A 143,857-nucleotide genomic window follows, 5' to 3' on the forward strand; every position below is an offset into this window, starting at 1 on the left:
TTTAGAAAATTCTAGTCTATTATTTATTTATTTTTTTATTATACTTTAGGTTTTAGGGTACATGTGCACAATGTGCAGGTTTGTTACATATGTATCCATCTGCCATGTTGATTTCCTGCACCCATTAACTCGTCATTTAGCATTAGGTATATCTCCTAATGCTGTCCCTCCCCCTTCCCCCCACCCCACAACAGTCCCCGGAATGTGATGTTCCCCTTCCTGTATCCATGAGTTCTCATTGTTCAATTCCCACCTATGAGTGAGAACATGCGGTGTTTGGTTTTTTGTCCTTGTGATAGTTTACTGAGAATGATGTTTTCCAGTTTCATCCATGTCCCTACAAAGGACACAAACTCATCATTTTTTATGGCTGCATAGTATTCCATGGTGTATATGTGCCACATTTTCTTAATCCAGTCTATTGTTGTTGGACATTTGGGTTGGTTCCAACTCTTTGCTATTGTGAATACTGCTGCAATAAACATACATGTGCATGTGTCTTTATAGCAGCATGATTTATAGTCCTTTGGGTATATACCCAGTAATGGGATGGCTGGGTCAAATGGTATTTCTAGTTCTAGATCCCTGAGGAATCGCCACACTGACTTCCACAATGGTTGAACTAGTTTACAGTCCCACCAACAGTGTAAAAGTGTTCCTATTTCTCCACATCCTCTCCAGCACCTGTTGTTTCCTGACTTTTTAATGATGGCCATTCTAACTGGTGTGAGATGGTATCTCACTGTGGTTTTGATTTGCATTTCTCTGATGGCCAGTGATGATGAGCATTTCTTCATGTGTTTTTTTGCTGCATAAATGTCTTCTTTTGAGAAGTGTCTGTTCATGTCCTTTGCCCACTTTTTGATGGGGTTGTTTGTTTTTTTCTTGTAAATTTGTTTGAGTTCATTGTAGATTCTGGATATTAGCCCTTTGTCAGATGAGTAGGTTGCAAAAATTTTCTCCCATTCTGTAGGTTGCCTGTTCACTCTGATGGTAGTTTCTTTTGCTGTGCAGAAGCTCTTTAGTTTAATTAGATCCCATTTGTCAATTTTGGCTTTTGTTGCCATTGCTTTTGGTGTTTTAGACATGAAGTCCTTGCCCACGCCTATGTCCTGAATATTATTTATTTTTAATTTATTCAGGCTATTATTTTAGGCTATTTAATTAGGCTATTATTTATTGTTTATTCCACCCTACTCTTTCTCTCTTTCTCTTCGCCTCCTTAGATTCCATTTCACGTATGTTGATATCGACCCGCAGCTCTTTGATGCCCCATTCCTGTTTGGTTTCTTTTTTTGTTCTCACTCCGTTTTCCTCTGTGTTTCAGTTTGGGCAATTTCTGTTACCTACCTCCAGCTTCAGTGATTCTTTCATCCCTGAATTGAGTTTCCTGAGGAGCCCGCTGAGGCCGTTGCTCACCTTTGTTAGGACAGTTTCGTTTCTGACATTTTGACTTGGTGCTTCCAGTTCTTCTGTCTCCTGTGAAGGTTTTCATCTGACCCCATCTACTGCACACCTCATCTCATGTGTTACATTGTATACCTTATGCAATTAGAGACATCAATGTATTAAGCATAACTTTTATTTAAAAAGTCCATGTCTGATAGTTCCAGCATCTGTATCATAGCTGAGACTAGTTAGTATTGCTGTCTCCTGGAAGTGTGTTCTTCTTGCCTTTTTCTTTGCTTTATAATTTTCTCTTGAAAGCTGGACATCTTGTGTAGAACTGTGGAAATGAACACCATTTTTTCTTCCCTCTGGAAATGGTGCTGTTTCTGCTTTTTCTACTGGTAGGCTTTTGCTGTTGGGGGCTTGAGTTACTCTAGGTAGAAGCTGGGCTAGGCTTGAAGTTCATTGTTGCTATTGCTGCCCTCCGTGCAGCACAGCCGTCACTTCCTGCGGAAGTACCGCATATTTTAGGGTGCAGTTTGGTTTGTCAGAGGAGTACCTGCTTGACATCAGCTTTGGACCTACCCTTTGCACTACACCTTGGAGAGTGTCTTTCTGCGTGTCACTCTCCTGTTCTGCTGCTCTTGTTCTAGTCAGCTTGATGATGTGGGACGGGGAGGGGAAGAAATTCTCTGCTGTGCTGATTAAGACTCAGTGGTAGGCAGGCACCCTGCCTTTGGTTTTCAGAGGGCTGACTTCTTCAGTGTTTTTGCTCCTGCAGTAGGTTTAATAACAAACACAATTTAAAAAAATTATTTTACTTTAAGTTCTGGGATACATGTGCAGAACGTGCAGGTTTTTTACATAGGTATACATGTGCCCTGGTGGTTTGCTGCACCCATCAACCCGTTATCTAGGTTTTAAGCCCCGCATGCGTTAAGTAGTTGTCCTAGTGCTCTCCCTCCCCTTGCCCCCCACCCCCTGACTGGCCCTGGTGTGTGTTGTTCCCCTCCCTGTGTCCATGTGTTCTCATTGTTCAACTCCCACTTATGAGTGAGAACATGCAGTGTTTTGTTTTCTGTTCTTGTGTTAGTTTGCTGAGAATGATGGCTTCCAGCTTCATCCATGTCCCTGCAAAGGACATGAGCTCATTCTTTTTTATGGCTGCATAGTATTCCATGGTGTATATGTGCCAGTTTTTCTTCATCCAGTCTATCATTGATGGGCATTTGGGTTGGTTCCAAGTCTTTGCTATTATAAGTAGTGCTGCAATAAACATACGTGTGCGTGTGTCTTTATAGTAGAATGATTTATAATCCTTTGGGTATATACCCAGTAATGAGATTGCTGGGTCAAATGGCGTTTCTGATTGTAGATCCTTGAGTAATCGCTACATTGTCTTCCATAATGGTTGAACTAGTTTACACTCCCACCAACAATGTAAAAGCATTCCTATTTCTCCACAGCCTCGCCAGCATCTATTGTTTCCTGACTTTTTAATCATCGCCTTTCCAAGTGGCCTGAGATGGTATCTCATTGTGGTTTTGATTTGCATTTCTCTAGTGACCAGTGATGATGAGTCTTTTTTTCCCATATGTTTGTTGGCTGCATACATGTCTTTTGAGAAGTGTCTGTTAATATCCTTTGCCCACTTTTTGATGGGGTTGTTTGGTTTTTTTCTTGCTTGTAAATTTGTTTAAGTTCCTTGTAGATTCTGGATATTAGACCTTTGTCAGATGGGTAAATTGCAAAAATTTTCTCCCATTCTGTAGGTTGCCTGTTCACTCTGATGTTGGTTTCTTTTGCTGTGCAGAAGCTCTTTAATTAGATTCCATTTGTCAATTCTGGCTTTTGTTGCAATTGACAAGCACAATTTTTAAGTAATGATGAGTTTATGTAATATCTTGCAATATCTGCAACAACTTTGATGTGGTGTGAACATATCTGTTATTTTGTTGTTGTTGTTGGAGGTGGTGGTCGTGGGTATCATTAATACTATTGCCATTTGTTACCTATATTTATAATGGAAAGAAATACTACATTTCAGTTAGAAGTTAGTGAAATTAAGATGTAATTTTCCCACATCCAAGTTCATGCTTCTGCTTTGTATCTGTGGACCCTTTGGACTTCTGGTTCAGAGCTATCTAGTCTAGATTATAACATCCTTGAAGTCAGGGACTGACAGACAGACTTGGACTTTATTCCCAGCTGTCTTTGTTTTCTGTGTGACATGTGTTTCCTTATCAGGTTGTAGAAATAATAATAGTACTTACCTAGAAGTTGCTATAGGATCAAAATGATTAGATAAAGTCTGCAAAGGGTTTGGAAATACCTATTCCAAAGCAGTATTCAATTATTGCGGCACTATTCACAATAGCAAAGACTTGGAACCAACCCAAATGTCCAACAACAATAGACTGGATTAAGAAAATGTGGCACATATACATCATGGAATACTATGCAGCCATAAAAAATGATGAGTTCGTGTCCTTTGTAGGGACATGGATGAAACTGGAAACCATCATTCTCAGTAAACTATCGCAAGGACAAAAAACCAAACACTGCATGTTCTCACTCATAGGTGGGAATTGAACAATGAGAACACATGGACACAGGAAGGGGAACATCACACTCTGGGGACTGTTGTGGGGTGGGGGGAGGGGGGAGGGATAGCATTAGGAGATATACCTAATGCTAAATGACGAGTTAATGGGTGCAGCACACCAACATGGCACATGTATACATATGTAACAAACCTGCACATTGTGCACATGTACCCTAAAACTTAAAGTATAATAATAATAAAATTTAAAAAAATAAATAAATGTAAGCTCCTTTTGTAAATTGCTGTCAGCCCAAAGGACCACCTGATAAATGGCAATGTCATAATAAAATCCTGCTGGTTGGTGTCCAAGATGCATGCATCTTGTGCCACATTGCACTGTGGTGAAATATGCCTTATTACCGATACCTAAATAGAGACTCCCTATTTTAAAAAGAACAAAAGAGCTGGTCATTGTTCTTGTGTAGAACTTGAATTTCCTGATGGACTGTTCCAAAGACAATAACCAGAATTACAAGTGTCCATTTCTCTCTCTCTCTCTCTCTCTCTCTGTGTGTGTGTGTGTGTGTGTGTGTGTGTGTGTGTGTTTGTATGGGGGCCAAACCAAAACTTGTGAGTCCCCTTGGACCAATATTTCCACATATATTTGGAAGGAAAGTCATGGGGGAAAAGACTGGATGGGGGGAATTGCTGGGGTCAATCCCTGGCTCTTCTACCTTAACAATTCCATTCCCACTCCCCAGAAATGTTTATTCTCCACTCAGAAAAATGCACCCCATGACCTGTCGGTTTAGCAACCACTTGATCTAATTTGAATATGTGTCCTATGGTTTATACTCCCTTCCCCCTGCAGCTGATCCAAGTATTCCTTTTGAAACTAGATAGGGTGTTATTTCCAAGCAGGATTTTGTGAAATAGATTTTCTATCTTGCTATGTTCCCAGGAATGTTTTAACACCTCATATACATTGGAGCCTGGGCAGGTGAATCTGGTTTTAGTGTGGCAATGTGAAAGTGTGTGGACACAAAGACACACACACACCCCTAACACTAGTTGGCCTACACAATCATGCATTAGTATTGTCCTATACACACATAATAATTGTCCAGTTGCATGACTCTATACTGTTTTCTTTCTTTCTTTCCTTTCTTTCTTTCTTTCTTTCTTTCTTTCTTTCTTTCTTTCTTTCTTTCTTTCTTTCTTTCTCTTCTTCCTTCCTTCCTTCCTTCCTTCCTTCCTTCCTTCCTTTCTTTCTTTCTCTCTTTCTTCTTTCTTTCTTTCTTTCTTTCTTTCTTTTTCTCTCTCTCTCTCTCTTTCTTTCTTTTTCTTTTCTTTCTTTTTTTTTCTTTTTGACAAGGTCTTGGTTTTGCCCAGGCTGGAGTGCAGTGGCGTGATCTCAGCTCACTGCAACCTCCACCTCCTGGGTTCAAGCAATTCTCCTGCCTTAGCCTCTCAAGTAGCTGGGATTACAGGTGTGCACAACCACACCTGGATAACTTTTGTATTTTTAGTAGAGACAGGGTTTTGCCATGTTGCCCAGGCTGGTCTTGAACTCCTGGCCTCAAGCAGTCTTCCCGCCTCGGCCTCCCAAAGTGCTGGGATTACAGGCGTGAGCCACCGCACCCAGCTACTGTGCTTTCTTTCCAAGGACTGGAGGCCCACAGCCTTTTGGCACTCCCCACAGAGCAGCACATTGTGAGCACCCAAGTTCCATTGTATGAAAAGCAACAATGAAAGGAATCCAAGAGATCTCCTTGACACAATCAAACTGAAATTCAGTATGATTAAATATCTTGACAAAGTCACGCAGCTAGTAAGGGGCAGGGCTGAGACACAAAGCCAACCTTTCTGATGTCAAATCCTATGTTCTTTCTCCTGTACCACACTTGATGATTCTACACAGGAAAGAGTATTGTGCCTTTGGCCATGAATCAAAAGAGACCAGTTTGTATTAAATTAGAGACCTTCATTCACATTGCAATGTGACATTTCGAAGCTACTGTTAGAGCATGAGGAACTCTAACCAATGACCAACTTTTCTTCTGTCCTCACTCACACCCTTTAGAACACATAGGATGAGGGATGGATGATAGTAATAATAACGTGACAGAGAGAAACTCACCCTTTTTTATAGCCAAGCAAATACAACCCATTGCTTACATGTTCTGAAGATGAACCATAACTAGTCCTCAAGTAAGAGCACTTGACGGCACCCTTTATCCTTCTCAGTTCATCTCGAATTCACCTGGTAATCTGCATTAGCTAATTGCTTTTACCCAAGACTCAAGAGGGAAAAAAAATCCATCTAGACAGGAGATAGTTTTGCATCTTGGAGCAAGTCTCCTACCAGATAGGCTCTCTTTTACCTTCTCCTGGAAGTTAGGAGATGGGGTGCTGTCTTCCCTGATGTTTACGTTTCAAAGAGGCGGCCTCCAGGTCTCTTAGGAAACACTCCTGAGTTTTACAGGTGGCCACAGGCTTATTTAGCTTTTCAAAAGATTTACAACATCTCAAAGGGACAGAGAAAGAATTTACAGTGACACGTATACTACAGTACATGCTCTTAGAGAAGGGGGAGGAAGGCAGTCTCTTTCCCTTATTGCATGAGAGAGAATGCAAAACAATTTTTTGATTTGTATTTACCCTTGCATTAGAAAGGAACAGTTGAGCTACAGTTGCACAGCTCCTTTGATGAGACAGAAGGAACAAGGGATGCAGAGACCAGAAGGTTATTCAGAAAGTGTTCCTGGCTGGGCGTGGTGGCTCATGCCTGTAATCCCAGTACTTTGGGAGGCCGAGGCAGGCAGATTACCTGAAGTCAGGAGTTGGAGACCAGCCTAGCCAACATGGTGAAACCCCGTCTCTACTAAAAATACAAAAATTAGCCAGGCATAGTGGCACACGCCTATAATCCCAGCTACTTGGGAGGCTGAGGCAGGAGAATTGCTTGAGCCTGGGAGGCAGAGGTTGCAGTGATCCGAGATTGTGCCACTGCACTCCAGCCTGACAGAGTAAGACTCTGTCTCAAAAAAAAAAAAGAAAGTGTTTCCATGGTACCCTCGGAGGGGGATAATGTTCCTCTTACATCTTTGATGCTCCTTTTAGGTGTATGTGGTTTTGTTATGTATTATATTAATGTTATGCTTTAGATTAAAGGAAAATTCAATTTCACTTTCCTAAGTACACAGGAACATGTATTTGAATCTAGAAGATCGACAATAACCCTCCCAAGTGTCTTGTCCCTTTCCTTTGATAGCTTGACTTAGCCAATCAACCCATTAGTCCTTCAACAAGTCTTCTGAGACCTTTCTGTGGGTCTGGCATACACTGGACACTGTGAAATAGGGGAAATGTGAGACGAATGAAGTCCTCAGAGTATAGTTACTCTCCTCACCAACCCCAGGTTCTAGGTCGGCGATGAAAGGGGTTGTGTTACGCTCCAGGCAACAGGCACCTGCCAAAGTGAATGGCTATAGGCAAACAGCATTTACATTCTTCCCATGAAATGATATGATTTGTTAGCAAATTCAGTCTCTTTCTGCTTTCTTAATTCATTCCTTAGAGCTGAGAAATGGTTATATCACTTAGCACTGTAGATTTTATCTTAACTGGGTTCAAAGGTCTATCTGCTGAGGCATTTAGTGGCTGAGCTATGACTCCGGGGGGCTGGCTCAGGTGTCCTAGTACTGTCACAGGTTGCACAGTGTCTTCTTTGCAGAAACCTGATTTTATGTGGAAGTCAGCTTCCCTCACTGAGGGCAGACACTGGTCACTCAGCTGACTGACACCTTAGCTTTGGGGTTCCAGTTTCTATGGCTGGTTGGTGAGCTCTGTGTTGGGCCAGCCTGGGGAAGAATTGAGCATTGGAGTGCCTTCAGTCCAGGTTGATTTTGTGGATTTGAAACCACTTTGATGCCCTTTAGGATATGAGCATCTTTTCAGGTCTCTTTAGAATGCTGTCTTAGGTCAGGCTGCTAGAACACATATCATAGGCTGGGTGGCTTAAAACACAGAAATTTCTATCTCATGGTTCTGGAGGCTGGACCTCTGCCACCGGGGTGCCAGCAGGGTTGGGTTCTGGTGATGCCCACTTTCCTTGGCTTGCAGACAGCTGCCTTCTCCCACTGTCCTCACATGACACAGAGTGACCTCTGGTCTCCTCCTCTTCTTATAAGGGCACAAGTCCCATCATGGAGGTCTTGCCCTCATGAGCTCATCTAAACTTAATCACCTCCTGAAGGCTCCACCTCATCATACCATCACACTGGGGACTAGGGCTTCAACAGATGAATTCTGGGGGGCACAAAACTCAGTCCATAGCAGAAGCATTTCTCAGTTGAAGCTAAAAAGCAATTCCAAAAATGTTTTCTTCTTTGGTAGATTCACCCAGTATACACTTCTATGACCTTGGCAATGATTGAAATATTAGAAATTTAGAAATGCCCATTGCAGTCACTGTCCCCAGTCACCTAAGTGGCCTCATTCCTGCCATCTCATCTCTTTTCTTAGATTTGCCCCCTTCCCTTTGCAGCCCTCTCCATAAGCCAGCAGGTCCCTGCTCTGCTGTGACTGGTGTCTGCTCTGATTGGCTCATGTTCATGGCATGCCTAATAGTTTGAATATCATCCCTGGGACTGGCAAAGGAGGCACTGTGGAGTACAAGGCTGGGGAAAGCTGGGAAGAAGGATGAAGCCTGGAGTGCTAACCGTGGATGTGCTGATCTGAAGTGTGTGTCAAAGGACCTCATCTTTATAGAGAAGTGGACCAGGAGGAGGGAGCGAGGTAATGTCAGGTTAGAAGTGAGGGTGTGACATCTACAACCATCTGCTCTTTGACAAACCTGACAAAAACAAGCAATGGGGAAAGGATTCCCTATTTAATAAATGGTGTTGGGAAAACTGGCTAGCCATATGCAGAAAACTGAAACTGGACCCCTTCCTTACACTTTATACAAAAATTAACTCAAGATGGAATAAAGACTTAAACCTAAGATGTAAAACCATAAAAATCCAAGAAGAAAACCTGGGCAATACCATTCAGGACATAGGCGTGGGCAAAGACTTCATGACTAAAACACCAAAAGCAATGGCAACAAAAGCCAAAATTGACAAATGGGATCTAATTAAACTAAAGAGCTTTTGCACAGCAAAAGAAACTATCATCAGAGTGAACAGGCAACCTACAGAATGGGAGAAAATTTTTGCAATCTACCCATCTGACAAAGGGCTAACATCCAGAATCTACAAGGAACTTAACAAATTTACAAGAAAAAAACCAAACAACCCCATCAAAAAGTGGGCAAAGGATATGAACAGACACTTCTCAAAAGACATTTATGCAGCCAACAAACCTATGAAAAAAAGCTCTTCATCACTGATCATTAGAGAAATGCAAATCAAAACCACCATGAGATACCATCTCATGCCAGTTAGAATGGCAATCATTAAAAAGTCAGGAAACAACAGATGCTGGATAGGATGTGGAGAAATAGGAACACTTTTACACTGTTAGTGGGAGTGTAAATTAGTTCAACCATTATGGAAGACAGTGTAGCGATTCCTAAAGGATCTAGAACCAGAAATACCATTTGACCCAGCAATCCCATTACTGGGTATATACCTAAAGGATTATAAATCATTCTACTATAAAGACACATGCACACGTATGTTTACTGCAGCACTTTTTACAATAGCAAAGACTTGGAACCAACCCAAATGCCCATCAATGATAGACTGGATAAAGAAAAAGTGGCACATATACACCATGGAATACTATGCAGCCATAAACAAAGATGAGTTCATGTCCTTTGTAGGGGCATGGATGAAGCTGAAGCCATCATTCTCAGCAAATTAACACAGGAACAGAAAACCAAACACTGCATGTTCTCACTCATAAGTGGGAGTTGAACAGTGAGAACACATGGACACAGGGAGGGGAACATCACACACTGGGGACTGTTGGGGAGTGGGGGGCTAGGGGAGGGACAGCATTAGGAGAAACACCTAATGTAGATGATGGGTTGATGGGTGCAGCAAATCACCGTGGCATGTGTATACCTATGTAACAAACCCGCACGTTCTGCACATGCATCCCAGAACTTAAGGTATAATTAAAAAAAAAAAAAAAGAAGAAGAGGGGAGGGTGTGAGTCTCCCCTCTGCTGCATGGCTGCTGACTCATTTTCAGGAGCCAGCACCGCTGCTGGGGAGTCCCACTTCTGGTCCTGATGGAATAACAGGGAGCAGGTTTACCCTCCTGTCTTAAAAACAGCCAGAAAGCTGGACAAGTATCTCAAATAACAGTTAGTGGACACTGGACAATAGGCAGAACAGGACAGGGATTCCCGGGAGAGGGGACGCAATAAGAGCAGCCTCACAAGTGTCCAGCTCAGCAGTGCCGGAAGAGGGAGCCCAAACAGAGCCTGAGGGCCCGCCCAGCTCAGGAGATGGAGTGTGGGCTTCCGGGAGGCCAAGGGAGCTAGAATTTGTAGGGCAGAGATCTGCAGAAGAAGGAGCCACAGAGAATGGTTCAGAGATCTGCAAGGAGTGCCTTCAAGTCTTCAGCTGAGTACTGGTCTGCACATGAATGTGCGGAAACCACCAAGGAAAGAGCTGGCAGGCAGAACGATCTCCGGAAATCGTTCTGGATATTGTGTGTCTGTGAGAGCAGCATAGAAATAGACCCCTAAGTTATCTAATAGTCTTCCTTTCAAAAAGAGGCGCCTACTCCTACCTCCCTTGAATGTGGGCTGGGCTTACTAATATGCTTCTAAAGGAGAGAATGTGGTGAAAGTGACAGTGATGGTTTGTGACTTTAGAGACTAGGGTGTAGAAGGCCTTGTGGCTCCTGCTTGCCCTCTCTTGGGTCAGCCCCTCTGGGGAAGCCAGAAGCTGTATTGCTCCATCAGCCTCCGTCAGGTCCATGAGGCAAGAAATGGAGCCCCTGGCTATAGCCATGTGAGTCACCATCCTGGAGGCAGATCCTTTGGCCCCAGTCAGAGGGCTCCACTCCAGCCATCACCTTGACTGCGACCTCACGAGAGAGCTTGAGTTAGAGCCACCAGCTGGGCCACTCCTGGATTCCTGACACAAGAAACTGCAGGGAATAAATACTTGTTGTTTCAAGCTGCTAAGTTTTGAGGTAAGTTTTATGCAACAAAAACTACATTTCCATCAGCCAGACTGGGAAGACCCCTAAAATTCAGGACATTGAGGAGAAAAGTAGAAGAGAATTGCCTCAAAGAGGTGACAAATTAGTCCTAGAACAAAGGCTCTTCTGGATCTGCCGTAACAATGTTGAACATCAAGCCTCAAAAAGATCAAACTAATCGTAAGTAATTTTACTGCATCTCAGAACAAAGCACAACACTGTTTAAAGGAATATAATAAAATCTAGCCACCAACAGTACAAAACCGACAATGTCCCATGTCCAAACAAAAATACTGGGCTTGCAAAGAAGCAGGATAGTATGACCTAGGATCTGGAGAAAAATCAATCAATATAAACAGATCCAGAAGTGACATTCATGATAGAATTAGACGAGGGTGTTAAAACAGCTACTATTTATATAACCATATGCGAATGACATTCAATGTAAACCCTTTGTATCAGGATTCTCCAGAGAAACAACCAAATAAGATAGATACAGATATAGATAAATGAGAGGGGATTTAATTTGGAAATTGGCTCACATGATTATGGAGGCTGAGAAGTCCTATGATTTGCTGTCTGCAAGCTAGAGAACCAGGGAAGCTGGTGACATAGCTCAGTCTGAGTGCAAAGGCCTGAGAACCTGAGGGGCCACCGGTGCAGGTCCTAGAGTCCAACGGCTGGAGAGCCTGGAGTGCTGATGTCCAAGTGCAGGAGAAGGAGGGTGTCCCAGCGAATTTGCCTTTCCTAGGCCCTTTTGTTCTATCGAGGAATTCAACTGATTGGATGGAGGCCAGCCCACATGGGTGAGGATGAATCTTCCTTCCTCACTCAGTTCACTGATCCAAATGCCAACCTCTACCAGAAACACACTCAAAGACATCCCCAGAGACCATGCTGTACCAGCTATCTGGGTATCCCTTAACCCAGTCAAGTTGACACCAAAAATTAACCATCACACCCTTCAATTATAACTTCCCAGCACTTTGGGAGGTCGAAGCAGGCAGATCACTTGAGCTCAGGAGTTCCAGACAAGCCTGGGCAACATGGCTAAACCCTGTCTCTATAAAAAAAAAATACAAAAATTAGCTGGGTGTGGTGGGACTCATCTGTAATCCCAGCTACTTGGGAGGCTGTGGCGGGAGGATCACTTGAAACTGGTAGGTGGAGGTTGCAGTGAGCCAAGATCGCCCCACTGCACTCCAGCCTGGGTGACAGAGTGAGGCCCTATCTCAAAAAAAAAAAAAAAAAAAAAGGAAGAAAGAAAGGAAAGAAAAGAAAAAGAAAGAAAGAAAGAAAGAGAAAAGATCTTCTTTTCAATTGATATGGGGTTAAATTGGGGGACAAAAAATTTGAAGCCATCTTCCCAGAGATGACAATAAACAGAAATAAACAAGTGCAAACCCAGAAGATCTGTGGCTGCTAATCAGAGGAAGCAGGTCTGAACAAGGAACCACTTAGCCGTATATACCAAGCAGTGTCCAACAGGTTGCTTAGCAGAGGCATAAAGTCATGACTTTTCTCAGGCACTTCTCATAAATTTCTTCCCAGAGCAATCAGAGATGCTGCATCCAGTTTACTTATTCACAATTTGGGCACGAAAGAGATCTTCCTCAAGCCAAGGAAAAGACAGGCTTGACAAGGAGCAGGATGGCCTTCACAGCAGCGCAAATGGGAGCCCCTGTGAAATTCTCCTGGAAGGCAGAGCTAAGAAATGTCAGCCCTGAGGCTTAGCATCCCCACAGAGGGACTGACCAGGAGCCCGGGAGTCCTGCCCCAGCTGTGTCCCTAAGTTGCTGGGTTAACCTCTGTAGAACGTGAGGATGGCCTGGTCATTTTCATTCTTGAGAGACATTGGGGAGAAAAATAACATTTTGTGAACGATGTCATGTGTCCACAGGTAACTCTGAAGCGTGAGCTGCCAGAATTCAAGGCCACCTGCTTAATAGAAGACAACTAGAAACCTCATCCATGAGCATAGTAAGCACTGCTGTTCAGTAGTTCTATTACTGTTAAGGTGTTATGACCATTAGATAAATAATATTGTTTGGCAACTGCAAGGAAAAGAACTGTGTAAATTGGTTCCAAACATTGCCACTCAAGCTTAGGAGTTCGAGACCAGCCTGGGCAACATGGCGAAACCCTGTCTGTGTAAAAAAATCCACATCCTGGCTAACACGGTGAAACCCTGTCTCTACTAAAAATACAAAAAATGAGCCGGGTGTGGTGGCGGGTGCCTGTAGTCCCAGCTACTCGGGAGACTGAGGCAAGAGAATGGTGTGAACCTGGGATGCGGAGCTTGCAGTGAGCCAAGATCATGCCACTGCACTCCAGCCTGGGCGACAGAGCGAGACTCCATCTCAAAAACAAAACAAAACAAAAATTAGCTGGGTGAGGATGTTGCCCATGCTGGTCTCGAACTCCTGAACTCCTGAGTTCATTCGTCAGTGATAAGTCCATGCAAACACTGAGTGGTAAGAGCTTGAACTGGTAAAGTAATTTGATATTTTATTGGTTATCTGGATCCCAATATATGTCATTTAATTTCCCCCCAAAGCTGCTGAGATGGGGATGGTTATCTCTTTTTAACAGCTGAGGACGCTGAGGTTCAGACAGCACTCAGCCACGTGGCTGAGCTGGACTTGAATTTGAGCCTGTTGGATTCTGAACCCTAGACTTCGTGCACCTGACCAGGCTGCCTATTATTAATGAGAAGATCTACAGTCATGCGCCGCGTAACAATGTTCTGGTCAACTACAGACTGCGTATACGATGGTGCTCCCATCAGATTCTAATACCGTATTTTTACTATACCTTTTCTATGTTTAGATAAGTTAGACACACATACTGGCCCATTGTTTGCCTCTCTGGGCTTCAGTTTTCCTATCTAAGGAAAGGGGGACTCTTAATGGTTTTCTACTTCTGAGCTCTCCTTAGCATTCTGTGTAGCTGGTTTCTTAGCACTGGGGAATGTGAGACTTGAGATGTGCTGCTTAAGGCTGTGACAGCCCCACACTTGTTTAGCAAGGTCATGGCGACTCAGAGGACTGACTAACAGTGATATGTGGGGTCTTTTTGTTCCTCCTGGAATCAGAGCCCACTGTAACAGTCCACACTTCCCAGCATAGCAGCCACTGTTTCTAAGTAATGGAGTTCTCTCCTCCCGTCCCTGGTCATGTTGAGGTCTCTTTCCCTGCCCTCTCCTCGCACCTTGGTCTCTTTCTTCTTTCCTGCCTCTCTGCTGTTCTGTGTCCTAGCCCCGCTCATTATGAATTGTTCCCAATCTGACCAGAGGAGAAAGGGTGTTCCAGACCCCCTCTGGCTTCATCCAGTGGGAGACAGGCATGGGGCTTGCTGTGAGCTCCCGAGCTCCCCCGCCCACCAGCGGCCAGCCACGGGCCTTCTTTCAAGCACCTGTGCGTGCCTGACTGCTGTGCGCGTGCTGCTGGCTGGCGCCGTGGTTCATTCTGCCCCTCGACACCTGGCCTAGATTTGCCTAGGTTGGTGCCTGCTCAGGCCACCAAGGTCAGGTGAATCCTCTTGCGTGGGGACAGGGCAGGTCAAATCCTGCATCAGTGCACGGCCCTTCAGTTCACAGCGGCCTGGAGCACTGTGACAGCTTTTACGCGATCACAACCCAGACTGTGCACTCCCTGAGGACAGACACTGTGTCTGGTCTGCTCATCTTTGGAGCCCCCAGTGCTCGGCCTAGGGCCTCCAAGATGCTCCTGTGTGGCCAGCTGCCAGCCTTTATCACTCTGCCACTTCCTATTGCCTCAACTCTAATCTGCGAGCCCCGCCCTAACTGTGGAGTGGGCCTCTGGATAGCCTGGGTGACCGTCAAAACCTTCTGTGCTTTGGTTCCAGCTGTTCGCTCTCCGAGGTTCACTGTCCTCTCCCTGTGGAACCCAGGGCCTTTTACACCTGCCTCTTCCCCATGAAACTGCCCTGCTCAGCCAGCCACAGCACCCAGGGGCCCCATTCCACCTTGGGTGGATTCCCAGGCTGCTCTGTTCCCTGCCACCAAGGTAGTGAAGTGGCACCAGGTGGCCCCTGGTTCCCACCTGGTTCTTAAAAGAGTGCCCAAGACAAAGTCACCTCGTGAGGGGCCCCCAACCAAGGAGTGGCCTTAGACCCCGAGGAGATGCCCTCCCTTCCCTGGAGCCCCAGGCACTGGTGCCAGGGATAAAAGTCTGCACCTCTGGAGGAAGAATTCATTGTCCTCTCTTTGGGATCCTTTCTGCCAGGGCAGTTACAGAGCTAACCATGCTCAGAGTACTGGGGGATCAGTCAGTGTTTCTCCTTCCTACAGTAGCTCGCAGGGCACCCGTGAAGAGGGATGTTCATTCTTCCCGCCTACCTTGCCCCACGTATTCTGGGCCTGTGCAGGTGGTTGATCTGGACAACTTCAGAGTTCTTGGGATACAACAGCTACTGTTACCAGCTGGGCTCAGCAGTGAACAGATCCTTCTGGGATGGCCACTCCTCAACTTACGGGGTTTTAGAATTGAAAAATCTTCCAACCCCGCAACTGTGACAGCAGCTTCCCATGATGCCTTTTTCATCCTCAAAGCAGATCTGTGTCATGTGCACCTGCAGCCCATTTCCCAGATTGTGAGACTGAGCCTCTAGAATCAGGATGCTTGTGCTGGCTTTGCTAAGGCATTACTCAGCCCCTCCTTCCTCCTCCAGTCAGCTAGAGCAAGATTACTCATCCCTGGAGTTCTTTCTCCTCTTCCGAGAGTGGCTAGGTCCTGGGATTGGCCAGGGGGATCGCCTCAGCTCTCCTGGCTGAGTCACTGCTCAGTCAGGCCTGGTTGCCGATAGCACAGCCAAGGGCCCTCCCAGGGGGACTCCAGCCAGAGCCGGATCAAAAGTGCCAGGGCTTTGGAAAGTCCGGTTTGGTTTATCGCCTGGCAGTGCAGTGTGATCTAGTGAGTGTTTTCTTCTCATTGCTTGTTTGTACAAAAGGCTCCCCCCAACCCTTGGCCTTCCCCAAGGTGGTAGGCTGGGCAGCAGCGGGACCTAATTTGCTCTGAATCCAGCCAGACCCTGCTCATCAGAGCTGACCCTAGCCCTGCTGGGTCCCCAGGCTCATCATTTTCAGAATGAGGGCTTTGAGTTGAATTGTCCTGTATTTTCAGACCTCCCATCTCCACATTTGAATAATGAACTTATTTTACACAAAAAGTAAACTTAAGTGGCCTGAAGTTGGACTGGCTTCCTGGAAAGCCTTTCCACATAGGGTAGACTTCTTCCCAGGCTAGCTCCTCCCTGGAGGTGGGAGGGGAGGGTGCAGGAGGGCTTCCTTCTGGGGTCTTGCAACCTTAGCAGTTTTGGGCAGCTGTGATGCACTTGAAACTCTAGTCTCTGAGAAAACCCCTGTGGAGGTAGTTTACCTACAAACTGCAAGATTCTGTTTGTGTAGCTCCCACTTCTGCAATGTCAGCATGGGACAGGCCACCTAGATAGGAGCTGCCCCAAGTCCAGCTGGAGCATGTCCACACTTGACCAGATGGACGGGAGCCACGTCCCTGGACAAAGCTCTCCAAGCAGCTGCCCCCAAACGTCTATCTCAAGCTGGGTGGCTTATCCAATTCACTAAGCTGCCGCATTCGATGCTGTTTCCAAGCTGGCCTCCTCCCTGGCCCTCTGCATCTCAGCAGAGCAGTGGTTCAATCTCTACATGGAGACTTGCCTTTGAGTATTGCATCACACACCTCCACCCGTTCCACTCATCAGCAAGCCTGTGGGTTTTGCCTCCAAATCTCTCTGAAGTCCTTCCACTTCTTGCGGAGCAGCCCCTGCAATCTGAGCCACCATCATGTTCCCTGGTTCCCTGCAGTGCCACCTGTCTGCTGGCTTCTACTCCTGCAGTCCATTTTCTATGGAGTGGAGGGGTGACTTTTTAAAGAAGTAAATTAGATCATATAATTCCCAGGTTTAAAATTCTTTTTGGACCAGGCGTGGTGGTTCACACCTGTAATCTCAGCACTTTGGGAAGCCAAGGTAGGAAGACTGCTTGAGCCCAGCAGTTTGAGACAAGCCTGGGCAACATAGGGAGACCTGGTCTCTACAAATAATTTAAAAAATTAGCCGGGCGTGGTGGCATGCACCTGTGGTCCCAGCTACTTGAGAGGCTGAGGCAGGAGGATTGCCTGAGGCCAGAAGGTGAAGGCTGCAGTGAACTGAGATTGTGCCACTGCACTGTAGCCTGGGTGACAGAGTGGGACCCTGTCTCAAAAAGAATTGTTTTGGAATAACATTTAAATAATACCTAAACTCCTTGCCTTGGCCTACAAGACCTGAATATTTGGCCCCTGCCTTCCCTCCAGCCCACAGCGCCAGCCCCAGGACCTTTGCACCTGCCATTTCTGCTCTCCAGAAAGCCCTGCCTCCTCCCCCATCTTTGGAGACATAGGTGTTTCTTGTCATTTAGAGTTTCAGTTCAAATATGACACCCTCCCATTGGTGGAAATCATTTCATCATCAGATGTTATGTGGCTCATTGTTTATCTGCCGCCTGCCTCCCGGCTGGAGAGGCGCAGGGAGCTGCCTGTCCCTCCTGTTCAGAGCCACTGTTCCGCACCTGGACCACCGCTTGGCAGAGGCAGGAGTGGACGCTGTCACCATCAGGATGAAGGACAGGGGTGGCCCGGCGTGGAGAAGCTAGGAAGAGATGGCGATAGGTCAATGCGATTGCGCCTTTATGGTGGAAGAAACGAAGGGCGAGGGTCAGTGAAGTCAAGGACCGGCTCAGATCCCGCCACTGATGATGAGCGGGACCCATAGGACCGACGTGATCGCGGCCAGGCCCTGGGAGGTTTACCTGGACATTTACCTGGCTGCCTTTTTTCTGTACCCCTCCGTCCTCACTCCCCCAGTCATCGGCATAGGTCAAGTCGGAGTGTTGAAGAAATACACGAGTTTGGCTCTGGAAAGGAAAATCAGAAAGGCGGCCTAAGGGGCCCCACCCCCAGGAACGCTAAGGTAGGCGGCCAGGGGTGAGCGGGCAGAGCCGGCCAGCGGGCCCTGAAAGCAGCCGGGCCACCAGGGCCTCCCGAGTCCCCCTCGCACCGCCCCGCTTGCCCCGCCCCTGCCCCGCCCCCACCCTCTGCCCCCGCCCCCGCCCCGCCCCCGAAGGCAAGCAGCGCTGACAGCGGGCGGCGGGCTGGGTGTTTGCATACAAAGGCGGCCACGCGCGGCGCCGCTCGGTGAGTAGCCGCCGCCTCCGGCCTCCCACTGTGGAGCAGGGGCCGCGGCCTCGGGTTAGGCGGGGCGGGGTGCGGCGCGGCGCGGGGGCGCTGAGGGCGCGTGGCGAGGCGGGGGCTCGGCCCCGGGGGCCCGAGGACCGACTGCCGGGCTACGTCCCCGCGGCCATCTACGGGAAGTGGTTCGGGGGAGGGAGGCGGGGAAACAGGCCCCGGAGGCCGAGAGGGCCTCGCGAGCATCCCTCGGGCCTGGCTTTCCTTACGCGCCGCGAGGCCGGGCGTGGGCCCGGCTTGGCTGATCTCGAGCGGCGTAGGGGCCACGGGGGGCTGCCGCGCAGTCCCAGAACCGCGGGAACCAGCTCTAGCCGGCCGGCGCGGGTGCGTCCTGGCTCTGCGCGATCATCCCCAGCTTTGCGCTGGGGACTGGGATGAGAGCCTTTCTTTCCCTCGGAGTTAGGATTCCAGCGCTGCAGTTGAGGAAACTGAGGCCCAGGGAGGTTGACCTCTGTGCCCAAGGTCACACAGTTGCCGGGCGGCAGGGCAGGCTGAGCGCAGGTTGGAATCCCGGTTCTCATATTACAGCTCTCCCCTGCGAGGCCTCTGCACCTTTCTTGCAGCCTAGGAGGTGCTAGGCCTAGTGAGCTCCATCAGCTGCTCCTGCACATAATTTTATTACGGGGAAGGCCAGGAAAATGCAGGATGAGAAGTAACGTTTTGGGAGTAACTTAAGTGCTGTGGAGCTAGAGTAGGTAATTTGTGTGGTCAGTAGTTGCTGGAGAAAGCAGATGTCAACCCTGTTTTTGATCAGCAAGCAGGAAACCAGTTAAGACAACTGGGAGTATTAATTTGGAGAGGTTTTAGAACCCAGTAGTTTCCCACAGGATAGAAGTGTTTTGGGAAATCAAAGCTTGTAACCGTTTTTTTAATTGGGGGTGTTGTGGTATGGTGGTCTAGGGGTAGTGATTGTGAGATTGACTGTTTATCCTTTGTTCTGTAATTTGGGTCTTATGAATGAAAGTAAGCAATTGAGGAATGTATAGTATTTGAGAAATAAGTACATCCATACATGAACGCTTTTCTTGCTCCCAGATTCTTGTTGAAAGGTGTAACAGTTGGATTTATGTTTCTATACTTTGATAGCGCTTCACGTTTGCCAGCATTTGTTATTGAGTGTTTTTGTGCATGGGTTGTGTGTTTTGGCGTTTATTATTCCTGTTTGCATGTGGGGCCCTGTGGTCCTGTGGAGCTAGGCCTGGATAGAGCCCTGGCACTCAGGTCGGGAGGTCTACGCTCGGATCTGGGCTCTGCCTAAGCTCTGTGGGACCCTGAGCGAGTACTTTCATCCACCCAGGTCTTGGTTATCAGCTGTTCCTTTCTTTTAGAAAAGCACAGGGGGACAAGGGGCGGACCTGCTGAGTCTTCTGGTGTGGGAGAGAACCCGAGGGTTCAGGTGAGAGACCACAGGGATTCCTGGTTGTGGGGGGGACCTTGGAAGTGAGTGAGGAGGAGCCTGCCCTGGATTAGGTGGGGATGATTGGCCTGGCCCGGCCAGAAGGAAGTCTGTGGGCCCTGCTCTCCTGCTCTTTGCCTGGTCAGCTGCACGAAGGGCCCAGAACAGAGGGCAGGGGAGGGTCAGGAGATGAAAAGATATTTTAGAAGAAGGTCCTGAGGCCACCGTGGTCTGAGAGGCACCGAGGCCGGCACAGAGCACTGGGCTTTGCAGTTGTTGTTCTGACCACTCACAGATGTAGAACTTGGGCAGAAGACTTAAATCCTCTGAGCCTCAGTTTTCTCATCTGTAAAATGAAGGGATAATCATACCCACTCCACAGGATTGTAGTAAAAATTAACTGAGATAAAAAAGAGCCCCTGGGACATAATATGGGGTCCATGAATCATTGTGGTGGTTATGATTTTAAGGTGCCACAGGGTGCCAGCGAGGAGGGGCTCTTTGTGGGGTTGGGACAGTCCTGGCTGACGCCGGCCTCTGCTCTGTAAATCATCCCTGTGGGACCCCCCTCCCCCTGCCTGCCACCTCTCTTCCGGTTGGCTTTTCCGGACCTCTGTGTACTGGGTTCAAGGCCTAAAAGGTACCTAAATGAGATTAATTGATTTGGGCAAGCCTGCCAATGGGGGTGGTCGAGGAGTACAGGCAGCTTATTCCTTAGGGTGGGAGGGGGCTGTTGGATGGATGGCAGCAGCTTTTGGAGCATTCTGAGAGACATCCATGTGTCAGGTCCTGCCAGGACACCGAGGCTGGTGGTTCGACCTGTTTGCACTTGCGCTTCGTCACTGGTAACCCGGGCGTGGGGGCTCGGAGCTTTTGAGGGGTCCTGAGGAGGAAGTCCCTGGAATCACCCACTAGCAGCTTTGGGGCTTGTTCCTTGAGCAGGGCAAAGTCGCAATTTTGACACTTTATTGAACCCTGGTCCAATGTATTGTATAATAAGCCCATTCATTTAAAACTGGAATGGGGTGTGTGGGGAAAAAAGAGTTGGGACAAAACCCAAGCAAAGCCGTTCAGTGACATCACAGGTTCTTCATTCAGAAGAGGCCCAGGTGCCTATCGGATGGCTGTTTCTGAAATGTCTGCTTTCTGAGCTGTGAGTGAGGGTCTGGAGAGAGAGGGGCCCATGCCTGTGTGTCGAGGGGACACACCCTGCTCCTTGATCAGAGGATGCACCAGCGCCTGAAGGGAATCTGTGCCCCCCAGGAGGCCACCCTGGGCCCTGGGGCTGCTGGGGTCTGAAGCAAGTGCCCTGACCTCCCTTCCTCTTCGTCTTTCCACTGCTTTCCCCTCTCCATCTCCCCACCTGTAATTCACCCCAACAAGCCCTTAGCAGCTGGGGTTGGGGTGGGGTCTGTGCAGCCAGGGATATGTTGACTAGTGAGTTTCTGCCTGTAGAAAGCTCTGGGTCTGGGGCCAGGCTGACACTTTTCACAATGAGATATGTGGCCCAGGAGTCTTAAAACCTCAGCACAGTGTCTGGCCCATAGGCTGTTCTGCACACTGAGGGATGCAGGGCGCGTTGTGCCGCTCCCACTCCCAGCTGAGAGGTCGGGAGGAACCAGATGGACTGGGCTCCATCGGGAGAGAAGCCGGAAGCATTTTCACACCGGTGGTCATGGCTACAGGGTCATGGCTACAGTGGATTTTTCAACCCACTGACCAAATGTTGTGATTCTTGCAACAACTTAGAATTTTCGGCTCATGCTGAATGCTGGGGCTTTCCAGAAAAAGCTGTAGGCTGTTAGAACAGGCACTTTGCTCTGTAAGGAGGCCTGTTTGTTCCTGAGTGTGAGCTGATTTGCATTGGCTCACAAAGCTGAGCACAGACCCTGCATGGGAGACACAACCAACACCCCCATTTGCCTGCTGGCACGCACTTGTGCCCCCACTCCCCTCCCCAGCCTTGCTCCCTAGAAGCCCTTGCTCCTCTCCTCTTGCCCTCTGTCCCCTTAGCCACATGCACTCACTTTTTGATGAAGTCGTCCTCTGCGTTCATGGATCTCACTAGGCCGTAGGTCTTCAGTTTACAAGACAGGAGACAAGCAAGAAGGGTTTTAGGATAATGGGCACCAGACAAGGCACGCACCCAGACAACTGTTCTGGCAAAAGAATGTCCTGCCATTGGACTCTGTGCAATGCCAGAATGCCACCAGTCTCGGGGTGGCCTCCTCGGGCTCAGATTTTGGGCAAATGAGAATGTGGAACGTAGGCATAGCCTTCAGATAGTTCTGTATTCATTTTAACCAGTAATATTCTTTGCCTCTGTCTTTTTGGGAAGGTACCATTTAAATAGGTGATATATACAAAGTCCCCTCCGGCAAGAGACGTTATTCAAAGACTGAGTTTTGTCTGGAACCAGTTTGTGGTCACCGAATTAGCACCTGGTTTTTATTTGGTGCATGTGCTTTGAAAAGTACTTTACATTTACTGCCTCACAACAGTCCTATGAGGTGGCTGTGCTGATGTCATCCCTTTTTATAAAATAGATGCGAAACCGCAGTGCAGAGAGCTTAGTAACCTGTCCATGATCACAGTTAGTGGAAGCTGGAGGCAGGATTTGAATACCTCCAGAGCCTGTGCTCTTACCTGCTGAGGTATATTGTCTCGTAATGGACAGTGCCCCGGAACATCCAGGTGATATTTGCCCACCTCCCAATTGCTGGGGTGTGGTAGGGGTGGGGGGGTGATACAGAAATAAAGTTATAAGGGCAAAGCATTCTTTTTGACCAAGAGACGAATTTGGACAGAGGGCTCTTGAAAGTGTGTAGAGAGAGTGTGCCGAAGGAAAAGAACGTCCTGTTCTTAATCAGTGAGCTAAATAATTAAGAGCCAAAGGATGGGAGTCAAAGCCCTGGGCTGTTTTGCTCAGCGTAGTTGTCACACCATATTTAGATGTCTGCACCCACCTTTATCCAGGCCATTTGTATTTTTTGGCAGGAACGTGAGAACAAGCGTCACCTGGGGTTGTAGTATCTGAGGGTTGCAAAGTGTCAGCGCTGGAGGAGCTGAGTGATCACTCATCTGACCTTCCCTCCAAAGCGGGAGTACCCGTGTGCAGCACCCTCTTCTGTCTCAGTGGTTTCAATGATGGGGAGACCCTGAGACTGAGTGGATCAGAGTTTTCCATCCTTCACTCCCAGTTCTCTGAGGTTACTAATAATTGACGTGAAATACATGCAGACATAAAAAACAAAAGCTAGAAAGCAACACTATGGGAAGTATTTATGATAAAAAGTGAAGATCTCTTCCTCCTTTTCCCAGGTTGGTCCCCAGGGGTGAATCTTATGAATCTTGCTTTGTATGTAGCTCATTCCAGAATTTTTTTTATGCATACCAAAATATGTACAAATGTAATTTTTAAAAAATGGGTCCAGCCGGGCGTGGTGGCTCACGCCTGTAATCCCAGCACTTTGGGAGGCCGAGATGGGCAGATTACAAAGTCAGGAGATCGAGACCATCCTGGCTAACATGGTGAAACCCCGTCTTTACTAAAAATACAAAAAAATTAGCCGGGCTGGTGGCAGGCGCCTGTAGTCCCAGCTACTCAGGAGGCTGAGGCAGGAGAATGGTGTGAACCCGGGAGGCGGAGCTTGCAGTGAGCTGAGATCACGCCACTGCACTCCAGCCTGGGCGACAGAGCGAGACTCTGTCTCAAAACAAACAAACAAAAAACCACAATGGGTCCATATTATGAGTATTTTTGTACCTGTTTTCATTCTATATATACATTTTCACGTTAATATTTATGGAGCTACCTCTCTCCTATTTTATTATCAGCCTCATAATATTCCATTTTACAATGTGGATGGCCCATAATTTATTAAGCCAGAGTCATACACATGTTAAGTTATTTCTAATTTTCCCTATTACAATTAATGCTACAGTTACTGTTTTTGTACATAGATCTTACTGTATTTGTACGATCAGTTCCCAGTGGTATAGTTGCTGGGGTTTGCCAACATGTGCCCCAAAAGATAGGCATTGCCACATTGCTTACCCCATTTATGACCCTATTAGTAGTGAGTGACGATGTCTGATTCTCCTACTTTTCACGGGCCCTGGGGTTTTAATGAAATGCTTTGATTTTGGACCATCTGAAAGGCCTCTTTCGATTCCAGTATCTTTAATTATGAATGGGGTTGAATATCTCTCTCATATATTATTGGCCAAATGTGAACTCTCTAAGATACATTTTGTCCATTTTTTCTTTTGAGCTGGTCTGAGGCCATTTTAAACTGACCTTAATCTTCTAGAGGTGGCTGGTGTTGGCAAAAATTGTGGGGTTAGGAAAGCTGTGGCAGGGGTTTTGAATTTTGGCAGTTCCAAGAAAGCAGCGTTTCTTGGCAATTTGTGAAGCCCGGAGATGGATTCTGCCAATTTTGGAGTAAATGTGGAATTTTCTAATGTAATCGTGAGGCAAGAAACCACGTGACCTCTGTCACCTCATCCTGACAGTGTCGGCAGTGCTGTCCTTTCTGGAACTGTATGAAATTGCGGTCGTGAATGCTTTGGAGCCTCTGCTGTGTGCTGGAGTTCTATAGATGAGCTTAATTATGGGAACGCCCTCCTGTCCCGGGGCGGGGAGGGGGATGAGCAGGGTGGGGGTGGGCTGGAGGAGGAGATGCCTGCTGCTTTGCCACCCTGGAAGCTCGCTGCAAGAGCTGCACGTTTTTCTCAACTGCCTAACACAGGCAGGGCTTTGGTGGCTTTGGTGGCGGGACCCCAGGGCTGGCTGTTTTTGCTCTTTCATCACTTTTGTCAAGTCGTATTGAAAGGCCTTTGAAAGGCCTTTAAAAGGCCTCTGACTTGCAGGGCCTCTGACCTGCAGGCCTTTTAAAGCACCTCCAGCTTTTCTAGTGAGTTTTTGTATTTTGGATGGGAATGTCTCACGAACCCTGGCATGCCAAGAAAGTCCCCAATTTCCCGGCAGGTAGTGATGGATGCAGAGCTGTGCTCTTCTGTTTAAGAAGCTCCTCAAGGCACTCTGGCCAGGACAGTTTAACCACAGGGACGCTAGTGGACTCAGTCAGTCCAGACTTGGCAGAGGGCAGTGGCTGCCTATGAGTGTGTGCCAGTTACAGCAGGGCGTGGGCTGCTGCCCAGGTGGCCTGACTTTCTGTCTGTGTTCCTTTCCCTGTATCACCCTGAGTCTGAGCCAGACTTCCTCTTTTGTCACAGGTAATTCATCACCCTTATCAACTGCCATAAGTATCAGTCCACAATGCTCTGAAAAGACTTCCTCTTTGCCGTTAGTGTAAATTACAATAATTACAAGAGGAAGCTAACACTATTTATAAATCAATTTCATTTTCATGCAAGTCTTACTAGTCATGATACCATTTTGGTCACTTCTTAGAAGCTTTTTGTGTTTTTAAATGCTTTGGATGAAAAATCCTCATTTGTCTCGTAAACCTCCAAGGTGGATGTGATCTCGGCGAACACCAGTAATGGCGTGATGTTTGTGACTTTATCCGGTGCTGGGCGGACCACAGATAGAGTCCCCAGATGCTGAGACACTGACTGCAGTGTGCTTAGAGGAGGGCGGCTAGGGCAGTGAGCAGGAAGCCCCAAAATCGTCCCTGTCAAGCCCAGCTGGGGAGCCGACAGTACCTTCCCTAGAGGAAGGGTGCCAGGGGTGGTCATTTAGCTGTCCTGACATGATCTGTTGGCCCCACGAGCAGCAGCCAGGTCTGTATCTGAGAGCTGTAATTTCCTGCTGATAACAGGAACACAGATAAGGGAGGCCCCATCCCAGACTGATATTAGGTTGGCTTTTGAATCACTAGGCTGCTTGGATGTGCCTGAAGCCCACAGGTGCCCTTTAAGCACCTGCCGTGAGGGCAGATGTGACAGATACGTGTTTGCGCTCTGGGCAGTGAGTGGGTTTTGGGTAGCTTCTCTCCAGGAAATGATGAATCACTTGGAGCTGAGCAAGTGCCAGAGAAGTCTTCAATCACAGACTGAACCCAGGAGGGTGTTTCGGCCTTTCTAAGTCCTTAAGGGTTGTAGAGAAGGTTTTGAACAATGGCTTTTGACTTTACCTTCTGAGAGGCCCTGTCAGGGAGTGGTGATGCTGTGGGTGAGAGCAGTTTTGAAGGTGTCACATCAGGGCCAACCCTGAGCCTTGCTTCTGTAGCCACCTCCTACGGGAGGTCATGACAATAATAAGATTTTGCATGTGTTTTCCAGGAGCAAAGACCTTTCCAAACTAGTCGTTGCGCTGACCACTGAGGATGACAGCCTGGTGGGCTCGGTCAGAGCCATTGTGTTAATATCCTGCTCCCACACACGTAGCTGGTAAATGCCAGAAGATAACACTCACAGCCAGGCCTTCAGATCCCCAATTTTGTGTCATTTCTGCTTTTCAGTCTTACCCTTAGGTGTCACAGCTGTTTATTTAAACTGTTTACAGTGAATTTTGTTTGGGAGCATTGTCTTGTGAAATTTATGCTCTGGCAGAGAACAATTCCTGCTGTCTTCTTCATTTCTTCTAATTTTTTTTTTTTTTTTTTTTTTTTTTTGAGACGGAGTCGCCCAGGCTGCAGTGCAGTGGCGCAGTCTCGGCTCACTGCAAGCTCCGCCTCCCGAGTTCACGCCACTCTCCTGCCTCAGCCTCCCGACTAGCTGGGGCTACAGGCACCCGCCACCACGCCCGGCTAATTTTTTTTTGTATTTTTAGTAGAGACGGGGTTTCACTGTGTTAGCCAGGATGGTCTCGATCTCCTGACCTCGTGATCCGCCCGCCTCGGCCTCCCAAAGTGCTGGGATTATAGGCGTGAGCCACCGCACCCGGCCATTTCTTCTCATTTTTAAATTTTAGTGCTTTTCCCCCTCATGCCCCGACTTGCCAAGCTACTTTGAGGGTGGTGGGTGCATCTTGCTGTTTTACACTCTGGAATGTCGTGATGGGACCAAAAATAAAAGTTTCTTGCTTGAGATGAAGACTTGATTTCATGAGGTTGCCATCATCAGGTCACAGAATCTCAGCATCAAAGTTAGAGCCCATCAGATTCTTGAATTACTTCTGTAAACTTTTTGCCAAGTGGTGGTTTAGACTTTTTGAATGCACCTTTTGAGGGTGAGCTCACTCCCTCTAGTAAGCCAGCTTTTGGAAGCTTAGATTGTGCCTTCTGCCCTGGATTTGAAACTGCCTCTCTGTAATTCAGACTTCAGTTATAATCTATGATGATCTCTCCAGCACTGGATGCCCTGTAAACACGTGCTAAATATTAATTGACGTTTAGAATTAGATGGTTGCCATCTGCTTTGCTAAAGCCACATGACTGGTTTGTCTTTACCTGGGCCTCACCCATTGATACTGGATTTATCCACCTCAGATGAGGAGGTAGTGCTATGCAGAGAAGAGCGGCGGAGACTAGGAGTCCAACCTGGGCTCCCCATTCTTCTCTGTTCACTTTCCAGTCGTGTTGGAATAAACCTGGTGCCCCTGGCTCCTCATCAGAAATGGGGTGATGATGCTCACCCTGGAGCGCTTCCCGGGTTTGTTTAGAATCGATCAGATGTGCTTACAACATGTGAAGGAGTTTCATACATTTTATGGAAAGTGGAGGTTCCCGTGGCCTTTCCCCTGGGGCTTAGCAGTAATGTGCTAAGTGTTCTGAGCACAAACAAATAAGGGGCATTGGGAAAGGTCTGTGGGCTTTGGAGGATTCCTACCTCCCGAGTCCGACTCCTCTAGGCTGGACCTGTGGCTCCCCTGAGAGCCCCAGGAGAACAAGGATCAGTCTCAGGGTCTGTATCGACAGGACAGACAACACTTTAACTTCAGACAGGCAATAGGATTCGTTTTCTCAGAGAGCCCCAAGTTCTGTTTCGTTCTGAGCGTCCTTTCAAAGGTAAGTCAAAGGTTAGCCTGTGCTGAAACCCGAGTTTGTTTTCAGCAGTTCTCTTTCATTTGCTTCTGTCACAGTTCCTCATTGCTGTTTATGCGACGACCTGCCAGCTCCTTCCTCATTAAAACACCAGGGGCTTGCACATACGCTGCGTGGCCCCCGACAGCCCTAGGTCATCTGTGTCTCCTGGGTAAGTGGAGACCCCAGTCACAAAACACATCCACATCCTCCTGCCTGCCACCGCTTCCATCCTGGTTTTGGCAAAATGGTCACCAGAGGTCAATGAACTTCGCTTGAGCCCTGGTCCTTTGCTGTGGGGCACCCACTGGTTTTCAATATTACAAGAGTGGGACTGAGGGAGCTTGGATCCTCTATTTCCATTATACAGGAGGAAAAGTGTTCTGAACCAAGAAAATACTTTGGCTTTTGGAAATCAATCACCATATAGATTTAATGCAGTTACATCATTCCAGAAATACCTAGCTTGGTACTCAAATACATGGGATTAGACTCCTGGCAAGTGTTGCAGAATGTCATCAAAGAAGACGTGGGAAGTTGTTAAATAAAACATGGCCACGTAGCACTGCAGACATCTCCTGGGCCCTGCGATGGGGCAGGTACTGCGTCAGAAATGAGCAAGCCTCGTCCCTGTCCTCAAGGAGAGAAGACTCACTTGGTAGACAGATGTCTGTTCAGCCACTTGACAAATGGCAGTAATATTTATCAAGCTACTGCCCTGGATGGCTGGGCTGGAGGGCTGAGGGGAAGGTTGAGGCTGAAAGATAGAGTTGTGTGGGCGTGTTTATGAAGGGGTCATATACCTGGACAGCTGGGGGAGGAAACGGAGGAGGCAGGTGGAAATCCAGATTTGAGGGGTAATTATTGTTCAGCTCCTGCAAGACAGTTTTTTTTTGTTGTTGTTGTTGTTTTTTGAGACAGAGTCTCTCTCTGTCGCCCAGGCTGGAGTGCAGTGGCGCCATCTCGGCTCACTGCAAGCTCCGCCTCCTGGGTTCAAGCGACTCTCCTGCCTCAGCCTCCTGAGTAGCTGGGACTACAGGTGCGTGCCACTGTGCCTGGCTTATTTTTTGTATTTTTAGTAGAGACATGGTTTCACCGTGTTAGCCAGGATGGTCTCGATCTCCTGACCTCACGATCTGCCCACCTTGGCCTCCCAAAGTGCTGGGACCACAGGCATGAGCCACCACGCCTGGCCACTTAGTTCTTAAAGAAGGGAGAGTAGGAAGAAAAGTACCAGTGAGAAAGATTGAACAAAAACGGGGATTGTAAGAGTGCATTTATTGAGACAGTTTTGCATTTGCATTTGCTCGGCCAGTCTTGTATATAATTAGATGTTGCTTACCCTGACATCATTTCATTTCCAAGGAGCAAACCCACAATATGAAAATGGACCCACTGTTATGTCCCAGATAACGTGCCTTAGGTAATGTTCTAGTTGAAGGAAATAGAAAGGGAATTAAAATCACTTTTATTTACTTGCATAATAAATGAGTGGAACAGCAGATTCCTGAATTGTCCATTAAGGGGCATGGCCTAAAATAATTCAGATCCCTTTATTGATTGATTGATTGATTGATTGAGATGGAGGCTCTGTTGCCCAGGCTGGAGTGCAATGACATGATCTTAGCCCACTGCAACCTCTGCCTCCTGGGTTCAAGCAATTCTCCTGCCTCAGCCTCTCGAGTAGCTGGGATTACAGGCACTTGCCATCATGCTAATTTTTGTGTTTTTGTAGAAATGGGGTTTCACCATGTTGGCCAGGCTGGTCTCGAATTCCTGACTTCAGGTGATCTGCCCACCTTGGCCTCCCAAAGTGCTGAGATTATAGGCATGAGTGCCTGGCCCCCATATTTATTTTTAATAATCGATGCTATATGAGTTAAGCATGCTATTATTAATGTCATAAGTAGAATTCTAAGTGGAATATGCTTGTAGATTTTTATGTTCTTTGATGTATTATCTGTTTGGTTCTAACATAAAACAGTTTCTAACCCAGAGATACCTGGAAAGATGATATTCCAATGCGATGTAATAACCTCAGAAAATTTGCATTATTTCAGAAGGTCAAGCTAGAAGATGTCACATTGAAAAAACTTACATGTTTCTTAACCTTAGAGCTTTTCTGAAAATCCACAGTTAGAGAAACCCAGTCTTGCTGAAGGATATTTGTAAGATTTGGCTGAGTTTTCCATCAAAAACATTTGAACTAGGGGTTGTAGAATCCTGTTTCAAGTGGTAAATAAAATCCTGTCAGGTGAAGCTGATATTTCTTGCCAAATTTTGAGATTAAAGTCAGCAGGTTTAAAAGGAATTTGGTATGGGGTGAGTGAATAGCAGGCATCTGAAAGCCATTCCACTGGAAATTGAAGCCTTCCGTTTGGTCCTCTGCAGGTTTTATTTATCGTTTGTCACCCTTGAGGTAATTAAGATACTTTCTTCTTTAAAGCAGATATTCCCCTCAGTGCTTGATCACGTGTTTTAGCAGACAGCAGGAAACTGACACCAAAGACAGTCATGAGATTAACGGGCAGTTATGGGGAGGTGGATTCATTGGCTGGTTTTGTCTGACTTCCTCAGGTAAATTAGCTTCTTTCTTGAGCCTTTTACTCGAAACATAACTGAGAGTAAAATTTAGGAATTTATGCCCAGCTGGTTTATTCTTGTATTCTTTAAACATTTGTCCAAGATGTATTTTGAAGAGAGCTTGGAGGAAGGGCAGAGAAAGAAGAGCCTGGCTGCCTCTAACCTGCCTGCACCCCTCCAGGCAACAGGTGCCTGGGGTGACCGGGCCCACCCTGGTGTCTTAAAGGGCATGGCCCCTCCCATGTCTCCTGGGGAAGGGATTGCCCCCTCCACCCCAAGCTCTCTTTCAAAGAAATTGTTCAACCAAATAATATCCTGGCTTCCTGAAATGAGTTCTGGTTAATACAATTTTCTCTCTCCCCGATTCTTAAAAAAAATGTTAATTGTGATAAAATACATATAATATAAAATTTGCCATTTTAACCGTATTTAAGTGTATAGTTCAGTGGCAAAATGGAAACTCTGTACCCATTAAACACACACTGACTCCCTGTTTTCCACTTCTCCCTAGCCCCTGGTAATCAGTCTTTCTGTTTCTATGAGTTTGTCTACCTAAGGTAGCTCATGTAAGTAGAATCATACAGCGTTTGTCCTTTTGTGACTGGCCTATTTCATTTAGCCTACTGTCCTCAAGGTTCATCCACACAGTAGCATGTATCAGAATTTCCTTTCTTTTTAAGGCTCAATAATAGTCCATGATATGGATAGACCACATTTTGCTTTTCCATTCATCTGTCACACTGGATTTGCTGCCTCCTTTTGGCTATTATGAATAATGCTGCCATGAACATGGGTGTGCCAATATCTTTTCGAGACCTGCTTTCAGTTTTTTTTGATATATACCCAAGACTGGAATGGCTGGATCATAAGCTAATTTTATTTTTATTTTTTTGAGGAATTCAGACTATTTTCTGAAGTGGCTCCACATTTTACATTCCTACCAGCAGTGGACAAGAGTTCCAGTTTCTCCATATCCTTGCCAACACTTGTTATATTCTGTTTTTTTTTTTTTTTTTTTTTTAACAGTCGCCATCTTAATAGATGTGAGGTGGTGGTATTCACCCTTTTAAAAACTTTCAGTGCTTAGTTGTTAAGGCAGGCCCAGGGTATAGATGTTGAGTTCCTAGGAACAGACAAAAGACTGCCAGGTGGAGCCCATGACCTGTCACTTGTTGAGAATTATTGAGAAGATTTCCTGCTTTCAAATCGAGGTATTTTCAGATTTGCAAAGAAGTTATTCAATAGAGTGGACAGCTAAAGATATCAAAGCACGACTAATCTAAGCTAAAGCCACAGCTGAGGATATCAAAGCACTTTCTGATTCTTTGCAGTAGGAAAATACTCCAGACCAATCCAGTGGGAAGGTCACAGAAGAAATTGTAGTCTTGGCTCTGTCTTTGCCATGGGGGGAGCTTTGCTAAGTCACTTCCTGTTTCTGGGCTTACTTTTAAAAAATGAGGTCGTTGGAACAACAACTAAGGATCCCTTCTGGCTTCCAAATTCTTGGATTCTGAGCAGTAACCTTGAGTTTGCTCACTGAAGAGGGGCCAAGGATGCTTGTTCTTGAGAACGAGAGAGCAGAGCAACAATTCAATTATTAAAGATGCCTCTTCAGTTGCTGAGAACTAAGGAGTGGAGCCTTTGTCTTGGAACGGATAGAGCTGGAATTAGACCTTGCAGGTCACCCAGGCCAATGTGCCCCCTTTACAGAGGAGAGGCTAGGATGCAGAGATGGGGTAATGCTATCCAGTTACAAGCTTTCTTTTTCTTATGAGTAAAAAACTATCAACAGTAGTTCGTAGATGTCCTGGCCTGGGGTTGGGGCCTCACTGCTGGGGAGGTGGTCTCATCATTCGGTGACAAACATAGCTCACCCACAAGGGTGATGAAGGCAGAGAGATGGGGGACATAAGGGGCTTCACAGAACCGAAAGAGAGGTCACTTCAAAATCCAAAGACCTGGGTTCCAGTCTGGTGAAACTGGGCGTGTCAATCCAGAGAGCCCCTCTTCACCAGCCCTGCGATCTTCGTTGCACTTTGGCTGCCTTCTGGTTTTACCATCTGAAAGGCTGCATTCCTACAGGGTATTGTGAGAGCCAGCATGAGATAATGTATATGAAAGAAATTGTACAAAGATGTTATTAATACTGCTTGCACATAGTTTTAGAGTTACAGGGTTACCTCTCTTACCAAACACACGTTAAAATCTAAGTTCAACATGGAAGGAATAAGAAGTATCAGGGTTACAAAGAATCATTTCTTATATTGTACATCTTTTCAGGAACCATCGCACCGCACCTTTTTTGCATGAAGTTAAACCTGTACCACTCGTAAACTTAGAAACATGTGTGTTTTGATGTTTATGTGACTTATTAGCAGGACAGATCAAGAGGGAGCTGGGTGCTAGTGTTTACCCCCAGGTGAAAAGGAAGGCAGATGTGTGTTCCTCCGTGAGTGTTTACTAAGGGCTGGGCTTGTTTCCTCCATTGAGAGAGGAGGTGTATCAGTACAGACAGCTTCATTTAAAATTGTAAAATGAACCTGGGAGGGCTTCTTGCATTCTTTGTAGGCATCATTCATGACTTTTGGTTCTCTGGCCTGTTCTAAATTAGAATTAAATCCGCAGTTCTTACTAGCCCCTGCATGCAGGGGATTTGACCACTTTTGCGCCTCATTTGCAAATGGGTGTGCTGATCTCACTTTTGCGTATTTCACAGGGGTTGAGGTAAGATTTACAAAAGGTATATTTTGTTTTTTTAACTTGAAAGGCCAAGGTTTTATCCTTGGCCTTAAGAATGTAGCTCATAAAAGAACAAACAAACCATACAATTTCCTCTACTCTCATACACACTTCTGACACCAGACGTGTGTGTGTCTCTTCCACACCAAGCAGTTCTCCAGCTCTCGGAGCACACCAACTGGGTGCCTGTAATTCAATTCAATTCTGACACCATCTACCTGGAGTTAGCATCAGATTCCACAGGTTAAGGGCTCATTCCCCCAAGCTGCCCCTCACTTCAGATGCCAGTCTGGGCCTCCTGTGCTTCTGCTTGACTGGCTATAAATCGGGGGTTCCCATGACCCCATCCTCGGGTTCATTCCTTTGTGGATCGGCTCACGGAACTCAGGGAAGCAGTTTACTGATTGTCACTGGTTTATTATAAAGGATGCAACTCCGGAGTAGCCAGATGGAAGGGTACACAGGGCAAGGCGGTGGGGGCGGTGGTGGTGCTTCCATGTCCTCTCCAGCACCCCAGCCTCCCAGCACTGCCACGCGTTCACCAACCTGGGAGCTCTCTGAACCCCTTTCTTTCAGGTTCTATGGAGGCTTTATTACACAGACGAGATTGATTAACTCATTGGCCATTGATTACACTTAATCTCTCTCCCCTCTCCCTCTCCCTGGAGGTTAGGGGTGGGGTGGGGGGTGGGTAGGGAGTGGCTGAAGGCACCAACTCTCATCACGGATTTGTTCCTCTGGCAGCTGTGGTCCAGCCCCCATCCTCCAAGAGTCCTCTGATTAAACTTTGGTGTGGTTGAAGAGGGCTTATCATGAATGACAGAAGACACTCCTTTCACCTTAATTGCTCTGGAGCTAAGGAGCTATTTCAGGAGCAGGGGAGGAAAACGAAATATCATAACAAAAGACATTCCTATCACTCTGATCACTTAGAAATTATAAGGGGTTTAGGAGTTCTGGCTTGGATCTGGGGATGAAGACAAAAATATATATTTCCTATTACATCATAATATCACAGCGCCACTGAATGATAGGAAAAGCTCCCAGAACCAACCTGTCTACACAGCAGGTTTGTGAGCCACAGGTTCACACACGTGGTGTCTCCTGGAGTCTGTAGGTGACCTGAGGTGGGGTTGTTGTCAGTTTGGTCACATGTGTCCTGGGATAGTTGCCTTGAAGCATGGGAGCAGTATGGACCAGGAGGAGGAGTGAGGTCTCGGGGTGGACTGGAAGGTATGTCGTGCAAATCCTTCCTGTTTGGGCGGTATTTGGAACCACATGGCTTCACGAGTCCGCCAAAGCATCAGGTGAATAAACGGGAGAGGAGAAGAGAGTCTAGGACTCAGCCCTGGAGTATAAATCAGCTGGAAAAGAAGAGGCTCCAGAGACTGGATGGCCACCGAGAGGTGCCACGTCCCTGAAGGGCCAGAGGAGGGTCGATGGTGTGACCCCGTGAAGCCGAGCAAGGAGTGGAGAGAGGAGGGCTGGAGGACTTCCGCCTGCCATGACCCAGTCCAGGGATAAGATGTGAGTGCCGTGGGCCAGTCAAGACCGCCAGTTAGCACAGCAGGGCACAGTGACGGCAGAAGGATGGGAGCAGAGAGCCGGGCAGAGTGGACAGTGATGTGGGCAGGCATGGACTGCACCAGGTGGGCGGGGATCCAGAGCTACCAAAAGAAGGCCAGAGCACAGCGGCGGCTCGCAGTCCGGCTGCCTTGAACCCAGAATATCTCTTGGCCTGTCCCTTTCCCTCTTTTTCTTCTGTCTCTACCTCCTTTCCAGGCGGGGAATCGTTTCTCTCCTAGTCTTCCTGCCATCAGGTTTTTTTCTTGCCAGGCTTCACATTGTTACGGTGATGCTTTTTCTAGATCTTGGATCAAAGTGTCATTTTGTTCCAGAATCTGATGGCTTCACACAGCAGAGCCCGCGTCTCCTGGCACGGTTTCCCACTCTCCATTCTTCCCTTCTGCACATTCCGTGTTCTGGGCACAGCTCCCTCTTCCAGTCTGGTGGTTTTAAGCTTCCATGCTTCTGCATGAACCTCTTGCTGTCCCACAGTACCCTGTCCACCTCCTCTTCTGACATCTGAGGGTGTCCCTGTCCTCCTCCAAGCCTGCCTCCAGCGCCAGCTCCCTCTGATGCACCTTCTTTCCTTGATCATAACTCCCTTAGTGTTTACTTAAAACAAATTCAGTGACACTGACATATATTTTAGTTTGTGTGTGTGTGTGTGTGTGTGTATATATATACACACATACATATATGTATACATATATGTATATATATACATATGTTACAGGACTTAATATACTAATTACAGCCCTATATTCGCTGGAGCAAGATCCTATCTTCAAATACACACACACACACACACACAACGACTAAAATATATGTAAGTGTTGCTGACATGCATTTATATATGTCATATATATGGTCTTGCACTCCATGGCTGGAGTGCAGTGGCACGATCTCAGCTCACTGCAGCCTCCACCACCCGGGTTCAAGTGATCCTTCCACCTCAGCCTCCCAAGTAGCTGGGACTACAAGTACGCACCACAACGCACAGCTAATTTTTGTGTTTTTAGTAGAGATGGGATTTTGCCATGTTGTTCAGGCTGATCTGGAACTCCTGGGCTCAAGCCATGCGCCTGTCTCATTCTGCTAAAGTGCTGGGATTATAGGCATGAGCTACTATGCCCGGCTAGTTCCTTGTGTATTACCTCTGTTTCCTTCAGGAGACTGTGAGTCCCTCCAGGGGACAGGACTTTCTTCTTTATCTCTGCGTTGTGACCCCAGGCCATGTAGAGGAGATGGCCTGAACGTTTGCTGAGTGGATTGCAGTTGACAGCCGGCCAGCAGCCCAGAGCGCTGGTGTTCCCTGGAGCAGTGGAGAGAAGTCAGACAGGCAGGCAAAGGCCACATGGAAATTGTCACAAACAAAAATCATTCATTTCCCTTCTCCAGTAAAAATAGTCATTTGTTTTTCAACTAATATCATCAAGTAGCTACTGTGATTGGCATGGTGGGGGATCCTATGCTGTATGAAATAGTCTCTTTCCTCTACAGTCTTGAGATTTAGTGTGCAAAACCTGTCCATCATGACAGAAGAAGGGGCAGGTGGCAGTGGTGCTAAGGACAATATAAACAAGCTTCATGGGACTGCAGAGAAGACAGGGCCTGGGGACAACTGAGATTAGACATCATGGGGTCAAGGCTCTCTGTGCTGGACTCTGGGAGAGTGGAGACCGGTGGGCTTGCTGTGGGAGTTGGGGTGATAGGCCATGATGGGCCCTGATGGGCTGTGATGGGCCGTGATGGGCCGTGATGGGCCCTGATGGGCCCTGATGGGCCGTGATGGGCCGTGATGGGCTGTGATGGACCCTGGTGGGCTCTGAAGGGCCATGATGGGCCATGGTGGACCCTGATGGACCCTGATGGGCCGTGATGGGCCCTGATGGGCCGTGATGAACCCTGATGGGCCCTGATGGGCCGTGATGGACCTGATGGGCTGTGATGGGCCGTGATGGGCCATGATGGACCCTGATGGGCTGTGATGGGCCATGATGGACCCTGATGGGCCGTGATGGACCCTGATGGACCCTGATGGACCCTGATGGGCCATGGGGGTGGATAGAGCACATTCCAGAAATGAGATGAGCTGAAAGTTGAGTGTGTAATCCATGTTTTTGAAATGGTGAGGAGTTCATTTTGATTGGCTCTTCCTCTGATTAATTGTGTGTCTGTGTGTGTTTTTTTTGTCTGTTTTCCAGGCGCAGACCATGAATTACGTGGGGCAGTTAGCCGGCCAGGTGTTTGTCACCGTGAAGGAGCTCTACAAGGGGCTGAACCCTGCCACACTCTCAGGGTGCATTGACATCATTGTCATCCGCCAGCCCAATGGAAACCTCCAATGCTCCCCTTTCCATGTCCGCTTTGGGAAGATGGGGGTCCTGCGCTCCCGAGAGAAAGTGGTGAGCTCTCAGGGCATGGGGACCTGGCAACAGCTTTCCTTAGAGAATGCCCTTGCACTCTGGTGATACCTACCACCTGTCTTGAACTCTCAGACCCAGAGTTTTAGGTCTCCGTTGGAAATGGCCAGTCACGGAACTGACAGTGACTAATTGAAATTATTCTAGTTAGTATGGCTGTGTAAATTAAAGTGCCATGGTACACACCACTGTTTATTAAGCTCCTGTATCTGTGGGTCAGGAATTCAGGCAGAGCACAGTGGGGTGGTTTGTCTCTGCTCTCTGGGGCCTCAGCTGGAAAGCGCAAAGGCTGAGGGCTGGAATCATCTGAACACTCACATTCTTTGTGACTGGTGGTTGATTCTGGCTCTTGGCTGGGCTCTTCGCTGAGGCTGTTGGTCATACCAACTACCCATGGCTTCTCCACGTGGCCAGGGCACCCCATAACACAGTGGCAATGGTGAGGTGAGCATCTTGAAAGGGAGGAAACCAGGCAGATGCTGGATCTTATGGCCTAGCCTTGCAAGCCACATGGCGTCCCCTCTGCTGTGCTCTACTGGTTGGGGCCATCACAAGCCTGCCTGGGCTCAAGGGGAGGAGAAATAGGCCTGTCTTGGTGGTGTCAATGGAAGAATGATAAAGCTCATAAATTTGGAGAGGAGAACTAGGTTGCTGCCTGCAGGGTGGCCAATTCTGACAGGCTGGGAAGTGTAGCCTCTGGCCAGAAGCAGAAAACAGACACTTTGAGGAAGGGGCAAAGAGACGAGGGATTTGTGCTGTCTAGGGTCACAGAATCTACATATTTAATAAGCCACAGGAGGGGTCATGAGTGTTCAGGAGAGGAAAACATGCCTCTCCATGGGACCCATGTTCAAAACGTGATGGCACTAGCACCAGCCAAGGGTGGAGTTTTCTGGTGTCTAACATCAAAGGGTGGAGCAGAGGAAGGGAAAACCCTCAGGGCACATTCTCCCTAGGCGGGCCAGGACCGGTTCCTGGGCTCTTATCAGGCAAAAAAAAAAAAAAAAAAAAAAATACGCAGAGCAGCTTCTTTTGTTGATACCAGTGCAGAGTCTTTTGGAAGGGCTGATTTCTGTTTGGCCCTTAGGGAAGAAAGCATCATGGCGGTTAGTGAGGTGGGGTATGAGGAAGCCTGTCCTATCTCCCATTCCATCATGGCCTGGAACTCAGTTCTCAAGATTTCTCTGGCATCTCCTTGTCCAACAGGGGGTCCGTTCAGTCAGTTGCGAGCTTAGAATTTTATTTCTAGTTTATTTTCAGGAGTGGCGAAGGTTCTGGAAGAGCAGGTAGGACTGGGATATTGATGTGGCCAGTTGTAGAAGACAGTCTGCCACACAAATGGAAAGAAACAAATCCTTACAAATAGACATTTCATGCCCCGATCTAATGTGGATTTTGGGATGATGTCTCATGATTGGTCCTTTGAGTTAAGTTCAAGAGGAAGCTCTTCCTTGAGTATGTGTGAAGGATCCCAGCCAATAGTTGATGAGTTTTCCAGGGTGTAATTTCTAATGTCTGGGGCTGGGGAAGCTTTGATTGCAGCTTGAACTCTCACCAGCCATGTGACCCTGGGCTGGTCACTCCTTTTGTCTGGCCTCAGCTCCTCAGCCAAAAAAGGAGGAGCTGGACCAGGTGGTCTCGGAGGAATCTTTCTATTAGCTTGCTGCAAAAGTAATTGCAGTTTTTGCCATTATTTTTAATAATTATAATAATGGCCAAAATCTCAATTATTTTTGCACCAACCTACTGTTTTGGGTTCCACCTTTCCTGATTAGGGGCCTGCCCTCCCGAACCCAGAACTCCTCCAGTGCTCAAGTGACAGTTCCCTTGGATGGGACTGCCTGACTGAGACTGGGAGTTGTGTGGCACTTCAGGGTGTATGCGACGACAGCGTATCTGCGGAGACTTGGCTGTCCCCCCATGAGGTCTCCTGTTCTGGTGAAGGCAGCTCATCCTTTTGTTAACCATGTTTTCCCTTCAGGTTGACATAGAAATCAATGGGGAATCTGTGGATTTGCACATGAAATTGGGAGATAATGGAGAAGCATTTTTTGTTCAAGAAACAGATAATGATCAGGTAAGGAAGACTGGGTGGTCAGGGTTACCTCCTAGTTTTGAGCTTTGAGCATTGGTTATCTGGAAACACGGCAGAAGTTTGTGCAAAGTAATACCGGACCTGGCTGTGTGGATGATGGGGCAGAGAAAAGTGGGCGTTGATCTGTGTGGGGGATTTGAACCAGACGGCCTAGGGGTGTGCTGAGTCCACACAGACTCAGCTCTCCTGGCTGGCTCCAGTTTGCTGACTGCTTCCCAGGAGACAGAGGGATGGGCTTCACACATGCACCTGGACCACTGTCAGAGGTGCACAGATTACACTGGTGTGTCAAATCTCAAATGCCCAGTGTTCTTTTATTTAGTGAGTGGCTGAATTACTTTAAAAAAAATTTTAACAATTTTAATAGCTTTATTGAGATATACGTCACATATACACAATTTACCCATTTCAAGTATACACGTAGTGGTTTTAGTATATTTACAGACAGGTGCAACTGTCACCAGAGTCAAATTTAGAACACTTACATCACCCCCAAAAGAAACACCATACCCTTTAGATATCGCCTCCCCTACACTCTACCCCCCAACCCCTGAGCCCTAAGTTACCGCTAATCTTTCTGTCTCTATAGATTTCCTTATTCCGAACTTTTGAATGGAATTATAGTATCCAGTCTTTTATGCCTGTTTTTTTTGACTAATATTTCAAGGTTCATCCAGGTTTTAGTATATATCAATGTTTTATTCCTTTTTATGGCGGAATAGTATTCAATTGTATCCATAGACCATGTCCATTCATCTGTTCCATTCATCATTACAAACAACTTGGGGCTGGGCACGGTGGCTCACGCCTGTAATCCCAGCACTTTGGGAGGCTGAGGCAGGTGGATCACGAGGTCAGGAGATCGAGACCATCCTGGCTAACACGGTGAAACCCCGTCTCTACTAAAAATACAAAAAATTAGCTGGGCGTGGTGGTGGGCGCCTGTAGTCCCAGCTACTTGGGAGACTGAGGCAGGAGAATGGTGTGAACCTGGGAGGCGGAGCTTGCAGTGAGCCGAGATCGCGCCACTGCACTCCAGCCTGGGTGACAGAGTGAGACTCTGTCTCAAAAAACAAATAAAAAAACCCCCAAAAAAACAACTTGGGTTGTTTCTACCTTTTAGCCATTGTAAACAACCCAGCTGTGAACATTTGTATACAAGTTTTTGTGTGGACACATCTGTTTGATTTTTCTTGGTTACATACCTAGGAATGGCATTGCTGGGCCATGTGGTAACTTTACATTTGACATTTGAGGAACTGCCAGACTGTGTTACAAAGCAGCTGTTCCATTTTATATTCCCACCAGCAGCGCACAAAGAGTTCTGATTTGTCTACATCTTTGCCAATACTTCTCTGATTTTGTGATTCTAGTCATTCTAGTGGGTGTGAAGTGGTAGCTCTTTATGGTTATGATTTGCATTTTCCTAATAACCAGTGGTGTCTGACATCTTTTTATGTGTTTATTGGCCATTTCTGAATCTTTGGAGAAATGTCTATTCAGATCCTTTGCTAGTTTGTGTGTGTGTGTATGTGTGTGTGTGTGTTGTTTTTCTTTTTTACTACTGCCTTGTATGCCTTCATTATATATTCTAGGTACAAGTCCCTTATCGGGTATAGGATTTGTAAATATTTTCTCCCATTGGGTGGGTTCTCTTTTCACTTTCTTGACAGTGTTCTTTGTAGCACAAAAGTTTTTAGTTTTAATGAAGTCTAATTTTTTTTAAAGTTTCTGTTTACCTTTTTAATGTATTCTGTTTTTTCTTTTGTTGTGCATGCTTTTGGTGTCATATGCATAAAGAGTCCTTTGCCAAATCCAAGGTCGTGATTTCTGGTTATGTTTTCTACTAAGACAAACCACTTCTTTAACTCTTTTGTTCACAGATGAAGCACCTTAAAGGAGTCTGATGTAGGGATTCCTGAATGAAATCGACTTGAACTAGTTCCTTTCCAGGAAGACAGCTATGATTAAAAAGGAATGGCTCTTTATAGCTCCAGGTTTTAAATGTCCATAATTGCAGCTTCGGGACAGAATAGTCCCAGGCACTGCCTCCATCCTGCCCGCCCAGAAGGGTGGTGCCTGGGGAGGACCCGGCATCTCTCCTTCCATGTTCTAGAGCAACCCTGTTGATACTGGGGATCCCTGCTCACCTGCTCTTCAACTCTCTTAGATGAGAAGACTCCAAAAATACTAATTGGTTCCTAATGGCCTTTGACAGAAACTCTTTGTGCTGCATGTGGACACCTGCATTTTTAATTTCTATTTGTACCTGGCTTTAGATAGATATTCGGCCATTGGAGCTGAGGAAGCATTTTGGGCCAGCGTGCAGCGGGACCTGTATGGGGGCTGCTTGCTGGTCTTGCTGGCCTGACAGGGTGCCTGTGGGTGGGGTGGGGCCTTGGAGGCCAGAGTCTGTTCAGCTCCATACAGATGCCTCTTAGGACCCCCGGGATGCTGCTGGAAGCTGGGGAGCCCGTGTCCTTCAGCACTGCTTGGTACTGCATGTGCCTGCGGGGGTCTGCCTGTCTGCCCATTCCCTTCCAGCCCACGGACAGCAAAGGGCCCTTCTCTGCTCTTGATCTAAGAATCTGTGCTGCTTCTCTAGTTGGTCCAGTCCAGCAGCCGGGTGAGATGACCTCTCACTCCCTTCCAGCCTCAGCTGTGTATCTCAGGTGTAGACATTCTATTTCAGCGTGTCTGATGCTCTCCAAACCTACTTGAATGATCAGCAGCACACTTTTCTTTATTCCCTCTGTTTTATGTATATTCTTATTGTCAACAAGTTTCTCATACAAAATGAGGCATTCATTAATAAAATGATTACTAGCGTTTTATAGAAACTGCTGAATCATTACAAACAACTACTAAATGGACAGGTTGTGTTTTTTCCTTTTGTCTTTAAGGAGAGGATCAGTATCTACTTCCTCGATGTTCAGGGCCCTCCTTGGGCCCTGGTGCAGACAGGTTCTTGGGCGGGGCTGTTGGTTGTTTTATGTGTTTTTGGTTTTTAGATCGTTACTGTCTTAATTCAGTGCATATAAAAAATACACAATACACATTCTCTTTCTCTCACACCCACCCATGCACACCTACATCTACACAGAAGTGCAAGAGTGCATCCAATTCCCAGCATAATATGGTGAGTCAAAGCCCATTTTTTTCCTCTGTGCTCTGGATATTTCAGCCAAGGTTGAATTTTGGGGGCTTGAGATCACTGAGAATTACCTCCCATTGTTAACATTACATAAATGCAGGATTGAGTACAAAGTGGCATTCAATACATTGTTGGCTTTCTGATCTTCTACCAGATTGGGCAGCCACATCTCCAGGTCACTGTGGCTGTGGCCTGTAGCTGGGCCATCTGCTGTGGCCCTCCCCAGGAGGTGCTTGGCCTCTGAAGTGAATCCCGGAGGCCTCTGGCAAAGCCCTGCTTCTTACACCCGAGGTAACGAGGCTCTTTTCAGAAAATGTGTTCTTTTCTTAGGAATTCATCCCCATGCACCTGGCCACCTCCCCCATCCTGTCAGAAGGAGCTTCGAGAATGGAATGCCAGCTGAAAAGGGGCTCTGTGGACAGGATGAGAGGCCTGGACCCCGGCACACCAGCCCAAGTGATCGCTCCCAGCGAGACACTGTCAAGCAGCTCTGTAGTGAAGAAGAGAAGAAAAAGGAGGAGAAAGTCACAGCTGGACAGCCTGAAGAGAGATGACAACATGAACACATCTGAGGATGAAGACATGTTCCCCATTGAGATGAGCTCGGACGAGGCCATGGAGCTGCTGGAGAGCAGCAGGTAAGGACTGAGCTGGGGGGGGGGGGGGGGGGGGGGGGGGGGGGGGGGGGGGGGGGGGGGGGGGGGGGGGGGGGGGGGGGGGGGGGGGGGGGGGGGGGGGAGAGCAGGTAAGGACTGAGCTCGGATGAGGCCACGGAGCTGCTGGAGAGCAGCAGGTAAGGACTGAGCTCAGACGAGGCCACAGAGCTGCTGGAGAGCAGCAGGAAAGAACTGAGCTTGGACGAGGCCATGGAGCTGCTGGGGAGCAGCAGGTAATGACTGTCCAGGGTGGAGGGGCTGCGCCAGAATCAGACAGTTAACTGTTCAAGATTATTTTTATAAATTTTTTCCCCATAACTCCTTATTCTTTTATGTGTTTTAGACCAGTGGTCCCCAACCTTTTTGGCACTAGGGACCAGTTTTGGGGAAGACAATGTTTCCATGGACCCGGGGTGGATGGTTTTAGGATGACTCAAGCATGTTACATTTATACTGCTCTTTATTTCCATTACTATTACATTATAATATATAATGAAATACTTATACAACTCACCATCATGTAGAATCAGTGGGAGCCCTGAGCTTGTTTTCCTGCAACTAGACGGTCCCATCGGGGGATGATGGGTGAGGGATCATCAGGCATTAGATTTTCATAAGGAGTGCGCAGCCCAGATCCCTCACATGTGCAGTTTACAACAGGGTTCGCGCTCCTATGAGAATCTAATGCTGCCACTCATCTGGCAGGAGGAGGAGCTTAGGTGGTAATGTGAGGGATGGGGAGTGACTGTAAACACAGATGAAGCTTTGCTAGCTTGGCCGCCACTCACCTCCTGCTGTGTGGCCCAGTTTCTAACAGGGGCATGGGCCCCAGGGGTTGGGGACCCCTATTTTAGGCTGAATTTTGGAATCATGTGGACCCAATCCTAGAGTGGTATAAAGATTTGCTGTGCTGTAGCCAAGAGACAGTTGGTGATGCCAAACCTCCTTGGCTGATCACTTTAGCAGCCTGGGATGGAGTCAAGAAACAGGAACTGAGCAAATTAATAGTTCATGACCAAACCCATTTTCTTGGAACCTATTTATTCTTATTTGAGCACCAACTATGCACAATTGGGCTGATTTATAGGCAAGGGCTGATTTCAGGCTTAAAAGTGAATGAAGAAAATGCTGTTTTCTCTATAAGCCAACTTTTTCCTTTTTAATTTTGACTTAGGTCCAAAGTTTAATGGAAATTTTGTTTCCTTTTTCTTTGCTTTTAACAGTGTGGTGAAATTCTGTTTGTATATATTACTATTTTGGTGAAAAATGCCAGTTTTAAAAGATAAAATTCATTTTGAAAGGATATTTGATGTTTCAGATTTTTACATAATTCAGTATAATTTTTGATAATTTTGTTAACATAAAGGAGGGATAAGGAGAATCAGGAGTATCTTGCTATGTCATTATTCGGAATAAAATATATCTTTTTTCTTGGTGAAACATAAATGTCAACTGGCAACGAATATTGCTTTTCCCAACTACAGCCTCTAACCTGTGACAGGCTTAGAACCAGGGTCATTGGGCTTCTTATAATTGCCTTCTCTGCATGGCTGTTAAGTACAAAATTTAGAGGTAGGTGTTCCAGGTAACATCAACATAAAGAGAGATGGCCTTTGCATGATTGAAATTGTGAATTGTATTTAGTAGTGAGTGTGCTTATACCTGAAACGAGGTCGTTTGCAGTTATTCTGTAATCATAAGGCATGTTTGGTTGATGCCATTTATCTCTTCTGCTAGACAAAACGTGATCAGCGTATGGTCATTGAGTTATTTGGCAGCTCTGCTTGTACCTGGCAGGGGTTTTATACCACCCTGGGGCCGGTTTGGGGCCGCTCTACCTCCCAGGCTCTTGGAACGTGACCGTGTAGGGTAGCAGGAGGTAGCACGATGGGAGGAGCCAGCAGTGTGATCACCGCATGCGTGTCTGAGTCCAAATGCTGAAACAAAATCATTTTACATTTAGAATTCAGCCAAAGCATTAGCACATAGACACGTTTATAGATGCTGGTATCTCACTTTTTCCCCCTCCACTGCCTGGAACAGATCTGGGTGTTTAAAGAGATCATGTTAATTATAAAGCACTTAGAGCTAATCAAGAAAAAATTGGAACTTGATTTTGAATCTATCATTAAGAATTCTTTGACTTTAATCTTTTTTTTTTCCTCCAGAACTCTTCCTAATGATATACCTCCATTCCAAGATGATATTCCTAAGGAAAACCTCTCCCCGGATGTGATTTACCCTCAGTCAGCCTCATACCCTAATTCAGATAGAGAGTGGTCGCCCACTCCCAGGTAAGCTGTTCCCTTTTTCCCTGGCCCAGTGCAGAGGCTTAGAAGTCAGTGATAGGAAGCAATTCTAAGAAAAGAATGAAATAGAAATGAAAAGTGAAAATAATTAGGACCAGGAAAAGCACAGTGTAGAGTCGGAGGTACAGATTAGGATTAAACACAGAACATGTTCAGATCATACACTTATATCTGATGTCAGGATCCATCTGCAGATATGGCTGTTAGCTCCCTGGAGGTGAACTTGAAAGGAAAAACATGTAAGTTGCATCACGCTAATTGTTAATAGGAGAAAACACAGTGGCAGAGCCTTTCTTGATACTTAGCCCTAAGTAAAATTCAAAAACAGACATTGCTTCGGGAGCCGCTGAGGTCGTTCAGGGCTTAATCCATTCTGCTGAATTCAAGAATATTTATTTCCCTGAAATGAACTCACAAATTGCCCTAGAGGGGAACCTGGAGAACTGGAGCCGCTCACTGTGCAGATGCCATCCTGATGACCCCAGAGATGTTTACCTCAGTGAAACCTCTGGGAATAGTGAGCCCCCTGGCTAGTTTTCAAAGGACTTGGGGAAGAGGGTAGATCTAAATCCTGTGTTCTCAACACAGGAAACAATGTAACCCCCATTGGGATGAAAATTCCTTCTTGGGTGGCCACAGAATCTTAGACATTATAATGGTTTGTGGTCTCTAAGGGGCCACAGCAGTAAAGTCTCACGGTGGGTGGAGTTGGGCTATTAATTTCTCAGAATGCTCGGGAGCGCGTTGATCACGAAAAAGAGACTGAGAAGCGCTGATCTAAATGCCACTGACATCCTTGGATTATTCGTACGCCTCATGCTTTAGATTCGCTTCTGGTTCACAGTGGAAGTGTGCCAGCCCTTAGAAACTATGGGTTCCTACCTGAAGCCAGTCTTATCAGAACGCCACCCCTGGTTCCAGTTTGATCAGGGTAACCTTGTGAATTAGCAAGCAGCAGTCCCCAGTGTGTGCTGACATGGAGGTTGGAGAGGAAATAGATATGTCCCATGCCTGGTTTCCAGCCAATACTGATGTCGCAGGTTAGTCCAGCAGGCTGAGGCTGAGGCCTGTGACAAAGTCCCTGCATGGAGGTCAGCCTGCGTCAGAGCCTAGCCCTGTTCAATAGAAACGTAATAACTAGCTCCATATGTAATTTTAAGATTGCCAGCAGCCCTATTTTTAAAAAGTAAAAAAAAATAATAATAAAGATGAAATTAATTTTAAAGCTATATTTCATTTGACCACAGTATTTCCAAAATATCATTTCAACAAGCAATCAATTTTAAAGAATTATTAATGAGATACATGACATTTCTCTTTTCATACCAAGTCTTTATAAACTCCATTATGTAGTTCACATGTGCAGAACATCCCAGTGTGGACCAGCCACATTTCAAGTGCTCAGGAGCCACCTGTAGCTGGTGGTTTATTATATTGGACAGTGCAGATATAAGACCCTTCTGGATTCTCATTCTTTCTCTAGGTCTGTGGAGATAAAATAGTGGAGGGAAAAATAGTGGTTTAGGAGGAAAATAATGTAGAATATTTAGAACCCAATAATAGATGAAAAAATCTGTTCAAGCACTGTATGTTAATTTTAAGGATTTAAAAGAAACACTTTAAACACCCCTCTGAGCATGTTTAATGCTGAAAACATCTGTAATGTTTTGCCTCATGAATGCAACATAATGACTGAGTCAGGTTATGTAGATCTGACCATCACCAAATGGAATGACAAATTAGGATAAATAGCTACATTTCCACATTTGGAATTATTTTCTGTGAAGAGACAATTGACAATACACACGAGCAAATTTTTGGATTATGTAGTTTGATTAAGCATGAAAGTATGACCAGAGATGATCAGTCCTATACATGGGTGGAACAGAAAGTGAAATAGGTCATTTGGCAGTTTCCTGTTTTTGTGTCTCAGAAAATTCACGCTGATTTCTTAGAAATTTCAGTATTCATTGCTCTGCCATATCTGATGTCTGAGTTTCTTTATTTTCTTAAAAATGTCGTTGTTGAGAGTAGTCAAATACTTTATGTAATCTTATATATAATCTTTATATAAAGTATATATACTTTATAATTATATATAATCATATATAATCTTTATATGAAGTATATTACATATACTTTATATAATCTCACTTGATGTAATTGACTTCTGATTTTGTCTTTCTTTTAATGTGTATCACGTGGTGGTATCCAGTAGCCTGGTAGATTGCAAAAGGACTGCCCCTCATCTTGCAGTTGCAGCCGAGGGAGGTCTGTCTAGTTCTTGCCCTCCACAGTCTTCCCTGTTCCATCCTTCGGAAAGGTAGAGGAGTTATTTTCCCCATTGGGATGTATTCAATAATGAAAAATTTGATATAACTCTTGTTATAAGTCTATTTTGCCATTAACCAAATTACTTATGAAGAAAATACCCGTAGATTATATGGAGTGAAAATTTTGATCTAACTCTTACAAATCGATTTCACTAACCAAATTACTTATGAAAAATATGTATATAGATTACTCTTTTCCTTTCTTTATAAGCATTTGTAGATGATCAGCTTTTTTTTTTTTAATTCCTAAATTTGACTCTCTGGAAATTATGGTTAAGCATATAATTTTACCTAATTCTGTGGAGTGCTTTGAAAATGAGAATAATGATATACAGCTTGGGAATATGATCTTCTGTTTTCTGTCTAGGGTTGTTTGGCAAATAAGTTTACAAGATATTTTTGGAATACCACTTTAATTTATTATAAACATTCAAGTAGTTTATTGGGCTGTCTGAATAATGGAGTCAGACGCTTTCCACAGCATTTCTGGAACAGAATCTTGGAGAATGGCCTGGGCTGGGTCTCAGGCTGAGGATCAAAGGTTGGTGTGTTCACTCGATGTAGTCATCTCAGATTTCTGCCTTCATTCCCTCAGTTTTGACTTACCTACTTTGTGGACTTACATGGTTTACTTTATAAGCCTTAGCAAATGAAGCTACGATTAATTTGTACATGGAAAACATTTTTTCTTTTTGATTAAAGAACCAGACCTCAGGATGTACTTCATTCAGAGGCTACATTTGCAGAAGAAAAGTCCATTTAAAATGAGGAAAACAAAGTCGTAAACAGTTATAACTAATTAGCCTTATTGGGACTGGCAAAAATACTGAAAACTTTGATAAGGCTAATAAATACCTCTTTTATGAACATCAGTCATCGACCTTGTAAGCTTACTTTTTTGAACAACGCTTGATCTTAAAATAATAATATTCGATGACAGAGCACTTTGGAGTCATCTTTCTGATAAATCCCACTTGGCAGTGGGCCCCGTTCCTGGGTCCTCTTTGATCCATCTGAATTCCCTCAGTGACGGTCGGTAGAAAGCGCATCTGTGTTTGTGCACGGGACCTTTGGAGAAGGGTTGCTGTGGCCTGAATGGGCAGCATTTATGGGGGTGGCCTGTTTGCTGTCAGGGAAGGACTTGGCGGCAGACTTTCACGTAGGGCTGGTCTCCTTATGCATGAGTTACACACTTGAGTGCCTCTATGGGTTTTGTGGCTTGTGGCTTTTATGAAGGGACCAGAATGTTAGGAACTCTGGAGTTGGGAATTGCTGCAGGAGAACCATGTTCCACATTTTTCTTCTTCTAGAGCAGAGGTTGGTAAACCACGGCCCGTGGGTCAAATCTGGTCCGCCATCTGCTTCCGTCAAGCTTTCCCGGGCATAGGCATTTGGTTTACGTACTGGCCATGGCTGCTTTCACACCACCACAGCAGCGAGTAGTTGCGACAGACGTCGTAAAACCCATAAAGCCTGAGATATCTGCCATTGGGCTCTTTACGGAAAACGTTTGCCGACCCCTGCTCAGAGCAAGCTTTGTTTGAAGGACTTTATTTCATTTAGTGGCAGCGAGATAATTTATTGCTGCAAAGAACTTATAGCCAAATATGTTCTATTTTGTCTGGTAAAACAGAATGCAAGAGCTTTTTAGACAAATACTTTCAGGTTTGGGCACAGCACTGTTGAGGGTGAGAAGCTGGTTTCGATGGACTTATTCCATGATGATGCTGGAGAAGGAGTGGCTTGAGGTCACACTTGTAGGTACCGAGGCCCCTCGCTGGAGGCCACAGCCTGCGCTTTTCCCATTGCAGTGATACCGAACACGTGACTGTAGACACTTCAGTGCCACAAAAGCGGTGTCTCTTTGGAGAAGCCCAATTGTGGAACTGGAAGAGCAAGGAGGCTGAAAGGCCAGGAGCCTTTCCCACAGGGATGTGTGGGGGCCCCACGTGCCTTCTCATAGGACTGCTCCCCAAAGGGCAGAAATGTGTGTCTGTTGGGATCAGGGTGTCCCATTGCAGAAGCTCTTCTAGTGTGATGTCAGGAGCCTTCTCTCCCCAGGCAGGCGAAAGACAGCGTGCAGGCTGCCGCGTGGCAGCACGTCATTAGAAGGGCTGGGAGTCGGGGGCACCAAGGGAGCAGGGACCACCCTCTGCCCCTCAGTGTGAGATGAGAGAGGTGGCACTTGGTCTGGCTGCTCTATGCAGCTTGACCAAAGAGGTTCAGGATCAGTTTAGCCCATAGGGTCCGTGTTTGTTGGATGCAAGTTATGTGTCATCATGAACTCACCTTGTATTGACAGGACAGCTCTATTCAATTGGAGTTGAACTCTAGGTAAATGAGACCAGGAGCATCCGTCTCCGAAGAAAAGATAAGGTCTGGGAAAAAAGACGGCAAGGGAAACTGAAAGCTTTATTTCCTGCTTTGTCTGAAAACCCTGCCATCTTCCTCTAGAGGAAACGATGTGGGAAAATAAGCAATAATTAACCATGTTATTATGCAGCAATAAATAATTACAAGAATTGCTGCTGTAAATACTATTTCTCTAAGTTGTTTAGAAAATGGTGAGGATCTCGTGGATAAATTAATGACTTTTGGATGGTTACTTTGGCTGGGCAGAAGTCAGACCTCTTTTGGGTCTTCAGAGTAAAAATTCAGGAAACATGGAGGTGGTTACTGAGCGAGCCTTAGCCAGCTGGGTGAGTCCCTTGTGAAATATTCCTGGAAGACATAAGACCTTAGAAAATTTCAATTTGTAGGCTCCTGCCCAGCGTTATCGAGTTTATTTGTGGCATCCAGCATCTTTGGTAAAATTGGCACATCATATAATTTCCCTGTTTCCGAGGCCAGTGCAGATGATAAATATTTAAAATATGGACTCTAATGAATGCCTGCCCGAGCCAACCAAGACCCTTTTGCAGCCCTCTGACAGCAGAGGGACTTGATTTGGAAACAGATTGCAGGAGATGCGAGTGCAGAGTGGGGTGGGGAAGGGTGGTCTTTTTGAGGTAAGAACAGACTATTTTTCCCTTTCTCTTTACATCTCTTTCTTTTGTAAAACGTCCTTTTTCTGGGCTACTTCTTTTTCTCCTCTCCCCCACGGTGCACCAGGCGGCAGGGTGGGGTGGGCGACCCACGTGGAGCGCCTTCCACGGGACGCGCTTCCCTGCCGCATGGTAGCCGGAGGAGGGATTTGTCATGAGGCTCCGCTCAGAGCGAACGAACGACAGCTGGGGGTGCATTTTCTGGGCTATTTGAGCCATGGAGCTGGGCCCAAAACATTTACAAAAGTTTCTTTTCCCACCTTAATTTTCGCTTTGTGTTTTCCTTAAGTCCTTCCGGTTCCCGACCTTCAACACCTAAAAGTGATTCAGAATTGGTCAGCAAGTCCACGGACAGGACAGGGCAGAAGAACCCAGAAATGCTTTGGCTGTGGGGAGAGCTGCCGCAGGCTGCTAAGGTGAGAGTCTCATCAATTCTGCCACGGACCGAAGATTTCTAACTTAGCTTAAATTACATGGAATTAGTATCATAGCATAGCCAAGAAACACAGCTACCAAGAGCCAGAGGTAAACTAAAATGTATTAAGGGTTAGCCTTGAATGTTGGAATTACTTTCTTCCATGTTACCAACATTATAGAGAGGTCTCATTGCTTTTCTAGATTTTAAACCTATGGGATTCCTCTTAGGATTTACTTTTTTTTTTTTTTTTTTTTTTTGAGACAGAGTCTCACTCTGTCACCCAGGCTGGAGGGCAATGGTTCTATCTTGGCTAACTGCAACCTCTGCCTCCCAGGTTCAAGCAATTCTCCTGCTTCAGCCTCCCAAGTAGCAGGGATTACAGGTGCATGCCACCACGCCCCACTAATTTTGTAGTTTTAGTAGAGACGGGGTTTCACCATGTTGGGTTTTCACCAGGCTGGTCTTGAACTGCTGACCTCAAGTGACCTGCCTGCCTCCGCCTCCCAAAGTGCTGGGATTATAGGCGTGAGCTGCCATGGCCAGCCAGGATCTACATTTTCTATCACAGCTAAATGCAAATTAAATTAAAGAAATACAACTTACACACAATCTTGCTGTCTTGAAACTGTAAACAAAAATAGCTTCTATCTCTTGAGTCTGCTAGGTCAGTGATGACTGGAGCAAAGCCACAGGGAGAGAGATGTGTACTCTTGGCCCATTGAAAGAGAAGCTGAATTGTGAGAGCTGGAATCCACATGTTCTTGTGTCCCTCACACAGAGAGACATCTGGGAGAGCCCTGGGAGAGGGAAAGGCTAATAGAACAGAAATGAAGGATTTCAGCCTAATAGATAAAGTCTGAAAGCCTTAAGGTTTTGATTCATCAAGTAGTAAGTATTCTGGGCCCTCATTGTTGGTGGGACCCTGAATTTGACTCTATGGAGATCTCCAAAATAAATAGAGAAGCAGCTGAGGGTAGTGGAGAGAATGAGGGCCTGGGAGGCAGCAGGTTATTCTGGGTTTGAGTCCTCACTGCACCCCTTGCTAAAAAGGTGACCTTGGACAAATGAGTAGACTTCCCTGAACCTCAGTGTCTTCATCTGTAAAACTGTGAGAAAAGGACACAATTGTTGGGAGGTTAGAAGGGCTAATGTAGGTATGTGAAGTATCTGGCACCTGTAGGCCCTCTGAATATTTGCATTCTTTTTCCTTGGCTGTGCCACATGCACGCTGAGCCCCAGTTTCCCTATCTTGGAAATGCAGTGGGTTTACATGTAGGTACATAACTGGTTCAGCAAATATGTTTCTAAAAACATGAAATCAACACAATCTTTTCTTTCAAGAGATTTTATTTGGTGCGCTAATGTATTATAAGCATCTTGAATTATGTTATTATATCACAAGCTTTAAAAAATATTGGGTCCTTAGAAGATGCTATAGCCTCTTGCATCCCCAGTAAATGTTTGTAATATGAATGAATGAGTGAGTGAGTGAGTGAATGACTATTGAAAACATCCCTTGTAAAGAGTCAAGATGGGCAGCTTTTTGGAGAGTAGTCTGTTGAGGCCAAAGTTGTGGATCCAGTTCCTTTCTAAGTTATATTTAGATTTCACAGAAAAATGCTGATTTCCCTGTCCACAGCTATGGTGCTGACCCAGCCAACTCTCTTTGCAAGTTTATGTCATTAGTTGCTGGAGAAACAGCATGGAAGTTCAAATCCATCACTTCTGTGGTTACTAGTTGTAACCACAGATTTTCTGTAGCATTGTTTTCATTTGCAATTGAAGCTGTTTGATCAGATAGAGAAGTGAATACTTTCTCCCCTCTTTTTAGCCCATGAATTGCATTTTGGTTGTTGTTTGAATAAATCTTTTCTGTAACTGGAAATCCCTCTGGCAGTAGAATCAGAAATGCTGATTTCTCACTCATGTGAACCAACTATCACCAAATCTTTACTTATTCACTCATGTTTTGGGAATAAACTTTATTGAAATATACATAGAGAGAAATACACAGATTGTAAATGTATAGCTCAGTACATTTTCACAGCAGGAACAGATCTGTGCAACGTGCACCCAGACCGAGAAGCAGAGCATGACCAGCAGCATGGAAACTGCCACTCTTTGTGGTCACTGCTCAGACTGACCCCTCTGCTCCCTGCAAGGGGAAACTTGATCCTAACAGCAGAGATTAGTTTTGCAAGATTCATTCATGTTGTTGGTGTAGCTGTAATTCATTTATTCTCATGGCCGCTGAGAATCCCAGTGTGTGTGAATAGACTTGTAATCTAACAGCATTTAGGGTGCTCCTGCCTGTTGGCATTGCTAATCTCACTTCTCTTTGGCAGTTGATGTTTTACAGGAAAGGTCATTTGCTTTGGACCTAATCTTGGTTTCTGGACTTTTTGGCAGGTATAGAAATCATCAGGTGATTGCTGAGGCTTGAAAGTCCCTGCCTACTTTGGTTACTTGTTGTTCTCCTTGGGTCACTCAGTTTTTCTGGTTGCCTCTGTGCTGACCTTCTCTCTCTCTCTGTCCCTCTCTCCTCTTTGCTCTAGTCTTCTTCTCCACACAAGATGAAAGAGTCCAGCCCATTGAGCAGTAGAAAAATTTGCGATAAAAGTCACTTTCAGGCCATTCACAGTGAAACTTCAGACACTTTTAGTGACCAATCGCCAACTCTGGTCGAGGGAGCACTTTTGGACCAGAACAAGCCTCAGACAGAAATGCAGTTTGTGAATGAAGAGGACCTGGAGACCTTAGGAGCAGCAGCACCGCTCTTGCCCATGATCGAGGAGCTCAAACCCCCCTCTGCCAATGTTGTCCAGACAGCAAACAAGATGGATTCTCCTTCCAGGAAAAAAGGTACCAAGGCTGGGGCTTCCCAGCTCTCTTTCTGTCACATGACAGGTCCTTTCCAAAGTTCCAAGGAAACTGAGGTAGAAACTGAACCATGACAATGATCATGTTCAGTCTGTGCTCTTCGGCAGAATATATTAATTATCGGAATTTAGTCATGGGAAATCAGACATGAAGGAGGCCTTGAGGATCACGTAGCAAACTTCCTCATTTTACACACTGAGGCTGCTTGCTGAGACCTGGGGGAGTTAAGTCCTTTTCAGCACACCATGGGACCCATGAGTGTGACTTTTATAAAGCTGATTATTAGGTTAATCCTGGCCACCTCTCCCCTTGCCTTGCGTTGCTTTCCAGCCCCTTACCCACTGTAATTTCTGCATACCATTTATCATGATTTCAAATGATCATTATTTTATTGATTTATTTTTGCCTGACTCCCCCATAGAATATGCGCTGTCTGAGATCAAGAGTCTTTTCTATCTAACTTGCCTTTCTTTCCTTGGCACTTGGCATAGTGGTTGGCACACAGTGGGATCTCTGCGTTGGTTTAATGCACTCCTGGCTGTGTGTCAGTATCAACGATGCCAGGCCTGATCTCCATCCACCCAGCAGCTTTGTGTGGTTTTCTAGAATTATATGGACCGATTACATCATTCTCTGCCAGAAGTAAAGAGGACATTTGAAGTCATCATGCCCAGTGTCTGACAATGCACAGTGTGGGATGCTTTGCCTCGGGGAATTGATGGGGAAGTGTCTAATGAAAGCTTTTATCGTTTCATAATAATGGTAATAGCCTCAATGCGTTGAGTGCTCAGTACACTTCAGGCACTTTATGGAGGAGGAATGAGGCTCAGCAAGTTAACTAACTTGATCCAGGCCACATGATGGTGGATGACGGCCCTGGTCTGTGGACCTTGGTGGTCTACGGTCATGTTGTACTGCCCACCATTTTCCAATGGAAAAAGTGCAGGCTGTGGCCTCCAGTGAGGGGCCTCGGTACCTACAAGTGTGACCTCAATCCACTCTTTCTCCAGCATCATCATGGAAGAAGTCCATCAAAACCCCCTTCTCACCCTCAACGGTGCTGCGCCCAAACCTCAAAGTATTTGTCTAAAAAGCTCTTGGCATTCTGTTTTACCAGACAAAATAGAACACACTTGGAACTGTTGTGGTTCTTGGGCAGTTTGAGTACCTGGGAGCAAATCTGCACGTAGTGTTTGAATACTGTTTCTATAGATACAACGCCATCAGGTCATTTCTAGAAGAGTGGTTTTCTGACTTGAGCCATTTGCCCTTTTAGATAAACGAAGCCGACATCTTGGTGCTGACGGCGTCTACCTGGATGACCTCACAGACATGGATCCTGAGGTGGCGGCCCTGTATTTTCCCAAAAAGTAAAATTCCTCTTAATTCCTCACATCATTTCCTATAATCTGAATATCATTCTATGTGAGCCCAGTTTTCCCTTACGTTTGATTAGAAAGTGTGCAAGACAGCTGGGCACGGTGGCTCACGCCTGTAATCCCAGCACTTTGGGAGGCCGAGGTGGGCGGATCACTTGAGGTCAGGAGTTCAAGACCACCCTGGCCAGCATGGTGAATCCTCGTCTCTACTGAAAATATAAAAATTGGCTGGGCGTGCTGGCACGCGCCTGTAATCCCAGCTACTCGGGAGGCTAAGGCAGAATAATTGCTTGAACCCAGGAGGCGGAGGGAGGTTGCACTGAGCCGAGATCATGCCATTGCATGCCAGCCTGGGCCACACAGTGAGACTCCATCTCAAAAAAAAAAAAAAAAAGTATGTGAGAGGCAGCGGGAGGCTCCCATTGCCTTGTGAAATGCGCCTGCTCTCTCTGTGGACATAAGGGTGTGGGCACTGGGCGGCGTCCCCGCCTCTGGACAGGGCGCAGGCACCGGGCTGCCCTCCCTGCAAAGCCTGAGGTCATGTTGTCCACAGTGGTCATGGTCCACAGCCCAATAAGTGGCAGCTGTGCAGCCCTTTCTTCCCCCAGAAGGGTCTCCCGTGATCCTGGGGACACACCCTCAGTCCCCCTGCGATCTAGGGCAGGGCTGCTGCCTGGAGGGGAAGGGCAGGCAACAGGGAGGACAGCTTGCTGCTGCTTCAGTATATTTTAGGGGGATACAGGGAGATGCAGCCGGCTGAGAAATAATGGTTTTCTCCCCTAAGCTAAGGCGTTTAATGTCTCTTTCCTTGTCGTGGTGCTTTAATAAACATACGTGCTGAGATGCAGCCGTCTGCGGCTCTGAGGGTGGCCGCGTGCCAGAGCATCGCTGGATGGCGATGTAGGACCCTGGACTGGGACAGTCCTCAGCCGGTCTCTGCCACTTTTCCTCCTTCCAGCGGAGACCCTTCCGGACTTGCAAAACATGCCAGTGACAACGGAGCCCGGTCAGCCAACCAGTCCCCGCAGTCGGTGGGCAGCTCGGGCGTGGACAGTGGCGTGGAAAGCACCTCGGACGGGCTGAGGGACCTCCCTTCCATCGCCATCTCCCTCTGCGGGGGCCTCAGCGACCACCGGGAGATCACGAAAGGTACCGCGGGCCTCGCGCGGGCGCCCTCTGGTGGCCGCCGGTCAGAAGGCCCAGAGGCTTAGGCTTCTTCAAGGGGTGCGTGTCAAGGCAGCTTTTCCCTTGGTTGCAGTTAATGATGGCAACAGATGATAGCACCGAACTCATAATCCCGATGTTTCTGGCTTGCAGTTAGTCGGCCTCAGAGTTCTGTGGGTCACACATGGCTCAGGCCATCGTTCTGTGTCTCCTGTGCCCCAGGCCAGCACTGCAGAGACGGCCACCGGAGGCCTGCAGGCTAGAGGGGGTGTCAGTCTAATTAAATTAGAGGGCGTCGGCAGCGGGAGAGAAGTGCGCCGGCGCCTTGGAACAGGGAGGTCTGAGTTTGTCCGAGGAGGTCTGGGAACTTTTCCCAGCTGGATTCAAAGGGCATTAATAGGGTGGGCTTAGGGGATTCATTCGTAGCACCTGCCACATTCGTAGCAATGCCCTCCCAGAGCCTCCTGACAGTTCCATGGTGGGGTGTGCCCAAGTCCCCCAGCGGGTGCAGTCAGCAGTTATCAGCTGATGGACGCGGGGACTAGACACAGTCGCCCTGCACCCCTCCCGCCCCCTCCCTCACCACTGCCTCTTTTCCATCCCCTCGTGGTATCTCTAGCAGGGAAGGGGCGGAGGCTGTGTACTTCTTCCCTCTACCTCTCAGGAGCCACCCCCATCTCCCCTTCCACCCAGGGTGCCATCTGAGACTCCTGCCTCCACCCTGGTCCCTTCAAGGCTTTGGGAATTTCTTCTTCCACAAAGATTGAGGCCTTTTTGTTCTCACACCGGTGCCAGCCAGTCCTTTGAGAGTGGAAACAAGTTTGTGTGCTGGGTCCCGCCGGCTCCATTCATTCACTCAGTTTTCCTAGGGCCACACATTAATACCCAGCCTCACTGTGTTTCTGAAGTCATGGGGGCTCTCTGGACACTGGCATGAGGAGGCCAGTGTCCCATCGGAGTCCCCGGGGCGTTCCCTCCCTGATATACATGAGCTGATAGGGGTGGGGTGGCAGCACTGACGAGGCTGGGCACCATTATCTGAGTGTTATCTCATGGGGCCGGGATCTGCAGCTGTCCAGTCCTTACAGGTGAGGCCAAATCATCACAGTCAGGAGACCCCAGGGGAGTCCCTGGAGGTCCTGGTTAGGGCTCTGAGGGTGCATGTTGAAGCCAGTCAGGCTGGCATCATGACCCAGGGACTCTTTTCCTGGACAGAGGAGAGTCTCAGTGTCTGATGTCTGCTGGGTTTCGGTTCAGTTCAGGGTAAATAGGAACTCCCAGGGAAGGAGTGGGCGTGGCTCTGGGCCAGGGAGATGGTCAGAACCACGGTCAAGGCTTAAGGTACAGCCCAGCTGCCAGAACCCATCAAAGAACTGAGGGTCCAGGGCTGAGGTCTGGGCCTCCTGACCCTGCCACCTTCTCCTCTGCTCTGATCCTGGTGGGGCTGCCCCACCACGATGAGAATAGTGCCCTTCCTGCTTCTGATTGTGGTGGAGGCAGGCCCATTTTTGAAAGGGCCCTATGCTTTCTATTTATGACCTTATCAGTCCCCATGACCACCCTAGGAAGCAGATGTGGTTATTATCCCCATGCTAGAGGAGGGAGCTGGGACCTGGGAGGTGAACCGCTTGCCCAGGCTCACCCCAGTAATCATGACTTCAGCCGAGGGAACCTGGCTTCTGCGCCATGCATAGCCATGACTCTGCCTGTGTAGATGCACGTATGTGCTGTTTTCACCCCTACTCCCTGTGTGAACGTATGTGCCCCAACTAAGGTACATGTCCCCCAATGTCCTCAGACTTGCCCTGGCCTCCCTGCATTGCTGCGCAGACACCACGCTCCAGATAAAATGGTGCAGCCTTTGCAAATACATTTTGTAGGATTGTCTGCACAGTTGGAATGCACAAACTCTCAGAAAACACTTGTGAGTGAGCAAATGAAACGTAAGCCTAATTTTGAACTGAATTTTCTTTTTCTTTTTCCCTGATCCTCTACAATTGCTGTCACAGATGCATTCCTGGAGCAAGCTGTGTCGTATCAACAGTTTGTGGACAACCCCGCTATTATCGATGACCCCAACCTCGTGGTAAAGATTGGGAGTAAGTAAGTACCTCTTGAAAGTCACTTTGGCAGTAGCATGATACTGTTTCTGTTTCATGTTTTCAAATAGACCTAGACATTAAGCCTTAGAAATATATAAAATAAAGACTTTGCTACATTGCATTATTGTGCCTTCACTGTGGTCAGAGTTCCATGCCAACAGAATTGGCAATATAGCTGATAGGTTCAGATAGTTCTCAGTCTTGTGAGTTTTCTTTTCTTTTTTCTTTTTTTTTTGAGACAAGGTGTAGCTCTGTCTCCCAGGCTGGAGTGCAGTGGTGCAGTTGTAGCTCACTGTAGCCTTGAACTTGTGGGCTTAAGAGATCTTCCCACCTTGGCCTCCCAAAGTGCTGGGATTTCAGGTGTGAGCCACTACACCCAGCTCAATGTTCTTATTGAATGTGAATAGTCACACTCTGCAGTACGTGAGTATATCAGAGTAGCGTACATCTCTACCTTTTTGAAAAACTTCATTATTGGCTGGGCGCGGTGGCTCATGCCTATAATCCCAGTACTTTGGGAGGCCGAGGTGGGCGGATCACGAGGTCAGGAGATCGAGACCATCCTGGCTAACACAGTGAAACCCCGTCTCTACTAAAAATACAAAAAATTAGCTGGGCACGGTGGCAGACACCTGTAGTCCCAGCTACTTGGGAGGCTGAGGCAGGAGAATGGCGTGAACCTGGGAGGCAGAAGTGCAGTGAGCCAAGATAGCACCACTGTAGTCTGGCCTGGGTGAAAGAGCAAGACTCCGTCTCAAAAAAAAAAAAAAAAAAAAGAAAAACTTCATTATCTGAGGGCAAGGGGTGTACAAGTATTTTTGCAGACTGTTAGCAAGCTTTTCTCCCTTAAACCATGGATGTTTTACACCTAGTTTCCTTTACCTTGACACATGGCAAGAAATACCCCAAGCGTGTTGTGGTTTGGTGCAGCAGCTGTACGGTGGGATTTGGGCTGCTGGCATGTCCAGCTGTCCACCCTGCTGGCATGGCTGCTGCTGGGCCCTCACTGGCTGCTAGGGTGAGGTGGAGGGGAGCCTCTGCCTGGGGGTGATATGGGAGAGGGCTGGGGGCTAGCAAGAGTATTGAGCTCTTTAAGGACCTGGCTGGAGTCCCGAGCTTTCCTTGACTACTTTGTATGACATTGGAAAGGTTTTCAGTCTGAGCCTCGGTTTTTTGACATCTATTTCATTGTTTTGTGTTAGATATTATAACTGGACAACAGCAGCACCCCTCCTCCTGGCAATGCAGGCCTTCCAGAAACCTTTGCCAAAGGTGAGCTTTAACATGAGAAAGAAAAGGGGACGCTAGAAATGATGGGTAGCTTAATCTCGGGTGGTTGGAATTTCACTTTTATTTTGGAAACCACAGAGTTAATTCCACTGTGCTCTTTTGAAGTTCCTGAGCATACAGGCCAGGAGTTTCAGATCTCTCTCTTGCACCTTGCACGTGGTTCCCCCTCCTCCTTATCAAGGCAAAACCTCCCAATCATGGCCGTGCAGACCAAAGATTCCTTTCACAATATCTGCCTTGCAAGGGGCACAGGTGGAGGCTGAGCAGACAGGTGCCAGGACCTCAGAGCCCAGTGAGGACAAAGGGAGATGAGTGTCACCCTAGAAGGGATGGAGCAGGCATCAGGGTCAGGTGCAGGTTCCTGTGCCAGTGTCAAGTCCCGCTCAGCCAGGAAGCCAGCCCCATGCCTGATTCTCTGAGGCCGGAGCCAGTACAGGGCCTGGGCAGCTCCCAGTCTGCAGGGGAGGGTGGGGAAGTGGCCGTAGGGAAGAGTTAGGAGGGCAGCCACGCCACCTGCCAGTCTGCAGTGTTCTCATCCTACCCCAAACAATTCACTAGACAGTCAGCCCGGAATTGTTAATTTTTTCAATGATAGATCTTCCTACCAGATTATACGTTCTTTGCTGCAGAGACTGCCTTAGGCTTGTTTGTGTCCTTTGTGCGCTTAGCAAGCTTTTGTACGGCTTAGGATGGGCTTAGGATGTTGCAGTCGGTCAGCCAGTTCTAACACTTGAGATTCTTGAAGGTCTAATCGGACTTTGTTGAGTCTAGGCTTGCTCCTTCCTGGGTTTGCGTATGTGTGTGTGTGCCTGTGCCTGTGTGTCAGTGTGCGTGTGCATGTGCGTGTGTGCATACGGGCACGTGTGTGCATTTGCATGCGTGCATGTGCGCATATATGTGTATGCATGTGTGTATGTGTGCATGCTTATGCAGGTGTGTGCCTTATGTGTGCGCGTGTGTGTATGTGCATGTGTGTATGTGTGTATGTGCACGTGTGTGTGTGCCAGTGCGCACGTGTGTGTGCGTGTGTGCATGCATGTGTGGATGTGCACGTGTGTGTGCACATGTGTTTTGAGGACTGCAATCTCATCTTGGGTGGTGGTTTATCTGTGAATATCTTTGTGGACTGGGCTGAGGGCATGTTCTCCAGAGTGGTTTTTATTTTGTCCCTGCCGTGGTATTCATGGCCTGGGACACATTTTTATGTCCCTGTTCTCAACACTTACAAATCCGTAGGAAAAAAGGCCATTGCAATAGCAATATAGCTAAAGGATTTATTTATTCACTGAAAAAGGAATCCACTGGGCTCTGAAACTTAAAAGAAATTAGTCCTTGTGATATGCATGCTAAATCTTTTTACAAGTCAGTAACTTTTGACTCTATATATGGCATTTCTCTAATATAGAAATTATTTTTAAATGTAGAATTTGCCCATCTTATCTTTTATGGCTGTTGGGTTTTGTATCACACATAAAATGGCCCTGCTTCCCCATTTCTAAAACTTGTGAAGATAGACCCTATATTTTCTTTTTGTGCTTTCTTGTATATTGGGCATATTTTTACAAGTTTTGGAAATTTCAAATGATCCTAAAATCTCTCATCCATCTAGATTTTATTTTGAGCATAATGAGAGAAGTATTAGGAACCGAACCAGTTTTTTTCTCAGGAAGTTATTGAATTGGTGAAGATGCTTTTTGTTTTAGGAAACAGAATGACTAAAAGTGGCTTAAGTAATGATCTCATATGACGAGGATCTTAGAAGTTGGCAGTTTCAGGCTTGATGAATTTGGGTTAGCTTCTTTGTGATTTTCTCAGCTTTTCCTTGATGGTTACAAGATGACTGCTGCACACATCGTCTCCTCAGACCGCCACATCTGAAACGGGAGGGTGGGGGCAGCTCTCTCATAGTTCAAAACTTGGTCACATGGTCACCTCTAAAGCAGTTCTTGGCAAAGCAATGAAATGACTGTGAATGGCTTCGACCATTGAGGTGCATCCTCTGGAGTTGAGCCAGCCTTCTCTGCACACATTGCAGCCTGATTCTTGAACAGAGTTTCAGATCTGCCAGCAAGAAAGGGGAGGCAGATGAGCTGCTCACAAGGTCTGACATGGCTACTGAATTATCCCAGGACCGTGGGATAACTAACCCTATCTTCCACTCAGAGGCAGTTACAACCTCACCCTCTGTTACATGTCTCTGTGAATTTAGATTTATTTCTGCACTTTGTTTTCTGTTCCTGTGATGCGTGTCCTTGTATACCTACACTGCATTCTTTCAGTTAACCGTGTGTTTTGTTATATTTTAATACCAAGTAGTGCTTGTTCTACTTACTACTCTTCTGCCTGAGAATTTTCTGGGCTATTTTTGTGTGTTTTTCAAATGAACGTTAGAATCAGTTTGTGAAGGACTGAAAATACTCCTGTTTGTTTTTTTCCTTTCTTTGGCTCGCTTTCTTTTTTTAAACAAATTGTGGTTTGTTACATTTATGAGTGGATTTAGGGGAAATAGGGTCATTGACAGCTTTGTCAATTGTCCTATCTATGAACTGGATGTGAGTGGTTTGCATTGTAGTGCAATTGGGTTTTCTTTTGTGTCAGATAGGGACCTTTTAAGCTACATAGTAAATTACTTATCTGTCTGCTTCCCTGCACCCCGTTAGACTGAATCTTTCAGCTTAAATCTTTCTTTCATTACTAGCTGAGATGTCTGCTACTTGAAAGTTCTGTAAACTGAGGAAGGGACATTACATAACTTTTACCTTGGTCCTGGAATTAACCTCAAGATAGATAGATATTTTGTTCTTTGGAAAAACGTACAAAATTATCAATTCATATTTAATCTCCCCATTAAACCATTTACCTAAAAGTATGAATTTTCTTTTTAATACTCGAGATTTTAAATCAAATGCACCTATTAATGTAAATGTTTAGAAATTTACACTTAGTAAAAATCCTATGCATTTTACCTTTTGTTGAAAACTGTTTTATCCTCTACCCCATATTAATCATTTCATATTTTATTTGATAATCATCTATTGAGAGTAATAATATCTTAACCAGTTAGCCACTTTAATTTGAAAACTTCCAGTCTTACTAATCACTAATGATTTCTAATGCTTTCTTTTTTTTGTTGTTGTTGTTGTGTTGTATTTTATTTGTTGTTTGTTTATTCCTTTAACATCTTCTTAAGTCTTCATGCTTAAGTTACCTTCATGTAATTTTGGACGCCATTAGGTTTTGCTTCTCTAAAATTTTGAACGCACAAATAGTATGTTGTGTTTTCTCTGATTTTTTTTTTAATCTTACTTTAATTTGCATGTATGTTTCTTTTGGTTTGAATGTGCTAAGTTGATCTTTTTTTGTTCCATTATTTATGTTACCATCCATTTAAAACAGGCCACTGTGGAATCTATCATGAGGGATAAAATGCCCAAAAAGGGAGGAAGATGGTGGTTTTCATGGAGGGGAAGAAACACCACAATCAAGGAGGTAAGCCCAGAAGACAAAGCAGTGCTCACACTTAGCAAGTTTTGGTTTTGTGTGGTGAGATTGGTTTTCATGTACTTACATCAGAGAAATGAACATAGGCCCTAGTGCTGAGTTTCCATGAGCCAGCTCTGCCATGAAATAGGGCGAGTGCTCGTGGCATGTGGGGTAGGTGGGGAGGAAGGTCAGGAGCCAGCAGCATAGGCATCACCTCCTGGCTCTGTAACCTTTGGGAGACTGTGGTCCAGTTACTCCCTCATGGTAAGATTTCGTCATCTATAAAAGAAGGGATTCAGCCTGGGAATTCAGTTTCTTAAGAAATTAAATATCTTCCTTCTGCTTGTGGAGACAATTTTTCTTTTTCTTTTTCTTTTTCTTTTTCTCCCCTCCCCTCCCCTCCCCTCCTTTCTTTTTTGGAGATGAGCTCGCTCAGTCACCCAGGCTAGAGTGCAGTGGTGCAATCTCAGCTCCCTGCAACCTCTGCCTCCCGGGCTCAAGCAATCCTTCCATCTCAGCCTCTAGAATAGCTGGGATTACAGGCATGCACCACCACGCACAGCGAAGTTTTGTGTTTTTAGTGGAGACGGGTGTTCCCCATGTTGCCCAGGCTGGTCTCAAACTCCTGGGCTCAAGCAATCTGCCTGCCTAGGCCTCCGAAAGTGTTGGTATTACAGGCGTGAGCCACCATGCCCAGCCTGTGAGGACAATTTTAATGAGGCATACTCACAGCAGTTGACTAATTCTCTGAGTTCTTTCACTGAAATGGCATGTCTAAAGGTCCATGGCTTTGGCGTTCATCTCTGTGAGTGCCTGTGATTTCTTTCAGATTTTCGTTATCTTCGTTGCCCCCACCTCCTGTTTCTTGAAGCACTTGCTTTGCTTGGCTCCCAGGCCCCTCTGTCCACCTGGGCCTCCTCCTCCCAGCAGGCTGCTCCTGCTCTGGCTTAGTCACCTCTAGGAGGGTCCTCAAAGCTCATGTTAGGCCGCCTTTTCTCCTTTTACTTCTTACTTTTCCCTCCTGCCCATGCGATGACTCCATTTTTGTCTCCAAACCAGGCATTCTTTTCTACTCCACATCCACTTATCAAGTAGCCAACTAAGCAGACATTGTCCTGTGGATGCCTCAACATATTTCAAACTTAATGCTTCCAGAATTGAACTCATGGGATTCTTGCGAGTTCTTCCATCACTGGGGCCATAGTCAGAAAATGGCACCACTGTCCATCTGTGTGTGAGATTCATGCTTTTAGCCTCACTCCCACACCAGGTCCTATCGGTTTTCCATCTTAAATACTTCTCTGACGTGTCCATGTCTCTCCAGCTCTGCTCCCACAAATCTGCACTACCATCATCTCTCCCAGAGGTGCTTCCAGATGGTCTCTTTGCACCCATCCTCACCCTCGCTTCTTCATTTTCTGTACTGCAGATGCATTGGTGTCTTCAGGGGACTGCTCCTATTTATGTTGCTCCTTAAAGCCTTACTGTGGTTCCTCAGGGCTCTTATAATGAAGGCTGGTGTCCTTACCATGGCCTACAGTGCTTGTGTGTTCTGGCTCCTGCCTGCCTCTTTAATCTCATCTTTGCTGTTCTCTGCTCTCTGTGCATTAACTTCAATGGCTGAAGGTGCCTTCTACCCTGGGGGTTTTGCACATGCTATTTTCATTACTTAGTATTCTGTGGACCCCTCTCCCCTGCTTTGCTTAGCTAACTAGCAGATCCAGTAGCCCTTTCCCCGCAGATGAGTCTGGTCTGCTGTCCTCTGCCTGTGAACTTTTCCTTCATAAATTTTGTCATAGTTGATAATTATGTAATTACTAGTGTGACTATTTGATGAACCTCTCCTTTCCGTCTAGACCCGAAACTTCATGAGGCAGAGACCATATATGGCTCTGATTGCTTTGGTGTTCTTGGTCTCCATATTGGACCCAGAGTAGGGGCTCAGCAAATATTTGTTGAGGGCACGCTGATTACTCTGGGAAAGTAATATGAAGAAGCCACAGGGACAACAGTCAAGTTGGTTATTTTAATCATAAACTGCCATGAACTCTATTTATGCCATTAGTTGAAAGGGAAAACGTTTGCTGGAAGAGTTTTATCAAGATAGAATTGTTCTTTGACATTTTCTGTTAGCATATCAGTTTTACTGATCTCCAAAGGTTACAGACAAATGAGTGCAAATATGTATGCTTTACACTAGAGGCCTTAAAGCATGAAGGGCCTCTCTAGTTTTCTTACTAGAGAGCAGAATGTTCTAGAATTTAAGATGGAAGTATATTTCAGTGACTTCTTTGTAGAATATCCAAATTCTCACCAGTTTGCATTAAGTGGAGTGCCGCTATAAAGTAAGGAACAGTTATGAAATTAAATGTTTCTTTAAAAATCTGAAATATACTTATTTCAGTTAGATACATATTTGGGAAATAGTCTAAGAAGAAATTGCTAATAGTGGTGGCTAAGTTACATGATAAATAGATAAAATGTAACTGGACATATTATATCAATTATTTGTGTGGTTATAAAAAAACCTAAAGGATATTTGAACTTAGTTCATGCTAATCGTTTGTTAAGACAGTCAGCCTGTTATATATTGTATTGTTCATTTTCTTTATTAAAGGACCGTAGATTTCATCTCCTGACGAAACGAGCACACAGAAAGAGATTTAGTCGTTTACCCTCAGTCCCTTGGCATTTCTCTCTGGTCTCTTCTGTCCTTGGGGCCAGTGCCCATCTCTGTCCTCCTTTGCCTGTTGTGTGCCTGGCTCTGTGTTTCAGACACAGTCTCCTTTAATCCTCACGGCAGCGTTAGGAGATGGAGAATTTCACCCCTGTTTCACAGATGAGGAAGCGAAGTTCTGAACAGTTAAATGACTTGCCCAAAGTTTGTAAGCAAGAGAAACAAGACTGGGCCCAGGTATTCTCTTAGAAATCCAAGGTTCTTTGCAGTACACCAACAGAGGATTTTCCAAGAGTATGTCATCTTGGAAAAGAAGAAAATGCTTTCACATCTTCTCCAAGCAAAATATGGTATAAAAATATTTTCAAGCGTTTCTATCAGCAATTACAAGAAAATACTTTGAAAGGCCCCCGGAATCCAAGCAGCCCTTGATCAAGCATTTGCATAAGCTGCAGTGATGATGGAGTTTGGTTTGGTGCCACAAACGCTTATGGATAACAGATTCATTTCTAGTCAAAAATATTTCTTGGTTTAATCGTATACTTCTTAGCAAAGGAGAGATCAGGACCCACCGAAACAAACACAGCCAGAGCCTCCCGCGGCGATCACTAGGGTGGGCGTCATTGGGGAATGGTCTACCTTTAGGGGTCCTGCCTTAAGGAAGCCCATGGGGAAACACCAGCTGTCTGCAAGCCCCTTCTCTGTGGTACTTCTGTGACTCTTTCTTTTCTCCTTCTCTAGGAAAGTAAGCCGGAGCAGTGCTTGGCTGGCAAGGGCCATAGCACCGGAGAGCAACCGCCGCAGCTCAGCATGGCCACCAGGTGCGGTAGGAGGCTTCTTGGGATGTTTGCAGCCCCTTTCTGCATCCAACTTCATGGCACATGCTGCCTGGATGCAGATAGGGTTCACCACACGGTTCCAACTCTGGCTCTGTGATTCACTTGGTGACCTGGAGCAATTTATTTAACTTGGTTCTCCCATGAGCAAAACGGATGCAGTTGCTCCCTTAGATAGCTAATTTGCAAAGTAAATGTGAGCCTTAAGTGAGATAATATAACTAGAGCATTCTTTATGGTCCTGGCATGCAATAGTCCTTTATACACAGATGATGATGATGATGACAATAATAACAGTGAGAATAATGACAGTGATGACAGGAATAAATAGTAGCCCTAATAATAACATGGAAATAAGTTTCACTTCTGAAGGAACTTGCCTTTCTCTGTAATTTAAATACTGACCAGGACTTACATTGATACTTTTAACATGGATTCATATTCACTTGGCATAGGAGAGGTTAGATTTTGATGATACTGGTCAGTATTTGTGGTGTTTTGTCTTCAGGTTAATCTCTTTATATGGGATTGGAGGTGACTCTGAGGACAGTCCCATTATACACTAATTATAATGGTGGTATCATATACAGACACTGAATGATTTGCGCTGTACCATCTTTTACTTATTACTTCATGTTTACAGTATTCCTGTGCTTAAGAAATCCAGGATTCCATTTCTTATTTAGCAGATAGAAAGTGCTAACAGATTAATTGGGGCCAGATCCACATCTTACTCATTTTTGTATCTTGGAGGCCACTGCCCTGCAGAGTAGTCGTTTCCCAAGTGTTGCTCAACCATCACTGAACCACTGAGGTTTTCTCCATGTGTTGCTGATTTATGGGAGAGGCAGGCGTGGATTTCCATTCCTCTGAATCCTGGCCATGGCTCTGTGTCTTAAACAATTTTACATCTAGGATTCTTTGCTACAAACAGAAACCCACGTGGGAGGCAGGTGGGAAATGATCTGATTTCTTTATTGTTCTCTGTGGAGAAGAACAGGGTGGAGATGAGTGTGCGGGACCTGGTGGGGGTGAGTTTGAATGTGACTGTGAATGGCCTGGCTCGCTCTTGCCTGGGATGCTCTTGAAGGGAAACCTTTCCGTTTCCCCTGGTGGTGTCCCAGGTGCCTCCTTGCTGACCCGCCACTAGTCTGTGCTTCACAGGCACAAGAAAGAATGGGAAGGCACCCAGGGTATCGATACTTCCCAGCTGGGAATTCTGAGTTTGGCTGTGAGTGCGCTTGGAAGGGAGAAGGCAGGTGTGTTGAGGATGGAGCCCAGGCCAAGAATGTGCCACCCTCTGAGCAGCCAGCATGGAAAGCAGACATTTTAAAATAAGTGGTTGTTTACTCCCCCAGCTGTAGTGGAAGCAGCCGACATTGGAGTCAGGCAAGTCTGGTTTGGAATCCCAGCTTTGCTCCTGGGTAACCGTTGGACCTTGGGGAAACTCCCTGACACATCTGAGCAAAGGTGCCAGTGCCACCGTCAGTGCCCAGACAGGCTGGGATGGAGCTGGCCTGGAGGCTGCGTGGGAGGCACGCTACCCCAAAAGAGGCACACAAAGATGTAAAACTGCGGCTCTCGGCAACTTAAACCAACTTAAATAGCTACGCTAGAAATGTCCCGCTTTCCTGGAATTCCTTTTAACAACCTTCTCTGTCTTGGCAATAATTTCTAAACACAAGAGGCAGCACAGAGCAGGATGTACAACAGGGACCTTGTCCAACAGCCTTCAGTGTGATCTTTGGCAAATTAATCCACCTCTCAGCGTCTCCATCTGTGAAATGGGGTTAAGAGTAACACCGATGCGGTAGACCCCATCTCACTGGGTCTTCGAGGCAACTTCATGAGAAAACGATGCAGAGTGCAGAAACCAATTGGGGCGGATGGCTCTGTGGTCACCTGGAGGACATGCGTTCAATCCCAAACCATACAGTTTCTGTTGGCTGAATGCAAGATGTCTGCCAAATCCATCCTGCCCTCTGGCAGTGCCCAAGGCTGTGGGAGCCCACCTCCTGCATTAGCGTGACCTGGATGTGAGACATGGAGTCAAAGGAGATCATTTTGGAACTTTTAAATTTAATGACTGCCCTATTGGATTTCACACTTGCATGGGGCTTGTAGCCCCTTCGTTTTGGCCAATTCGTCCCATTGGAAACAGGTGTATTTACCCAATGCCTGTACCCCCATTGTATCTAGGAAGCAACTCACTTGCTTTTGATTTTACTGGCTCATAGGCAGAGGGGACCTGTCTCAGATGGGACTTTGGACTGTGGATTTTGAGTTAATGCTGAAATGAGTTAAGACTTTGGGGGACTGTTGGGAAGGCATGATTGGTTTTGAAATGTGAAAAGACATGAGACTTGGGAGGGTCCAGGGGCAGAATGATATGCTTTGGCTCCGTGTCCCCACCCAAATGTCACTTCGAATTGTAATCCCCATAATCCCCAGGTGTCAAGGGTGGGACCGGGTGGAGGGAATTGCATCACGGGGGCCGTTTCCCCCATGCTGCTGTTCCCGTGATAGTGAGTTCTCACGAGATCTGATGGTTTTACAAGCATCTGGCATTTCTCCTGCTTGCACTCACTCCGTCCTGCTGCCCTGTGAAGATGGCACCTGCTTTTCCTTTGCCTTCTGCCATGATTGTAAGTTTCCTGAGGCCTCCCCAGCCAGGTGGAACTGAGTCAATTAATACCTCTTTCCTTTATAAATTACCCAGTCTTGGGTATTTCTTCATAGCAGTGTGAGAACGGACTAATACAGCCAGTCTTAGACCTAGGGGAAGATGGGCCTGAGGGTCAGAGAGTTAGGTTTACAAGGGAGGGAAGAGGACAGCGACTGGGAGGGCCCCGTACACAGTGAGCACAGTGGCATCGCTCGTGCCAGCACTGCTCTTACTCTTACTCCTTCTAGCCATAGCAGGTAGGACCCCAGGAGAGTGGGGAGAGCAGCGAGACGCTTCTGCAGCTCTTCCCAAGTTGGAACCTCAGCTCTTGCAGTTTACTTGGGGTGTCACGGATTTTCTCTGTCCGATACAATCATATTCAAATGTGGGCAAAAAATGCTTTTTCCCGTCAAATAGAAACAGCTGGACCATTCGCCATTCTGAGTTAGTCACACCATGGTTCCTTATCAAACCTGAAAAATTAAGAATTGACTCTTTTGAAAAAGAACTCAGATTTTGAAAAGAATATAAAGTTCTCTTGAAAAATGTAAACCTTTTAATTTATACTGGCATCTCAGACGTTGAGTCTCCTTATTAGAGTCATGCAGTTGACTAAAAAGAAAAAAATGGTGTCAGAATGTTTTCCTAATTGACAGACGTGATTGACAGAACAGTCCCCGAAGTCCCATAATTGAGCAAACAGCTTGTCACCATACAAATAATTAAAATACCGTCTGAAAAACGTACACTGACAAGTGCTAACTTAGATGTTGTTCACAGCTACTCTTCTGTGCACACATTTTCAAATGACATGAGCCCTTTTGTTTTGTTTTGTTGCTTCTTGCAGATACTGTAAAGCAAGCAACATTTAATGAGCCATTGTAAGGGGTGGGGTGGGGGCATCCGAAAAGGAGGCATTTTATTCTGTGCAGGGTGGTGCAATCTGAGACGTGGCAGCCGCAAATGACCGTGTACTTGCCCTAAGCCGAAACCACCAACAGCCAACTGCACATCTCGCATTTTATTCTTTATATCTGTGTTTTCCTTTCTGTGTTCCTTCAAACATGGCATGCTGCACAAATTTAGTGGTTTTTTTTTTTTAAAGCAGCAGATGGAAATCACAGCTATTCCGCCTTGCCTCCTCATCCCGCCGGCAGAGGTACACATCAATCTGTTGTCACCAAGAGCTTTGCTTCACATTTGGATCTCATTTCACTCCAAACTGTTTGGTTGGAACATAAACATTTTCCCATTCAGTGAGGGAGGGGCCTGTAGTCTCGTTCTTCTTCTGCTTGACAAGGAAATCTGCACCCCCCCCCAGCCCCGTCCGCAGCAACATTTGCCAGGCTGTACCAGCTCCAGGGCCACATTTACCCTCTCTGAAAACCTCCAGATTGTTGGTTCAGAAGAACCAGCATGGTTCATGGGATCCGTAGGTGTTAGAACCAGAAGGGACTTTGGTTGGATCAGGTCATTTTACAGATGAGCCCACTGAGGCCCAGGGAGGAATTTTCTAGGATGAGGCCTTTGCTGGGGCTTATGTCTGGGTCTCCCAGTCCAGGTCTCTCCAGCCTGTTACCTGCCTGCATCCTGAAGTTTTGGGTGGATGTGATTCAGTTGTTCCTCTGCATTTTAAGATAAAGAAATTAAGGCTGAAAGATAAAGAAATGATTTCTCCAAGGTAATATAGCCCGAAGTTACCATGGGCTGGAAACCTGTGTTTTTCAGAGTCTGGCTGCTGTACCATCTCCACTCTACCTAGAATCAGAATCAGCCCCCAATGTCATGGCATTGTTCCATCCACGTGTAGCTTAGCTCCGCCACAGACCAACCACAGTTCTAGCCGATGCTCTGTTCTCCTTCAACTCACCCTCCTGTTCCCATGGCGTATTCCCCCAGGGCTCTGTCCCAGTGATCTCTAAATCTTTGTCTTCAGCCCAGGTCTCTGTGTTGTGATTTAGACACAAGCCGTGCGTGAGTGGGAATAGGTTGTTTGCTGTGCCATCGATGCCTGGCATGGTATGCTTGAGTGTCCGTTGAAAGAGCTCTGGGCCACCAGCCCAAAGCCCACTGACCTCCCTTTCCAGGGGCCCAGGGAGCAGGTGCTTAGGGAGGGGCTGCTCATTCTAGGACCGGAAGGAGCTGGGTCTCCACGTAAGTGTGGTAGAAACAACACAGAAGTGGAGGTGCTGTGGGACCCTGTCCTCCTTCACGTCTCCCCAGTATCGGGCAGTATTGGGTTCTAGGGATCTCTTTTTTTTCTTTTTTGAGACAGGGGCTTACTCTGTCACCCAGGCTGGAGTGCAGTAGGGCATTCTTGGCTCGCTGCAACCTTCGCCTCCCGGGTTCAAGTGATTCTTTTGCCTCAGCCTCCCAAGTAGCTGGGACTGTAGGCACGAACCACCACGCCTGGCTAATTTTTAAATTTTTTGTAGAGACAGGTTTTGCCATGTTGGTGAGGCTGGGGATCACTTCTTAAATGAACACTTATGGGGTCAGAAAGCTGTAGGTTGCATAGGAGATCTTAAGGGAGGCAAGGGCGGGGGAAACAGGAGGCAGTAGGATGAGAGGAAGTTAGCACTGAGAGGAGAGAGTTTATTGAGATAAAAAGATAAGACAACCCTGGTACGTCTTCTGTTGTGAAATTCAGATCCTTTGCCCACTTTTAAATGGGATGATTGGTTTCTCTGCTGTTGAGTTGTTTGAGTTCCTTGTATATATACTGGGTATCAGCCCCTTGTTGAATGAGGAGTTTGCACATATCTTCTCCCATTTAACGGGTTGTCTCTTCGCTCTGTTGATTGTTTCCATTGCTGGGCAGTAGCTGTTGAGTGTGATATAGTCCCATTTGCTCAACATCACTAATCAGGAAAGTGCAAATCAAAACCACAGTGAGATAGCATCTCACCCCAGTTAGCATGGCTGTTATCAAAAAGACAAAAAATAACGAATGCTCACAAGGATGTGGAGAGAAGGGAACTCTTAAACACTGTTGGTGGGAACGTGAATTAGTACAGCTATTATGGAAAACAGTATGGAGATTTCTTAGAAAACTAAAAATAGAACTAGCATACAGTCCAGCAATCCCACTTCTGCTTATTTATCCAAAGGAAGGGAAATCAGGATGTCAAAGGGATACCTGCATCCCCATGTTTATCACAGCACTGTTCACAGGAGCTGAAATATGGAACCAACCTAAGTGTCCATCAATGGATAAATGGATGAAGAAAATGTGATATATACACAATTGAGTACTATTCAGACATAAAAAAGAGTGAATCCTGTCATTTGTGGCAACGCGGGTGGAATTGGAGGTCATTATGTTAAGTGAAATAAGCCAGGCACAGAAAGACAAATATCACGTGTTCTTACTCATATGTGGGAGCTAAAATCATTGATCTCATGGAGGTAGAGAGTAGAATGGTGGTTACCAGAGCTGGGAAGGGTAGAGGGGAGAGGAGGATGAAGAGAGGTTGGTTAATGGGTACAAACATACAGTTAGATGAAAGGAATAAGTTCTAGCGTTTGATAGCACAGTGGAATGATTATAGTTACAGCAATTTATTATAAATTTCAAAATAGTTGGAAGAGAAGATTTGGAATGTTCCCAACACAAAGAAATGATAACTGTTTGGGGCGATGGATATGCTAATTACCCTGATTTGATCACGGTATGCATGATATTTTTATAAATGCAAATGTATGCATTTATCAGAATATTACATGCACCCCATAAATATGTACAATTAATATGTCAATAGAAAAATAAAAATACAAAAGACAGTAAAAAAAATCAGCTGGAGCTCTGTGTATACGCTAACCTTGCCTAGAGGAAGGTGCTGAGCCAGAGGCTTTGTAGGAAGGCAAAGTACCAGAGGGCTTGGGATGTGCTGCTTTCGGGACCACTCAGCCTTTTCCATTTAGTCTAAGGCATTTACTAAGCGATTCATATAGCATTGAGGCATTTTCAAAGATAGTGGTCCTGGGAGGCAGAGCTAATATTACTGGGTTGGGGATTATGTCATAGTAGGATTTTCATTGAGTAAACAGCTAATTACAGATTTGCTTTATGTGAGCTACTTAAAGAAAACGAGCCTGACCCCCACCCTGCACCTCCCAGCTCCCCACTGAACAAAAAAGTCTAGAAGAGTTAGGGGCACTGACCTGTATATTCTGAACAGGGAAGTAAGGCATATTCCTTGCTCATGGGATAACCCTCTGGGGGATCCTGAGGGGAGAATTGGTGAGTCTTCCTTGCTTTCACTGGCACCTGTCTGTAAGTCCTAGAAAGGCCCTAATTGCTTGGAGTTGTATATTTGGCGAGCTTTATACAGGGAACTGATGGATGAGTTTGGACTTGTAGAAACTTGGACTCCTAGCGCTTGGCATACAGTCTCAGATAGGAAGAGAAGAGAGACAGAGAAGACAGCATCTTCCTAGGCCAAGAGGGAGTTTAACCCTGCTTGTCATGAATAGGAACCTGTTGGCTTAAAATAGTGATGGTAGCTCATGAATAGGCAAGTGAATGAGGAGAGGCAGCCCCCACATGTGTAATGCAAGAGATGCATGAATGGGGATGCAGTGAGAGTTCATTGATAAATTTAACCTCTTACGGTAAATGACCACCCAAGAGACGGGACTTAGGAGAGACTGGATTGACTTAGTCATTGATTAAAGGCTAATGCATTTTTCATGGCTACCCAGATGTGTTTTCTAATTGGTGATGACATCACTGTGTGTTCCAGGGTAAAGCATGAATCATCCTCCAGTGATGAGGAGCGCGCAGCTGCCAAGCCATCAAACACAGGCCACCTCCCTCTTCTGCCTAACGTCAGCTACAAGAAGACTCTCCGGCTGACTTCTGAGCAGCTTGTGAGTCTCCCATGCTTGCTGCGGCTGCGTTGTAAGCACATGAGGTTTCTGCAGACTCCTAAGGCTGTGTGATGGTTAGGATGTGCCCGTTACTTGTCACCTTTCATCCCAGCGGGCCTGCAGTCCCTCAACTGGGTACCTGCTGTTTCCACCCCAACTCCAGCACTATCCAGGCTGGGTCCCCAGTATGACCTTCCATTTTGTGTTCTCCTTTTGCTGGCCTGGCCCTGGAGGATCTCGTTTACTAGACTTAGGAGGAAGGCAGCCTGGCGGAGCTAATTCATCCTGAGGTGTCAATCACAGATAGACTTGAAAATCACTCAAGGGTGTTTTTGCTTCAAGAGAGAGATGTTTGTTAACTCAAATGCATCTGTTAAGTTGGTGGAAATCAAGCAGTTGTGATAGAATTTAGAGAATTTCAGGTAACCAGGGGCATCACCTGGTCATGGTGCCCTTTTATTTTTCCGTGTGTGAGACCAGTTTTAATTAAAAGCCCTTTCTTGGATCCCGTTGGTCATGGCCAGTGAGTACCTGTCCTTGCGTTTTTGTGAATCAAGTCTTTTGCATTTCTCCTAAGAGTTAGTGGGGAGCCTGGCTCACGTGTGAGGGTGTTTACTAGGAAAAGATAAGGAACAGGCCCAGACACCCACTCAGGCCATGTGTGGGACCCTGCAGCCTGGGGGTCTCTGTGTGACTCACGGCTCCCACTGGTGACACTGGGGACACCTGCAGTCAGGCAGCCTGGGGTTCTGAATGGCCAGCTGGTGTGCACCAGGAGTCCTGGCACAGAGACTCAAAACTGCTCAAAAGTCACTTTGTATTTTGAATTTGGTGTAATTTCTTTGGGTTTAGACTATATTCTTCTGGATATGAGGCATGACTGATAACCAAGACTTCTCTTTTTCCAATTTGTGTCAGTATAATAATAATTTAAAAACGTGGTTATTTAGGGAAATGTATTTTCACGCTTGGCTTAAATTTGTCTCCCTGAATGATGACCTTCCTATTTAGTCCTAGAGTGGTTAAGTGTATCCTGTTCCAAAATTGTGATTTATTATGCCGTATAGCCCTGTCATTGAATCCTGGCTAATGACTCTAATCTGAAAGTACTGGATCAAATTAGCACCATCCTGGGAAGTAGAACAACTCTGTAGCAAGTAGGCAAATTGCATTACAAGGGGGCCTGAGAGAACTGAGGTTTCGTTTTGCCTGTCCAGCCCCAGAAAGAACCAGAACAAGGAAGGGTGGGGAAAGAAAGAATTATACAAGGGCCCAGGGCAGTCACTTGTTTTTAAAGCCGAATCCTGCTTCTCATGGAACAGAAGCCAAATGCCCATCAATCGGGGCCTTTCCCTCAAGCAGACAAATACTAATGGTTTGGTTCATGTTTTTCAGAAAAGCTTGAAGTTGAAGAATGGCCCCAACGACGTGGTTTTCAGTGTCACCACACAGTACCAAGGCACGTGCCGCTGTGAGGGCACCATCTATTTGTGGAACTGGGATGACAAAGTCATCATTTCTGATATTGACGGGACGATCACCAGGTAGGTCCTGCTGACTTGGGGGCCATGGTAGATTTCTTTGCTTCACCATGGGGTCTTCGGGTCTGGTATTGGCACCTCCGCTCCACTCATGAGACTTGCACAGTTCAAATTCTGGTGCAGTCGGAGCTGCTTATGTAGTTTCAGCTCCTTGGTGCCAATCATTGTGTTTAGGGCTTGATTGTTTCCTTCTGGGGTATTATCTCTTCGACTTGGTTACTTCTGTGGGGGCTTCTCAAGAGCGTCTTTTTGAATGGCCTTTACCTTTGATTGAACAAGCCAGTCACCTTGATGCATGATCAGACTGGAGGCGTCCTTCTGTGGATTACCATGTCCCTCCGTCAGCATCAACTTTGATGACTTGAGTCTTGGGCTTTCTATCCAGAAAGAAAGTTGTGGGTCTTGTTTGTGTTTTTTCTTTTTTATGAGGCATGAATGGTGCGATGAATCTGAAAGGGATTTTTACTTTATTTTTCTCTTTTTCTCTTCATTTAGATCAGATACTCTTGGCCACATTTTGCCCACCCTTGGGAAGGATTGGACCCATCAGGGCATTGCTAAGCTGTACCATAAAGTGAGCCAGTGAGTACAGAGTTCCTGTTTCCCGCCTCCCGTGAATGCTGGTGTGTGCACTGCACTCTGCATATGGAATCTTTCCTGCCCCAGCACGGGGTGACTTGCAGAGAGGGCTGCACCTCAACCAGGGAAGGGCAGTGGGGGTCAGGGGTGGCAGTGGAGTCCAGAGTGAAAATGAATCCCAGCAACTCCAAATTTGAATTCAATACCAAGAAACAAGGAGTGAAGTATAGGAGAATTGTAGGCTAAAAAGTTGCAGATTCCAGGCAAGTTTTAGCGGCGTTGCAGGCCCTGCGAGTCAACCAGCAGAGGACATCGTGTCCACCTGGTCTGTGGAGTGCTCCAGCAAGTGGCCCAAAACAGAACAGTGCCCACCATGGGGCCCTCAGCCCCAGACATCAGATGGGAGAGGGGTTCTCCGACTGCTCTCCCGTGCTGGGTACATGGGTTACTTCACTTAAATCTTACAGAGGTTCTGAAAAGTACATAATATAATTTCTGTGTTTAGATGAGTGAAATTAACTAGGAGAACTAAAGTGATTTATCCAAATTCCCATTGCTCTCGTCTGCCTCCAGCGTTCAGAGCCCTGCAGGGATTCTCCACACCCCCCCTCAAAACACCCCCATTCTAGCTTGCCAGGCCCAAGCCTCTCTCCCCCTCAGTCATGCCTTCTCCAGCCTTTTGTGGCCTAAGAGTCTCCCATGCGAGTGAAATCTCCCCTTCCACAGTATTCTGTTCTCCAGCCAGTTAGAGCTGGAAGGCGCCTTTGCCTGAATCAGGACAGTGCCGTCTCTCTGTGGGTGAGGAGGGTGAGCAAGTTACATTCACGCTTAGTGAGTGTCAAGATAGTGTCAAGATGGAAATCTCAGGCCCATGGTTCCCAACCTTGTTTGCTCATCTCTAGCCCACATTGGTGATGGTAGGGAATGGGCCACCATCCAGAGCTGTTTCTAGAACTCTGTGAACACAGATGAATGAACTGTATTTCCCTGCCCGGCATCTGTTCATCCATCCAGCATTCCTTGAGTGCCTGTTAGTGCCTCATCCTAGGGCAGGTGCCTGGGATTGCCATGAACTAGGTAAGTCTCTGACCTGGGACTTTAGGATCTAGTAGAAAAATGGTGGCTTGGAGAGAGAACCTTATATCCTGGTGGGATTAAAAGCTTCAGATTTTGTTGGGCACATGCCTGTAGTCCCAGCTACTTGGGAGGCTGAGGTGGGAGGATTGCTTGAACCCAGGAGTTCGAATCCAGCCCGGGCAACATACTGAGACCCCCCATCTCTCTAAAAAAAATAAGTATGTACATTAAAAAAGCTTCAGATGTCATCTTAGATGCCCAAGCTCATTGGTTTGACTTTTCTAGATTTCGTCTTTAAAAAATTATTAATACAAAAGTTATGTATACTTCTTAAGACATAAAAATACTAATAAAAGAGGCCGAGATTTTAGAAACTGTAAAGTGCAGAGGTTGTATCACCCTCCTGCCTGCCCTTGCTGCAAGCTATTCCCTTCCTTAAAAGTAGAACTATTATGAACAGTTTGGTTCTATCTTGCTGAACTTCAAAAACTTACTTACATCCCCACACACATACACTCACATTATTTAATTATTCATCCTATCTTTTTGTTTCATTTTATGTAATATTTACTTTACCCTTTTTGCTGCTGGGCAGAATCCTGTCATCTAGATACACCATACTTTCTTTAACTCACTCTCTATTGATGAACATGTAGGTAGTTGCCACTTTTTCACCTATTGCCAACAGTGGTGCAGTCAGTGTTCACATACAATGCTTATGATATATAATGCATGTATAAATAAATAAAGAAGGCACACACACTTAGGGAAGTCCCGCTGTAAAGTAGATTCCCAGGAGTAGAATTGCTGGGTCAAAGGATGAGCACATTTAAGCTTTGATCAATATTGCCGAATTGCCCTCTGAAAAGGTTATCCCAGTCTGTGCTGCTGTAGGCGGTGTACGTGCAGAGTCCCCTCCCCGCAGCCTCACCGCGGGCTGACCTTTCATTTAGAAGGATTAATCTACTCATGAGCTGCCTTGACTTGTGTGACACTGAAAATTGCGTCTATATTTAGTTGAAGGAAAGAAACCCTCATGGGTCAGGATGTTGAGTAGTGCACGGCTGATTCATTTGGTTTTTGGAACATAAATCTATTTCCGTCCTTACTGTAACATTAAACAAGCCCTGTTGCTTTTTATTTTATTTTGGTCTTGATTTGTCTCTTGGATTTTCTCAGAAGAGAGATCTTCTTGAAAAATAAAGCTGTGTGGCTTACTGAAGAACCCCTGACCATTCTTTTCTTTGATTGGTTGGTTTAGAATGAGTGAAACCTGTTTGTCTGGACCCACAAATACTGCCCGGAGCACGATGTGACGTGGAGACCCAACCGTTGCCTGCTCATTGAGTTAGATATGTGTGTTGTCCGCGGCACCCAGTCAGGCCTGTGATTTGCAGGATGGCCAGGGCTTCTGAAAACCCCTCTTCAGGGCAGCTTTTCTGCAACTTTCAGGGCTCCCTGCTCAGCATTGTAGGAGGAGGTGCCAGCTCCTTGGTGTGGCACTTGAAACCTGGCACTTTCAGGTCCCAGTCTTCTGCCAAGCCCTTATTTTCAGCTGCTGTTTCTCAGCCCTTCCTGCTCTAATCCAGCGACTCTGTTCCTCCTCTGCACTCCATTCCCGTCTTCCTGCCTTTGCTCATGTGGTGGCCTCAGCTTGACATGGCTTCCCCTCTGATTTTTGCCTCTCAATATTTTTATAGCCTTTAATGCCTGGCTCAAATGCCACAGTCCTCAGGCTACAATCTGTGACCCTAGTCAGCTCTGGCCTCTTCCCCGGACTTGCTGGACTCTATGTGGATACCGGAGGGCTTGGGCCTGGCTTGTTGGACTCGGTCCCCATTATGGAGGACAGTCTGGACATGATGGCAGCCTCCAGAGCCGACCACTGATGAAAGTAATCCCCATCCTGGCAGCCTCTCTCAAGCCTCCTCACACGAGGGCCTTAGCAGCCACCGCTGGGAGACCTGTCAGGCTAAGAATTGACCAAGGCTTGTGACCCACTGTTCTAATGACTCCCATCATTCTTTTGAATCTGTATTGTGATTTCTAGAGAAACAGAGAAAGGGTTCTCATGCTAGGGTATCAGGGAAAAGATGCTGTTTACATGAGGGTTTGTGGACTTTTTCCTGATTTTGCTTCCCTTAAATTTGGGTACGACTTACATTTTATGCACTGTAGTATTTGTCTAATGAAAAAGCCAGTCTTCAGCCGGGCACAGTGACTCACACGAATAGTCCCAGCACTTTGGGAGGCTGAGGCCAGTGGTTCACTTGAGGTCAGTTTGAGACCAGCCTGGCCAACATGCTGAAACCCCATCTTGACTAAAACTACAAAAATTCGCCGGGTGTGGTGGTGGGTGCCTGTAATCCCAGCTACTCAGGAGGCTGAGGCAGAGTTGCTTAAACCCTGGCGGCAGAGGTTGCAGTGAGCCGAGATCGCACCATTGCACTCCAGCCTGGGTGACAGTGAGACACTGTCTCAAAAAAAGAGAAAAAAAAAAAAAAAAAGAGAGAGCCAATTTTGCAGTTAGCCACTTGCCTGAAATAACAGCGAGTAAGGACAATTTTGTTTTCTGCTGAATTTGATGACTTGTTTGGATCTAGTCAGCCCATGAGGAATGATCCATAAAGCTAATTGTCACCTTGTTCGTAGAGAGGGTATAAAGCTGGCTTGAGTATTGATGAAACAGAACAAATACAAATGGAAGATACAGGAACCCCTTTCAGATTCAGGTGTATTCAAAAGTAGAAGGAAAGTCAAGAAGGACTGCTGCCTAAAAGATCTAGATCATTCAGCTAATGGATCCTTTGAGGCCTAAATTTGGGCAATAATTGTTTGAATTTTTGACCTTACTTCATACATGCTTTTATATTCATGTAACCAGAAGCCAGTGTCTTTGTGACTTAGGAAAAAGAACACTTACCGTGTTTCCCAGGTTCGTTAGCCCCGCTGGGGCCTAGGTGTGTGGTGTCCCAAGCCAGTGGACTGAAAATGAGAGGCATCTGTAGCAGACTAGTTAGGGTCTTTTTTTTTTTTTTTTGAGATGGAGTTTTGCTCTTGTTTCCCAGGCTGAAGTGCAATGGCATGATCTTGGCTCACCACAACCTCCGCCTCCCAGGTTCAAGCGATTCTCCTGCCTCAGCCTCCCAAGTAGCTGTGATTACAGGCATGTGCCACCACGCCCGGCTAATTTTGTATTTTTAGTAGAGATGGGGTTTCGCCCTGTTGGCCAGGCTGGTCTCGAACTCCTGACCTCAGGTGATCCACCCACCTCAGCCTCCCAAAGTGCGGGGATTACAGACGTGAGCCACTGCGCCCGGCCTAGATCTTTTTTCCTCTCTTGCCCGCAGCAGTTATTTCTTTCATGTCAGCACTTCTTTGTTTATTGCAGTCATTGCTCTCTGCCAGTAAGAGATAGGATGATGCAGTAAATAGAAGGTCTGATCAGGAGGCAGGGGCCGGGGTCCCAGAAGCGGCAGCCGTTAGCTCACCCTGGGCCCTGGGACCGAGTACTTTCCCCCCTCTGAGCTTTGGTTTCCTCTTCTGTAAAATGAGATTAGGCTAGATGACCCCTGAGGTCACTGCTAACCCGGGAATGCTCTGCTCCTGGTTGTGTGGATTGCACAAGGGTGTGTTTTGTTTTTCCAAGCCAAGCCTCAGCCTGAGCTCAGAGGGATCCGCTAGACTCTGGTTGCACCAGGAGCTGTCCTAGGTGCCGTCGGGGGTGCTCAGCAGTCTCTCCCTTCAAGAAGCTTGTGGTCTTGTGGGAGGAGGCACTTAGGGCTCCCTGTAATAAGGCAGTGAGGGGCAGGTCGAGTGAGAAAGGTGTTGGTTTTTGTTGGACATATGTCAAGGAGAAGTTAATTTTGATTGACCAGAGGTGTCAGAGGAGGCCCCTGTGAGAAGGTGGCACTCAGCTGAGTCTCCATGGAGGAGCAGGGTTTCAAAGGAGAGGAAAGCTCACCACAGGTGGAAGTAGGAGCGAGTGGGGAGGCCAGGAGATGAGCAGGTGCTGGGTGGGCTCACTGAAAGAGAGGCTCTGGTGCAGACGGTGGGGTGGGTAAAAGATGAAGCAGGAAAGTAGGCAGGAGCCCGGTTGCAGAGCGCCTGGGAGGCAACTCACCAAGCCTGAGTGGTGCTAAGCCTTCCTTTCTCAAAGTGGCTGGTGACCCTCTCTCCTCTCAGGATGGCAGATGGGGCCACAGAGTCATTTTTCTCTACAGCAGTGGCTCTCAACTGATGGACACATGGTAGTGTCCGGGGATACTTTTGATGGACGTAACTGGGGCATGCTGTTGACCCTTAGTGGGTGGACCCGGGATGGTGCTGCAGCTGCATATCTGCATATCCGATGAGGCGGCATCGTGGGGGCCTCGCTCCCCAACAGACACTCCTCCCATCTCAGATGTCAGTGTTGAGAAACTGCAGTCTAGAAGCTTATCTTGTAAAATGCTCCCAAAGGTAATCTTTCCAAACTATTTAAATCTCCCCAAGTCAGTGTCTTAAGAGGATGCAGAGATTAGGGCAGAGGAGAAAACTTGTACCACGCCTGGGCATGGATCCCTCTTTTTTTTTTTCTTCCCATTCTGGTGTTTCTCCAGAGCCCTGTTCCAGTTGCTGAGAATGCTAGAGGAACAGGGGTGATGTGTATGTGTATCGCACCTTTATCCACTGGCACCTCCTACTCCTGGGTCCCACCTGTCCTGCTGGGTAATTGTTGGTTTTCCCCAAGCACTCTCTGCTCCTGTGGGGCAGGGCTGTGCCATGCACTGTAGGTACCCCAAGCCCTGTGTGCACCCTGGCACAGGAGTGCTTAGTGAGTGAGTGTGCATTGAAGGGACTGTGGAAGGATCCTACGGGTTGAGCAGGGACTTGGGCTGGGCTGCCCTGTGTGGCATGTCCTGTCCTGTGTGGCATATCCTGCTACCGGTTGCCCTTATGAGTGAGGGATCTTCCCTGTGAGGGGCGCCATGGAGACTTAGTGCTGCCTGAGCATTTGGTGGGGCACTTGTTGGCATTGCAGACAGCTATTGTTGAAGGCAGGAGGGAAGGCTCTTCCACCAGCAAACATTTTCCCCATTAGGTCACTCTCGAGCTGGCTTTCCAGCTAAGTTTAGTCAGGCAGGAAGGCTGGCATGCTGACAGTAACTCAGTGGCATGGCCCAACTGTGAAATATATTTGACAATTCAGTTTTGAGTGAGATTAGCATCTTAGATCTCTGCAGGTGGCAGCTTTTAGGACTTCGATGTGAAGAGCTATACATGGAAATAGCGATTTCTTTTTAAAGATTGTATTAATTAGATGGCTAAAATACAAAGATATTTAGAAATTAAAAAGATTGGCTGTGCGCAGAGGCTCAGGCCTGTAATCCCAGCACTTTGGGAGGCCGAGGCAGGTGGATCATGAGGTCAAGAGATCGAGACCATCCTGGCCGACATGATGAAACCCCGTCTCTACTAAAAATACAAAAATTAGCCGGGCATGGTAGTGCATATGCCTGTAGTCCCAGCTACTCAGGAGGCTGAGGCAGGAGAATCGCTTGAACCTGGGAGGCGGAGGTAGCAGTGAGCTGAGATCGTGCCACTGCACTCCAGCCTGGTGACAGAGCAAGACTCCATCTCAAAAAAAAAAAAGAAATTAAAAAGATTGTTTGATTTTCAGATGCATCCCTGTATTCCAGACAAGCTGATATTTCTAGATTCTTTTTGTCATAAAACTTTCTCATTTCTTAGTTTTAAAGAACATGTTATTGAGCAATTTTCGAAACAAGTCCATTGGCCATTAGAAAATATTCATGGTAGAGCAATATGTTGGATAGGATGCGGGTAGTTTATTCACTCATTCAGCAAATATTCACTGAGTGTCTGCTACATGCCAAGCACTGTTTTTGGCACTGGGGTTGTAGCAAAGAATGGGACAAAGTCCCTGTCCTCATGGAGTTTATGGATGAATGAGAGAAACAGTCGGATGAAGGACTATAACGTCATATTAGTGATCAGTGCTAGGAGGAGAGGGAAGGCAGAGCAAGGGCCAGTGCCTGGGTGAGGAGTGAGGGGGTGTGTGTTTCATTGCGTGGGGGAGGTCAAGGGAAGGGCCCTCTGGAGAGGTGAGATCCAGCAGAGACCTAGATGAGGTGAGGGTGTGAGCAGTCCCTGCAGATTGGGGGAAAGGTGCTCCAGGCAGGAGGAACGGCATGGGCACGTGCCAGCGCAGATGAGCGTGGCGAGTTGGAGGAAGGATGGGAACACCTGTGTGGTTTGCCAGGAGTGAGGAGTTGGACAGTCATCGCAGATGGGGTTGGGGTTGGAGAGAAAGGTGGGGGCCAGGTGTTGTTAGTCTTACAGGCCACAGTGAAGGGTTTGGACGATGTCTGTGAGAGGTGCAGCCTTAGGAGGGTTCTGAGTGTGAGTGGGCTACGCTTTACATTTTCTTAGAGCACCACGTGGAGTCGGGAGAGCAGCAGGGAGGTCATTCAAGATTGTTGCAGCAACGGAGGCCAGGAGGCCATGCGGTGTGGACGTGGTGGGAGCACTGGGTGGTGCTGAGGGGCGGTTTGGGTGGGTGCTGAGGGTGGAGCAGAGAAGACCTGCTGATTGTGTGGCGTGGGGGCTGAGGGAAGGTAGACACCAACGGGGTCCCTGAGGGTTTGATGTCACACTTGGGTTAGGAGAGTGCCACTTGCAGCACAGGTCCCCGAGGAGTCTTGGGGTGAGTTGGGGAGGAGCCGCTGTGGTGTGTGTGGTTTTGGAGGTACCCATTTTGGAGAACGATGAGTACTGTGGGGTCCACGGGGAGCATGTGCTGCACAGTGGGTGTAATGTGGAGTTCATAGTAGCCGGCAGCTTGGGAGAGGGGTCTGGATGGGGTCCATGCATTTGGGAGATATCAGTGTATAGATAGTGTTTAAAAATTTTTGAATAATGCATTTTACTTAATCCAACATACTCAAAATGGTATCACTTAGACATGTAATCAATATGAAAACGATTAATGAAATATATCATACCTTCTTTTTTTTTAATTAAAAAGTAAACTTTAATGTCGAAAATGCAAACTTGGGGAAGACAGAAAAGATCACACACAGGCTGTCACTTCACACTTGGAAGGTTGCACAGCGGCCGGGCAGAGGCGCCCCTCACTTCCCAGACAGGGCGGTGCATATCTTCTTTTTTTTATAATAGACTTTGAAACTTGGTATATATTTTATACTTAGAGCACATTTCATTGTAGACACTGAATTTTTTTTTTTTTATTATACTTTAGGTTTTAGGGTACATGTGCACCATGTGCAGGTTTGTTACATATGTATCCATGTGCCATGTTGTTGTGCTGCACCCTTTAACTCATCATTTAGCATTAGGTATATCTCCTAATGCTGTCCCTCCCCCCTCCCCTCACCCACAACAGTCCCCGGAGTGTGATGTTCCCCTTCCTGTAGACACTGAATTTTTGATGGTTAAAAAAAGTGAAATGGGGCCGGGCTTGGTGGCTCATGCCTGTAATCCCAGCATTTTGGGAGCCCGAGGCGGATGGATCACCTGAGGTCAGGAGTCAGGACCAGCCTGGCCAACATGGTGAAACTCTGTCTTTATAAAAAATACAAAAATTAGCCGGGCGCGGTGGTGCATGCCTGTAATCCCAGCTACTTGGGAGGCTGAGGCAAGAGAATTGTTTGAACCTGGGAGGCGGAGGTTGCAGTGAGCCAAGATCACGCCACTGCACTCCATCCTGGGGGACAGAGCAAGACTCTGTCTCGAAAACAAACAAACAAACGAAAAGTGAAATGGACCTGCTAACGCAATAAAGTTGCGTTCATAGACTAGTTATGGTTCTTCAGTCTAGATATGGCATTTAGAGCCGTGGAAGTGGGTGAGATCCCCAGGTCCTCTAGAGAGTGTGGGGGGTGTGGAGAAATGAGGCCTGAGACCCTGGGCGCTTGTGCGTTTTGAGGCTGGCAGAGCTGATGGGAGCAGGCGAGCTGCCGTGTCTGGGAGCAGGTGGCTGCTGAGGAGGGGAACCCCCAGACACTGAGGAGTCCTGGGAGCTGAGTGGCTCAGGTGCTCTGGGAGAAGGAACCAGCCCCCGAGGCAGATGCTGCTGGGGAGTCCATTCCTACAAGAATTGAGAGTCGATACCTGGGTTTGGCAAGATGGGCATCAAGGTGACCTGTGCAGGGACAGCAAGGAAGGGAACAAGAGAGCGAGAGTCTGCTGGGAGTGTGAGGAGAGGAAGGAAAGTGAAGAAGTGGACTCAATGCTTATATTCAGCTTTTTGGTAGACTTTTGCTACAAAAGGGAACAGAGAAATGGTATCTTAGCCAGAGAGAGACTAAGGACATTTTGGCGTGTCTGTGTGTGTGTGTGTGTGTGTGTGTGTGTGTGTGTGTGTGTGTGTGTGTGGTGGTTTTGACCTGGCTTGTTTTTAGGATGAAATGAGAGATTGCAGAATATTTATGTGCTGATGTGAATTACCCAAAAGAGAGGAGGAATTTGATGGGGTGTGTGTAGGGGCGAATGAAGCAAATGCTGGAGCAAAGTGTGTGAATTGGCAGGCGGCTGTGGACTTGATGCAGGGGCTCTAGCCAAGAGCTGGGACCAGGGGGAGTACGAAGGGCTCAAGTGCAGGCAGGTGAGCCAGTTTCATCCATCTGAACCTCAGTTTCCATAGCAGTAACACCAGGGGAAAATACTCATCCAGCCATGTTCTCTTGAGGATTAAACAAAGTGGGGAATGCAAAAGCGCTTAGTGAATTACAGTGAAATGTATTTAAGCCTATTTCTCAATTGCAAGCAAGATTTTGTAGAATGTGGACTTTTGTATGTGGGGGAACTTGAAACAGTGCCATTCTCCACAGAACAGATATGGATCAGGATTTGTGAATGCAAAAAGCTTCCATTTTCTGATGCCATGAAATGTGAATGTTTTATGTCTTTCAGGAACGGATATAAATTTCTCTACTGTTCTGCCCGTGCCATCGGGATGGCGGACATGACGCGGGGCTACCTGCACTGGGTCAACGAGAGGGGCACGGTGCTGCCCCAGGGACCCCTGCTGCTGAGTCCCAGCAGCCTCTTCTCTGCCCTGCACAGGTACTGGGCCTGCTCCCTACACCTACATCTGTGGGCCTGTTCAGACCCTCTCTCTGCCTAACTGCAATTTTTGTAAGAATAGCCTCCTCACTGGTCTTCTGCAGCCAATATCCATGCTCCATAGCAGGCACCAGAAAAACCGTTCCAAACGCAGGTCTACACCTGCACTGGCTCCTCATGGCTTTCAGGCCAAGTCCAGACTTCGGAGCTTGGCGCTTGGTGGCTCCTTGTGGCCTACGCCTCCCCTACTCTCCAGGCGTGAATGTCATTGGCGTGATTCCGCCTGAATTTGAAGACGAGGTGAACTGTTTGCTGCTGCTAATCATGCAAACAGTGGAAGAATCTAGATGGGCCCCAAATGCTGTGTTGATTCTTGTGTATTTTCCTTTAGCTCTGTAGGTACCTTTTCCATCACGGCGTTGTTTTGTGTGAGCAGTAGCTTTTTTCCTGTAGTAAAAGATCTCAAATTGAGACATGCACATTCTAGGGGAGAAAAGTCAGGCACAACCTAGTGTATTTCAAGTCCTCAGAGCTATCATAACAGCATTGATCGCAATAGAAATCCTAATATTTTAATGAAATCGTGTGCCTAAGCTATGCTGACAATTTGCAACAAGCCATTCGTCAGCCTGTGTTAAGTAGTAAGGCTTTGCTAGGCCAAGCAAAAAGTCGACATCGTTACTCTGACTCCTAACTGTACATTTAAAGTGATCCTTTTCATTTCCTTATTTAAATATCATTGTCCAAGGTGTATTGCTTTTTCCCTGGGAGGAATTATTTTAAAAACCCTCAATCTCATAGTTGGTATGTCCTCTTGGAAGGCCAAGGTGCACCTGTGGCAAATGGCCACCAGCCTGGTCCTTCCCAGGGCTGCCATCAAGCCAAAGCCATTCCATGTGCTAGCTGTCCTGTGGAGTTCTCTAGAATTGCTAGTGAAGTCTGCCCTAACACAAATGACCTTCCCTTTTTTTTTTTTTAATTTTACTTTAAGTTATGGGATACATGTGCAGAACATGCAGGTTTTTTACATAGGTATACATGTGCCATAGTGGTTTGCTGCACCTATCAGCCCATCATCCAGGTTTTAAGCCCCACATGCATTAGGTATTTGTCCTAATGCTCTCCCTCCCCTTCCCTCCCAACCCCCTGACTGGCCCTGTTGTGTGATGTTCCCCTCCCTGTGTCCATGTGTTCTCATTGTTCAACTCCCACTTATGAGTGAGAACATGCAGTGTTTGGTTTTCTGTTCCTCTGTTAGTTTGCTGAGAATGATGGCTTCCAGCTTCATCCATGTCCCTGCAAAGGACATGAACTCATTCTTTTTTATGGCTGCATAGTATTCCGTGGTGTATATGTGCCACATTTTCTTTATCCAGTCTATCATTGATGAGCACACAAGTGACTTTCCTTAGCACAGCTCTTTAACTGGGTGCAGTTCTGATTTTACCACTAGGTTTTGAATTAGGATGAAGGAGGGGAATGTAGTGGGTGGATATGCGTGCGGTGCAGTCGGCAAAAACAAGCCCTCAGCACAGGATGGCGATCGCTTAGCCTTTGTCAGGAGTGCTGCGAGTGTCTTTTCCCAGTTCATAGCTTTTAATGAAAATAAACTTAGTTTTATGTCATTGAATGTATTGTTTCCTCTGTAGTTGTGCTTTTTGTGTATTACCAAAGTCTTCTGTGACCTGTGGGCATGAAGACAGTCCTCCTGGATTTTATCTGAAGGTGTTGCTTTCACATTTAGGTCTATAGTCCACTAAGAATGGATTTATTTAGGTGGAATGAAGTAGGGGTGCAATTTAATTTTTTTTTTCCTATATGGATATTCATTTGTCCTCGCACCACGTGCTAAAAAGACTGCCCTGGCTGGGCACAGTGGCTCACGCCTGTAATCCCAGCACTTTGGGAGGCCGAGGCAGGTGGATTACGAAGTCAGGAGATTGAGACCATCGTGGCTAACACGGTGAAACCCATCTCTACTAAAAATACAAAAAATTAGCCGGGTGTGGTGGCGGGCGCCTGTAGTCCCAGCTACTCGGGAGGCTGAGGCAGGAGAATGGCATGAACCCAGGAGGCGGAGCTTGCAGTGAGCCGAGATTGCGCCACCACACTCCAGCCTTGGCGACGAGCGAGACTCTGTCTCAAAAAAAAACAAAAAAACAAAAAAACAACAAAAAAAAACGACTGCCCTGTCGTTGCTGCTCCGAGATGCCATTGTGGTCATAAAGCAAGTATCTGTGAACGTGTGGTTCTGTTTTGGGGCTTTCTGTTTTGTTCCACTGGCAAAGGCCTGGAAGAATTGGCCAAGGCCATAGTGTTCCAGCTCCCACAGCTGCAGAAGCTCCTCACCTTCCCAGCATCGGAAGTGCTAGGCCTGGCTTTTGCTCATTTTTGTAGCTTCTAGACTCAAAAATTTCATCAAAACACCCAAGACTCTGTTATGAGTTTGATTGAAATTGCAGCAAATCTGTAGAGCAATTTAGGAAGAATTAATATCTCAAAATTATATTGGATCTTCCAATTCAAGAGTATAGTCTATTCTTCATTTGTTTAGGTCCTTCCTAATATATTTCAGTAAAGTTTTATAATTTTAGCTTTAAAGGTCTGGCACATCTTCTGTTAGATTTATTTCTAGACATTTTATATTTTAAAATTTGATTTAAAATACCATTTACACAGTTACCTTTTCTGCTTGTTTCTGATGCATGAAAATGATACGATTAATTTTTGTACTTTTTTTTTTTGTACATTGACTTGTTAACCTTATTTAGAGTCTTTTTAATTCTGGTAATTCATGTGTAGGTTCATCTTTTTAATGTGCATATTTGTTTTTTGTGATGACAATTTTTTCCCCTAATTCTTTCTAATACGTATAACTTTTATTTATTTTTCTTATGTTATTGCATTTGATAGGACAGGCAGTAGAGCAGTGAATTGCCATGAAGATACAGACCACCCTTATTTCACTGTCAATAAGGTGTTCACTGTAGGTTTTTTAGTATTCCCTTCTATTCCTGGTTGGAGTTCTCATCTGGATTAGATGTTAAATTGTATCAAATCTTCTTTTTAAATTTAAATATTTTTAAAAATGAATTTTAAGTTGGGAGGTAACTGGTATCAAATACCCTTTTTGTATCTATTGAGATGATCATGTTTTTCTCTTTTAACCTGATAATGTGTTATATTGATTTTAAATATTAAATTGCTATTTCATTCCTGGAATAAACCCAGCTTTTATACATTGCTACAATTTGCATACACACACACACACACACACACACACACACACACACACACACACACGTATATATATATTTTAGAATTTTTGCACTTACATTCACAAATTAGATTGGTTCACACTTTGCCCATACTTTTCTTCTTTAGGTTTTGTTTTTAAGGTTATGCTAGCCTCATCGAATTAATTTGGAGATATTCCTTTTTGTTTTTATGCTCTGTCATTCTTTGTTCCCTGGATGACCAGGATAACTCTTGGTGAAATGGTTCGTCCTTGGTGTTTCTTTGTAGAAAGACTTGAAAGTATGGGTTTACTTTCCATCTCGTGCTTTTCTGGGATGTCTCAGCTGCCTGACACACACTAAACTTTTGAAGATTTGAGTTTTCTTAGTGTCGTGTCAGCTTTGTCAGCTAAAAACAGTTTGATGCTAAAGGAAGCTTAGCCTCTCATGTTAATCTCTTATTTATTTGTTTAACAGAGAAGTGATTGAAAAGAAGCCAGAAAAGTTTAAAGTCCAGTGTTTGACAGACATCAAAAACCTGTTTTTCCCCAACACAGAACCCTTTTATGCTGCTTTTGGAAACCGACCGGCTGTAAGTAGTAGATTGGGTGTAGGAGAACCCTTGAAATGACTGCCTTTTCTGGTTGCTGTCATCTGAAAGCCCTATCCGAGAACCATATGTAGAGTCAGATTCTTATCCTAGAAGCAGTAGCCTGGTGAAGAGCCACTTGCCCACATCTAAAGGCAAGGGGATTACAAATTATCTTATGGCCTCCAGGGTTCTTTGAAAGTTGGCAGGTGGGTCAAAGCTTGAGATATGGGACTTAAAACTCCAAATTTCAAATTACTCATTAAAGCAGTAAAGCAAGAACATTTAATCGGATTAGGTTCTTTCTACCAGAAGGGAACCGCAAAATTAGTCCTAACCATAATGGCGAATTCAGCATCTCACGTTTTAAGTGTCTAGTGTTGTCTCATATCATGAAAGAAGCGCTTTGAGATTTTGCATGTATTGCCCACATTTATTGGAAAGCTAAGTATTCTAGAGAATGTTGTTGGGTACTAACTGCTCCATCAGAAAGTCCTACTTTTGAAAGTTATGAGAGATTTTCATGAAGTAGGAATATGGGTCAAAGAATAACCTGAAGGAATGTTAGAATTGCGGGGACGTGATAGGTTGTCTTTTCTTTAACTCAGTCCTTGAACAGATGAGGGAATTGAGGCCCAGAGAGCAAAACTAATTGAATAGTTTCCCATCAAAGGATATTCTTTCACTGCACCACTTTGAGGTAGAGCTCTGGTTAATGAAAATTTGATATTTCATCAAATCAGAAATACCATGGACTTGTTTTTACAATGAACTCTTTTTTCTAATGAACACTTTAAATCACCTTTACCAAATATAGGATGTGTATTCATACAAGCAAGTAGGAGTGTCTTTGAATAGAATATTTACCGTCAACCCCAAAGGAGAGCTGGTACAGGAACATGCAAAGACCAACATCTCTTCGTGAGTATTGTACACATTTTATGTGATTATTATATCAGTACTATTATCTTAAAATGGTGCTTCCCAGTTTGTGGTGTACCTTTTCCCCTTTGCTGCCTGTGTGTTAATCTCTAACTCTTATAATGAAAAAATGTATTTTAACTCCTTGTATTTTGTCCAAAACATAATTTTTAGACAACTGGAATTAAATCAGATCCCTTCTGGGTCTAAAATTTAAACTCGTGGTTAGAGTCTGCTGCAGAATGGAATTGAATGAATTTGAAAACTAGTAGTTTAGATTTGCCAAGTTAGGTTTGAAAGCCTAGCATGTGAATGAGAAATATAACCAAACTGAAATATGTGAAGCTATATTTAAAGATGAGGAACTGTATATCTCTTCACATACCAAATGTTTCTTACCAGAGACATTGCTGTGTAATTGTTAAGAATTCCCTTCATATTTTTGGTCAAAGCCCAGTTTTCCTGAGTCGGTGGGCTAAATGGGATTACTCTTTCTAATGAGGCATCCTTGTGTGCTTAGACTCACTCTTGACTTTATCCTGTCCCCCTCGGGTTCCTAACTTATTAGGATGGAGAGCATTTCCTCATTCCATGTTGTTAGGAGGTTGGCCCACTGGGTGACATCAGCCCAGGCCGACCCTTGCCTTCCTGCCTTGTCCATTTCAGAGACTACACCTCTTCCAGTCTGGTCTGTGCAGACCTGGAAAAGAGCCTCTGGCAGGCCAGGCACGGTGGCTCATGCCTGTAATCCCAGCACTTTGGGAGGCCGAGATGGGCGGATCACCTGAGGTCAGGAGTTCGAGACCAGCCTGACTAACATGGAGAAACCCTGTCACTCCTAAAAATAGAAAAATTAGCCGGGTGTGGTGGTGCATGCCTGTAATCCCGGCTACTCAGGAGGCTGAGGCAGGAGAATCACTTGAACCCGGGAGGCAGAGGTTGCTGTGAGCTGAGATCGTGCCATTGCACTCCAGCCTGGGCGACAGAGCTAGACTCTGTCTCAAAAAACAAAAGAGCCTCTGGCCTTAGTGGCCCCAGAGAGCCCGAGGGGTTCCTCTTTATCTGGAGGAGTTAGACTGGGGGAGTTTAGTTCTAGGAGATTCCTATGGATTGGTTTTCTCCATGTAGCTCCTGTGGTTTTAGATAGAGAGATAAGTTCCCTCTAGGGCAGATTTTTACTTTCAACATGGTCCTTATACCAGTTGAATTCTAATTGAGTGTCAGTAGGGCAGTTCTAGGCTAACAGGAGTCCTGGGGCTGCCCCACAAGACTCCTCTCACCCTGCAGTCATGCCAGTACCCAAGCAGTCCTCAAGGTTTGTTCAGAGAGAGGGGAGGATGGAGCCAAGGCCCTGTTCCCTCCTGCAGAAGATGAGGCAGTGCCAGGCTGCTTCTTGATTGGCAGAAAAACAGCAGGAACTTGATTCCTTTCTTAACCCTTCCTTGCGGTTTCTGCCCCCTCCACTGTTCTAAGTGGCTGACTGTGACAATGTCTTGTTCCCTCTCCCCTCTCATTCCCCAGGCTGGAGAGGACCTAGTGGGTTTCTATTTAGGATCTGTGTTATAGTCTGTTTTCATGCTGTTAATAAAGACATGGACCCGAGGCTGGGTAATTAATCTAGGAAAAAGGATTTAGGCCAGGCGCGATGGCTCATGCCTGTAATCCCAGCACTTTGGGAGGCCGAGGCGGGTAGATCACCTGAGGTCAGGAGTTCAAGACCAGCCTGACCAACATGGTGAAACCCCGTCTCTACTAGAAATGCAAAAAAAAAAAAAAAAAAAATTAGCCGCTTGCACCTGTAATCCGAGCTACTTGGGAGGCTAAGGCAGAAGAATCACTTGAACCCGGGAGGTGGAGGTTGCAGTGAGCCAGGATCACGCCACTGCCCTCCAGCTTGAGTGACAGAGTGAGACTCCATCTGAAAAAAAAAAAAAAAGGGGAGGCCTCACGATCATGGTCAAAGGAGGCAAGGAGGATCAAGTCATGTCTTGCATGGATGGCAGCAGGCAGGAAGAGAGCTTGTGCAGGGAAACTCCCCCTTATAAAACCATCAGATCTCATGCAACTTATTCACTATCACGGGAACAGCATGGGAAAGACCTGCCTCCATGATTCAGTTAACTTCCACTGAGTCCCTCCCACAACATGTGGGAATTCAAGATGAGATTTGGGTGGGGACACAGCCAAACCATATCAGGATCAAAAAGAACTTTCAACCAATGAGACACTGTCCAGGAATGGGAAAGTGGCAGGTCTTGCCATGAGGTGCATGGAAGGAGGGACTCCAGCATCTGAGAGGGTTTGGCTAGGTGGCCTCTGCGGTCATTGCATTGACTGAGGCTCTAGGGTTAAAATGCACACCTCGCCCATGGCTTGGCCTAGGGTGGAGCTCTGCAGACTTTACTCACTGCCAGGGGATATTGTCATTTTACACCTGGACTGGAGGCGGGGTTGTTCCTGTGAGAGAGTAAATCTCCTCCCCTAGGAAGCTCACATTTCTCTGGCACTGAACTTGGTGTAGCTATTTCTGAGCCAAGTAGATGCTTGTCATTCAGAACTGGGACAGTCATCTGAAATGTCTTCAGATGGCTGGGGCCACACAGCGGGAGCAGCTCAGTTCTTTCTCCCTTTCGTCTGTGAGTGTCTGTGCATAAGCTCTGCCCGCTCGGGAGGAGCACTGTGTGTGGAGGTCGGCCTGGGGGAGGCGTGCAGATGCAACTCAGCCTGGACGCTCAGGGAGTGTGAGAGTGGGTTTGGTTCCAGTGCCCACCGCAGTCTTGTAGTCAAGCCTGCAGGGAGGGGCCCTGCTGCCACAGCCACAAACCTCAGACAAATAAGCCTTAAAGCTGGGAGGTATTTTAAAAATCTGTCTGTTTGCTTGAATCTCAAGGAAAGACATCACTCTTGGTTTTGTATTAGGAGACATCATTTTCCCATTTGGTAGAAGCACACCGTTTCTCATGAGTCCTTTGGAGGGCCTTTATTAAATATACACACTCGGCCTCATTTAATACATTATTTTATACCTCAGAACATGCACACTTCTGGAGTCTGGATTTTGAAAGTTCCTTTAGGTTCTTAGCAATTTGGAACTAGACAGGGATCAGTGACTGTCAAGGAGGAATCTGGGGGTGGCTGGCAGAGGGCTGGGTGTGCCAGAATCTCAGTTTGGAGGTGCCTGGAGGTCTGAACATGCATATTCAATACAGCAACTTTCTTTTCATAGTATAAGCCACAGAAACTAACATGCAACATATTTTTGGGCATGCAAATAAAAGAGAGCAAGAGAACATTGCAGGAAGCATTGGGAAACCCTGCTCTAATTCAGCTCCACACACTATAAAGACGAAGGGCTCCGAGAGGGCAAGACAATTGTCCAAGGTTACAGCAAGCAGGAGAGCCTAGGTCTGTTGACCATCATGCCAACCAGGACATTTTTCTCTAAGACGTGTTGATAATTTGTCGTTTAGATGGATTTGAGCACCCAGTATACATTATTTTAATGTTGCATATGTTATTTTATTTAATTATCCTTAAAACTGTGGCATAGTTTTTATTTTCCTCCCTTTACAGTGGAGGAAATTGGCTTAGAGAGGTTATGCCATTTGCCCATGATGACGCAGCTAGTAAACGGCAGAGCTGAACATCAAATTAATGTCTCTTTAACCCCAGGACCCAGCTCCTTTTCACTATGCAATGAAGCAGTCTCTGTCCGGTGCTCCAAAGATGTGCCTTGTCTGTGATTCTTCCCCCAATGTCCCATATGTGACCCCTGCAGCAGGCGCTATCCCATGGCCATGCCGACTTCCTCCTGCCTTCTTTTGCTTGGCTGTATCCCCTTTACCTGTCCTTCAAGTGAAGTCAGGTCCCACCCACCTCTTCCCCAGAGCCTTCTGTGATGCCTCGTTTGCATACTCTTCATTTTTATCTCTCATTTTCAATTAATCGATAACAAATTATTCTAGAATGACTTCAGTCATGTCAATAAGTAGGCGGTCCACTCCTTGAGGTTGTAGATCTCTCTTGACTTCTACGTGCAGCCCTGGGTGCATAGCTGGTGTCGCTCCGTGGCAGTGACAATGTCCCTTTCCTTCCAGGTATGTGAGACTCTGTGAAGTCGTCGACCACGTTTTCCCATTGCTGAAAAGAAGCCATTCTTCAGACTTTCCCTGTTCGGATACCTTCAGTAACTTCACCTTTTGGAGAGAGCCACTGCCACCTTTTGAAAACCAGGACATTCATTCTGCCTCAGCGTAAAATGTCCCAAGCAGCCTCTTGCCAAGCAGTGCAGAGCCTGGTTGTCACCCATTAAAGGATAGGTCTCCTCGGAGTGCACAGCTCCACCTGGGAGCCTGGCGCGTCGTCATTGGCCTGACAGCAGAGAGAATTGAGAAGCATTTCTCCCCTGCCCCACCCCGGGGCTGGCATTTCTAAGCAAGATAGGAAGGGAGCACTTTCTAGGCGAGGAGTTGGGCGCATTTGTACCGTGAAAAGCATTCCTCAGTTGTGGCTTAATGCCAGTTACGACGGTGCCTTTCCGGCCTGCTCCAGCAAGTAGCTATTGGTTCACGTGCAGTTTGGGGCTGTGAAACCTAGGCAGAAGGTGGCTGGCTGAGGGCTGTCCCCGCCTAGGACAGGGTCAGTCGAGGAATGCCAGATGTGCACGTTTTTTGGCAAAGTAGGGGACACATTTCCATTATAGCAATGTTAGTGCCACCACCTTCTGAACACAGTGGGGAGGGCTGTGAAGGCTCTGTGACCTGGATCTGAGGTCTCTGATAGAAATCTGGATGTCACCGGGTCCAGGCCTGGCCTCAGACTTGGCCTTGTGGATGGGCCCCTTACAGTATTTGCTGACTAGTCTCATTTTTAGGTGATAAGTTTTTCTTTAATTCCTTTGGTTAAAGATAGTCTATTTCATTGGCATATTTCCCCCCAGTTTTTGTGGCTCAAGGCTGGACTATTTATGCCTTAATGTATCTATGGCAGACATTTTATTTAGAATGTGCTTTATCTAGCTCATGGTAACTTTGCAACGCCTTAGATTAAAATGATAGTAAATATTACTAAGGCAGTATTTTGAATGAGTTTGACACTGCCGGCTTCCTTCCATCCAGCAAGGTGGTGCTGACAATGTGGACTTGAGCGCATTTATGCCAAATGATAATGATATTGACTTCTATTGGGAGCTCTCCAAAGAAACTGGTTGGTTTTAAGAAAATAGTTTCAAGAAGTTAAACTATATTCTTTTAGATATTATTTATTGTTTTACTCTGATTAGGTTACTGTGATAGGCATTTTAGTCATATTCTTTCTATACCACTGTCATTAATATATTAAAAAGATATATGTGTTAGACTATCCAAAGGGCCTTATTCTCTCTTTCTCATAGACTGACCTTCTTTTGGAATTTATGAGTCATTTATTTTCCTTAGCTTTTTCCACTCAAATTAAGGGCAAGTGAAAAAGTAATAATTTGAGTGGCATTCGTTAAGCCGACAGAATGTGATTCTTTCACTTGTTTATTATACTGGCTCGTGGACAGAACAATTTGAAAAGTGAAAGAATTATTTTGGTAAAAGATTTTGCTTTACTTTTCGAAGCATTATTTTTTTAAAGAGTGTTTTACTCCAATGATTGAAACATTTTCCTATTTAAATTTCATTGTTAGAATCACAGGAGGCAAAAAATGGAACAGTTGAATGAAATTTTACTCTTTCTGTGAAAGAAAATCCACAGAGTTGTTGCCTCCGTTGTAGCTGGTGGGCCCTGTTAGCATTGGATGCCTTTGCCAAATGGTTCATGTGGACACACAAAGGCAAACATAGATCTGCCATTGATTGCAGATTTCTGTAGAAACACAGATGTGCATGTGCAGATTCCCTTTTGGAGGTATTAAAAATAACTAAAAATAGTTCTTCCTGAGGTTCCAGTGAGCCGAGATCGCACTACTGCACTCCAGCTTGGGTGACAGACTGAGACTCCATGTCCAAAAAAAAAAAAAACAGTCCTGCCTTAACTAACTCCTCTGCGCTTGTTCACTAGTAACCTAAAGAGGCTATATTCATTCTTTATGCAATGAGGGTATTTTTGATTGAATTTTAACTGTTCTGAACTAAATATAAGCTCATGGGCCTGCAAAGGTTCACACAGTTTCTCCTTTGCACCCGGGAGGAACTTTGGCTGCGAGAATGCAGGTTGCATCCGGGCAGCCCTCTGCAGCAGCACACTCTGCAGGCGGAGTTTTCAGAGGATGTAATTTTGGACCCCGAATTTTGATGTACCTTAAACTTCCACATCACTGCACCCTGAAACAGCATGCTTTCCAGAAAGTCACACTCTCAGATCTGTGTCAAGTTCAGTGTGAGCCCTGGCAAGGCTGGCATATTAACACCTGCCTTCTGGCTTCTGAAAGTGAGATTGGTATATGGGCTGCACTCACGCATATACGAGTTGGTTTATCTTTGTGTCCATGACTATAACTCAGTGATGCTGAGGTCATGTGCTGGAATGCTGTATTTGGACCACACATTTCAAAGTCGCCCTATGGAAATGAATCCCACTTAGTGACAAGTCATCAAACGTTTGTCACATGTGATGAAGAAAAATATGTATACCTGGCATAGAGAAAAATATATACCTGGTACATTGGAGAAAAATAATTACACTTTCAAAGAGAATTCCCTTTGCAATTTTATGTTTGGCTCACCACTGTAAGCACATTTTATTTACATTTGATCTGTATTTGTATATGCTGGTGCAATGATAAAAATCACTGTAATACTTTATTGTGTTGTACTGGATGCAAAGCTAGAAAATATTGCAATAAATGAGACCGATGAAAGACTTCTCTGAAAATCAGGTGTGTGAATTTTAAATAGTTTTTGGTAAGTTACTAAGTTGTTGATTTTCTGGGGTGTGTTATCAAGCATATTCTAAAAAAAACTTCAGGCTATGAATTGTTCACTATTTGGAATAAATGTTTTTCCTGATGTTTTAGATTTAAATAGGTAAAAGACCAACCTTCTCTATGCACTTGGGAGGGACGGGAGGGATGAAGAAAGAGAGGGAGAAGGCTGCACTCGGGATCCCTCCCTGCCCTGGTGGGATGATTCAGGAGTAGGGAGGTTTCAATCAAGTGAATTTCATGAAGTGCCTCCCAGGGCCTGGCCTAGAATCGGTGTTTAGCACATGGGGGTTTCCCAGCCCCACATCTGCTGTCCTCATTTTTTCGACTCTTCTCTGTGGTGAACCCCAGATTCATTTTTCATTTTGAATGAATCAAAATCCTTGACTAGTGCAATCATATAAGCTGAAAACTGTCATAATTCCTATTGATTTTACAAGTCAGCATGGCTGGAGACTTCCTATTGATTTACCTGCATCAGCCTAAGCGTTTTTGGAATAAATGGAAAAGTATTGGCCCCTAAATGCAACATAGCCGGCCAAGATACTAGGCCGAATTCCTAATGAAGCCCAAATCCAAACGGTTCATCTCTAGGTGCCTGTAGAATTAATGCTTTTGTATCTTAAAAAACAAAACCTTCTAATTTTGTTGACCACCACCATGGATTTGTTCCAACTCAGACTTCAGTGTGCGGGCTCTTTTATCTATAAAATAAAAATTCGTCTAGACTGTTGTCTTTGGCCTGTGGATTCCCACGTGCTGGCGGAGCTCTGCAGGCAGCTCTCACGTGTGCAGGGGAAACGAGCTTGGGGGCTTGGATTTCCCCAGTGTCTCAGCTGTGATCACCTGAATGTTTAAAAGGCTCTACAGCTTGGTTCTCAAACATTGACACATCAGCACTCTTGCATCGAAAGCCGAGGAAGGTTGACGATGGGGCCATTGACCATTAGCATCGGACCCCAGAGTGCTCTTTCCAGGAAAAGGGAATACACATGGCCCTCCCTACTACAGCCCTAGAACAGGGGAACTGTCCTGGAGGTAAGTTAAGTCAGCCCCTTCTTAAAAAATTAAAAAACTGGCTCCTAAAGGCTGGGCGTGGTGGCTCACGCCTGTAATCCCAGCACTTTGGGTGGCCGAGACAGGCGGATCATCTGAGGCCCAGGAATTTGAGACCAGCCTGGCCAACATGGTGAAACCCCGTCTCTACTAAAAAAATACAAAAATTAGCTGGGCGGGGTGGCATGTGCCTGTGATCCCAGCTACTCAGGAGGCTGAGGCAGGAGAATCACTTGAACCTGGGAGGTGGAGGTTGCATGAGCTGAGATCACACCACTGCACTCCAGCCTCGGCAACAAGAGTGAAACTCTGTCTCAAAAGCAAAACAAACTGGCTCCTAGAATAGAAACTTGGTGTGGCCTAATCCACTGCTCCTGGAGAGATTTGTCCATCTCCACTCACATTCGTCTGCCTCTGCTCTTTATTACTTAAAGACTATTTTATTATTATTATTTTTTGGGGGAGACAGGGTCTTGCTCTGTCGCCCAGACTGGAGTGCAGTGGTGCGATCATAGCTCAGTGTAACGTTGAACTCCTGGGCTCAGGCGATGCCCTGGCTGAGCCTGGCTCAGCTAGGACCACAGGCACATGTTACCACACCTGGCTAATTTCTGACCACTCCCCTTTGTATTTTATATTTTGTCTTCAGACCTAGTTGGGAGCAGCGCTGTGCCCCATCTCTGCCTTAAACTAAGAGAAAGTGGTGAAAATGCCAGTAGGTTTTCTGCCTTTCTGCTTCCAACCCCTTTTTGAAACTCCTCCTGCATCAAAGGTGGTGATCAGTGTCACTTCTATTGCAAGCCAGGCAGGGAGCTTGGTACCTGAGGGAAACGAGAACCATGGGCAGACAGAAGCTGACCCTGGAAGTCAACGGGCCCAAATGGCCACCGGGGGGCACAATCGCTTTTGGTTTGGCAGCACAGCCTTTAAAATAAAAAAGTCCCCACTTTGACAAAGGCCCCTTCCCGGGTAGTGCTGGCCTTGGAGAGCAGCCAGGCTGTGGATCCAGAGGGGGAGTTCCTCAAGGGGACTGTTTTGGTACCAATGTGCCTGCAGTTGGCACAGCCCAAGGTCAACAACACTAACTGGCTGGGCGCTGTCTGGCTGTGTTTGTTTAGGTCTAAAAACCATTTAGATCTGCGGTTCTCAAAGTGTAGTCTGCAGTTCCAGCACTAGGGAACTTGTTAGAAATGCAAATACTTGGGCCCTTACCCTAGACCTGCTGAATCTCACCGTGGGCGTGGGGCCTGGTTATCTGTTTTAAGAAGTCCTTCAGGGGATTCTGCCTCACATACAAGTTGGAGAAGCGGGGTTTAGATGATGCAGTGGAGGCCCTGCATCCTGCTCCCAGGTAGCCTGTTCGGTATTGCTCAGCTCACATCTGACTTTAATTTTGCCTGGCCAGAGCAACGCTCACCGCCCAGAGCTCACAAAGATCTGCCACAGGAGGGAAGCCGCTGGAAAGATGGTCTTCCCCCGGCCACTCCTGAAAAGGAGCTTCGAAACCCAGTACAGGCGCTCGCTTGAGTCACAAGATGTCGTTGTGATCTTTGCTGCACGGCTTCCAGCCTGAGACACCTTCCCAGGGATGTGGGCCGGCCCAGGCTGGGAGGGGATTCCAGGCCGTGCAGTGTGAGTGTGTGTGTGTGTGTGTGTGTGTGTGTGTGTGTGGTGGAGTTTGGAGGGGGTGTGCATGTGAAGGAGCAGGCCTGGGCTGTGCCCAGATTGCTAATGGCTCCCTTCCTCCCCCAAATTGTTGGAGCCTGGAGGTGCCTGTCCTGATGCCAGCAATCTTTTCATTGGTGCAGGAAGTCCATTCAGCCCTGCATTGCTTTTAATGAGTTTTGCAAGCAAGTGGCCTCTTCCTGTGACTCATTCTGCCTTTTGTGCACCGGAGATTGTGGTTTTAAGTTTCACTTTGGAAAGTAACCACCACTTCTGCTGCTTTCTCCCTGTTGGAATCTGAACAAGTTACATTCATTTTGCAACAAAGAAATGTAAATGCAGGAGCCGCCAGTCATATTTCTGCTCTGATTGTAAAAACATCCTTTTCCGAGATGGTTGACAGAGCCAAGCTAAGAAGAAATGGTTTATATTTTCAAGTAACACATTCATTTGGGAACTCCATATTTCCCGCTCCCCCCACCCACCAAGTTTGCTTTTGTTCTTTGTCTTATTGATTCATACTTCAGGGAGATCCTAAAAAATAAACAGTGCTTGTTGGTTGAGTGAGGCGGTTAACCTCTAATTTATTGAAAGAGACATCATTCTGGACAAAAGTTTGTGTTCTTCCTTCATGCAGTACACAGAGGATGACCATAAGGATAATTTCTTGTACAGTAAAATGTTTTTCCTTCAGACCTTCCACACAAATCTGCTTATGGTATCCGAATAGACGAATTTCTTAGGATTAGTGAGTATATGTTAAGTGGACAAATATTATACTATATTTTTCCTCAAATTTAAATAATGTAGGCATATTTAAAATGTTAGTGTTGAACTAAATTTTTTGTATAACTTTATCTAAATATGTACAAACATTAAACAGTAGCTCTTATAGCATTATAAAACCAAAATGCTTTTAAGTACAGATAAAACTATAGTGCTAATGAGCTGGACACGGTGCTTCACGCCTGTAATCCCAGCACTTCGGGAGGCCGAGGTGGGTGGATCACTTGAGATCAGGAGTTTGAGACCAGCCTGGCCAACATGGTGAAACCTTGTCTCTAACAAAAATACAAAAATTAGCCAGACGTGGTGCCACGTGCCTCTAATCCCAGCTATTTGGGAGGCTGAGGCAGGAGAATTGCTTGAACCCGGGAGGCAGAGGTTGCAGTGAGCCAAGACTGCGCCACTGCACTCCAGCCTGGGCACCAGAGTGAGACTGTGTCTCAAAAACAAAAACCAAAACAAAACTACAGCACTAATAGAGTTCAAATTAATATTAATGGTACATGGTGGAAAGTGCTGATGTATTGAAGCTAGTGAAATGATGTTGGATTTGGGCTTATAATGGATGTATCTGTGCTTTTAGTTTCATTTGTCAGCTTAATTCTTCTGACTTGAGCGTAATGGACCACCATTAAAATCATCATTATAACACTGACTTCTGCAAAATGCAGCAGTGGGAAAGTTCTTATTCCATATTGACATCTACACTGACTGCCAATGAACTGTTGCAAACTTTGACACCAAGGATGGGATCTCCTTGATCCATTGCCTCACAGGACAAATGTGGCACTGACTTGGATTTGGGGACTTTAAAGTTCAGCCAGACTTCATTGTCCTGGTTTTCTCTTTTTGAAGTGCTGTAAAGTCTTGGTTTGGAGGTTACATGATCATTTTGCTTACTCGAATCCTTGGCACACTTAGGGATGTAAATGGAGCGGTCCTGCACTCTGATCCATCCTTGAGCAAAGGCTCAGCGGTCTCATGGGGGAGGAGAGTTGCTCCTTCCATGAGGAAGAGAGAGGAGCAGGTGAAGAGACCTGCAGGAAGCCACTTCCAGACCTGCATGTGCTCTGCTGCCCTCTAACATCACATGGAGAGGCTGGGTGTCAAAAGGAATGGGTGGGTAGTCCTATTTTTAGAGAGCCAAAGCAATTTTACAACTTCTCATAATGGTTTTGCTTGCTCTGGGAGCAAGCTGGTGGATGGGCAGGTGATAACCTTTGCATGGATTTTTGGGGGCCCTGGGATGGGAGGCAGCTTTCTTTGGGGATCAGGGATACTGGTCTGGGTATCTCTCATTCCCACAGGCACCTCCTGTTGCAGGAACTGGGTCAGGGTGCGAGGTAGCTAAGCAGTCTCAAAAGCCTGAGGTCTGACCCGATTCATGAAGTGCGTGGAGAAAAGATGGGGGAAGGGATACTACCATGACACCTCCAGATGAGTGGGATGGGGGCAGGGGTGGCCTTGTGCACCTACCTCTCCACCCCTGAGACACCAGGCTGATCAGAAAGCGCCACCCCCTGGGGATTCGGGAGATGCCGTTGACATCCACGGGAGGAGGAAGACTTTGACCTTGACTTGACTTTGGCTCAGAGGAGGCCTGGCTTTTTCTTTCCACAGCAGCAGCAGCTTCTGGCAGTCGGCATCATTTCACCACAGTGTGAAACCATTGGCTGATGTATAAAGGTGAATTTCAGACCTGGGGGGTAGTCTAGGGTGTCCATGTACAACGTATGAAAATGTGAGCTTTAAAAAGGGCAAACATTAAAATTGAGGATATCCTGTGTGTGCCTGGTAGTGGGTAGTATCTCACTGTGCTCGTGGATAACACATGGTTTTTTGAGGGCACTCGTAACTGGTTGATGTGCTTGTTCTTATGTTCATTGAAGCAAATCCTCTGGGGACTTCTCTCAACTGGCACAACAGGAGATGGCCTTTACAGTAATGCACCTTCGAACATGTCATCTGGCTGACAGCTTGCACATTCTTTTTTTTTTTTTTTTTTTTTTTTTTTGAGATGCAGTGTTGCTCTGTCACCCAGGCTGTAGTGCAATGGCATGATCTTGGCTCACTGCAACCTCCGCCTCCCAGGTTCAAGTGATTCTCCTGTCTCAGCCTCCCGAATAGCTGGGACTACACACACATGCCACTGCGCCCAGCTAATTTTTGTATTTTTAGTAGAGATGGGGTTTCACCATATTGGCCAGGCTGGTCTCGAACTCCTGACCTTATGATTCACCCGTCTCAGCCTCCCAAAGTGCTGGGATTACTGGGGTGAGCCACCGCACCTGGCCCAGCTTGCACATTCTTTAGCTCATTGGTCACGCTCCTCTCCCCATTGGAAGCCCCATGTACCTCTCAAGGCCAGCTTCAGTCTCACCTTCCCTGTGGTCTCCTTCAAGCAGACCCATACAAAGCTCTCTGTGCTTTGGAAACTGCCAGGTAAGACACAACTGTTTAGTATTATCATTTCTATTTCCAAATCATTGTTTACAGTCATTAACTTCATTTTATTGAGGGGAAAATTGAAATTCAGAGACTTTTGTCTAAGGTCCTCCAACTAGTAAAAGGCAGAACTAGGATTAAAGTTTCCAAATCCAGAATGATCAGAGAGTCATCAGGCTCTGTTTCACTCTTTCCAGTGAGGTGAAGTGGGGAGGCATCAGAGCGACAGCCACGTTGTGTGCACGCTGCCCGAGCCAGACCGCAGGACAATACTCAAAGAGAGGCACCAACATCCATCCTGGCTGAGCTGATGATGGTGAGAGGCCACAGAGCCATGAAAATGACTTGGAGCAGCCTCCATGTATTCCTCAGGGTTGAATCATTGTGTGCACCACACAGCATTTGCTTTGTAAAAAAGCTAACATTGTGAAAAATGGGGTAGGCACTTCCTGTTTTGACCAGGAACAAATGCAAACCAGACCCTGCTCCTGTCACCAGGCAGAGCTTGCTCTTTCAATTCAGAGATATCTGCAAGGACCCAGTTATGCTGTGGTGTGGAATGGAGCATATATGTAACTCAGGTTCCTGCCAAAGACGCCATCTCCTGGCTGAATGGCAAGATTGGCCAGGACAGCAGGAAACTGAGACTGATTGGACACACAAGAGTGTGAGCTGGTGAGACAGTGGGACACAGGACTAAGTAAATTATGTTTCTCTTCTGCCTTCTGTTCTTTGTCACTAATGTAACAATAGAGTGACATGTTCAGTTGCTGAATTCCTGATGTATTATATCCTGGTGGAAATGTTCACTGGGGTGGGGCTTCCTGTGTATGTCGGGGGCAGGGACAGGGAGTTTGGAGACCCTGAACCTCAGGAGATCTGGGAGAGATGGCTGCTTGTCCTCTGAAGAGTTTGGCTTTCCTTGCATATTGTAGAGTAGTGGCTGAAAAGCAGCTGCCTAGCATGGGCTGTATTTTCTAGCCCCCGCCCCCATATTAGGTGGGGTCATGTCACTCCATCTTGCCAATGGGAACATGAGCAGCAGTGACCTGAATCACTTCTGGGCCAAGGTAGTTAAAAAGCAGGTGTACCTTTGTCACATTCTGTCTCTGTCCATCAACTAGAAGCAAAGATCTCTAAGGAAGGAACCTGGGTCCCTGAGCCACTCTGTGGAAGGCAGCCTGCCAAGTACTAAAATGGACTTTGTGTGAGTGAGAAGTAAACTTCCAGCATGGTGAAGACTCCAGAATGTCTTTCAGATACTTTTTGCATGCTAAGACAGTTTGGGTACTTAAGATTAGTGACTAAAGCAGTGAACAAAACAATGAAATCCCTGTCCTCAAGGTGCCTGTAGTCTACATGATGGACATAGAAACCAATAACATGTCGAGTGGTAATAAGGTCTGCAAATAAAAAAGGAGCAGGGGAGAGAGGAAGGTGGAACAATGGAAAGGCACCATTTCCCAGAGAACGAAGCGAGGGGTCAACCCCTCTACTGCAGTGACATTACAGCTGGGGGCACGGGGTAAGGAGATGAGGGGCTGGCATGGCTAGAGCTCAGGTGGTGGAGGTAGCAGAAGCCCAATTGTGAAGGGCCTTGCAGAGCACTGTAAGGGGAAAACTGAGAGGAGCTGAACTTGGGGAGAAAATCAAGTTTTCTTTGGATGTGTAGGTTTGAAAGAATGAGTAGACATCCAAGAAGAGACGTCAAGTGGGCAATGGATATGCCACTCTGATTTTCACGGGAGAACTCAGGACTGACAGTGGACATTCGGGCATGATTAGTACACAGATGGTGACGAAAGCCACAGGGCAGGATGAGCCCAGGGAGAGACTGAAGGGAGTAGAGATAATCCAAGGTCCAAGGACTGTCCAGGCATCCCTCCCGAGAGGAGGCCTTCCCTACCCTGATAACACCCATCACTTTTACCCCCAGGTAGACCAGACCCTCCCTGCGTGGCACCCTCACAGGACACTGACATTGTATCACTGCACCTGCCCCACTTCTGTGCGTGATTTCTTCAATGTCTGTCTCCAACCAGGCATAAGCTCCTAGATCCCCTAATGCTTGGCATTGCGTCATCTACATAGTAGGCACTGCAATGACTTTTTCCTTCTTCCAGGGCTTTATTGTCGAGTGTAATTCTGAGGTACAAAACACCACTCAGACAGACATAATGGCGACTGTTGCATCAATGCCCACTCCAGGCACTCTTCAAATTGGCCACCAGATGGAATAAGAGGGATTGTCCTTGGAGAATCTGACTAGTGAGAAAACATTATAGAGTGGAGAAGAGAGCAGGCAAGAGCTGTGTCTATTGCCCCTGCTGGTCAATTTCTCTTTCCCCTTTTCCACCTCTTTCCCCCTTGCTTTGCTTTTTGTCCTTCCTTTCTTTCTTTCTCCCTTTATTTTGCTGGCTTTTTATAGTTTTCAGTCTACTGTTTTTTTTGAAACCAAAATAACATATTCACATGTTTTAAAAGCTGAAGATTTTTACCAGAAGACACACAAAATCCACATGGCTGGTCCTACTTGCCCCCCTCCCTCACACCCCTCCTGATTCTCATTTTCAACCCTTTCCCCTGTTTATTCTGGAATTTACTTTGATATTTTTAAGTAAAATGAACATACTGCAATATTTTGATTAATGAAATTTAGGCATTCCTTATTGATTTATGATGCCAGATGAAGTTTTTGTCTTTCATATGTGCTTTTTCCCATCCCGAAGCCTTGTAGTATAAAAATATCATGTTTTTTTTTTTATTTCTATAACTTTTGGCCTTTCCTGGAGTTAAAATGCTCCATTTTTTATGGCTCATTATTTTTTCAAATTATTACTAACTCCTTCCTCACCCTCCAAAAAATGTTATGGGAAAAAAATCTCTGTAATATTTTCCACATTGTTAAATATGTGTCTCCTTTTTTCCTCCTGGAAACCCTCCCACTGAAGTGCTCTCCCCGCACGTTCCAGTCTAACAGGGCTGCTCTGACTGCCAACAAGCCATCAATCTGGAGTCTTCTCTGCTTTTCTGCTTAATTGGAGGCCCTGTCTCCAAAATCCCAAATGGATTGTTCTTAATATTTTTTTGTGGTATCCATCTCTAATTTTATGAGTCTACCTTTCAGTCTACCCTTCTGAAGACATTAGTTATAGTGTCTGTGAAATTTTCTTCTGTTTCCTGAATTATCTCAATAAGAATAGTAACTCCTCAAATTTTGCTCGTTTGCTTTGGTTTCTATTGGCAACTTCCCTCAAGTGTCTGGTAATACTTTGTATCTGTTTATATGTAAGAGAGATGCACTAAAATGTTGTGGGGTTGGGAGGTGCCTGTGCAGTATGGCAGGTGTCTGCGTCTATCTGTGGGTGGGTGTGGGTATATCAGTGTGGGTCTGTGTCTGTGGGGTGTATATGGGTGTGTGTATGGGTGTCTGTGTTGTGAACATGGGGGGTGTGGGTGTGTCTTTGTGGGGTGTGCAGGTCCTGTCAGCCATAGGCTCTGCTGCAGGTACTCTGCATGTCCCCCCAACATCAGCACCTGCAGCTTTCCTTTCTGGGGTGGTTTGGTCTCTGCAGAGAGGCTGCCTGGCCTCAAGGCAGGAGGTGTAGCTTGTGGTGAACTGCCTGTCACATGCCACAGTTGGACCAAGGAAGCAGCTGAGGAGCCCCACCGCTCACTGTGCAAGTGCCTCCAATGCCCAGTTTTAGTCTAGCACCTTGTCCTGCCTCTTCTCCCCAACTCCAGGACAATGCACCTGTCATTAGCCACTCCAATGCCTATATCTCAATTTCCCACTCTCTACAGAATCATTCTCATCATCATACAGATCTGCTGTGATGTGTCCCATCAGCGTAAAACCAGCCTCAACTCATATTCCTCTCCATGACCACCAATTTCTCTGCTTCCCTTTATGGCCAAATCCTTGGAAGAGATGACTATGTAGTCTATTCTTCCAATCCATGGGTTTGATATCTGTGGATTCAACCAAGCATGGGGTCAAAAATATTTGGGAAAAAAACTTTTACTGAACACATACAGACTTTTTTTCTTATCATGATTTCCTAACCCATAGAGTATAGCAACTATTAACATGGCATTTACATTGTATTAGGCATTATATGCAATCTAGGGATTATTTAAAGTACACAGAAGTGTGCATAGGTTGCATAAAGATACTATGCCATTTTATATCAGGGGCTTGACATCCAAGAATTTTGAGATCCACAGGGGTCCCGAAACCAATCCACCATGGACACCAGAAGCTGACTGTCCTTGCTTTTTCCCCTTCCTCCCCTTCCTTCCGTCTCGCACCCACTCCAAGCTGATCTTTGGCCCCCACTCCACGGTACCCACTCAGTGTCTTCAGTGAACTCCAAGGGACAGAGCCAAGCAGTTGAGTCTCCATCTTACTTGGCCCAATAGTCAGGGAGGCATTTGGTTATGATTTGTCTCTTGCTCCTTCCTCAAAGTCTGGAAGATGTTTCCACCCAGGGAACAGGGAAAACAGGGCAATGGATGGGCAGCAGTGTGGCTGGAGGACTGGCTCTGAAGTGCAGCAGGGATGCTGTTAAGGGGTGAGCAGGGCCACATCATGAGCCAGGTGGCCTGGCCTCATTTCCCATGCACTTGGTGGCCACCAAAGGGAGGAGGAGTGGGGAATGGCAGAGTTGGGTGATGCTTTAGAGGGATCACCCAGGTGGTGGTGGTGACAGATGGGAGGGGCTGGGCAGGAGCAAGGAACCTTACCTGAAGACCCTCCAGGTGGCTCAGAATGGAGAAACTGAAGGTCCAAATTGAGGCAGTGACACAGGCATGAAGGAGGGGAGCTGAGGAGAGCCGGGGAGGAAGCTGGGATCACTTCCAAGTCTCTAGCACAGACACATGAGTGCATGGAGGGCCCATTAGAGAGTCCAGTAGCCCAGAAACACAGAGCCGGCCGAGGCCTGCATGGAAGTCCAGGGGTCCACCTGAGGCAGGTTGAGTGGTTGACCCCTGAGGAACAACAGCTAGTGAGCGGCCAGTGAGGCAACATGTTCAGTCTGGACATGCCTCATTGTTCCAAACAAGGTGACAGGAGAGAGGCAGCTCCTGCTGGAGAAGCCGCTGGTGAAGGTCCACTCTGCAGAGTTTCAGAATGGTGCCAGCCCTTCCAGGCTGCTCCTCATCCGTTCCCTGCCCCGTCAGCCAGCCTTGGCTGCCCTTTCAAGGACAAGTGAGGCCACAGGAACAGGGAGGGCCAGTCTGTGTGGTGAGGTGACCCCTGACACATGCCGAGGTCTCCCCTGTGCTGGGAGGCTGGAGGGCATGCCTCGGCCTCTCTGGGGTCCCCAAAGCACAGCTGTAAGTGCCCATGTGCACCCAGCGGGCTTCTGATCTCTCCCCTCCCCACACCTGGCTGAGTGAGTACCTGGCCGTCTTCACACCTGTAGAGAGGTAGGTGCAGTGCCTCATTTGGCCTCAGACCCAGGTGTGATCTCCATACCAGCTCTTCTTGTATTTTTCCAGAGTGAATAGGGGTTGTTGACAACTTGTCCAGATGAGTGAAACTGACATTTGCTTCCTATGTGCCTGTTTATTCTTTAACAATTTTTTAATATTTTTAATAAAAGAAAAATGAATATATTTATGGTGTACAACATGATGCTTTGATATTTATATACTTTGAGGATGGTGATAATGTATTATATTCTTTAAAACTGCTAAGGGAGTAGATTTTATTTATTTATTTATTTATTGAGATGCAGTCTTACTCTGTCACCCAGGCTGGAGTGCAGTAGCATCATCTCAGTTCACTGCAAACTCCGCCTACCGGGTTCAAGCAATTCTCATGCCTCAGCCTACTGAGTAGCTGGGATTACAGGTGTGTGCCACCACGTGTGGCTAATTTTTGTATTTGTTTTTGTAGAGGCAGGGTTTCACTCTGTTGGCCAGGCTGGTCTCAAACTCCCGACTTCAGGTGATCCGCCTGCCTCAGCCTCCTAAAGTGCTGGGATTACAGGCGTGAGCCACCACGCCCAGCCGGGAGTAGATTTTAAATGTTCTCATCACAAAAAAAGGGTAAGTATATGAGGTGAAGGATATCTCAATTAACTTAATCATGCTGCAGTGGAAACATTCATCAATGGCTGTTAATTCTCTTATGTTTATATGCATTGCAATTGAGGAATGGAGGAGGAGAAGTAGTTGATATTTATGGCACATTTTGGCTGGAAATCTTTGAGAATACCCCTTGTGAGTTTTGCATGAAAAGGAGATTCTCAGGGTGGGGAGCTGAGCCTTGATTTGCAGGATCTCCAGCCTTACTTGTTCTGCACGGGATGCAGCAGCTTGTGTGTCCCATCAGAATGACGGCTGCAGCTGATGCTGGTGAGAGAGATTAAGAACAGAGCACCTTCTGCATCTCATCAGCAGGGATTCTCAACCTGGGTTGTATGCTAAAATTAACTGGGGGAGGGGGCCAATTTAAACAATTACTAATGCCCAAGTCCCAACCCAAACCAATTGAATCTGAGTCTCCATCTACACCCTCCAAGTGGGGTCAACTTGGAGTGTTTACATCATAAACTCTGATTGTCATTGTGGATTTGAAAGACTCAGACTGTGGCTTCAACCACAGCAGCATGATGGTGGATTTTATCTATAAAAGGATAAAGACCTTTGTGGGCTGGAGGGAAGACGTTGTTTTACAAGGGATATTCCATCTTCTTGAGTAATGCATGGGAAAACCCACAGTGGAATTATCAGGAAACAAGATGCTAAAAATAAATGTGGCATGCTTCTCTGATAGGAGAGTAGGGACAGATCTTGATATTTGCTTCAGCATGGGGGTGCCAGGACCACCTGGGGAGCCAGAAATGAAGAGATTGTGAGAGGCAGCAGGGAGTCTCTAATGAGATGCAGAGACTTCCCATTTCTCAAGTTTGCTGGAGGACTGAAGCCAGTGTCTGGAGGGCAGGCAATTTGCAACTATCATCATGAGCCTCCTCAAAGATGAAGTCTGTCTGTTGAATTTGTATTTATAGATAAAATATACCAAACAACTGGCAGAACTTGCTGGTATGCTGGCGAAGCTGAAATCATACATACCTAACTTTTCCATATATTTTCCTCTTATTTTCCTTCTTTCAAAAATTCCCTAGTTATGGTGTTTGGGTGGGGTCTGAGCTGTATTATGAATTGGTCCTGCCATCATGATTTTACTTGTAGTAACTTTTCTAAGGGCTTGAAATTTGCTTGAGTTTTCTAAATTTTATCGGTGAGGGGATGGTAGTGAGAGAATCTTATGGTTGTTATTGGCTTCTTGGAAAAGTGGGGCCCAGGAAGACTTGGGATTAGATTTCCAGTCCTTTGCAGATGCCAAAAGAATCCTGTCCATTGAAAAGTGGTTTGGGAAGCAGTGTCTTCAGGAGAAATCCATCTGAAATCTACTTCCACCAGAAACCCCTCTAACACTGAGCAGAAAGGGAAATTTGAAAAGAGAATTATTTTTACCTCAATTTATTTGGACTTTAATTCCTATGCAGGAATCTAAAAATGAGAAAGAATTGAGTGTCCGTATTTGAGATCATTCTTCAATATGTATTTGGGTGCAGCATATGATCTCTCCAGGGCCACAATAGACCACACTGCTGAACTTACGTACTGTGTGAAATAGAATAGGGGTAAATTTTAGAATAGGGTATAATGTAGCCTTGGAGTTAATTTAATTAATATCCTGTTCTTGCTCATTTCATAGCCTTTGGGGAATCCCATGAAATAGTAGAAGTTGAGGGAGTGGTTTTACAGTTGCTGTCCTACCCTCAGGAGACAGTTAATTCATAGATGCACTTGCACAATTAAATCAAGTTCAGTGAGTGCACCCCAGAATCTGATGACAGCAGCCACCGTATTGGTTTCTGTCTGCATTTGATCAAATAGAATGGCCTGGGGGTGTCTGGGTGATGCTAAACATCCAAATGCCATTCCAACAATCTACTTAATAACTGACCTTTACGGGGTGGTAAAGTAATCCTCAGAAGGTGTGAAATTTTAGTAAATAATCTTTGTATTTTTTTAGTTGTGCAACATTCCGGGTGAATTATGGATTTATACCCCATCATCCCAGACAAAAAAACACTCTAAGGTTTAAGTTTCCCATTTATTTAGCCAAAGATGCAGATACTTATTGGAAGTGAGGTGGCTACACAGAGTAGGAGACAGGTAAAGAAACTTCATGTCTCATTGTAGCTTCCTTTGACCGTTCATTTATCCACAGAGTACTAGTCAGGCAAGGTGGATTCTTGCTGGGTCTAAGAAAATACATTTCTTATTACTCCACAACATTCCAGAAAACCCAGTTATGCACAATCCAGCACCCCTGGACTCTCATTTAATACTCTTTCGTTTGGAGAAAGTGAGATGTTAAGGAATTGGTGCATGCAGTTGTGGGCGTGCAAGCCTGAAATCTGCAGGGCAGGTTGGCAGCCTGGAGGCCTGGGGAAGAGCTGACATTGTAGCTCAAGTCCAGAGGCAGTCAGGAGCAGAATTTCTTCTTCCTCAGGGGACCTCAGTCTTTTTTCCCTAAGGTCTTCAACTGATTGGATGAGGCCCACTCACATTACAGAAGGTCATTTGCTATACTCAAAAATCTAACAATTTAAATGTTGGTGACATCTAAAAACATCTTCACAGCAACATCTAGACTGTGTTTGATCAAACACCTGGCACCTTAATCTAGCTAAGTTGGCACGTGAAATTAACCATTAGAGATGATAAAGCTGAAACTCAAAAAAGTATTGAGTGATGTAGCTAGGACTTGAGCTGAGAGCTGTCCTACTCCAGAACCTGTCCCTTAAGCCCATGATCTCATCGTGTGTGTGTGTGTGTGTGTGTGTGTGTGTGTGTGTGTGGCAGGGGCAGTGGTGTGGTGGGGACTGGGTCTGTTCACCCAGGGCCTGCTGACTGCAGCAGCCATTTTTCCTGCTTTGGAAAAACTTCTGGTCACCTTACGGGGAAAAATCTTGAGATTTCTCAGTATAGTATCCCTGGAAGACCATTCACTAGGACCTGGCATTGTGGGAAGGCAAGCATTCCTGGACAGATGCTAGAGGCTGAGCGTGGGTTTAGTTCAATCCAATTCAGTTCAATGCAACCTGCATTATTTAGCCCTGACCATGTGCCAGTTTGCTCTTGGCCACAGTGTAGTTTAGGAGAAACAGATGAAAATACACAGCTCATCCCCTTTGGATCTGGTGAAGTTGGAGGCAGGAAAGCGCAGAAAATATTTGGAACAAAAACGACAGATGCATGTTCTAGTAGGAATCCAGGGCTGTCACTGATAGCTGACCTGCCATATTACTCAAGTCAAATCTTACTAATTCGGCCCTTATTAGATAATACGGAAAAACACATTATTGTTAAAAGATCTGTTTAAATGTGTATAGCTTTTCAATTTCAACCAAGGTTAGTTTGCCTTTGACGGAAAGCTTAATGATAAGAGAACTTGTTATGAACAGTGATATGTGTGTGCGTGTGTTTATGTATAATTAATTGGAAAGAACCAACAAACTTGGATTTGAATCCTAACTGGTGTTAAAGTTAAAGGTAAAATCATGACTCTCATGAAAATATATAATGAATGCAAGCCAAGGATTTTATGTAACTTATTAATTAATGAGGAAACTAGTAAAATGTAAAAACAAGTTCAATGAACACACACATATAGGCAATCAGGTATTGGAAATGAATTTGCATATAGATGCAAAACAAGTTGTGTCCACAGGGCAATAATCAATTGTATCTTCAAGGCCCCAAATTGATTTGCATTTCCATGGACAGGAATTATTTGTATTACTTGCGTTATCAGTTTTCTTCAACTTATAAAGTTGTAAAATAGCACAAAGATGTTCAGAAAGTGCAGATAGCTTGGAAGGATGCTCTAGAAAGAACACCCACTAGTCTGCTTTTTCCCATTTCAAATCCTTGCACAATCTTTTTCTGACGGTGGTGAATACCAGGATAATGGCTTTGGGCATGTTGTTTAACCTCTCTGAGTCTCAGTTGCCTTATCTATAAAATAAGGCTGATACTTTTTCACTGGACTGTCCTGCAGATTAAAAGTGATAATGTGGTCATGTACCACATAGTGACGTTTTGGTCAGTGATGGACTGCATATATGACAGTGGTCCCATAAGATTATAATACTGTATTTTTACTGTACCTTTTCTATGTTTAGATACCCAAATAATTACCATTGTGTTACAATGGCCAGCCATATTCAGCACAGTAACATGTACATATATGTAGCCTAGGAACAATAGGCTATACCATATAGCCTTGGTGTGTAGTAAGCTCTACCGTCTAGATCTGTGTTAAGTACACTCTATGATGTTTGCACAATGACGGAATCACCTAACAATGCATTTCTCAGACCATATCCTTGTTGTTAAGCAATGCATGGCTGTATATACAAACTTCCTGACACGGAGTACATATCCAATCAATATTAGGTCTCCTTCCTCTGTATTTTTTTTTTTTTGAAATGGAGTCTCGCTCTGTGACCCAGGCTGGAGTGCAGTGGCATGATCTTGGCTCACTGCAAGCTCCGCTTCCCAGGTTCACGCCATTCTCCTGCCTCAGCCTCCTGAGTAGCTGGGACTACAGGCGCACGCTGCCATGCCCGCTAATTTTTTGTATTTTTTTTTATGGTAGCTAATAAAGTGTTTATTATAATAAAATTTTAAAGAGATGATAGAATCTAATTTATAAAACCATTAAACTGGAAGACACTTACCTAAAGAAGGTTAATGCAACTTTGCCTAAACTAAGTTTATTTTATTTTATTATATTTCTTACATTTTATTTTTTTATTTTTTAAATATATATATTTTTATTATACTTTAAGTTCTAGGGTACATGTGCACAACATGCAGGTTTGTTACAGATGTATACATGTGCCATGTTGGTGTGCTGCACCCATTAACTCGTCATTTACATTAGGTGTATCTCTTAATGCTATGCCTCCCCACTCCCCCCACCCCACAACAGGCCCCAGTGTGTGATGTTCCCTTTCCTGTGTCCAAGTGTTCTCATTGTTCAATTCCCACCTATGAGTGAGAGCATGCGGTGTTTGGTTTTTTGTCCTTGCGATAATTTGCTGAGAATGATGGTTTCTAGCTTCATCCATGTCCCTACAAAGGACATGAACTCATCCTTTTTTATGGCTGCATAGTATTCCATGGTGTATATGTGATACATTTTCTTAATCCAGTCTATCATTGATGGACATTCGGGTTGGTTCCAATTCTTTGCTATTGTGAATAGTGCCACAATAAACATATGTGTGCATGTGTCTTTATAGCAGCATGATTTACAATCCTTTGAGTATATACCCAGTAATGGATGCCTGGATCAAATGGTATTTCTAGTTCTAGATCCCTGAGGAATCACCATGCTGTCCTCCACAATGGTTGAACTAGTTTACAGTCCCACCAACAGTGTAAAAGTGTTCCTATTTCTCCACACCCTCTCCAGCACCTGTTGTTTCCTGACTTTTTAATGATTGCCATTGTAACTGGTGTGAGATGGTATCTCACTGTGGTTTTGATTTGCATTTCTCTGATGGCCAGTAATGATGAGCATTTTTTCACGTGTCTGTTGGCTGCATAAATGTCTTCTTTTGAGAAGTGTGTTCATATCCTTCACCCACTTGTTGTTAGGGTTGTTTGTTTTTTTTCTTGTAAGTTTGTTTGAGTTCTTTGTAGATTCTGAATATTAGCCCTTTGTCAGATGAGTAGATTGTAAAAATGTTCTCTCATTCTGTAGGTTGCCTGTTCACTCTGATGGTAGTTTCTTTTGCTGTGCAGAAGCTCTTTAATTTAATTAGATCCCATTTGTCAATTTTGGCTTTTGTTGCCATTGCTTTTGGTGTTTTAGACATGAAGTCCTTGCCCATGTGTATGTCCTGAATGGTATTGCCTAGGTTTTCTTCTAGGGTTTTTATGGTTTTAGGTCTAACATTTAAGTCTTTAATCCATCTTGAATTAATCTTTGTATAAGGTGTAAGGAAGGGATCCAGTTTCAGCTTTCTACATATGGCTAGCCAGTTTTCCCAGCACCATTTATTAAATAGGGAATCCTTTCCCCATTTCTTGTTTTTGTCAGGTTTGTCAAAGATCAGATAGTTGTAGATGTGTGGCATTATTTCTGAGGGCTCTGTTCTATTCCATTGGTCTATATCTCTGTTTTGGTACCAGTACCATGCTGTTTTGGTTACTGTAGCCTTGTAGTATAGTTTGAAGTCAGGTAGCGTGATGCCTCCAGCTTTGTTCTTTTGGCTCAGGATTGACTTGGTAATGTGGGCTCTTTATTGGTTCCATATGAACTTTAAAGTAATTTTTTCCAATTCTGTGAAGAAAGTCGTTGGTAGCTTGATGGGGATGGCATTGAATCTATAAATTACCTTGGGCAGTATGGCCATTTTCATGATATTGATTCTTCTTATCCATGAGCATGGAATGTTCTTCCATTTTTTTGTATCCTCTTTTATTTCATTGAGCAGTGGTTTGTAGTTCTCCTTGAAGAGGTCCTTCACATCCCTTGTAAGTTGGATTCCTAGGTATTTTATTCTCTTTGAAGCAATTGTGAATGGGAGTTCACTCATGATTTGGCTCTCTGTTTGTCTGTTATTGGTGTATAAGAATGCTTGTGATTTTTGCACATTGATTTTGTATCCTGAGACTTTGCTGAAGTTGCTTATCAGCTTACGGAGATTTTGGGCTGAGACGATGGGGTTTTCTAGATATACAATCATATCATCTGCAAACAGGGACAATTTGACTTCCTCTTGTCCTAATTGAATATAGTGTTGGAAGTTCTGACCAGGGCGATCCCAGAGGAAGAGTGAAGGCATGAACTCTAACCTGTTGTCTACCCGAATGGGTCTGCTCCTGTCAGATCTGTAGACCTCAGAAGGCATTTTCAGGAGTCTTCGTGTATTAGTCCATTTTCATACTGCTGTGAAGAAATACCCAAGACTGGGTAATTTATAAAGAAAAAGAGGTTTAATGGAGTCACGGTTCCACATGGCTGGGGAGGCCTCAAAATCATGGTGGAAGGTGAAGGAGGAGCAAAGGCACATCTTACATGGCAGCAGGCAAGACAGCGTGTGCAGGGAAACTGCCCTTTATAAAACCATCAGATCTTAAGAGAATTATTCACAATGGTGAGAACAGCACGGCAACAACCCACTCCCATGATTAAATTATCTCCCACTGGGTCACTCCCGTGACATGTGGGGATTATGGGAGCTACAATTCAGGATGAGATTTGTGTGGGGACACAGTTAAGCCACATCACCTTACCTTATTGGAAAAGGTACTGCTGTTTTTCTGTTTGTTCCATGGCCTTCAGTATATAATTTAAAAAAAATTGTGGAGGCAGCATCTTGCCCAGGATTAAAACTGTAGGGGAGAAGAATCATCCTTGGGCCAGGGTGAGGTGACAACTGCTATTGTGATAATGGTTTATTGAGCATCTATTATGTCAGGTACCATGATAGGTGCTTTATGCTTCTTACAACTTAATTCTCAAAACTGTCCCCAGGGTAAGCAGAATGAAGGCCCTGGGCATAACTTGAACTCCTGAGGAACTTGAACCCAAGGCTGGCACAAAAGCCAGAAGGTCTTACTCTCCACCAGCTCAGGGATTGTGAAGATCTCTGTGCAGACTCTGCCCTGCCATTGGACAGCATCCCTGAGACATGCATTTTGGGTAAGTGGAGGGGCAGGCGGGACAGAGGCACGGCATGGCAGGATGAACTGCCTTCCTCCCCCAAGGCTTTGTGCCCTGCTGCGGGACCTTAGTGATGCTGCTGCAGGTGATGCGGCTGCTAGAGCAGAGGCCTGCGTTTCTGAGATGACGAGGCAGAGTCCCGTGCAAGCCGGGCAGCCTCCCTCTCATAGCCCAATGCTCTGTAGATGCTGTGGAACTGGTGTCCAGGCTGTGTGATGTGCACAGTGTGGGGGACTGGCAACCCTGGTTTGGGGTTTTTGGAGCATCTACTACGTATCTGGCACCATCACATGACAGAAGCTTATGTTTCTGCCCATCCCCCCCCAGCCTGTCCTGTCCCCAGGGCTCTGGCTCAGGGTGTTCCATGCTGGGTCACTGACTAGCCTCTTCCTAGGCACTGGGCTTCCAATCCCTGTCCCTGTGATTTTCTCCCAGTGCACTCAAATTGATCTTCCTCTCCTTCAGCTGTCCCCTGTTTTCTACACAATAATGCACATGTCTCAAAGGGCGCCTTGTCCCAGGCCTTGTTGGCCTGCCTCATGGCAGCCACACTGAGCCACCAGACCTCCGGCTCAGCCCACTGTATGCTCTATTTCCTCCATGTGGACCTTGGGGAGCTATTTTTTGAAAACGCATCGAAACAGCTTCCAGCTGATGCTTTCTATCTCCCTGCTCGTTCACTTGGTTTCTGCTATTATTCCTGGTGGTGGAGTGCAGAGACATCAGCATGATCCCGGAGGGTCACAGCAGAAACAAGCTGGAAGGTCTCGGATTAATGGACTGAGACCTTCCCTGAGTGTCGGGAGGGAGACCAGTTCTCACGCCCGGCGTCCTTTCCGGAAGTCCCTTCCCCTCTCTGGGCTTCTGTTTCTCCCCATTACACTGAAAGATTGGCCTGGTTGGTGGTTTTTCCCAGGTAGTCTCTGTCCCATCACCTCGGAACTTCTTAGAAATGCAAATTCTCAGACGCCACTCCAGACCCATCAGCTGAGAAATGCAGGGCACCGAGCGCAGTAATCTGTGTTTTACTAAACCGGGAGGATAGGGGAGGGTGTTCTGGTACCGCCTGAAGTTTGAGAACCACTGGTTAGGTAAATTTTCAGTCCCCTTCTGACTCTGATAGTCTGATTCTCTGCTCTGATCTATGAAGAGGACAAATTGTGCCTATTCCTGATGACATCTGGGACGACAATGGGCGAAAGAGGGGTTCCCACAAGAAAGTGAAACTCAGATAGGTGGCTACAGAAGTTCCTTTCAAGCATCACCTATTATCACGTTACTCGGATTCCATTTGCTAATTAATTTCAGTGAAAGCTGAAAGGAGCCCCGTGGGAAGGTCTTGATGGCCCTGCAGTGGCTGCATTAGGAACAATTCCTGGCTGTCCCTGAAAGGCCCCTGGAAGGCTCCCTTCGGCAGCACCTGGAGAGGGAGGCTGACAGCAGCTTTGTGAATCTCAGAGTGGATACTGTTTCTCCCATTGGTCCTTCACACAATTGGGCGAGTGTCCGCGGCCCGGCTGGCCTCCAGCTGCGGCTGTGTGCCCAGCTCCCCTGGAAGTGTGCCTGCAGCCCGAGAAGGGGCGCTCTGTTTCCGTGGGAGGCATGCCCGGCTCCTGTTGACAGGTCTGCAGCTCACTCATGGAAAGGCCTGCTTTCCGGAGCTGGCCTCGGACTGAGCCAGGAAACAGTTATCTCAGGGCCCAGCATGTGGCTCAGGGGCTGGCGCACAGTAGGTGTGCTGAACAACAGCTGATGCCAACTTGAGGTCTGTTGGGTCATTTCTTAAAATTGCTTCGGGGCTCCAGTGGAATCCCAGAGTCAATTTTGGGCAGCTCCTTGGCTCCTAGAGGCTGTTGGGGCGGGGGTGGGGGGCATATTTTATGACTCCAGGCTGGGTGCTGTGGCTCACGCCTATAATCCCGACATTTTGTGAGGCTGAGGTGGGTGGATCACCTGAGGTCAGGAGTTTGAGACCAGCCTGGCCAACATGGTGAAACCCCATCTCTACTAAATATTCACAAATTATGCCGGTGTGGTGGTGTGCTCCTGTAATCCCAGCTACTCAGGAGGCTGAGGCAGGAGAATTGCTTGAACCTGGGTTATGGAGGCTGCAGTGACCCGAGATTGGGCCACTTCACTCCAGCCTGGGCAACAAAGTGAGACTCTGTCTCAAAACAAAAGCAAAAACAAACAAACAAACAAAAAAACAAAAAACCTCCTGGACTTCTGCTCTTCAGGCTTCCGACTAATGCGAGTGAGGTAAACGAAGTGACCCTTGGGCTGGGAGACTGCCAGGTGGCATGCTAGATGACATCACATCTGCGGTAGTGCATTCCATGCATGATGGGATTGCTAGGAGAAGCAGTTTCTAATTTCCAGAGGAAAAATTTAGGGCCCCCCAAATAGGTATCCTGACCAAAGTCACACAAAGAGTAAGTGATAGAGTCAAAATACTCAATTTAGTTTCATGTACTGAATCCTTACCATGTGGTTCAATAATATAGCCATTGTGTGATGGGTTTCTATTTCTAATTATTCTATTTGTCTAGTTATTCTAATGATTCTCACACATCTGTCTAATCTAATCCTCACACTAATGCCTTACAAGGTATCTTTGTCACCTTTTTACAGATGAGGAAACTGAGGCTCAAGGGGGTAAATTAACTTACCTGCTGTCACCCATGGCTAGTAAATGGCTAGGCTTGGATTGTACCCCGTTAGATGTTGGGTGAATGGATGACATCAAAGCCTGTTCTCCACCACATTCCTCCAGGCGAAAGGTTTCAGGGTGGCCTGGAGGAAGCCTGTACCTTGTCAGGGGTTTTGGTGTCTGGATTTTCACCATCCCCAATCTTTAGGATTTAATTGCCCTCAGCCCCCAACTCCAAGTGATGAGTTTACTCTGAGCAGGGCTCTTCCTGGACAGGTGAGCCCCTGGGGAAATCACATGACATTTATATGAGACGATTAGTGAGGCTTTGACATGATTACAAGTCCACACCGTGAGACTACACTTCATCATACAGACTGTACCTGAGATGGAGGTGCCTTAAGAAGCATGAAAACCACTGTGACTTGGGCAAGAGCTGGGGCATCTAACCGGATGGCGGGAGGGTTCCAGAAAGAGCGACAGAGGCTGACAAAGAGAACCTTCACTCCACTGGCTCATGAGGGAATATGGCTGTCATCTTGCAGATGAAGAAATGGGCCCAGAGATGGTGGGTGAGTGATTTAGTTACATTGAAGTCATTTTTTCAGGTAGTCACCGACTCCAGCTTCTCTGTGCCAGAGACTTATATGCTCATACAGGGGAAGCCAGAGATCAAATTCCATCTCTGCCCCCAAGAAACCCATAGTCTAGTGGCAGAGAGATAAATCGTAAGAAGGCATGATACAACAGGTCAGGAACTGTATTTTTGGCCGAGTACCCTAATGTTCACAGATATGAGAAGAATGGTGGAGAAAACACCCTTCCTGTTTCCAGAATAACTGCAATGAATTGGCAGTCTGTAGATTTTAAAGAATGTTCACATGTCAGCCATGTGTGTTGAATTCAAGTTTAGCGGGCCGGGTGCGGTGGCTCACGCCTGTAAATCCCAGCAGTTTGGGAGGCTGAGGAGGGCAGATCACTTGATGTCAGGAGTTTGAAACCAGCCTCGCCAACATGGTGAAACCCTGTCTATACTAAAAATACAAAAAAATTAGCTGGGCATGGTGGGAGGTTAAGGCAGGAGAATTGCTTGAACCCGGGAGGTAGAAGTTTTGGTGAGCTGAGATCACATCACTGCACTCCAGCCTGGGCAACAGGGTGAGACTCCATTTTAAAAACAAACAAACAAACAAAAAATGAATTCAAGCTTAGTGGATGGATGAATACTGCTCTGTGAAGGTACATTTTGTGGATGTGTCTGAGATTGCATAAGCTGTGGGTGGCGGAGCTGGACTTGAACCCAGGTGTCTCTCCTGGTTTCCAACATCAAGTTAGGTGAGCAGGGGCAGAGCTGGAACAGTGAAAGTCCTTATTTCCTCAGAATAACAAAGGATAGATGGAGGACATAACCTAGGGAAGGCTGGAGTGATATCATCCCAAAATGAATCTCCCGAGAGGTTGCAAGCTGCAGGTCAGAACTGAAAGTGGCAGAGAGGCTGAAAAACATCTCAACTGGAACAAGTATGTGGCTTTCAAGTTGTATTTAGGGGGAGAGAAAGGAGAACCGCTCTTTCAGGGAAGGGACCTGCAGAGACCCAGGCAGGGCCAACTCATAGCAGAGTCTTAGGCAGGCCAGGGAGGGGGAAGGGAAGAAGGAAGGAACAATGATAGCACCCTGATTGTGTACCGAATACTTTCCACACACGATTTCATGCCATTGTCACATAAAACTATGACATGGGATTCTGCTGTTACTTTTGGGTGAAGGGAAGTGGCTTGCTCCAGCCTGTGTTGTTGAGAAGCAGCAGAGGTGGGTTTGGAACTCTGATCTTCCTGATTCCAAATCCTGTTCTCTTCCCACTTCCCCACACCATCTTCCCACCCTATTCTTCATGCTCCTGACTGTGGCAGCCTCTTGGCTGTCCCCGGTGGTAACCTTTCCATGCAATGACACAGAGCCGGTAATACATGTCAGCTTTAGTCAGCTCTGAAGAAGAAGGGGTCAGTTCTAGAGCGTTGGGAAAAACAACGGGAACAATCCTGGTTGGGGGCCAAGTCTACACCGAAGCCTAAAGGTGTGGCAGGCAGGTGCCTTGGGTTGTGGGGGCCTGGAGTGCTGCCCACACAAGTGGACCATGGGACATGAGGCCAGAATGGCAATTGGGGTCAAATATGATGGCCTGGAGCCCCCATAGGTAATAAGGTTTATTGGAGGATTTTAGTGAAAAGAGCATAAAGAAACAATGATGAAAACACTTGCGCTGTTTGTGGGGTGGGAAGGGGGACACTCACAGAGATGGAGGTCTTTCTCTCACCATCTTACCTAGATGCTGAGAGAAAAATGCTTTCCAGGCACAGGGTTGGAGCTGTGTTTCTGGGCATGTCAGGTAGCTGCAGTCAGGATGGAGAGCCTTCTTGGTCGCCTGCCCTGAATGGCCTGAATGTTCAGGGCTGAAGCCCTTGGAAGACTACCTGTGCATTTGCCCCGATGATGCAGGGTGAGTGCTTAGACCCAATGCTCCCAGACTGCCTGTGCATTTGCACAGATGATGCAGGGTGAGCGCTTAGACCCACTGCTCCTATTCCTCTTGCCTTGCTAGGCCTCTGCTGAACTGTAGCTCATTCATCCATCACCCTGCACCGTGGCGACAGGAGACCAAGTCTCTGTCATCTTGGCGTTTCCCTTGTAGTTGGAAGGACAGGCAGTACAACATCAGCAAGAGAAGGCCCTGAAAAAAGCCAGCAGTGGAGGAGAGGCAGCTACTGCAGGGCCCTGGTTGGGGAGGTGGGTGCTTTAGATAGGTGGTTAAGGGTGGCCTGTGTCTAAGCTAAGTAGTGAGTGTGAGCACAATTCATCCACTGGGTGAGCTGAGAAACGGGCTTCCCAGGCAGGGGAACAGCAAGCACAGAGCCCTGGGAGCTAGAAAGGGCCGACTGTGTCCCCGGTGGGGAAGGATGGGCCAGTGTGACAGCCTCGGAGGAGAGGGGGTGTGACCTGTGGCAAAGAAGTAGAAAGCAGGTGGCAGCTTCCTCAGAGTCTGCTCACACATGGTGACAAGCTCGAGTGGATTTTATTTTAAGAGTGTGGGGAAGTAACTGAGGTGTTTTAAGGAGGGGGGATGTGGGAAGAATAAACAGTAGACGGGCAATTAAGAACTATTTTGAGGCCAGGCAAGGTGGCTCACGCCTGTAATCCCAGCACTTTAAGAGACCGAGGCAGGAGGATTGCTTGAGGCCAGGAGCTCGAAACCAGCTTGGGTGAGGTAGAGAGACCTTGTCTCTACACAAACAAATTAAAAAAAAAAATTAGCCAGACGTGGTGGTGCATGCTACTTAGGAGGCTGAGGTGAGAGGATTGCTTGAGCCCAGGAGGTTGAGGCTGCCATGAGCTGTGATCGTGCCACCACTGCACTCCAGCCTGGGCAACAGAGCAAGAACCCATCTCAAAAAGAAATACTGTAGAGGTAGAACCATGGGGATTTTTTGGTTGTTTTAATATGAGCCTTAAAGGAAAGGGAGAAATCGGGGATGCCTCCTGCATTCTTGGGTTGAACTAGCGAGATAGTGGTGGCAGGACAACTAATACAAGAGCCCGTTGAACTTCGCTGTGGACACGTTAAATCTGCAATACCTGCTAGGCAGTTGGGGAGGTGAGGCCATTAGACTTGGCATCCAGGAAGTCATTAGAATCTTGATAAGAACAGTTTCAGCAGAATGGAAGTGATGAAGTAGAAGCAGTGAATGTGGATGACATTGGAGGAATTCTGCCATGAAGAAGAATACACGGAAGGGGAGGAGGTGAAGGGGATTTTTTTAAAGCAATTTAAAAGTTTACTGGAATGTCTCATACATATCAAAGAGGATCCAGTGTGAAACCCGTGGTAAGAGTTCTTAACATTTTTTCCATTGTCATGTATTTCCACTTTTTATTTGGAAAGATTGAAAGTTATAGAAAAGTTGAAAGAATCATACAGTTAAGGCCCATGGACTCTTTATTCAGATTTTTTCTCTAGCTCTCGCTCTGAAGACAGGAGCAATGGGAACTTGTGTGTTGCTGGAGGTAATGACCCAGGAGAAAGGGAGAGCTTGACGAAGGAGGGAAGAGAGGAGATTTGAGGGGAGCAGAGTCCTTGAAAAGGCAACAGGTGGCATTCTTCAGTGTAAAGGAGGGCCCCACCTTGGATAGTAGCAGGACGATGCCATTGTAACAGGCGGGAGGACGTGGGAAGGTGAATGTGTTTCTGGTAGCATCCCCCATGAGAATTGAGGGAGTTAAGGGACTTATGTGGGAAGAAGAAAAGAATTAAACAGCTGTGTTAGAGAGGGGAAATGATATTACAGGACTGCTGGGCAGGGTTGAGTGCCCATCTGAGATCTGTGGTCATGGTCATGGGGTTAGAGTGAACCAATAAGCTTTGTTGTGTGGACTTTCTTCAGTAATATTCAGTGCCCTGGATAGGCAGGGACAGGGTGATTGGTTGTATTTAACCAGGACTGGGGCTTACCCAGGGGACAGTTCGATGGAGGGACGGCAATGGGGTGGCTGTGGTGAGGGACCAGAGAAGCACAGCTGGGTCCAAAGGGGCAGAAACATGGGGCAGGTGGGTGGGACCACCTCTGGGAACATAGGGAGCTCAGAGGTTTGGCCTCACTGAAGCATGACACTCCATTCCATGGGGAATGCCAGGGCCAGGGATTTAGAGGAAGCAAGGATATGGTGGACAGTTAGGGGCAATTTGAAGTTGAGAGGTCAGAAGTGGTGCAATCCTTCTCATGTACAGAGTCCAGGATGTACCCTTGGGCACGGATGACCAAGGTTGTTAGGACAAAGGTGGTTCACAGTGAGCAGGACAGACACCAGCACAGAGCGCACTGAGTGGGTCATCCTTAGGGACTTCGATGTCGTCATGTGTAGTGGCAGGAGCAGAGTTGGGCAGGAACACAGTGGGCCAGAGTATTCAAGGAGCAGGGTGAAAGATAGACGGTCAGAAGGTGGCTGTGAGAGAATGGAGGTTGGGAGGAAGTGGGTTTGGAGCTTGAATCATTCTAGGGCGTGTGCACCGGAAGGGGTGAGAATCAGGGCTGGCCTGGGAGGTTGGGACTTCTAGGACTGAAGTGTGATGTTATTATCCCTCATGGCCTCTGCAAGGAACAGGGACAATCACTTTGGACCACTGCGCTGCATCTCTCACTTCCAGGTACTTGTGGGCAGTAACTGCCATGACGAGGTGCACGAGTGCTGGAGTCAGAATGTGCTGGCTTCTGTATCACTTTCTAGACGTGTGGACCTAGGCATGGCATTTTACACCAGTGGCTGCATTTCCTCTTCTGTAAAGTGGCACTCAAGAGGTTGTTTCATTAAATGAGATGTCATAGTCCATTTTGCATTGCTCTAAAGGAATACCTGAGGCTAGGTAGTTTAAAAAGAAAAGAGGTTTATTTGGCTCTGCAGGCCATACAGGAGGCACAGCACCAGCATCTGCTTCTACGGAGGCCTCAAGAAGCTTAACATTATGGCAGAAGGTGAAGGGGGAGTGGCATGTCACGTGGCAAACAAGGGAGCAAGAGAGCCAGGTACTTTTAAATGACCAGATCTCATATGAACTCAGAGCGAGAACTCACTCATCACCAAGGGGATGGCCCAAGCCATGCATAAGGGAATCCACCCCCATGATCCAATCACTTCCCGCTAGGCCCCACCTCCAACATTGAGAATTCCACTTCAACATGAGATTTGGAGGGGACGAACATTCAAACCATGCCATGAGGTAAGACGGAAAGCACTTTGCTCTCTGCCTGGTGCATATATGGGATTGCTAGATATGAAATATTATGATTATTATGGGAATAATGTTTTTGGAACATTAAGCCACTCTGTTTTCATCCTTGGTAATCCCTAGATCAAGCCATCCTGTAGTTCCTATGATGAAGCCTTCCATGGCTACCTCAGGCCCAGGGTCTCCACAGTGTAGATAGACTGTGCCTGCCTCAGTAAAGCAGAGGCTTAGAGCCTGGGGAGGCAGGAGAATATGCTTTAGAGCAGCGGTCCCCAATCTTTTTGGCATCAGGGACTGGTTTTGTGGAAGACAATTTTTCCATGGAGCAGGGGTTGAGGGTATGGTTTCAGGATGAAACTGTTCCACCTCAGATCATCAGAGATTAGATTTTCATAAGGAGCGTGCAACCTAGATCCTTTGCATGCACAGTTCACAGTAGGGTTTGTGCTCCTATGAGAATCTAATGCTGCTGCTGATCTGACAAGAGGTGGAGCTCAGGCAGTAATGCTCCCTTGCCTGCTACTCACCTCCTGCTGTGCAGCCTGGTTCCTAACAGGCTGCAGACTGTTACCAGTCTGTGGCTCAGGGGCTGGGGACCTCTGCTTTAGAGGAAGTTCCTTCCAGAGGGGATGAGGAAGCTGAAAGTCTGCCCCTTCATGTCCAGAAGCTCATGAGAAAGAGAAGAGAGGGAAGTGGAGCAGGATGGTGATTGGCCCATCTTTCCTGACCATGCCCTTTGGGCCAAGGCTGTGGAGTGGGAGGTGCATTGTTTGTGTTGAGATAAAAGATGATACAGAGAAGCTTTGCTGTGCCCCTGGTGGGAACCCTGGAGAAGTCTATAGTCTAGGGTGACCATGAACCAACAAGGGGGGAGCGTGCAGCAGCCACTGAGGGAGGGGCTGTAGGATAAGGTGGAGTTCATGGTCCCGGGTACACCAATTCACACACTTCACTGGAACACATCTCCCTGCAGAGAGAGCCTGTGACCCAGGGCAGGCACTTATTTCTTGGAGAGCTAGTTGTTATGTACAGGCTGAACTGTGTCCTCGCAAAATCCACAGGTAGAAGGCCTAACCCTCAGCCCCACAGAATGTGAGTGCATTTGGGGATAGGGCCTTAAAAAAAGGTGATTAAACTAAAAGAAGGACTTTAGGGTGGGTCTTAATCCCATCTGACACATGACTTGGAAGAGGAGGAAATTGGGACACACAGGGCGACCAGGATGTGAGCAAGAGGGGTGGCCACGTGGGGACATGGAGAAGGCGGCTGTCTGAGCCATCGGCACACCAAGGAGAGAGGCTGTATTAGTCTGTTTTTACGCTGCTGATAAAGATATACCCAAGAATGGGAAGAAAACAGTTTAGGCCGGGTGTGGTGGATCCCAGTAATTGCACCTGTAATCCCAGCACTTTGGGAGGCCAAGGAAGGTGGATCACTTGAGGTCAGCAGTTCAAGACCAGCCTGGAGGTCATGGTGAAACACCGTCTCTACTAAAAATACAACAACAACAACAAAATTAGCCAGGCATGGTGGTGCATGCCTGTAATCCCAGCTACTCAAGAGGCTGATGATGCAGCAGAATCTCTTGAACCTGGGAGGTGGAAGCTGCAGTGAGCCAAAATCACACCACTGCACTCCAGCCTGGGTGACAGAGTGAGACTCCATCTCAAAAAAAAAAAAAAAAAAAGGATTTAATGAACTTACATTTCCACATGACTGGGGTGGCTTCAGAATCATGGCGGAAGGCAAGGAGGAGCAAGTCCCATCTTACATGGATGGCAGCAGGCAGAGAGAGCTTGTGCAGCAAAACTCCCATTTTTAAACCCATTAGATCTCATGAGACTTATTCACTATCATGAGAACAGCATGGGAAAGACCTGCTCCCATGATTCAATTACGTCCAACTGGGTCCCTCCCATGACATGTGAGAATTGTGGGAGTTACAACTGAAGATGAGATTTGGGTGGGGACACAGCCAAATCATATCAGAGGCCTTGGAAGGAACCAACCCTGCCAACACCTTGATGTTGGATGTGAACTGTGAGGAAGTAAATAAATCTCTGTTGTTTTAGGCCACCTAGCTTGTGGTATTTGTTACAGGAGCCCTAGCAAACTAACACACTAGGCTAGACAATGCTGCCGGGGACTGACATCTGCTCACATGCACTTATGCCTTTGACTGTGGGCTGAAATGACCCAGCGCCCCAGGTCTGCTGGCCAACATTGGTTCACAAGCCACCTCCTCCAGGAAGCCTTCCTTTATCCATCCAGGAAGAATATGGGGTCTCTTTCTCTGACCTTTGAACCCTTGTGCAGACTTCCATGAGGGCATCTTGCACGTGCCACTGCTTTTATAAATGGCTCTGACTCAGGTGCTATTCAGCAGCTCCTCAAAGGGGACCAGAAACATGTCTCTCCCATGGGTGTACTCTCTGAATGCTGCACAGAGCCACCTGCACTTCTTGGCCCTTTTGCCTGCTGTACTACAGCTTTCCCCTGGGGCTTATTGTCTTCCTGAGTTGCTTAGGATTTACTTCCTGGTTTTACCTGTCTTCTCCCACTGGTATGTGAGCCATGTGTGGCTGAGACATTTGGTCCATTTTGTCCCTGCTGCAGCTCCAGTGCCTAGGACAGGGCCTGGGACCTGGTAGTCACGCTATGCATTTTTGTTAATGAATAAATAAATGGGAAAGGTGCAAATATCTCTGCTGCTGATGGGGATTCTGCTCTCCCAGAGGGAAGGTCTTGCTGTTTGGATGTGCCAGTTATTCTCTCTATAAGATCCACATTCAGCATTTTCCTTGCCTCTGTGTTCCCCCAAATAAGGTGATTTTTGGCTTTTGCAATGAGTGTTTCTGAACGCTTCATGGTAATACTGTTCTGGAAGGCTGAGCAAGGGTTTGCTAGCCTGAAACTTAGTTTCACAGCCAGCAAGATACGATCTTCTGGCTTCTCTGCGTTTGCCAAGCTCTAGTTAAATCCGGTGGCATGTCTAGTTGCAAGCTTTGTTAGTATTACGTTCCCCAGTTAAGGAGTGGGCTGTGTTGGTTCTCCCGTGCTGTGCCAAGGATGGGATGGGCAGAGCCCCGCTGGAGGCAGGCCTTGCATCAACGCTCCACTGGTCCACACCTGGCCCACAGTGGGCTTGTGGCACATGTGCCTGTTGAATGAATAACAGTGGGCTCAAGTTCTGCTGTCCTTTCTGCTGTTTCTCTCTCAGTAGATAGAAGTTTCTCTCAAACCCTTTTCAGAGTTGATATCATTCCCACGTGGGATAAGCAGTCGAGAAGGGGTAATTTAGAGAAAAATCACCCAAGGAAGTGAGCAGTCTCTCCTGCCTGGTCTCTAGCCCCCTCAGTGTGCAGGGAGACGCTGTGGAGTGGGCGGGGCACTGGCCTCAATGCCCTTGGAGTGAGCCTTGCTGCCCCACAGACAAGCTGGGTACCCTTGGGCACATTACTTCACCTCTCTGAGCTTCTTTCCTAATCTGTCAGGAAAGGATAACATCTACCCTGAAGCTGAGCTGTGCAGCTGAAGTGGCAGATGCATAGTAGATGCTCAGTAAATGTTGGTGTCCTTCTTCTTCCTGGAGGGATCATTCCAATCCAGAATTTAGGGGCTTGGGACAAGGCTGAAAATCTTGGATGAGTGGATTGACTACTGGTTTTTGGCCATTTTCATGCTCTCATCTAAAAATCATTCATTTAATCAATAGTCACGGTGCATGTCTCTCAGGCAGTCTGGAAGTCACCTTTTCTAGGTAAATACCAAGACAGGTCAGAGCCTGAGAACGAGAAATGAGTGTTCAATGCTGGCCTACAAGTGTCTGGGGAGATTTGCTGGATGTTGAAACTTTCAGCTCTCAAAGCTTCTGACATGCTGCTGTTTTTTGAAGGTCATTTTTCTCGATGACTAGTTGTGCATTTCCCTCCATTAGTTAGGGGCCTCCCTTTTCCCTCCCACAATGAAAAGGACAGTCAGTCACATCTATGGAAAGGTGCCAGGTCAGGCCAAGGGGCTGAGAGCTGCCTGGGTCCAAATCTAGAATTGCAGCGGCTGGTGATGGCCAGGTTCCCTTTCCAGTTGGCTCAATTCCTTTTCTTTTTCTTAGAGGATTTTAAGAAACTGTGTTCATTTGTTCATTTATTCATTCAATGAACTCTTACTACTTACCTCAACAGCATGCACACATGAAGACAATGCTTTAAGTGTTATTGTAAACTCCGAACATATTCCCCAGGTAGTCAGAGAAGGGAACACTAAATAGTGATGGGGTAGGGAAAGGTTTCAAAGAGTGGGGTGATGTTGGAGATAGGCCCTGATGGTTGAACAGGAGTTTGCCAGAGGGCGATATTCATCCCAGTCAGAGAGAATGGAGGAATAATGGATAATGGAGGAATCAATTGCAAAGATTCAAAGATGTTACCAATCTCAGTGTTTAGGGATGTTGATGTTTACTGTGTCATAGTTGATGACTGGTGCAGTTTTTGCCTGTGTGTAGGAGTGTTGGTATGTAGGTATGTTTCTGTGTTTGGGGGAAGGATGTGTGTGTGTGTGTGTGTGTGTGTGTGTGTGTGTGTGTGTGTTGGGGGGTGGGATTAGGAGGGGATGGATGGACATGTTGGTAGAATTCAGTATGAAAAGGCTTGATGTACCTGCATATCACTAGACCTTTGAGAAGGCAAGGGTCCTCCACTGAGACATGAAACAACCAGGTGGCTGGTGAAAAGCTGTCACAATAGCAAAGGGTTCTTCAGAACTTCAGTGGTAGCCTGTCACCTGTCACCTTGCACCGGTTTGAGCCTCTTTGAAATCTGGTGCCTGCCTATGCAGCTCCATCATCTTTCTTCCTTCTGTTGCCCCTCCAGGACAGCTAAATGCTAGGTTGAGGTCAACAAGGAGTAAAACCTACCCCAGGCTTTGAAGTAGTTTGTAATCTTGTCGGATGAAACAGGAGGCAGGGAAGATGTCATGCACTGGGCGTTTCTGGAGAGCCATCTGCAATCACAGCCACCACTCTCGGTTTGCATTGACTTTTTCCTATTTTGTTGAGTTCAGACAGGCATAGCACAAAAACACAAGTTACTTTTCAAGCCATGTTCAGCCATTCACTCAGCCAGCATTTATGTTTGAGGAACTATTCCAGCCTCTGTGAATGAGTTCAGAACAAGGAATGGTTATTCAATGGCAACAAATTTGTCCATTCTTGCCCTTGGTGAAATTAATCACCTCCCTGAACCTCAGTTTCCCATCTGTAAGATGGGCATAGCAACTCTTTCCTAACCAGAAGGTACCTGTGGAAGCCTGTTTCTCAGCAGGTGAGAAGTGTGTTTGTGTTCCTCTCCCCGACGCCCTCCCTCGGTACTTGCTTCCCGAGAGATTGCTTTCCTTTGTTAGGTCAGAGGTGGGGTGTCGTTCCCCTTGCCACCAGCAGATGGTGCCCAACAACCCCCTGCAGGGAACCGAGGCTGCCCGCCTCCCCCAGTCTCCCCACCATCCAGCTCCCTTCCGCCCCTTTTCTGGGACGCGTCAGTCATTCCAGGTCCCAGGCAGAAAGTTACACAAAACACTTTGTGTCTGTCAGCAGATTCCTGGAAGGTCACGCTGAATGATGAATGCTCCTGGGTAGGACTGGAGGGCTCTTTTTTCTTTTTTTTTTTTTCCTTTTCTTTCTTTCTTTTTTTTTTTTTTGTCTCCCATGAATTGCATCACTGGGCAGCCTCTTGGCTGTATTCAGCCGACTCCTGCGGTTTTTAGACCTTTCCCAATTGTTCTGTGTCTGCTTCCTCTCCAGGACCCTTCTGGCCAAGGCAGGATATTCAGGGTTGGCTGTGGCCAGGGAGCTGGCCATTGTCTAGCACATTCCATACACACACCCTGCCCAGCCCATCCTCCACTCCCAGAGCCTGGACAGACTGTGGTCCTCGGGACAGAGACCTGGTGCATTTCTGTGACCCCAGGTTACAATTTTACTGCCCTGATTTCCAAATAAGGGGAGCCTGGCCTGGCAGAGAAATGAGCCTAATTTCCAAAGTTGGATTTCCACCAGGATCAGGGCGTTTATATATCCTGGTCTTCAGTGTCCCCCTTCTTCTTCCTGACCACATATAGACCGCTTATGATATTTTTTAACTTTGCTAGCTCTTTACCCAAATTGAGTGGCCATTTTGCTTTTTTAGATATCCTGAGTTGGCCCCAATTTAACATCCTGATCCATCATCCTGGTGTTAGGTATCAGGACCATGGTCCTGATATTTTGCTTGAGGAAAATGAACCAAACCACTCAGAGGTGTGGCATATGTGGCATGTGAAATCACCTTTCTCCTCCATCAGTGGCCTTACTGATGCAGGGCAGTGGGAGTGAGTGTATGTACGGAGATCAATACAAATGAAACTGCTCTCAAAGCCTGTGCAAAGGGGAGTGAGAAGACAGAGCAGGTGTAGTCCCTGGAGCGAGCCCTGCTGCAGAATAGATGGAAGGGGTGGGTCCAGGAACCCTGAATTGGAAGCAGCTGTGGCTCTCCTCCCCATCACCCCGAGCAATCACGTGGGGATTTGCGCCCGTCCCTGCAACTTTAGGCTCTGAGGATCTAGAGCTGTTGGTTCCGGAGGGGAAATAATTATTAATACATCAGGGAATACAGCAAGAGCCCACTAAATGTAAAGCTGCAGCTGCTGCCTGGTCATTTTGGGTTCATGTGCCAATAGATCACTGGGCAAGGAAAGGAGTTACTACCTCGGTAGGAGTAATGAACCCAGCCAGGTATGGTGGGTCATGCCTGCAATCCTAGCACTTTGGGAGGCCGAGGTGGGTGGATCACCTGAGGTCAGGGGTTTGAGACCAGCCAGGCCAACATAGTGAAACCTCATCTCTACTAAAAATAAAAGTTAGCTGGGCGTGGTGGTGGGTGCCTGTATTCCCAGCTACTCAGGAGGCTGAGGCAGGAGAATGGTTTGAACCTGGGAGATGGAGGTTGCAGTGAGCTGAGATCACACCATTGCATTCCAGCCTGGGTGACAGAGTAAACTCTGTCAAAGAAGGAAAGAAGGAAAGAAAAGAAAGAAAGAAGGAAAGAAAGAAAGAAAAAGAAAGAAAGAAAGGAGAAAGAGAAAGAAGGAAAGAAAGAAAGAAAAGACAAAGAGAAAGAAGGAAAGAAAGAAAGAAAGAAAGAAAAAAAAAGGGTAATGAACCATGCTCATCACTAGGAGACAGTGAGCTGCTGCTTCATAATGCTTTACAGTGTGGGCAGGAGGAAATGTGTTGGGCATCAGGTGATCCCTTGGGCACCCCCGGCACTTCCACACTCAATTCTAACAGGAAATGGAAAAGTTCCGCAGCTGTGGCCTAATAAGAACAAGAAACCCGGGGGCTCAGACCCTCCTCGCACCCCGCCGCCCCAGGTGAAGATCTGGGTACCATCTCCCTCAGGAAAATCCACATAGCTCAGCAGACCTCCCAGCTGCTGGGGAGGGAAATGTGGTACGGCTGGTGGAAGAGGGAGATGGTGAGTTTCAGAGGCAAACTTGGGACCCACCCAGCAGCGGGGGCGGCAGTTCATCCTAACATCCTTACTCTTTTATGTTTCTCCAGAAATTACGATCAACCAGAATCCAGAAGAAGCTGTGCTTAATTGAGTGAACTTCCTGTGAAGCGCAGGTGCGAGGGGTGGATGATAGGAGACAGTGCCGGTGCCCCCAGCGCCCTTTTACCTGACGGCTCACCCAGCCTACAGCTGTGTCCTTCCCTTCGAATCGTCTTGGGTAATGGGTGCTGCTTTGGAAATGCCTGGAAGGTCATGTCCTCTCTCTGGGGATGGCTTCCAGCCATGGTTGACTGATAGCAGGGGGCACAGAAGGCCAGACACACCTTGCCTCAGGTGGGCCAACTCTGAGGGTTTGTTTGGCCTCCACATGGACTTCAGCTGAGCCTGCATCTTTGCTTGGCTTTTCCCACTGGCCTATTCTGCTTCCCTCTCCTTAACGGTTCTCCCAAGAGAACTCCCTTAATAAATCACTTGCACAAGGATCCCTGTCTTAGCCTTTGCTTCTAGAAAACCTGGCCTAAGATAAATAGGTTGTGGGAACACGAGAGAAAGAGATACTTATTTTATCTGAGGGGTCAGAGGAGTCTTCCCAGGGCAAGTCTTGAAGCTGTGAGTAGGAGTCTGACTGTGCAAAAGGGTGTCCCAAGCAGAGGCAACGGCATAACTAAGGTACAATCGTCGTGCCTCCTGCCTGAGAATAGCCAGCTGTTTCGTTTGGCTGCAGTGCTAAGCAAATAGGGTGGAGTGGGCTGTGAGTGGCAGGAGAAGCAGATGGGCATGACTGTGTGAACATCCAGAGGAGGAGACTGGGCTTTAAGCTTAGATCTCAAATACTTCTGCATTCCACTCTTCTCTGGCTCTGTGGCAATTGACTCAGACCCCAGAGACCACCACTAAGGAATAAGTTCCTATTAAGTTGGAATAGGAAAAACACCCTATGTCATATTCCAAGTCAATGGCAGAAGTAGGATATGTCTTAGTCCATTTGGGCTGCTATAACAAAGTACCATAGACAGGGTGGCTTCAACAAAAGTGCACTTCTCACAGTTCTAGAGGATGAAAGTCTGAGATCAAAGCGCCAGCACAGCTGGGTTCTGATGAGGGCCCTCTTCTGGGTTGTGGACTGCTGACTTCTCATTGTCACTCACGTGGAGAAAAGAGAGTGAATTAGTTCTCTGGCCCCTTCTTATAATGGCCTGATATGGTTTGGCTGTGTCTCCACCCACCCAAATCTTATCTTGAATTGTAGCTTTCATAATTCCCACGTGTTGTGGGAGGGACCCGGTGGGAGATAACTGAATCATTGGGGCAGTTTCCCCAGTACTGTTCTCATAGTGAATGAGTCTTATGAGATCTGATGGTTTTATAACGGCTTTCCCCTTTCACTTAGCTCTCATTCTCTCTTGCCTGCTGCCATGTAAGACACACTTTTCACCTTCTGCCGTGATTGTGAGGCCTCCCAAGCCACGTGGAACTGTGAGTACATTAAACCTCTTTTTCTTTATAAATTACCCTGTCTGGGGTATGACTTTACCAGCAGCATGAAAATGGGCTAATATGGTGCACTAATCCCTTTCATGGAGGTTCCACCTTCATGACCTAATTACCTCCCAAAGGCTCCACTTCTAAATACTATCACATTGGGGATTATATTTTAACATATCAATTTCGAATTAATACAACACTTAGTCCATAACAGGACATAAAACTCAAGCCCCCAAATTCTAGCCCAGGGCTTTATCCTTTATTCATTGTTCATAATAAAATTATAAAAATACTAATATCATATTTTTAACCTACTCCTAAGCTGTGGAGATGGAGATATTTTGATTCCTCTCTTCTTAAGATTTTTAAATGCTTCTTTCTTCCCAATAATTACTGACAATTAAGAGTAATTCAGATTCATGTCATATTTATTTAGCCTTACTATATGTCAGCTGCCTTCATGTACATTAACTCATTTGATTCTTCCAACTTCCCAGTGAAGCAAGCAGTGTTATTGCCACATTATAGATAACAGAATGGAGTCACAGGTTAAATAGTGTACCCAAAGGGGAAACCCAGGATTTTTCCAGTTTACTACTAGAGTACATTTTTCCTTATATAATTTAGTTTTTGTTGCTTAACAAACTGCCCCCAAAAGGTTGTGAATTAAAACAACAACAATGTATTTATTTTATAATTTGTGGGTTGCCAGTTTGGGGTTGGGCTCAGCTGGGTGGTTTTCTGCTCATCTGGCTGGGCTCATTCTTGTGTCTGTGTTCAGCTGCTGGTTGGCTAGGCAGCTCTGTTAGTCAGCTTAGGGCTGGGGCAATGAGGGAACTGGGCCATATATCTGTCATCGTCCAACAGATCAGCCCAGGCTCTTTCACACAGGGGTTGGTAGGAGGATTCCAAGAATAGCAAGTTAAGACAAGCTCCCACAGGTAAGTGCCATCAAGCCTTTGTTTGCATTACAACTGCTCACAATCCACTGGCCAAAACAAGTCAAGAGGTAAGCTCAGTGTGGTGTGCCGCTGCCCAAGTGCCCAAGGGCATGGATACAGGGAAGTAAATAATATGTGGCAAAATTTTCAGTCTACCACATTGTTTTCAAAAAATGTTTTCTTAATTATAAAAGTATGTGTGTGTGTATTCATGTATATAAATGTTAGTTTTGAAAATTTGGAAAATACAGAAAAATATAAAGAAGGAAACAAATTACTTGTAACACACCAGAAACAATCACTGTTAGTGGCTTATTTCCTCATCTGTTTTATGAGCATTTTAGTGAGTGTATGACTGTGTGTATATATGTTTCAGTAATATTTTCTTTTAAAACAGTGGTATTAGAGTCTGTCTTTTTGATTGACAATATATTTTGAACATTTCCCCATGTCATTCAAATAATTCTTGAAAATATGATACTTTTTAATACTCTATCATTTCTCCCCACCATATTTTATTTAACCCTACCCTGCCTTTTTACTTACATTTTTGCCATTTAGGTTGGTTTCATCTTTCTTTCTTTCTTTCTTTCTTTCTTTCTTTCTTTCTTTCTTTCTTTCTTTCTTTCTCTCTCTCTCTCTCTCTTTCTTTCTTTCTTTCTTTCGATTATAACAGATAACATTATAGTGAATATTCCGGAATAAAAATCTTTCTCCACATTTCTGATGATTTTCCTAGGACAGATTCCCAGAAGTCTATTACAGGATCAAAGGAGATAACATTAGTAGGGCTTTTGATACATATTGCTAAATTGCTTTCCTGGAATTTACTCTCCCACAGCACTGAGGGAAAGGGCCTACATTATGATACTCTCAAGGGCACTAAGTATTATCTTAAAAAAATAAAGATCAATTAGGTAAAAAGCAGTACCTTTATTTCATTTGTGTTTCTGGTTGCCAGTAAGGATAAACATTTTAGAAATACTTCTTGACCGTTTATACTTCTGTAAATGTTCTCTTCCTCAGACAAAGGACATATATTTTAAGTTGATTTGTATGATGACCCTGTGTTGAAGTCATTGACATGTTATCCTATACATTACAAATGTTTTCCCCTTTAGGTTGTCATTGGCCTTATAATTTTGTTTGGGGATTTTTTTCGACATATAGGAATTTAGCATTTTCTATTGTCAAATCTATTTTTTTCTTTATTTTTTGTTTTGTAACATTCATTACTTTTATGCTTACAATTTCATTCTTGACCCATCTCTTAAATAATGTAAAACATAATGGCTCTGCCACTGAGAACAATATTTGGAAAGGCTGTCTTTGAAACCAGAGTTGACAGGTGGAGCTGATTCTCTATTGTGATGTTTTCTCCCAGCTGGGCCTGGGTAAATGCCTTCAGGGTCCTGTTTACTGGGCACGAGGCTGATCAGCATAGGCCTGTGGAGCCTTGGAGTTTAGCTCTAAGCGCATCAAGGAAACTGTGCAACTTTCGTACCCATGGCTTTTCTCCTTAGTGGCCCTTTCCTCCTGTCATCCAGACCCTGAGGTGGGTGGAGACTCTTCTTTCTGTATTTTACAATCCGATTTGAGTCATCACCAGGAACCCCAAAGGCCCATGACACATAGCGGTTTGTGTCTTTCCAAGTTGTGAATTAGAATCCCAGTGGCTATGAGGCTGTCAGGTGACAAGGAGCTGCTTTGTAGTGAGTGACCAAGGCTATCTTCGTGTGGCACCTGCATTATAGTGACTCCTGTAACACTACTTGCAAAATAGTAAAACTTTATTTTTCAATGAAGCTTGCTCCTGAAAGCCAAAATCTTGCACCAATGATGAAAACAACTGGTGCCTGAGGTTCGCTTTTGCATTGATGGAGACCTGAGTTTGATTTCTTAGCTGAAGCTAAGAGGGAATATGATTACAGTGGAAAAGGCAGGGATTCAGAGCTGCTTGGAACTGGGTTCAAACTGCTTCTCTGCTACTTGCTGTGTGGCTTTTGACAAGCCATTGAACCTCCCTGAGTTTCTACTTCCTAATCATTAGGAGAGACCCCAGTCCTGCTGTCCCTTTTCTGGAAAACTGGTATGAGTTGTTGACACACACGAGGCTCTGAGTGAATGGCACATAGCATTTTTATCTAGAAAAAGAAAAGCAACCAAGTAAGAAAGTGATGGAATTAGGGATTGTGGCAATTTGTGAAAATTTCAGGAATAATGTTTTGGAATGTCAGGGATCTGTTACTGAGATTTTCCAGAAACATGAAGTGATGGGTTAGCAGTGAGGGAAAAACACAAGCACTGCACACCTTGCAGAAGCATTAATTTTGTTATTAAAACTCACAGTAACACACAATGGAGTAGGCTGCAAATCCACATGAACTATAGGGTAAAACAAGGCTTTGTGAAATTGCTCACCAGCAGAAGGTCTCTTTGGCACTTAAATTGCTGGGTGGTCTGAATTCTCCTTTCTTTACTGTTAGGGCTACTTTGGGGGAGATGTTTGAGAAGCTGTGGATAATGTGAGGTGCTTCCCCAAAGGGGAGAGGGAACCTGCTGGGCAGCAACACTGACACTGCTCAGAGGGGGATGGTTTCTTCCTGAGGTGGGGTTTCCCCTCTCCAGCTTGGCTCTGGCACAGCATTTTTACAAACTTTTGGCAGTTCTCATGGGTGCTGTTCTCAGAGTATTTCTTGTTCTTCCAGGCACTCGGTAAAATTGCAACTTCCTACTCCCTTGAAATTAGGTACATATGACCTGTCATGGACAGTAGCGTGTGGACCGAAGCCTCAAAAACTAGTGTTTGATGTGCCAGTTTGCTTTCTCTAATCTCAGCCGTTGCAGAGACAAGGATTAGAGCTTCCCTCAGCCTGGGTCCCTGAAGAAGGAGGCTCTGTCGGTTATGATGACGTGTAGCACAAGTGAGCAATAAACCTTTCTTGTCTGAAGTCTTGGGCATTTGGGATTGTTTCTCATTATATCAGCAAAACCCACCTTATTCTGACTGATAGACTTGAGAGCAGTTACCACAAAATCAATGGCTTTATTTTGTCCACCTTACCTACACAGTAGTGATTCACAGCTGACACAGATCTGCTTTAAATTTTTTCTTTTTTTTTTTGAGATGGAATTTTGTTCTTGCTGACCAGGCTGGAGTACAATGGCACAATCTTGGCTCACTGCAACCTCTGTCTCCCAGGTTTGAGCAATTCTCCTGCCTTAGCCTCCTAAGTAGCTGGGATTACAGGCACCTGCTGCCACCAGACTTAGCTAATTTTTGTATTTTTAGTAGAGACTTGGGGTAGCGGGGGATTTCACCATGTTGGCCAGGTTTGTCTCAAACTCCTGACCTCAGGTGAACCTCCTGCCTCGACCTCCAAAATTGCTGGGATTACAGGCATAAGCCACTGTGTCCGGCCTCAGATCTGTTTTACTTTAGAGACGTATGAGCATGTCACGTGCCTGGCCAAGAAGATCCAGGTATGAGGGTGGCTGGGCTGTAACACTCCCTCCATACCTGTTCCAGGATACCAGGCTCCAGCACTGATGCAGCTGATCAGGCTGAGGAGGAGAAAGAAAGGCAAGGACAAGCGTTTGCCCAGGACCTGCCATGTGGCAAGGGATCTGCTCTGTGCTTTCTCTGTATTACTTCTAATGATCACAGCAATCTATGAGGTGATTGTTGTTCTCACTCCTCTTTTATAGATGGGAAAATGGTTTCTTGGAGAAGTTAAGTAACTTATTTGGAGCCACATAGCTGGCAAGGGTCCAAGTAGAGATGCAAACTTAGGCTGAGAAAATGATCTTTGAAGGAGGGAAACTGTTTCATTCCCACCTGTAAGTTCTGTTTCTGGCAGTGCTGAATCTCATCAAATTAGATCCAGAGAGGCCAGTCATGGTGGCTCATGACTGAATCCCAGCACTTTAGAGGCCAAGATGGGAGGCCAGGAGTTTGAGACCAGCCTAGGTAACATAGCAAGACCCCCATCTCTACAAAAAATAATTAGCTGAGTATGGTTGTGTGTACCTGTAGTTCTAGCTACTCAGGAGGCTGAGGAGGGAGGATCGCTTGAGCCCAGGAGGTCAAGGCTGCAGTGAGCTGTGATACTGCACTCCAGCCTGGATGACAGACCCTGTCTCAAAACAAAAAACAAAAAAATCCAGGAAGCATTTTCTGACCACTGAGACTGAAAGGACCCTTGTCCTCCACTCTCCATCCTCATTTTTGCTTACTGTGTGTTTTCCTTCATAGCTCTTTGTTGTTTAGGGCTTGTTTCTTCCACTATCGTAGAAGGACCACATTGTCTCATTAACTCTTGGGTTCCCAGGACTTGTCCAAGGCTGGCATGCAGGAGACATTGAGTAAATAATGATTGCTTATACCAATAAAGCCTCCTTATGTTGACAGAGGAACCCTTGAAACAGTCTAGTGTAGAAGTCTAAAACACAAACTAGAGACAGACAACCTGGGTTTGCATCTCAACTTTGCTACTTCCTAGCTCTGTGGATTTCAGGGTTACTTAACCCCTCTGTGCCTCATTTTTCTCATCTGTCGAAGGAAGATAACACTAGTAACTTTCCTCCTGATTGTTGTGAAATTGAACAGTGTGTAAAGAACCTGGAAAGCACCTGGAACAGTGCCAGCCCATAGTAAGTGCGCAGCGAGAATGAGCTATTTGTATTGTGTGAACATGGTGGACAGTGCCTGTTATGTTTCCAAAATGATTGTTGTTGGAGACCAAGAGAAAATGGATGCAGCTACAGTACTGAGGAGGTTGCAGTGTCTGACCAAATACAAAATAGTTCGGTACAGGAGCTGATCAAAGAACTTGCATTCAGACAGACCTGGAGTTTGACATCAGCTTTGACTTACTAACCGGGTGACCTTGGGCAAACCTCTCTCCTACTTGGAGTTTCTTGGCCTCATCTGTACGATGTGCTCAGCTGCATTAGCAAGCACATGGACCAACAACACTAGAAGTGAGTGAAAATAAGCCAAATAACCATAAAAATGGGAGTAATATCCCCGCATGGCAGATTTGGTATGTGGATGAGATGAGATTTGGTCTGTGAAACCTGCACAGGGCATAAATGATTTCTGAACAAATGTACAAATGAAAGTGGACTTTGCTACATGAATACAGTGAAGAGATAGGTGGTACCCATTCAGCTTAGGACTTAAAAAGCCCATGCTGGGTAGGAGAGGTTATGTGAGGGATGAGGATTTCTTAGTGATTGGGTGAAATTCTGGCATTGAGAGTCACATGTTGATAATTTTTCCAGGGACACAGAGAGGGTTCATTTTGCTGTCCCACACGGCATGCCTGTGTGTGAACAGCTCTCTGCTAATGCACCATCACGTGGATCTATCACAACACCAAGTCTTCCACTTACCACTGACAATGCAGGAACAAAGACATCAAAACCACTGCTCTTAAAAACCTCCCTAATGACCACAACATTTTGGCTTACTGAACATAACTCAATTAATTCATAATTTTCCCAGAACAGGAACTGAATTCATCAATTTATGACTTTGTCAGCTTGTTTTGGAGATAGGTCAATCAGTTACATTCATTCTGGGAGAAAATAGTGGTGAGCCAATTTTTTATACCTCACCTGAGCAACTAAACATTGGGTGGTCTTTGTCTGCAGTTGAACAGTTTAATCTGTTCCTTGTATACAAGAAACTGAGCTGAAACATTACATCAAACTGCTAGTCTGCACCCTGCACCATGAAATATCAGCTTTATTAGTTCCATTCTTGAAGACATTGTGCAATAATGAAAAGCATATTGTGTAACCACGTATGGGAGATTTCAATGCACACATTTCCAAATGGTCTTCTTGGTTTTCTAAGTGTAAACTACTTAGTGGCCATGGAGTTAACTGAAATGTTATTCAGTCAAAACAACATTGCTATTATTCACTTAATACAAAGCCCACATGAGATGCCTCTGGTATATAAAATATACTATGAGTAATTATGTAACTGCTAACCTTCTTTGAATCATTTCCATTTCCATTCAGGAAATGGAAGCATCAGCTACCCTAGGTTTTAATTAACTTTGACCATACCTCTTGGCAAATGGGAGGAGAAAACGTTATTATTTGGTAAACTATAGAGCAAAAGCATAAAAGTTAACAAAGTTTGTCGTTAGTTCTTAGATGCTCTCTCATTTGTAATGTGTGACTCCGTTTGAGAGAGACTGTGGGGAAATTATGAATCAAATTTCAGGAGCAAATGTGATACTTCTTGAGGTGATAAAGAATGTGGTCTTCTGAAGTTGTTTGGATTAGAAAATATTTCCTTTCCTTGTCAAGGTCATTTTGTTGTCACAATAAACAGGACAGGTTTCTTAAAAAATCTCAAGTGACTTCAAAATTCGGCCTAATCGGAAATTTAACTCTGGTGCCATACTTAATAAGCATTTTTAATGATCTCTCAGGCAAGCTGAATGCAGATATTTAATTTGGGAGGAGATTGAGAAAGGAGATTGGAGGAAATCTCAATTGTTTAATTAACAACAACAACAAACCTTTTTAATCTCCTTTTTTATAAGATGTTGGGAGATCAAGTTAGAAGCAACTTTATAAGTCATTTAATCCAATCTGACATTGGATTTCCCCTAGAGTATTCCTAACTTGGTCATCTTCTAACCTTGACTTGAAATTCAATGGTGGGGAGCCAGTACTCTTTATGCAACCTTGTTCCTTCCTAGTTTAACTCTCTTTGACTGTTACTCTTTCTCTCTCCCTCCATCCCCATCCCTCCGTCCCTGTCCCTCTGACCCCATCCCCCCTCTTCCCCTCCCCCTCCCTCCCCTCACCATCCGCTCCCCCCTCTCCCCCCACCATCCGCTCCCCTCCTCCCCAATCTGGCACCCTGCCCCCACTCCAGCACCCTGCCCCCACTCCAGCACCCTGCCCCCACTCCAGCACCCTGCCCCCCCGTCCCCTCGCCCCCCTCTGTCCCCTCGCCCCCCTCCGTCCCCTCGCCCCCCTCCGTCCCCTCGCCCCCCTCCGTCCCCTCGCCTCCCCCCCACCCTTCCCCTCTGCCCCCACCCTTCCCCTCCACCCCCTCCACCCCCACCCTTCCCCTCCGTCTCCTGTACCCCTACCCTTCCCTACCTCTTCCCTTCCTTTCCCTCCCCTTCCCTCTCCTCCATCCTGATTTTTTCCCTCCTCCTCTCCCACTCTCCCTGTGGGTCTCATGCCCATATCTGGTTCTCCCACATAATGGCTGTGTCTGATAACTTCTGTTTGCCTCTCCAGGGTTTCTTTTCATCCTTCTTCACTCCTCTCTCTGCCTTGGGAATCTGACACATATGGAATTCTTTGTCCTTGGGGTCCTGTATGCTCTGAGTTTCAGCTGGACCTGGCCAAAGATGTGTCTTTGCAGGAGACTGAAAGGGGGGAGGAGAAGTATTCCAG

At 46.1% G+C, this 143,857-nt stretch overlaps 1 protein-coding gene across 8 annotated transcripts; it reads left to right on the plus strand.

The window, feature by feature from the left end:
• The first annotated feature begins 13,004 nt into the window (after window positions 1–13,004).
• LPIN1 (lipin 1) lies at window positions 13,005–98,251 on the plus strand. 8 transcript variants are annotated; one of them, XM_030799506.1, is made up of 22 exons: window positions 17,612–18,090; window positions 36,785–36,985; window positions 38,985–39,080; window positions 42,583–42,890; window positions 45,077–45,202; window positions 47,433–47,540; window positions 50,884–51,010; window positions 53,568–53,874; window positions 55,169–55,262; window positions 56,230–56,420; window positions 58,445–58,538; window positions 59,740–59,809; window positions 63,018–63,095; window positions 63,224–63,316; window positions 66,729–66,808; window positions 74,234–74,360; window positions 75,756–75,904; window positions 76,397–76,483; window positions 86,495–86,647; window positions 90,361–90,475; window positions 91,290–91,393; window positions 95,491–98,251. In XM_030799506.1, the coding sequence occupies exons 2-22, from the start codon at window positions 36,794–36,796 to the stop codon at window positions 95,648–95,650; spliced, it is 2,859 nt and encodes a 952-aa protein (XP_030655366.1). In that variant the 5' UTR covers window positions 17,612–18,090; window positions 36,785–36,793; the 3' UTR covers window positions 95,651–98,251. The 8 variants fall into 8 exon arrangements, with proteins under 8 accessions (XP_030655370.1, XP_030655372.1, XP_030655366.1 ...); XM_030799505.1 differs by lacking the exon at window positions 17,612–18,090 and adding an exon at window positions 18,240–18,314; XM_030799507.1 differs by lacking the exon at window positions 17,612–18,090 and adding an exon at window positions 19,730–19,761.
• Window positions 98,252–143,857: the final 45,606 nt, after the last annotated feature.

Source organism: Nomascus leucogenys, chromosome 19, assembly GCF_006542625.1.
Source record: "Nomascus leucogenys isolate Asia chromosome 19, Asia_NLE_v1, whole genome shotgun sequence".
Classification (NCBI taxonomy): Eukaryota; Metazoa; Chordata; class Mammalia; order Primates; family Hylobatidae; genus Nomascus; species Nomascus leucogenys.

Bases quoted from the DNA above. Each gene is read 5' to 3' on its own strand.
- LPIN1 (XM_030799506.1), top strand. From the start codon at position 36,794: ATGAATTACGTGGGGCAGTTAGCCGGCCAGGTGTTTGTCACCGTGAAG. The intron at 56,421-58,444 runs GTACCGCGGGCC...TTGCTGTCACAG, and splicing joins CCACCGGGAGATCACGAAAG to ATGCATTCCTGGAGCAAGCT. The intron at 76,484-86,494 runs GTGAGTACAGAG...TATGTCTTTCAG, and splicing joins CTGTACCATAAAGTGAGCCA to GAACGGATATAAATTTCTCT.